Source organism: Gorilla gorilla, chromosome 5 (assembly GCF_029281585.2).
Source record: "Gorilla gorilla gorilla isolate KB3781 chromosome 5, NHGRI_mGorGor1-v2.1_pri, whole genome shotgun sequence".
Lineage (NCBI taxonomy): Eukaryota > Metazoa > Chordata > Mammalia > Primates > Hominidae > Gorilla > Gorilla gorilla.
The window spans coordinates 29922612-30066790 of NC_073229.2; the positions used below are offsets into that span (position 1 = coordinate 29922612).

The 144179-nt window shown below is 40.8% G+C and overlaps 1 protein-coding gene across 2 annotated transcripts; it reads left to right on the top strand.

Moving 5' to 3' along the window:
• Window positions 1-20895: 20895 nt before the first annotated feature.
• EDN1 (endothelin 1) lies at window positions 20896-62232 on the top strand. Of its 2 annotated transcripts, XM_031012597.3 has the most exons (7): window positions 20896-20993; window positions 25639-25782; window positions 55666-55730; window positions 57377-57545; window positions 58977-59132; window positions 59297-59440; window positions 60999-62232. In XM_031012597.3, the coding sequence occupies exons 3-7, from the start codon at window positions 55667-55669 to the stop codon at window positions 61102-61104; spliced, it is 639 nt and encodes a 212-aa protein (XP_030868457.1). In that variant the 5' UTR covers window positions 20896-20993; window positions 25639-25782; window position 55666; the 3' UTR covers window positions 61105-62232. The 2 variants fall into 2 exon arrangements, with proteins under 2 accessions (XP_030868457.1, XP_004043330.1); XM_004043282.5 differs by lacking the exons at window positions 20896-20993; window positions 25639-25782 and having other exon boundaries at window positions 55049-55730.
• Window positions 62233-144179: the final 81947 nt, after the last annotated feature.

Below are 144179 nucleotides of genomic sequence, written 5' to 3' on the forward strand. Positions count from 1 at the left end.
GTTCCTTCCTGTGCTCTCACTCCGAATTTCTTACTTGAGATCTCTATTGGTTGAGCCATTCTTTTAACAGATAATCTGTACTACAGTAGACTCTAAAACAGAGCTGTCCAACAGAACTTTCCACAATGTAGAAAATGTTACTTGTGCTCTGCAATGGCCATAGGTGACTATTGAGCATTTGAAATGTGGCCAGTAAGACTGGACCAAGTGTTTAATTTTATTTAATTTTCATTAATTTAAATTTAAATAGCCACAAGTGACTGGTGTCTACCATATTGGACAGTGCAGCTCTGCAATATTGCCATCAGATAGGCTTTTGTTGCAGACATTCTGATTTCTCTGAGACACAAAGCGTACATCATAACAGGGCTATCCTTAATACTGGCTTTACAAGCAGACTTTCAAAAGATTGTTTCTCCATGTTTTTCTTGTATACAAGATTTCATAACAATAATCATATGTCAGTCTTTTTAAAATGTATTCTGTTTGAGATAACTGAATTGTTTCTTGACTTATTTCAACTGAATAGTTGAAAAGGAATCCCTATTTGATTCCATGGGAATAAAACTTATTCCTTGGTTGCAAATAAAAACAAAAGTATTATCTCACTTTGTAGGTTTTTCCATTCAATAATAGAATAAATTTGAATGTACATTTTCTAATGGCCTCCAGTGAATGAGTAATTTTGATGCCAAACAATTTTTTTTTTTTAAGACGGCATCTCGTTCTGTCACCCAGGCTGGAGTGCAACCTCCACCTCTCAGGTTCCAGTGATTCTCCTGCCTCAGCCTTCCCAGTAGCTGGGACTACAGGCGTGTGCCACCACACTAGGCTAATTTTTTTGTATTTTTAGTAGAGATGGGGTTTTGCCACGTTGGCTGGGCTGGTCTCAAACTCCTGACCTCAGGTGATCCACCTACCTTGGCTTCCCAAAGTGCAGGGATTACAGGCGTGAGCCACCGTGCCTGGCCCTGATGCCAAACAATTAATAATAAAAGTAGATTTTCACTTTAAAAAGGGAGCTTTATATATAAATTCATTTTTCCTAAAATATTTGATATGGAAGATGAAATTAGGAAAAAAACTGGTAAAATTCTAAGTGCTTTATTATAAATCTCTTATCCTGAGTAAGCTCAAGTGACAGTCCAAGTATGTTTCTAATTAATTAGGCCAATATTTCTTTTTTGTTGTTGTTAGGAAACTTTTACTTCTTAACTTCTATCAAGTATATTTCTTTTTTTTAATTATTATTATTCTTTAGGTTCTAGGGTACATGTGCACAACGTGCAGGTTTGTTACATATGTATACATGTGCCATGTTGGTGTGCTGCACCCATTAACTCATCATTTACATTAGGTATTTCTCCTAATGCTATCCCTTCCCCCTCCCCCCACCCCACATCAGGCACCGGTGTGTGATGTTCCCCACCCTGTGTCCAAGTGTTCTCATTGTTCAATTCCCTCCTATAAGTGAGAACATGTGGTGGTGTTTGGTTTTCTGTCCTTGCTATAGTTTGCTCAGAATGATGGTTTCCAGCTTCATCCATGTCCCTACAAAGGACATGAACTCATCCTTTTTATGGCTGCATAGTATTCCATGGTGTATATGTGCCATATTTTCTTAATCCAGACTATCATTGATGGACATTGGGGTTGGTTCCAAGTCTTTGCTATTGTGAATAATGTAATTGGGCCAATATTTCTTAACTGGAACAAAGATTGAGTAACATTATCCACGCTTATCTCAAAATAAAACCTTTTAACCTCAAAGAATATAAAGAGGTTTTCAGGTCGGAGATAGTCCTGAGAAAGTGATACCTAGGCTGGAAGAGAAGACCAAAAAGTCTTACAAAATTGTAAACTTACAATTTTTTTATAAATGTGGTAAATTTTGATAAATGCTTGCATGAGAAAACATATTGCTGTGTTTTAGAATTTGTGAGGGACATCAGTAAGCAAGAGATTCTGACTTTGCTCTGGAATGAGAGAGTGGAACTCCTAGTGTCTTTCCTCATAATCTGCTGAACGACTGAGGTTTTCATCCTAGGACCATATGATGACCTGCTGCTCCGGGGCTGCCTGTGCTTTATAATGATGCTATACAGACACTGTTGTCCTATGGGATCCGAGCTCCAGTTGAAGAATGTTTCATATACTTCTATTCTTGGTGCAGAGAATTGTCTCTACTATAGAAAGTGACTTAACACTCCCAAACTGCATCGTCTGAGAATGGGCATTTCTCATGTACTCAAAGGCTAATACATGGAAATCAATCTCAGGCCTTAAAAAAGGAAAACCCAGCGGGCGCGGTGGCTCACGCCTGTAATCCCACCACTTTGGGAGGCCGAGGTGGGAGGATCACTTGAGGTCAGCAGTTCAAGACCAACCTGGCCAATATGGTGAAACCCTGTCTCTACTGAAAACACAAAAAATATTAGTCAGGCCTGGTGGCGGGCGTCTGTCATCCCAGCTACTCGGGAGGCTGAGGCAAGAGAATCGCTTGAACCCGGGAGGCAGAAGTTGCAGTGAGTTGAGATGGCGCCACTGCACTCCAGCCTGGGTGACAGAGCAAGACTCTGTCTCAAAAAAAAAAAAAAAAAAAAAAAGGGAAACCCAAAATGCAGCAGAAAACCAATTTAAGTCCATGCTTCTATTTCTTTGTGATTTGGTTTTCGTGGGAGTTTGGGCTTGAGGGGATGTAGGCATTCCTCTGGGGTGTGATAGCACATTTGTGCCATGATAAGGCCAGTCCCTGTCCCAGTGGAGTCATTTCTCAAGTCCTGCGTCATGGGGAAAGTGAAGGTCTCCCCTGCCCACTCTACTCCCACTCAAGTGGCTGCAGAAGAGGGGGATATTAGGCACCATAGGACAGGAAGAGCCACAGACTCAGTGACCTCTGTGCAATGAGGAGGTTGGTCAGAGCGCATTTGTCAGAGAACCAGCTGTGAAATGTATGGAGGCGGAGGGGAAGCACTTTCCAAGGTTAACCAATTCAACCCTTAGACTGCCAGCTGTCCTCGCTTAGAACCACGGCTGATGCAGCTGTGGTTAAAGCATGGACATCTAGTTATCGTAGGAAGAGAGATGGAGAATTCTTCCCTTGCAGTCAATTTGTAAGCTGGTGCAAGAAAACCACCATTGTAGCCACAAAATCAAAATCAAAGAGGAAAGTGAAAGAATAGGACCCAAGCAGGCTGTGCAACCAAGCATTTCCTTTAGCTCCTCTTGACCAAAGGCATCCCAATTTCCCAGTGAAGATGAATTAGAAATTACATGAGAACCATACGGTAGATTATTTCTGGATTGGTGTATAAATATATACAGCACTGACGCCAATTGTTTGAAAAACTGCATGTATTATATCAGTTGGGTGAGTTTAGCTCTTCTCAATGGATCTTTTAGTTATTGGAATAAAATTCCAACTTATAGCAACTTCTTCAGTATAAATTAGGCAGACTTTCAGCAAGTCCTGTGAATACCCAGTTCCTGGCACACAGTGGGCCTCATTACAAGTTGACCGAAGAACCTCAGTTCTGGGTTCTGTGACAATTCTGGGCCCAGAGTTGTCACAGGGCAAATGAGATAAGCAGCATTGCTTGGAGAATGTTGCCTCAATCATTCGTGTTCCTTTCTGGCTGTGATGTATATTACACTCTCCATAGTAATTGTCTGTCTCCATAAACCCATTTAAAAATACACATGTTAACATAATAGGATTGCTAATTATACTTGGATGTTCTTGTTCCTTTTTCTGACTCTATAATAAAGCCTCAAAATGCTAGCTAGGTCATGGCCACCTAAAAGAAATTACATTTTCTTGACCCCCTTCCAGCAGATACGGTCAAGTGACTACACTTTGGTCAATGGATATAAACAAAAGAAATGTGTAAGGCTCCCAGGATCTATCTTTTAGGGGTGGGGGTAGGCCCTTCTCCTGCCTCTTTTCTCATCTCTACCTGCAATAACTTAAATATGATGGCTTAAGCTAGAAGAACCATTTTGGACCATAAAGTAAAAATCCTCTGTTGAAAATAGAGGGAACAGGCCTGGTGCAGTGACTCGCACCTCTAATCCCAGCACTTTGGGAGGCTGAGGCAGGAGAATTGCTTGAGCCCAGGAGTTTGAGACCAGCTTGGGCAACATAGGGAGACCTGGTCTCTACAAAAAATACAAAAATTAGCTGGCCATGGTGGTGTGTGCCTGTGGTCCCAGCTATTCAGGAGGCTAAGGCAGGAGAATCACTTGAGCCCGGAAGGCAGAGGTTGTAGTGATCTGAGATTGCAACATGGCACTCCAGCCTGGGTGTCTCAAAAACAGAAAACAAAAAACAAAAACAGAAAAGAAAAAAGAAAGAAAATAGAATAGCATGATAAAAGGAGTGTAGGTTGAGTGAGAGAGAGGATTTGGTGGAACAGAGGTTATAAAGTAAAATAAAAGCAAAGGTATTATGGATAAAATCCATGTTCAGACATCATCGTTCTGATTGCTTATAGGCAGAATTGGTAGAATTCAGGTAGGCCAGATGCCATGAAATTTTGTATTGACAAAGAGACCAGCAGTCTAGCCTGCAAAAGCCTTTGACCATTCAATACCTAAGGTGACCACCTTTCCCAGACAGCCAGCAGGAAGGCTGTGAAAGCTGTGAAGGCTTTAAGAAAGGTGCGCACTTGGGAGTATTATGAGCCGGGAAACATTTCCTAAAGGGAGAGAAAACCCACAGGCGGCAGTGAATGAAGAAGTTTTGCCCAGTGAGTAGGTGAGAGTCCAGCTGACTCTCATGATTTTGTTTTCTCTTTCTGCCCAGTGGGATCTGATAATTTTTAGAGATAAGGAACTATTATGTGATTCTCAGTTTTTAATTTTTCTGAGTGGGAGAAATGTTTGTTTATATAAAGTTTGTCCTGTTCTTATTGGACTTGTAGGTGTGTTGTATTAGGTAACTTACATTTCTATTTTGTAGGGCCCCTGAAAATGAGTAGTTACACTCAGACCTGATAAAGAGCATGGAATAGTACCTGAAAATCCTGAACTTAGAACCAGATGCATGAATTTGGTGGAACTCTGGGATTCTTTATCTGGGAGTACAGGGGTTGAGTACATTTTAAACATGGAAATAAGGGTACACTGAGATACATGGGTGGCCAAAGGGGAGACATAGCTGTCTTTCAATATCTATTCTCCCTTAGGTTCTGTGAACCTGAAAGAACCAAGGACTATAAAGAGCAGTGGTGTACAACTCCCAGGAAGTGTCTTTAATGGGAGATCATGTGGCTTTATCTTGTCTCTTTTTTGCATCCTGCTGCCTGGAACACAGATGTGATGGCTGGTGTTGATCCTGCTGTGTGCTGAGGGAGATGGAACATCAAGGTAGAAAGCACTGGACCTTCTAAGCATGGTGGAGCCATTATGCCAGCCCCGGATCATTTACATTCAGATGAGTGTGCAAATTTGTATTCCCTTAAAGCCACTTAGATTTTGAATTTTCAGTCACTCTCAGCTGAACCCAATCCTTACTGCTCTTGGAAGACATTTACACTGTGGGAACCTTAGGATGCACTTTTTTTCTTTTCTTTCTTTCTTTTTTTTTTTTTTTTATTGAGATGGAGTCTCACTCTGTCACTCAGGCTGGAGTACAGTGGTGTGATCTTGGCTCACCGCAACCTCTGCCTCCTGGGTTCAAGCGATTCTCCTGCCTCAGCCTCCTGAGTAGCTGTTATTACAGGTGTGCACCCCACACCCAGCTAATTTTTGTATTTTTAGTAGAGACCGGGTTTTGGTTTCTCCATGTTGGCCAGGCTGGTCTTGAACTCCTGACCTCAGGTGATCTGCCCGCCTCAGCCTCCCAAAGTGCTGGGAAGGACACACTTTTATAAGCAGGCATCTTTGGAGATCTTGGTGGGAGAGATGGCTCAAGGAGAGGAAAAGAGGGAGGTATTGGTACAACTGGGTTTTTATAGGCCCAGCACTAGCTTCATAAAAGTTATTTGCAAAAAAAGTATGGGTCTATGTTTTTGTCTGATGATGTGGCCCATTGCTCTATGGTAAGTGGAATACATAATTGCTCACCTTTGCTTTTGGAAATTAAATGTATTTAGAATTGAAACCAGCTTATGGTTTTCTTCTCTTACTCATTTTCATAGAAGATGATCCTATGAGTAACACTTTTTTTGGAGACTCAATCATTGTTTCCAGATTCTTGCATTCTCTAGTAGGTGGTTTATCTTCAGTAACTTTTGCAAATTGCATCAACATACTTGCCTCCTACAAATTTAAACTCAATAAACCAAGGAGAACAAGGGTGTGATGGTGGGAATTTCTTTTGAAAGAGTCAAGCCCATGCTGTGCAGGCTGCACCCATCTTTACTGCTTTCCCATAAAAGGCTTGGGGGAAGGAAGTTAAACCATAACCCCATTAGGTAATAGGCTATGCATTAATGCAATTTATCTGGAATGAGGAAGGAAGAGATTCAGCTTTGAAAGAATTTCCTCAACAGCATATTCCTCTTTGCTGCAAAGCTGTTTCACTTCAGGTGAGACCCAGGAAGCAGCCTGGGAATTCCTTGACCATCGATACCAAAGGCTTTCTGGAGGTGTGCAGTCTCTAGGGATTTGAGGGTTTCGCCCAACAGTCAGTGTGATTTTACAACCAGTTCTCTCTAGGCTAATTTCTAACTCAGGGAATGAGAATGGTCATGCTGAAAAGTGGTGGAGAGATTTGACTCACCTGATTGCAAGGACCAGGTCTACCACCCAGTAATTGTGTGGACTAGAAGGTGGTGGAGTGAGTGGTGACCTCTGAAGAGTATGACCTCTCAAGCCAACTGCTTGAGCTCCAATTCTGCCTCTGCTACTTTGTGACTGTGTAGCCCTGGGAAAGTTATTTTACTTCTCTGTGCCTCAGTCATTTCTTCTATAAAATAGGTCTCTATATGGACCTACCTTATAAGGTTGCTGTGAGTGGCACATACAAATGTGGTTATAAAGTATATCCCATGGTATGTGGTGTAATTTATTTTTTGAGGGGAGATAGTGAGGTGCTAGTTACACACTGGGATGAGGTAGATCCTTGTTTGGATCTCAGCCTTGCTTCTCCCTGGGTAGGTGGCTTTGGATCGCTGCTCACCTTGCCAGGTCCCTCTGGCTCCTCCTTGGCTGAACATGCTTTGACTACACTGACCTTTCTGTTTCTCCAGCCCTCCTCATGGCCTGTATATAATATTTCTTCCAGTTGGAATGCTCTCTATTAACCATTATGATTCTCATGAAGGCTGTTTCTGTTCTCCAGGCTGGGTTCAGGTCTCTGTGATATCACTCAAGGAGTTCTGTACCTACCCTCCTGGGCACTTAGAATTGTGCTAGAGTATTCATTTGTATAATTACAGTTGACTCTTAGGCAGCTCCAGAGATGGGGGCACCAACTCTCCTTGCAGTCAAAAATCCACAGATAACTTTTGATTCCCCAAAAACTTAACTAGTAATAACCCGCTGTTGACCAGAAACCTTAGTGATAACATAAACAGCCAATTAACACCCATTTTGTATGTTACATGTATTATATACTGTGTTCTTATGATAAAGTAAGTTAAGAAAAGAAAATGTTATTTAAAAAATCATAAAGAAGAGAAAATATATTTGCTATTCAGTAAGTGGCAGTGGATCATCTTAAAGGGCTTCATCCGTGATGTCTTCACATTGAGTAAAGAGGAGGAGGAGGAGGAGAGGAGGAGGAGGAGGAGAGGAGGAGGAGGAGGACAGGAGGATGAGGAGGAGAGGAGGAGGAGGAGGGGCTGGTCTTGATGTCTCAGGGGCGGCAGAGGCGGAAGAGGTGGAGGAGGTGGAAGGGAGGCAGGAGAGGCAGGCACACTGGGGGTAACTATTATTAATGAAAATCCTTGTGCAAGTGGATCTGCACAGTTCAACCCATATTATTCAAGGGTCAACTGTATTCCTATCTGTACTCAGGACTGTGAGTTCCAAGAATGGTTAACAAGTCCTGTGTCTTTCAACCCAATGTCTATACTGGTGCCTGGCTCAGAGGGGACACAACAAATACATGAATGCTGAATTAATACATACATACATAAAATGAATGTGAGAAGAATTTCCTTTTCTGATGGTTTTATAAACTATGAGCTACTTGAAGGCAGATTACATTTCATCTATAGTTATATCCCCAAAAGCCTATAGTTAGCAAGAAATTAATGTATTTGTCATGTGGATGAGTAAACTGTACCATAGTGATTCGAATTTAATTCACTAAAATATAACATTCTGATTTGAAAATAAATAAAATTTCTTTAGAAAAGCTTTTGTTGGATATAACCTAATTTATACAAATATTCTTTTTTTATTTGTCAATTGAGAAAGTATTTAGTTACTCGTGATGGAAACTTTCTCTTTTTTTATATTAGAGATGTTATCTCACTGCAGAATATAAGTTAAGACTTGTAGCACAGCCATTCTGATAGATTTTGCTCTCAGAATTCATTTATCCTCTAAAAAGTATTGAGGATCCCAGGAAGCTTTCATTTGTGTGGGTTACATTTACTATATCAAAGAATATATTTACTATATCAAAGAAATATTTTAAAAACATTTAAAATATTTATTTGCTTAAAGCAATAATAAACTCAATACAAATTAAATACATTAACTAATTTTAATAAAATTAATTATATTTTTCTATGGATCTTTTGCCCATGCATGATTTTGCCAGGTAATGCATCAATCATTTGGAAAATATTAATTCATTGAGTGAATATTTGACCTTTCAAATGTTGGCTATACAATATTTTGAAAAATCACATTTGTTATTATCACTGATCTCATTAGAAAAGTCTTTGAGGCATTGGGAAGCTGTCTGGTTTACACAAGCAGGTACAAGTTTACCAAAATTCAAAGTTTTGCTTGAAGGTTCAAATGTTATTTTCAGCAACGAATAATGTTTGTTATTTTCCTTGAAGTGACAGGCTCTCTATTTAGTCTCAAGAAAAAGTTTGTCAAATAGCCAAGGCTGAATAACAATAGTTTGCAGTCAGTTGTCTTTTAGGGAAAAAATGGTTCCATGCAAAAATAGGCTATTTCAGCCTACAACTCATAGCAAGTGTGTAAGTATTAGAGTATACTGTAAGTGCTTCATGCTCACAATTACTACAAATGTCAATATGGTAAAGAAGGCAAATAACATCTTAATATTATTTAAAAAATAGTTTTGATCTTATGCTCCTGCAAAAGGATCTTAGAGAAGCCCAGGGGTCCACAGACCACACTTTGAGAGCCACTGCTCTAGGGTATTCTAACATTAAATTACAAGACTCATTGACCCCACATAGATGAAATTTACAACAATATGGCTTTTAATTAATCAACTTTTCCTGCAACTTCTACCCTATCAGGAACAAATAAGCCAAGAGCAAAATGTTACAAAAGATTGTGATAACTGAGTTTAAGATCAATGTACGAGAACTATCTTGTCAATATCACCCATAATTATTAGTGTAAAGAAGTCACAAAATGTCTTTTAAAAAATTCTACCCCGAAAACATTTCAGAATGTAAGAAGTGGCAATAATTATAATAAGTGGCTACAAACTCCACTTTGAAAGCATTTTCAGCAGCTTTTTTCCTAAACATTTATCACGTATTATTTTATTTTAACATGTCTCTGTGATATGGGTACATAGGACTTGATATCATCTCTGTTTTAGAGATGAGGAAACTGAGAAAAAAATGACTAGATTCACCCACCATTGCCTAGGAAACTGGCGGTGGAACTGGGTAGCTCTCCTAATATTTCAATGCCTTTTCTTTTTCACCCTGTGGAATCACTTGGCCAGCCAGACTCAGCAAACATGTTTCATGTCAATAAAAAGAGAATATTCCAATGAGCCCAGTGACTTTGGAAATCCCTAAAGTGGAGTGTTCCAAGTAACTGAAAACCTGGGGGAAAGAGTGACCTCTGTGAGCTTTTCCAGCTTCCACTTCTGCTGATGGGTGGAAGCTCATAGGAAGGGAGACATTCTCTTAGCCTGGGCTATGTCCCTTGCTAAATTTAGGATTCCAGATTATAGAAACACCCTCAGATGACCAAGCCCTCCACCCCTGATGTTCTGGGAGCTCTCATTCTGAAAGAACAAATGCATTTTTCCTTCCCCTTTGGAACCAGATAGTAAACTTGGCCAAGGAGCCTGCCAGCCACTGGCCTGGTGTGAGTGAGTGGGGTGATTATTTGGAGATTTAGGCAGAAAGTGTTGAAGGGAGAGAGGCTGTGGGTGGGGAGGGACAATCAGCTAAAGAGAAGGGAAATATCATCCTCTTGTCTTGTTAAAGCAGAAAACTGTTTAAAATGTCATGCCCATATTTACTAGCTGTTTATAGGTAACAGAATCTCCTCTGTGTGTCGCCAGTGAGTAATTGCCATAACAATGTTGTATTTACATGACCCATATTTTACCCCACAAAGGCAGAGAAGAAGATCCTTAAAGAAATTGCATATACCTCTATGGTGTGTAGAGAAGAACAGCTGCTTTCCTCCCTCTTCCTACTCATATGGCTCTTGAAAATGCTCTCAGCCTCTTCCTTTAATAATTTCCATCATGTCCTCCTCTGCCCTTTAGATTGTAGCACACGATTTAAATGGAAGGTGCAGGGGAAGTGTTTCTGAGTGGTTTGCCTGACTCAAGCCACCTGGTGGGCAAGGGGCAGCATCTCAGAGGCTTCCTTCCACAGCCCGCCTCTTAGGGCCCAAGAGATAAGAAGACCACATGCAGCTCAGATGCAATCACTTCTTAACATAGCTCAGAGGCAATCACTTCTTAACATTTGAGAAAACTTGCCTGGGTGAAAAACCATTTTCCCAGACAGCAATTTGCCTAGGAGTTGCAATGACATTGTCCTTCTGTGCCAAGAATATCAATCAGTTCAAAAGTCCCTCTCCTGAGAGCCACTGGCAAGATCCTGGGCGTGCACACACAAGCAGTATCTGTAACCCTGCTGCTTGGGGTTAGTGTAAATGTCAAGGCTGTATATTAGAATTAATTGTTCTGCCACTATCTGCTCTTCCTTTCTCTTTTCCTCCTTTTGTACAATCGTTTGCCTTTTTTTTTTTTCTCCCTCGATCTTGTTGTTTCTAGTTTTATTGTTCTCAGTTTAGACTTGTGAGCCTTTGGGATGAAAAGTGATGTAAACTCTTGGAGAGGAAAGAACCCTGGATCATAGGCCAGAAGGCCTAAGTCCCAGTAACACTGTCATCTGTTAGCCTAGTCACACCATTAACCTATCTCCACCTCAGTTTTCCATCTCAAACTGGAGATAATAATCTGTATATTGGTTGCTTTTTGAGACCCTTGTAAGAATCAGTTGTTATTATGTAGCACTATTGAACATATGTATTTACTTTCATTACAGTACCTAGAACACCAGCTGGTGCATAGAAGGTGCCCAATAAACATTTGTTGAATTGATGACTATATTTGGAAATATTTTGTAAACTATGAAATCACTACACACATGTTTTTATGACAGTTTTCATAGATGATGCTACTAGCCTGCAGTGCTCTAGGCCTTGGGTTGTGTCTTGTCATGTCGGCTGTGTAAACAGGCTGGCTCCTGCCATGCCACAGGTGGCTGGGGATCTCTTTCCAGGCCACAACATCTACTTGGTTTCTGTGATTCCAATTCCTGTGTGGATCTGACCCACTAACTAGAAGTTTGCGCTAAGTGAACCTTGGTGTGTAAATGTTGGTGCTGGAGGGTGAATGTGGGTACCTTGAAGCCCTGGTCTTATAAATGAGTAACATGTTTCTGTATAACATGGAATGATACAGATGATGGCATTGAGAATCCTGTTGGTCTCGGAAATTTCAAGGGAGTTCTAGACCAGATCAAACAAGAGACAATGGAAGATACCAGCATTTGGCAAAGGAAAGACATTTAGAATTTAGAAGTATTCTAAAGGATGATTTCTTTTTTTTTTCTTTCTTTCTTTCTTTTTTTTTTTTTTTTCTTTGGAGACAGTCTCACTCCTTCGCCCAGGCTGGAGTGCAGTGGCGTGATCTCAGCTCACTGCAAACTCTGTCTCCTTGGTTCAAGCGATTCTCGTGCCTCAATCTCCTAAGTAGCTGGGATTACAGACATGCGCCACCACGCCAGGCTAATTTTTGTATTTTTAGTAGAGATGGGATTTCACCATGTTGGCCAGGCTGGTCTCAATCTCCTGACCTCAGGTGATCCACCTGCTTTTGCCTCCCAAAGTTCTGGGATTACAGGTGTCAGCAACCACACGCAGCCCTAATGGATGATTTCTGTTTACATCCTTCTTATAGACTGAGACAGATCCCCCTAAAATTCATGTGTTGGGACCCTAGCCTCTGTATTTGGAGACAGAGTCTGTGAGGAGATGTTAAAGGATAAATGAAGTCATAAGGTTAGGGTCTTAACCCAATGAGGCTGGTGTCCTTATAAGAAGAAAAGGAGATACCAGATCTCTCTTTCTCCCTCCACTCTTGTCTTCTGCTCCACAAAGGAAATATCAATGGATATTCCTCACAAGTCTAAACTGAGAACAGTAAAGCTAGAAACAACAAGATCGAGGGAAAGAAAAGGCAAAAGATTATACAAAAGGAGGAAAAGAGATAGGAAAATCATAGTGGCAGAACAATTAATTCTAATACACAGCCTTGACGTGGAGCAAGAAGGAGGCTGTCTGCAAGCCATGAAGAGAGAGCCCTTACCAGGAACTGAATCGGCCACCTGGGTCTGAAACTTCTAGCTTCTAGCTTCCAGAACTGTGTGAAAATAAATGTCTGTGACTTAAGCTACCCAGCCTATGGTATTTATTATGGCAGGCCAAGCTGACTAATACAACCCTCACCTCCTCTGTCTCATTTCTGGGTAGCTATCCTGAAATTCATGATTCTGACATTCTCCTATATGCAAAGAACATTGAAGTCTATGAGCAGACTGAATGTATATGTCTAAATATCCTTGTGAACTAAGCATGATGGAAGAGAGGAGACAAGAACAGCCACACTCCACTGAATGACAAGTCAAAGATTGCAATGAGCAACTCTTTTACCTGGCTTGCCTGAGATAATTTTGATATATTACACTAAGCTTCAGGAGAGTGAAAGGGTGTAGGTTATGTCAGTTAGCTTGTGGACTTTTTGCAAACCATGTGATTAAGGCTGGTGACATTCTGCATCAGGTTTTAACAAAACAAGATTTCTAAAGTTAGTTTGGATACATTGATTTTTCTTACACCACCACTGTTGCTAGTTGGGTGTATTAAGTGATATTATAGCATATGTGCAAAGGGAAATGATTATTTGGGACAGTGAAAAAAACTGTATATTCAATGTGATGATAGAACAAGTGTGAAGGCTGAGTTTGGCAATTTTGAGTTTGATCCTCAACCTCTAATTTTTGCAAGTTTGGAGCCATGATCTTCTAATTATTTAGCACAAATGTTGAAGAAGTTAGACACAAATGAGTCAAAGTTAATCTATCACATTCATTTTGAAACTTTAGTGTTTCTACGAATCATCTGAAGAGCTTGTTAAGAGCCAGTGAGTTTTCAGGTGAGCCCCAGATTTTGTATTTCTAACAAGTTTCAGCTCATATCAATGCTGCTGGTCCATGAACTGTACTTGGAGTAGCAAGGGTCTAGAATACTGTGTGTTAGATGGAAAGATGAGACATTTAGTTTTTCCCCATGAATAAAATATGTGAGATTCAACTGTTGCTTTGTTTTGCAATACTATGGGATTCCTCTCTAAAAATTGTTCAAAATCTCATGCTTTGAAGAACTACATTACATGGATTGTAAAATGACTTAAGCAGGAAGTACTTGACATGAATATGTGCTTAATAAATATTGATTGGTTGATTTCTGAAAAGTAGATCTTCAGAGATGTAAGGCAAATGTCTTCCAGTAATATAAAATGATACATCCCTACTTAGGGGATCTAGGATGCTATGCATTTAGAGACAAGACAAAGTTTATGGTGTCAGAGCCAGAGAGAAAGCAAAGGTGATCTGAGCCCAGCAACACAGCTCCATTGTAAATAGCTGCTCACCTGGGGCAAAGAAGTGCTATAGGATATGATAAGGAAGGTTCATTTCATCATTTTATGGCTGTGTACATCCTGGAGTGAAGGAAAGGCATTAACGAGTTTGGTAAGAGCTGGCAAAGCCAGAGTCCTTATTTGCAAGGCATGGTAAGCCTATGGGTGTGTTATCATTTACTTCATTGTGATTTACGACAGTCCTACTGCTGATTATACCTCTCTGACCCCCTCAGGGTTGGTTTGAAGTTGTTTAGATCCTACCTTTTTCTCTCCAGACACCAGAGACTGCTAGAACCACGCTCACCTGTGAGTGAAACAAGCAAATTCCCTGGCATCAAGGGGAAGTTAAAACTTCTATTTGAAACAACTTTTTGAACACTTTTGGCATATGTGGAAATGTACATATACACACACGCGTATGTATGTGGATTATGTAAGGGGTTATAATAAAGTAAAATTAAGATTCAAGAGCATTTTTGACTTTAAGAAAAATATTCCTGACCCATGCACTCTTATGTAACCTGATCCCTCAGAAGTATGCAAGATAAATCAAATTTACAGAGTTACAAAAAAGTGTTCACTGACTGCTGGAAAATATATGATGTCATATTTGTGGTTAATGGCCTAAGTTAGATTAAAAAGGTGCACTTTTTTGTATTTTGATGATTTGTCCTTTGTTTTTTCTTTTTTAGTTAGACTTGACCATGGAATTGATACTCTGTCAATAAATTCTTTATCTTTCACTGTTGCCACTGGTAAGAATAGCTAAAGGTTTTTCAGGATAATTGCCTTGAAGAAGGTATCTTCAGAGTCCATTTATTTCAATTATTTGCCAATATTCAAAATTTCTTGTCTTCTTATCACTATCAATGAGTAGAAATTTTCAGGATTGCTAAGAGTTTGTTATGCTTTGTGGGAGAAACTCTGTGTAAGATTGAGTTTTGAAAAAATTCCATGTTGCATAATCTGGGGAAATGCCTGTTCATGCCTATATCTGAGCAAACTTTGTAACTTGTTTATAAAGGAAAAAAGATTTGAAATTTAAAATTTGGCAATTAGGAGCACATTAACTCTCCTTGTCTACAATTTTTATCGCACCATAAAAATACACTTTTAAGAAAACAAAATAGCATTCCTTTTAAAGGTTTCTTTCAAAAGATATCCCTTTAGGAGATGGGAGTTAAATAACAAAATCAATTACTCTCTTTGTTGGGTAAGTCAAGGACTCCCTAAGCCCAAATTTCGAGTGCCTCTTGGCATCTTTGTATATAACAACTGGAGGTTATCCACACATTAATTGCCTCTAATACTATTCAAATGCATAATCAAATCCAACAAGTCATTTCTGCTTAACTGATGCAACACAGATGATGCCATGCTTCCTGAGACTGAAAGGTTTGCTAAGGAAATTGCCTCTAAAATTATGGCAAGTATAAAAGGAGATACCACCTTAGCTGCTGTACCTAGGGATACTGATAAAGGATATATCACAACACTCATTCATAACTGAAAGGATATTAAAATCCAAATAAAGCAAAAGACCAAAGATAACTTAAGCCATACCCCAAAAAGCTAATTAACTAATAAGTTATTTTACTGTTTAATAGAATGAAGAGATTAATGGTAGACATCTCTTTAGCTGGAATATTGGAAAGACTTACACAATGAAAGCAATAAGTGACATAGATCTTGCTAACAATCAATAAAGCAAGTAAAGCCAGTTGGCACACTATTTAACGTGAATCAATGTGAATGATATCTCATCAAACTTGAGGTGTCATTCAAGAAGGAATACTTGCTATTTCTGTCTCCTAAATTTCCAAGAAGACATTAGAAGTGTCTAAAATGAGCACACTCTTAGGTGACCCTGATAGAAGTGCATTTTATATTTACTTGTGAAACGTGCCCCCAAATTAAAGAAACCAGTAACTCATATAAATTCTTGGGTTTGCAGGATGTCAGATTAAAAACAAGAAAGAGCTTCCTGAAACACTAAAACTCCCTCCACTTGTAAGATAACAAAACTGGCTGAAATCTTTTCGAACCGATACGGCCAACTGGAGTTTGCACAGAACAAGCTCGCTGATGTCACGGCCTGGATTTCCACTGCACGTTTTATATTAACTCCTCCCCAAATTTGCACATGGAACCTATAAGGAAGCACAAAGGGATAACTGTGTGTGCCTGAGGGTCTTTCAGACCTCTCCTTTCCTCCCACCAATTACCTGCTAATCTCAGAATCCACCCTCTTAAACCTTTTCTAGTAAAAGTACTGCCTTAAAACCAGCACAGAGAGATGGATCTGAGCTTGACTCATATCTCCTTGTAAGTCAACTTGCAATAAATAGCTTTTCTTTCTCAAAAACTTGGTGTTATATTATTGGATTCTCGAACATTGGGCAGCAAGTTCCTTTTGCCTGATAGCACTTTTGTATAAATGTGTATGTGTAAGGATGCAATTAACAGCATCCTTTTAGGTTTCTGCATTTATATTAGGCCAAATCGATATACCTTTTAGGTATTGCTGGACTTGGATTCAATTTGCTTTGTTCTCCATTTCATTTACTAAAATCTGGGTCTAATGTAAGAGTTCTTGGTATATTACATAAACATAAATCATTGCTGCTGAAGTTCTGATAGGACTCTGTTGCTACTTGCAGAAACCAGCTTTGAGGTAGTCAAGGAAAGAGGATAAAGAAAAGAACAAAACTGAGGTTTTAATTTCATACATGATTTGTGTCTTTGACAGTGCTTTTGTTTCATACAAAACACAAACGAAATAAAAATTTAGGTTCCATTTCTGTCGCTTGCCATGTTAACTGTCCAATATAAAAAGAATTGAGCATTATGAAGTAGGGTTCTGCAGCTTGCTAGATAAAGATATTGAAAGAAGGGTTCAATTTGGGTTGGATGCCAATAGTGGTGAAGCATCCTGCATGTTCACGTTGGCTCTCCAGAACTTTCAGGACTTGATAATTCTGCAGGAACGCAAGGTGGGGGGCTGACTTCTCTTAAGCCACACCAATGCCAGTTAAATTGGGGATTGACAGAAAAGTAGAGAAAGAATAGTTAAGTTTGCATGAACTTCATTTATGTCTTTTTTTTCATGTGTGTATTCATGCAGTGTTCACTCCCTACTCACTATAAGCCACGTGCTCTGCAAGATACTAGGTATACAAAGATGAATAAATGTGTCCTTGAGGGACAAGTAATTATAAAGTTGGAAGATTAAGAAAAAAATATCCAACCTGTATTGAAAAAGAAGAAAAAGATGAAGAGGAAGAGGAGAGGTAGAGGAAATCACCTATGAAGAAACTGAAATCCAACTAACCTCAGAGGAGTTCTTTAAAACTCTACATGCCAAAGACAATGAAGCAACTAACAGAATTATAGGGGAAAAGTTTGTGACCAAACTATAATCTGTGTTTATTCTTTGTGGCGAGGACCATAAAATATAACCCCACACACTCAAAGGAAAAAATGCTTGAACACATTCTATAGCCTGCCAAGATTTTCATAAAATGAAGAGCTTAAATTGAGTTAGAAACAGACTCCCAATGAGCAATGAAACTAGCAATTTGAAAGATGCATGCAACTGTCAAAAAAGGGAGAGAGAAGATACATAATGAAAAAATAATCACTTTTTCAGTAATATTTGTCAGACCTCCTCCTATATGCTAGACAGCATTCTAGTCAATGAGATTACAACAGTAAATTAAACAGACAAAAATTAAGCAGAATGCAAAGTCTGCCTTTATAAAGCCTATATTCTACAGGAGAATCAGAAAATAAACAAGATACAAAAAATGCGTAGTATGAAATCACATAATACCTCAAGTCTTAATAGCAAAAACTAGCATATGGATATAAAAGGATAGAAAAAGTGAGTGAAAAAGGCATAAATTTTTTAGCTTATGTAGAAGAGGAAGAAAAGACTTTAATTTCCAGGAATTTACACACACATGTGCACACACAAAATGTAGGGTAGAAAAATTATTGCTTAGACAAAATAGAAGTCAAAGGGAACAGCATTAAATAGGACAAAAAGAATAACTCATACTACTACTACTAATAATAATAAAAGTCAACACATTCAAAGTCCATCTTCTTATTCTTCATCTGACTCAGTTTCTGCTCTTGCCTCTCTAAGTGAGGGTATTGTCCTACTGCCCCCAAAGCCAGGCCAAAAACCTGGGCATCATTCTTTACTCCTCTGTCCCTGCGCACACCCAATCTACCGCCCGTGACGTTTGTTTTTCTACCTCCTAAATACATCTCAATCCATCTCCTTCCCTTTGTGCTTTCTGACACTTTGCTCATTTAGAACACCATCATCTCTTACCTGGCCTTCTACCTCAACCCTCTAACTGGTTACCTTGCCTCCTGCTTGTTTTCATCAAATCTACTATCCATGGGGAGCTCAAAACTATCTTTCAGTCTACCAATCTGATTATAACATTATTCTGTGTAAAACACCTTTGGCATCCCATTGTCCAGAACTCCTTAATGTCACCCTCTGTAGTTTAACTGTGGATTATCTCTCCAGGCTGGTATCTCATTTGTTGCTTTTTATATCCAGCCACGTGAGCATTTGCAATTCCCAAATACTGGGTCAGCCGCTTTCTCACCTTGAGGCTGTTTGCCTCTGCCTGGTACCCGCTCTTCTTCCATCTCGGTTTGCCTGGCCAATTCCTATTGAGTTTAGACACCACTTCTCCTTGTAAACCTTTCCTCACTCTCCACTCTGACAAATCTGGTCGAGTTCCTATTCTAAGTGTTCCAATAGAAACTTGAACTTCCCCTATCATAGTACCTTTCCACTTGATTATAACAGCCTGTTGATATGTCTGGAGTCCACACCAGATTGTAAACCCCATAAAGCTGTGGACCATATCCCCAGGACAAAGATCTATCCAGAAGGGGTTTTAATATTAAATGAGAAATATTATTTAAAAAGAAGTAAGAATGTAACCTAAGAATTTGGAAAAGAGAAAAATAAGCCAAAAGAAATCATCAGAAGGATTTGACCAAGATTAAAAGAAAATAAATCAGAAAGTAGAAAAATTGTATTTCTTTGAAAGAAAACATGCACATAATAAAGTGCATAAATCTGTAGCATTTTATATATAATCAAGAGAAGTTGTATGCACTCAATTGAAAAATTTATGAGAAAGGACAACAGATATCGAGGATACTACAAATTATGCTTATGATTTAGAATAATTTTTAAAATGGCAAATTTCCTATCTAAACATAAATGATCAAAATTGTCTTAATAATTAAGAAATCTGAAATCTCCAGTAACTCAGAAAGAATTTGAAAAAGTACTCAAATAATTACTTCAAAAAATGGATACTAACCTGGGCAACTTTACAGCTTTCACATTTTCAAGAAGCAGGTAATTTCTTTCAGATAAATTGTTCCGTGGGATAAAACAAGATGAAAGAAATTATCAAATTCATTTTATGAAGATGAAATGATTCTGTTTCAAAAAGCCAAATAAATAACAAACACAAAACTCTTGAATTGAATAGTAATCTTATTTTTGAATACAACTGCAGAAATCCTTAAAAGAATTACAATTTCAAAACAATAGCACCTTCAAAATTATCCACCACATCCAAGTAGGGTTATTCCTGGAATTCAAGAATAGCTCAATCAGAGAGAAATAGGTTAGCATACTACAACAATGGATCTAAAAAGAAAAAAATTATAAAGCTCATAAAGTCATTTCAATGCCATTTGGAATAACAATTCTTAGAAAACTTAAACACAAATGGCATTTATTCAAATTATCAGTGATATCTCATGGCTAAAGAGTAGAGGTACTCTCTCTCATTAAAAGCAGGAACAAGACCAGGAAGTCTAATATCACCATGACTATTTATAAGAATGCTCTGAACATCAGTTTGGGCTTGTATTTGACCAAAGTCTGCCAATGTGTTTTTGCTTTGATTTTGGCTATGGAAGTCTGAAGAGACAAATGTCTGCTTCAACTGGCTTTCTAGCATCCCTGAGATAGTTCCTAGTCAAGGATCATGTGACTATTTAGGTTACCATCACATGTAATCATTAATGATTGGGAGTTCCAATATTAACTGACAGACCAATAGTCTAAGCCCTATAACATCTTCATTTTTATAGGTCAAAACAATTGAATATTAGCTATTTTTTATGACTTAGTCTAAAACAAATATTGAGAGAGAGTGTGTTTGCTAAATAACTTTAAAGAGGACAGTAAATCTCTCTAAAGATACGTTGGAATGTCTCACAAATAAGCCAGGTTGTTACAAGGTACACAATAAAGAGGGATCTGCTTCTAGTTTCAACTTTTCTTATTCAACCTGGATAAGGTGCTTAGGAACCACTGTAACCCACTGTAACTCCTCTAAAAAGCTGGCACAGGAAACAAGACTGCTTGGCCAGTGCAGTAGCTCACGCTTGTAATCCCAGCATTTTGAGAGCCCAAGGCAGGAGGATCATTTTAGCTCAGGAGTTTGAGACCAGCTTAGGCAACAAAGCGAGAGTCCCATCTCTACAGAAAAATAAAATAAAATAAATAGCCAGACATGGTGGTGCACATCTACAGTCCCAGCTACTTGGGAGGCTGAGGCGGGAGGATTGCTTGAGCCCAGGAGGCCGAGGCTACAGTGAGCTATGATTGCACCACTGCACTCCAGCGTGGGCAACAGAGTGAGATCCTGTCAAACAAAACAAAACCGCAAAACAAACAGAAGACCCCCCCCCCGCCCCCTAAAACCCAAAAAAGACCGTTAGGCACCTGAACTCAAAATGTTTAAAGTGTTTTTCCTCACCCGCCCACCTCTACCCTCCACAGTGAGCCATCAGCCTAATAACAAGAGAGAGCAACAAGGCCTGGGGTCCCTTTGCTGGAGCACAGTCCCAAGGTGCATCCTTCTGTGACCAGGTAAGCATGTGTCTTCCCAAGAGGCCAAAAGCATGGAAACCAAACTGCGGACTTTCTCCCTATGAGCTCCCGCGTGCACCAAGTGATGCTGGCTGAGGTTTTCTTGGGTCTGTGACACAACAATATCCATTTTGAACCATCCAAGGTTTATAAAAAACATTAATAACAATATAATAGAAGGATAGAATTAGATTGTATAGTAGTAGTAATCTTTGTAGAATTGTTTGCATACTAGTACTCACTGTCAAATAAAATAATCATTAAGAACCATATTTAATTTTCAGTTAATGAACTTTACTTAAGCTGTGACTATTTCAGGAGTAATGGTCCTGCTTGGAAATTCTTCACATTCTGTACAGACGTATTAAAGGCAGAATAGCACATTATCACCTCAAATTTTCATGAGGAGGTAAAACGAAAATCATGTACAACAATCTCAATGACTTATATCGATATAATGAAGAGTATGAAAAAGAGAGTAAGAGAAAAATGAGGAACCAAAAACACATTTGATGTTGCCAATCTAATTTCAAAATAGCAGACTTAACAAGCATGCTCTAAGAAAATAATCCTATATATCTGAGTCTCCAAGGCCAGATATATTTAAAAGCCTGTTGAAATGATTTATGCAAACTGACAATTGAAGCAGTTGAAGATGAAGGATTATTCAGATTTTCACAGTCTATGAGGCCTAGGTACAAATCTCTTCTTTGTATGCATTTTACTAGAAAAATTTCCTAAATTCCATTCTGCTGGGCACAAAAAGTTACTGACAAATTAAATGTGCCCTTTCTGCAACTTGTGTATCAGTTGTTGGGACAAGCAGGACCCACCAGAAGTCCTTTAAATTTAATAGGATTCATGGTGAGTTTATGCTGAATTCGCTAGATTTCTCTTTTACATGCTTAATGAGGGATTTAGGGACACAAGCTAACAAAATAATGAGTCTGGCTGTGGAAATATCTGTAGAATGGAAAATCAGTAAAGACAATTACAATCAACGATGAGTACACATGATGAAGGCCTCAAGTGATTTAGGAATTGTAAATATACACTATTTTAATCATAGTTTCCAGTTGTGTTTGGAAAATAATTATGACACAGTGTATTTTAACAGAATTACCTATGTTAAGAAAGATTACGGGACTCTTCATTTCTTACTCTTTGATTGAAGACAAACTACACGGAGTATAAGAGGTTTTGGAACTGGTTTGTCACGCTTATACAAGATAAGGAAGCCCCTCTCACATGTAAAAAGGCTGCTTGAACAAAATAAAGCCTCAATATTGTATGCTGCAGATAATAGTCCCAGTCGTCCCAGTCTAGCAGGGCGCATTACCCACCAACTATTTTTTCAGAGAAAGTAGTTTGTTCTTTGCAAACTGCTCAAGTAATAATCAAACTGAGGAGTGCAAAATAATTCTGACATATTTGCACATGAGGAGTGCAAATAATTCTGACATGATTACTACTATTAAAATACTCCTATCACCCTGCTTTGGAAGAAATGCTGCAGTTAGTATACAGACAGTGTATACTAATTAGTATAATTGCAAGCGGAGGTGCAGAGGGAAAATCAGCCCTTATTCTTTTATTTGAAAACTTGGCTGGGTGTGGAGGCTCATGCCTGTAATCCCAGCACCGAGAGGCCAAAGCCGGCAGATCATCTGAGGCCAGGAGTTTGAGACCAGACTGGGCAACATAGTGAGACCTCCATCTTTAAAAAAAAAAAATTAGCTGGTGTGGCGGTACATGCCTATAATACCAGCTACTCAGGAGACTGAGCAGGGAGGATGGCTTGAGCCTGGGAGGTCAAGGCTGCCAGTGAGCTGTGATTGCACCACCGCATTCCAGCCTGGGTTTCGGAGTGAGATCATGTCTCAAAAAAAAAAAAAAAAAAAAAAAGCCAATTACATTCACTTGCAACATTTCTAGATCAAAGGTTTGAGGACATATTTTCATCAAAGGATTTATTTAAATGTGAAACATACTAGACATCAAAGTATAAGTGAAGGTAAAAATCCGAAGCGTGATTCTGAAAGTATTCGGAAAGCGTCTCCTTTCAACTGTGTGTGAACCTTACATTGGTGAGGCTGTATCAGTGGAACTGCATCATCACCATTGACCAAATCTTCAAGGCTAGCAGTTTAAAACAAAGTGTCTTTCCCTTCTTTGGTACTGCTAGAGAGAAAGGAAAGCCCACTGACAACATCTGTATCTCTATCAGCAGTGCCTATCTTGATAGAGCTAGACAAGACAGCTCCCTAACACCATGATGAAACCGAGCATTCATTCAAGATCATCTGTGTGCAGCATGGTACCCACAGGAGCAATCTAGTGACTAACAGGGCCACGGAATTTCCTGTCCTCAGCCATAACATCAAATTTAAAAAATTAAACTACTAAAAATGTTAATAACATTTATAATGATCATTATAATTCATAATATAATTATGGTAAATTTTGGGTTAATTATATATTCCTGTCATTTATTTTATGTTGATAATACGTGGTGTTGGCTAAATATTAATTCTTAACATTTGGCCTTTCTGTATTTTAAAATGTATGGTCACTATCCTTTTACTTAATAGTATCCTGAAAATACTGGCTAATGCATTAAATCATGAAATAGAAATGAAGTATAATTCCTGAAGGAGAGGAGATAAAATTAATACTATTTACAGATGACACAAATATAATGCTAGGAAACCTATGAGCATCAACTGGAATAGTTTTAGAATTAATGAGCATTCATTAGCAACCTAAAATGTTAGCAGCATAGAGATTTAAAGTAAGATTTAAATAATTAATAATATTAAATAATAAAAAATAAGATTTAAATAATTAGAAAGACTATTATAAAAAGAAAGAACTTTTACTAGTGAAAAAAATTGGCACTGTAAAGATGTAAATACTTCTTAATTTGTTGGTTTAACAAACTCCTGGTCAGATTTCCAGCAGAATTTATTTTAGAGCTTAAATATCAAAATATCATCTAGAGAAATAAGTGGGTAAAAGTGGCTAATTTTTAAAAATCAAAGTGATGGAAAGAAAATTAATATTTCAGATAGATACTATATTACAAAGTAACATTAAGTAAAATGGTATGATTTTACTGAAAGAAAAGGAAAGATAGCTCTCAAACAAAATAGGTAGAAATATATTACAAACCTATGGAGAAGGGAAGGAATTTGTTGTAAATACCTTAAGGATAATTAGTTCTTTAGGGAGAAACAATCAAGAACCTCCTCTCTTTCATCTACCATTAGTTGAGTTAATATTTAATAAGAGCTTGTAGTAGTGCCTGACACAAATATGCTTTATATAGGTATTTATTAAATAAAGAAAACAAATAAGATACCAAGATAAATCTAAAAACTTTAAAGTAAAATAATTAACCCTTTAGAAATAAATACTGGTGACTTGAGAATTTCTCTACAAAAAAAGGTAAAAATTGATTTATTTAGTACATTTGTTCCATGCCGGAAACAAAATACAAAGCAAACAAACATCTGGGTAAAATATTTCTTAGCAAACATGGTAGACAAATATATAAAAAACTCTTACAAATCAATAAGAAAATTAGTAAGAGTTCTTGTTAAGTAAAGAACACAAACAGACAAGTGACAAAAATATGACATTCTGATAGATTTATGATAATAATACTTATTCAAGGTCATACCATTTTTAAAAATTGGTAAAGACTTCAAATAACCTCCATATTTTAGAATATTGTTAAAATTTTAAAATCAAAAGTAAGGAGCTCATGGTTAAAAGGATCTCATAATGAAAATCAAGCTTCTTGCCTTCTCCTCCCTACTCTGAGTTCAATTCTCTGAAAGCAAGCACTTAACTTTGTTGCTTCTTATATTTACCTTCATGTCTGTGAGTGGTAAACATAAACTGCTTTTCCTATTTTATCAGTTTTATACCTTAGATATTGATTTCTGCAGTAACAAATGAAATTTCAGCTCTCAGTGCATACCTTCCTCTTTTTCCCATTCTACCCATGTAATTATATCACTTTCAAATCACTGATGTCATATGACCACATAAATATTGTTCCCTGCGAAACTCACTAACGTTTTACGATTATATGCCTTTTACTGTCTTTTGCCCCCCTGTCCCTCTGGAGTTTCTGATTGCCTTTATTTTTTTATAGCACTAATTGCCTTTATCATATTGTTTTTTTCAAACTCTTGATTATATCAGGTGTGTTAGCAAATTATCTCCTGGACTTAGACCACTGTTCCATAAACATAGATCTTTTTGCACCAATCTTGGCTACTTGCTCTGCAAAGATTTGTTGAAATGCTGTATGAAAAGAGGGAGTGGTGAGACACTCAAACAGTGCTGGTAGAGTATAAATTGTTACAACCACCCTAGAAAGCAAGTTGTCACTATACGACAAAAGCTATAAACATTCAAAGACTTTGACCCTACTTTTCACTTCTAGAAATTGCTTCTAAGAAAATAAGCAGAAATGTCATTCAGATTTGTGTGCAAAGATGATAACTGTAATGATGTTTATGTGAAAAAGTGGAAGTAACTTGAGTGCCCAGTTATTTGTGAGTTGTTAATAGATTGTGGAGTACTCTGGATTCATTAAAATTCATTGGTAGAGCACTTTTGAAATCTGCTTCAGGGAAACACCTCGAAGAGAAAAGTAACTATCTTCAAGCAACTAAAACTGAAGTATAATAAGAGAACCATGTGATTCAAGCAAGTCCACAACAGAGCCAACAGAGTCTGCTTTCAAAGGAATCTGCAAATTGAAGGATACAAACAGGTACGCTCCGAAATCTCAAGGGTGGAATTAATTGCTGTAGTGTGGCTGTGCACATGGGCAACCCTATGTAGCATGCGTGTTCCAGATGGGTAACAGGTGCTTGATTTTTTAATGTAATGATGGTTGTGCTGCTCCCAAGCAATGAGAAAGAGGGCAGCTGTGGATGAATGGGCGTAGGGAATAGGTAAGGATGTGAAACTGACAAGGAAGGGAAGAGGTGTTATTAAATAAAGGCTGAATATTCACACAGGGGATACAGAACACTTCCCCTAATGCTAAGGTGCTGAGGAAAGGCTGTGTGGGAGATGAGAAGATGCACCTTGAGAATTACAAGGGGAATTACGTCATCAGGGGAAATCCAGGTTTCACCTGGGATGAGGCGGAGGCGCATGTATTTAAAGAACAGATTGCAAATTTCTGAGCTCCTTGGCAGCAGAACAGGGTTTCCAGAAGACATATGGTTAGAGTTAAGGAAGGGTCAAAAGGGGAAGGATGTGTCACAGAAAGGTCAGGCTGCTCTCAATGGAATGGAGACTTATAATATAGACATGGAGAGAGGGGTCACCAGAATTAGTCCCTTAGATAACTAGGGAGGAGAAATTCTGGGAGTTGAGGGGTACAGAGCAAAGGCATCAGCAGAACAAATGGGACAGAACTGGCAGCCCCAGCATTTCAAATGAAACTTCGGAATGAACTAGGGAAGATACCTCCACAAACTATTGTTTCAACTGTCTCAAGTACACCTAATTGCCATAGGCCTATCAGCATTTTTGAGGTTGACTTCATGCACAAATATTTTTGGGAAAACCTGATGGCTAAGTAATTTGAATAAACGCCTTGAAGGGAATGAAGTGGTAGGGAAGATGGATTTGGAATTTTCTGTTCCTTTTTTGTTAAAGCATAGATGAGAGAGGCTTTGGGGTACACCAACAAAAGACAGAAAATGCAGTATTAGCTCAAGAAACCTGGGCCAGGTTGTTTGCCTTGAGGGAGCAAGAGGCTTGTGTGGGAGCCTTCTGGGACTGTGTGAAATCTGGGCTGAGTTTTGAGTCAAGGTCGACCAGATGCAGGTCTGGCTTCCCAGAGAGTAGATCTCACTCCCTTGCTGAAGCACAAATCTGCTGGGAGTGGCGCTGACTTTGGACTCGAGGAAGAGTGAGAGTAAATTAGTAAACAAACTAAAATAGGAAATAAAAATGATTTATGGTTTGTAAGTAGACACATAAAAATTTTCAAGGCCGGGTACGGCGGCTCATGCCTGTAATCCCAGCACTTTGGGAGGCCAAGGCGGGTGGACCACCGGAGATTAGGAGGTCGAAACCAGCCTGACCAACATGGTGAAACCCTGTCTCTACTAAAAATATAAAAATTAGCCGGGCGTGGTTGTGGGCACCTGTAATCCCAGTTACTCGGGAGGCTGAGGCAAGAGAATCGCTTAAACCTGGGAGGGGGAGGTTGCAGTGAGCCGAGATTGCGCCATTGCACTCCAGTCTGGGTGATAAAAGCAAAACCCTGTCTAAAAAAAAAAAAAAAAAAAAAAAAAATTCAATTAACCACTTGACAGTGTTTTACTCTCCCAGTTCTCCAAATGTTTATGTTTAACCTAGGGCACAATTCAAAGTGGGTGGGGTTGTGGGAGCTGAGTGTTTACATGTACTTTCTTATTTCTGGGTAATTATAAGGAGTCAATGTGCACATTTTCTTTAGAGCAGGACGCATAACTGTGAAGACAGCTCTATCATCTTAAAAATATTTGCATTTTAAATATTTTATTGGCCCAAATTTTGAGAAATGGAACACACAGATAAAAGAAAATGTACTGAATATTCTGACAGACAAAGAAGATTCAGGGAATCTCAAATACTTTTAAGCCAGCTTGTGATCTCATTCCAGATTTCTAGGTAGCTGCACTTGAGTTTCCAAATTTCACCTACCAAATGTACAATTTTGGGTAAATATAGGGAACACTGTCCAGTCTTCAAAAGCAGTAGAAGCAACTTCTTTGAGGAGTTAGCATAAAAAGAATCTGTTACAAAAAGTGGGTGTACAAATGCAAATTTTTGATGGAGAACAAAAATTCACCCAAGATCTGGTTTTTAGCTTGGCTTTCACACAGGGTACTAGGCATTCACAGACCAGCCTCATTTTTCATTCCTTTGACATAAACTAGCCCCACAAGTCTGGGTTTGTAGAGAGACTTCTATCTTCCTAATACTCATTTATTGACTTCCATCATCAGAGTTCTCACGGAAAAACCTTTCACCACCATAAATCAACTTGGATGTTATTGATACTTGGCCTGGAGTTACACAAACACAATGAGATCGTGGAAGAGAGGGTTAAATGGATTATTCTGGACATCTTTCATGAAAATTGAGGCTCCTCACATTTCTCTCCTGTGTTTTCTTTTTCTGAGTGGCTTCTTAATTTCAGTATCATTTTCTTTATCCTTTCTGGTTCCTTGTTAAAAAAAAAAGCAAGGAATGTGTTTCCTGGAAACTGTCTTTGTCAACTAACCTTTGCATTTTAAGTGATACTTCTGTTGTCTTGATTTCTAAAGATCACGAAGGTCTAGCTTTCCTAAAACTTGTTTGAGTTCATGAATTGTTATTTTGAACCTCACTGAAATGTTTAAAATTATTTCCATTGAGAAAAAAATTTCATTCTACCAATACAACTATTTTTATCTGTAACACTCAAGGAGTTTTGCTGAGTGAAGAATGAAGAGTAATTCCTAATATAAAATTAATAGGCATGTAAGCTTTCATAATAGTACGAATATTCTCATTTTTCCTATGGGTAGGTCTTTGCTCATCAAGATCCCAATGGCTCTAGTAAGAGAAGAAATCCAGGCACCTGAAGCAGTACAGATGGTAGCAAGGGTTGTGATTAGGAGCTTGGAGTCTAAGAGAGAGCAACTCTGGCTTGAATCTTTAGCTCCAATAACTGTATAGACATGAAATAAAGTTCTTAACCTCTCTGATTTTCAGTGTTTATAGGTGACTAAAGTAGGTATGGAAAAGTGGGTTTCAGATAATGGTTCTGAAGGACAGAATAATCATTTTTCCAAAAATAATAGGAGCAGATATATAAGAGAATATTATTTGAATTTTTTGTTTAAATCTAGTAAGTGGGTTGGAAGGGGAAGAATTGAAGAGAGAGTGCTCTAGACCAGGGGTGTCCAATCTTTTGGCTTCCTTAAGCCACATAGGAAGAGGAAGAATTGTTTTGGGCCACACATAAAACACACTAACACTAACGATAGCTGAGGAGCTAAAAAAATTTGCAAAAAAACTCAATGTTTTAAGAAGTCTATGAATTTGTGTTGGGCCACATTCAAAGCCATCCTGGACCACATGCTGCCCATGGGCCACGGGTTGAACAAGTTTGCTCCAGACAGAAGGCGTGGCATGAAGATATTCTCAGAGCCAGAAGATGGGGAGAACTAGAGAAGATGAACTGGGCAGTAGGAGGAGATGAAGAAAGCAAAAGATGACTAAGACAGTCCTCTCTGCCCACAAATTCATAATATTAATAATGGATCTTTTTTACTAGAATTTGATATCACAGGTCACTTGATTTCTTAATTGGGGATTTCTTTTATGAGCCATATCCTCAACTTTGCTGTTCCCTCTCTATTTATTTGAAGAGAGAAGTCCAACACATAAAAGAGAATAAGGGGCTATACCATTTAGCCTGATGTTAAGTGCAAAAGGATTGCAGAGTCAGAGATGAATATGGGATGGAGTATGGCTGCAGTCTCCAAGGATGAAATCAGGCTTCGAAGAAGTTTCCAAAATGCCAGCAGCAAGTGGAGGTCTTGTTAGCTTTGACCAGGTTGTAGACAGCTTTGTACTATACCTGTCCAATGCCAAGCGATATGTGCCTGATATGTAATAATTTCTGAATTTGTTAAGGGAATGAAAATAAGAACCTACCTGCTATGGGCTGAACTGTGTCCTTTTCCTCCTCAAATTCATTTGTTGAAGCGTTAACTCCCAGCACCTCAGAATGCCACTACATTTGAGATAGGGTGTTTAAAGAAGTAATTAAGGTAAAATGGGGTTATCAGGGTGTGGTCTAACCCAGTGACTAGTGTCCTCATAATAAGAGGAGTTTATGGCACAGACAGAAAGACACCAGACATGTGCATGCACAGAGGGTTGCCCCGATAAGATAGAGGGAGTTGGTGGCCTTCTACAAGCTAAGGAAGGAGACTTCAGAAAAATAACCCTGCTGGCATCTTGATCCTGGGCTTCTATGCTCTAGAATTGTAAGAAAGTACATTCTGTTGTTGAAGCCACCCAGTCTGTAATTATTTGTTACGGCAGCCCTAATAAACTCACACACTATCCATTTTGTTTTACTTTCCCTTCAAATAACAATGATGTCTTAGTTATATGTGTTGTTTAGTCCCATGATAGTAACTCATTTTTTACCAGTCCTAAATGACTTATTTAGGGAGAGAGGAGAAAATAAATTTGGAGAAATGCAGAACATACATGAATGGGGAACAGAAACAAAAGTATACATGAAAAAGTCTACAGTTGCGATGGTGCAAGGCTACCCTGGTTAAGTTGAGGGAACCCTTCCCTTCTTTCCCAATGACTCAGAGACTGGTCACTGCTTGACAAAGTTTCTTCCTAGAGAATTCACTAGTATTAGAAGAGGACACAGAAACCAGGGCCACCCTCTTAAGTCATTGTTTCAGAGATAAGCCAGTGCGGGGGAAGATGTCATGAGGCATAGAAGCTGGAATTTGAGCCTTGGTTAGGGAACTGAGGAGACCATAGGAATTGCTTGGGTGGGGAAAAATTAATTACGTGATTTTGTCTCACACTTTGATACCTGCAAAATAAGTTTAGAACAAACATCAAGGAAGAAAGAGGAGCTAATAATGATTGAGTCATACCTTTTAAGGAATATGTGTCAAAGATAGCCTTGAAAGAGAAAAGAAGTGGAGAAGATACTCCAGAAACTCAAAATGGAATGTCAGGTGTGGGCAAAAAGAGTTTGAGATAACAGGGAAAGGGTTTAGAGCAGAGCAGGAGGGAAGAACACAACGGGACCGGTGCTATTCCAGGTGCTAATCAATGCCCTGGAACTGCTCTTACTGATCTAATGGGGATCCAGGCAGGAAAGACACAGTCCTTCTTCTCCAAAATCTCCCAGCCCAGTGATGAGCACTAAGTAAATGTGACGACTCTACAGACTTGCAAGTGCTAAGGTGGGAACCCATGGTGTGCACTGGGAGCACAGAGGAGGGACCTCTTGCCTGGTGCTAAGGGAAGGGGGTCAGAGGAGGCCTCCCCAGGAAAGGTGACATCTAAGCAGAGTCCTGATTGAGAGTGGGGGCTAGGCCAGCAAAGAGATGTGTGGAAATGCATTTCAGGCCTGCAGAAAGTTTGTGAGATGGGAGAGCATGACTCATTCATGAAACCACAGGAAGGTATTATGGCTGGAGTAGAATTTTTCTGAAATGTGGTCTTTTCTCAGTGGTAGGGAAGAAGGGCAAAGGGAGAGATGTATAGTGTCTCTCTCAGAACTTAAAAATTCTTCTTTTTTGTTAATGCAATTAATATGTGTGTACCATGAATCACCTGGATGATTTGCATGTATTCATGAGTGATTATAGTAAAGAAGAATTTAGGACAACACCAAATCCAGCAATATATTTTTAAAATGTTGTTTTGAATTAATGCATAATTGTACATGCAGGTATACCTCATTTTATTGTGCTCTCCTTTATTGCCCTTTGCAGATATTGTATTTTTTATAGTTGAAGGTTTGTAGCAACCTTGCATTGAGCAAGTCTATTGGCACCATTTTTCCAACAGAAGTGCTCACTTCTTATCTCTGTGTCACATTTTGGTAATTCTTCCAGAATTTCAAACTTTATAATTATTATTATTCTGTTATGGTGACCTGTGATCAGTGATCTTTGATGTTACTATTATAATTGCTATGGTTTAAAGGTCCCTTCCGAAACTCATGCTGAAACTTAATCCTCAACGTGGCAATACTGGGAGTTGGGGGCCTTTAAAAGGTGATTGAATCATGAGGGCTCTGCCTTTCTGAATTGATTAACCCATTCATAAATTAATGGATTAAGGGGCTCTCACAGGAGGGGAAATGGTGGCTTTCTAAGAAGAGGAAGTGAGACCCGAGATAGCACATTAACATGCTCAGCACCCTCAGGATTCTGCAGAGTCCCCACCAGCACGAAGGCCCTCACCAGATGCAGCACTTTGACCTTGAACTTCTCGGCCTCCATAAGTGTAAGAAATAAATTCCTTTTCTTTATAAATCACCCAGTTTCAGGTATCCCGTTATAAGAAACAGAAAACGGACTAAGTTAATTGGGACACCACAAACTGTGCCCATATAAGACAACAGACCTAACCCATAATGTGTCTGCTCTGACTGCCCTACCAACTGGCTGTTCCCTCTCTCTTTTCCTCTCTTCAGGCCTCTCTATTCCATGAGACTAAACAATATTGAAATTAGGCCAATTAATAACCCTACAATGGTTTGTATGTAAGTGTTTAAGTGAAAGGGAGGGTCACACATCTCTCACTTTAAATCAAAAGCTGGAAATGATTAAGCTTAGTGAGGAAGGTATATCAAAAGCCAAATAAGTCAAAAGCCATGTCTCTTGAATCAAACAGTTAACCAAGTTGTGAATGCAAAGGAAAGTTCTTAAAAGAAATTAAAAGTGCTACTCAAGTTAGCACATGAATTATAAGAAAGCAAAATGCCAGATTGTTGATACGGAGAAAGTTTTAGTAGTCTGGGTAGAAGAACAAACCAGGCACAGCATTTCCTTAAGCCAAAATCTGATCCAGAGCAAGGCCCTAACTATTCGATTCTATGAAGGCTGAGAGAGGTGAGGAAGCTGCAGAAGACAAGTTTGACACTAGCAGAGGTTGGTTCATGAGGTTTAAGGAAAGAAGCTATCTCCATAACATAAAAGTGCAAGGTGAAGCAGCAAGCGTTAATGTAGAAGCTACAGCAAATTATCCAGAGATCTACTTAAGATCATTGAGGAAGGTGGTTGCACTAAACAACAGATCTTCACTACAGATAAAACAGCCTTCTATTGGAAGAAGATGCTATCTAGGACTTTCATACTAGAGAGAAGTCAATGCCTGGCTTCAAAGCTTCAAAGGACAGGTTCACACTCTTGTCAGAGACAAATGCAGCTGGTAACTTTATGTTGAAGCCAATGCCTATTTACCGTTCCAAAAATCCTAGGGCCTTTAAGAATTATGCTAAAAGCTGCTCTTCTTGTGCCACATAAATGGAACAACAAAGCCTGGATGACAGTACATCCATTTACAGCATTATTTACTGAATATTTTAAGCTCACCGTTTAGACCTATTTTATTTTAAATAGCTTTCAAAATACTACTACTCATTGACAATGTACCTGGTTACCCAAGAGTTCTGATGAGGATGTACAAAGAGATTAGTGTTTTCCTACCTGCTAACACAACATCCATTCTGTAGCCCATGGATCAAGGAGTAATTTTGACTTTCAAGCCTTATAATATAAGAAACTCATTTTATAATGCCATAGCTTCCATAGACAGCGATTCCTCTGATGGATCTGGGCAAAGTGAATGGAAAGCCTTCTGGAAAGGATTAACCATTCTAGGTGCAGAATAATCCCATTTAACTACTTTTTCTTTTGTTGCCTATGCTTTTGAGGTCTGAAAAATCCTTCCCCAGACAAATATCACAAAATGTTTTCCCTATGTTTTCTTCTAGTAGATTTATCTTTTTAAGTCTTACATTTAAGTATTTAATCCATTTTGAGTTAATATTTGTAATGATGAGAGATAGAGGTCTAGTTTTACTTTTCTGTATGTGGATATCCAATTTTCCTGGCAGCATTTGTTGAAGAGATTGTCCTTTCCTCAATATGTGTTCTTGGCACCTTTGTCAAAAATTAGTTGGCTGTAAATGTGTGGATTTATTTCTGTATCCTCTATCCTGTTCCATTGGTCTATGTGTCTATTTTTATGCCAGTACCATGCTGTTTTGGTTACTATAGACTTGTAGTACATTTTGAAGTCAGGTAGTGTGATGCCTCCAGCTTTATTCTTTTTGCTCAAAATTGCTTTGGCTATTTGGAGCCTTTTCTGGTTTCATATGAATTTTAGGATCAACTTTTTCTATTCCTGTGAAATACAATTTTGTGAAAAATATCATTGGTATTTTGATAGGGATTGTATTGAATCTATAGATCACTTTGAGTAGTATGGACATTTTAACAATATTAATTCTTCCAATCCACGAACATGAGACCGCTTTCCATTTATTTGTGTCCTCTTCAATTCCTATCATCAATATTTTACAGGTTTTATTGTAAAGAGTTTTCACTTCCCTGGTTAAATTTATTGCTGGGTATCTTAATTTTTGTAGCTAGCATAAATGAGATTGCTTTCTTTCTTTCTTTGTCAGGGAGTTCTTTATTGTTTTATAGAAATGCTACTGATTTTTTTCATGTTGAATTTTGCATCCTGAAACTTAAATGAATTAGTTTATCAGTTCTAAAAGTTTTCTGGATAGAGTCTTTAGGTTTTTCTATATGTAAGTTCATATCATTTGCAGACAGACACAGTTTGACTTCCTCTTTTTCAATTTGAATGACCTTTCTTTCTCTTGCCTAATTGTACTTGCCAGGACTTCCATTACTGTTTTTAATGAAAGTGCCAAAAGTGGGCATCTTTGTCGTTTTCCAGATCTTAGAGAAAGAACTTTAAACTTTTCCTCCGTTAGCATGATTTAACTGTGGGTTTGTCATATATGGCCTTTATTGTGTTGAGGTCTGTTATTTCTATTTGTTGAGAGTTTTTATTATGATGAGATGTTGAATTTCATCAAATGCTTTTTCTGCATCAATTGAAATGATTATATGGTTTTTGTCCTTGATTCTATAATGTTTATTGATTTAGGTATGCTGAACCATCCTTGAGTCCATGGAATAAATCTCACATAATCATGATAACTGATCTTTTTAATGTGCTGTTGAATTCAGCTTGCTAGTATTTTGTTAACTTTTTTTTGCATCTATGTTCATCAGGGAGATTGGCCTGTAGTTTCTTTTTTTGGTTATGTTCTTCTCTGGTGTTAGTATCTGGGTAATGCTGGCTTTATAAAATTTATTTGGAAGAATTACCTCCTTTTCAATTTTTTGGAGTAATTTGAAAAGAATTGATGTTCATTTAAAAAAAATGATATAATTCAGCAGTGAAGCCACTTGGTCCAGGGCTTTTCTTTGATGGGAGATGTTTTATTATTGATTTAATCTTGTTATTTATTATTGTTCTGCTCTGTTTTCTGTTTCTTCATAATTCAATATTGGTAGCATATGTACCTAGAAACTTATCCATTTCTTCTAGATTTAGCTTTTCATAAAAGTCACTTATGATCCTTTGTATTTCTAGGATCAGTTCTAATGTCTCTTTTTTCACCGCTGACTTTATGTATTTGGCTTTTATCTTTATTTCATAGTTAGTCTGGCTAAAGATTGGTTGATTTTGTTTATCTTTTCAGAAGAACAATTATTGGTTATGTTGATCTTTTTAATTTTTTTCTCTATTTTGTTTATTGTTGCTCTGATCCTTATTATTTATTCCCTTCTACCAATTTTGGCTTTGGTTTGTTCTTGTTTTTCTAGTTTCTTGAGGTACAATGTTAGGTTTTTATTTGAGATTTTTCTATTTTGTTCATATAGATGTTAATTGCTATATATTTCCCTCTTAGAATTGTTTTTGCTGTATCCCATAGGTTTTGGTATATTGTATTTCCATTTTCATTTGTATTAAATTACTTTTAAATTTCCTTTTTAATTTCTTTATTGACCCATTGGTCTTTCTGGAGCATGTTTAATTTCTATATATTTGTATGTTTTCCAAAATTTCTCCTGTTACTGATTTCTAATTTTATTCCATTGTGGTCTGAAAAGTTACTTGACATAATTTTGATTTAAAAATTTTTTTTGACAGTTGGCTTGTGGCCTAACATATGATCTATCCTGAGAAGGTTTCATGTGCTGTTGTGAAGAATGTGTATTCTGTAGCGGTTGGGTGGAATGTTCCGTAATGACTGTTAGGTACATTTGGTTTAGAGTGCAGTTTAAATATGATGTTTCTTTGTTGATTTTCTGTCTGGATGATCTGTCCATTGCTGAAAGCGGGGTGTTGAAGTCCTCTACTATCATTGTATTGAGGTCTCTCCCTCCCTTTAGATCTAATAATATTTGCTTTATGCATTTGGGTGCTCAACTGCTAGTTTCACATATATTTACAATTGTCATATGTACTACTCCTGCTCTCTTTTGGTTTCTCTTTGCATGGAATATGAGCTTCCTTCCTTTCACTTTCAGTTTATGTATGTTCTTACAGGTTAAGTAAGTCTCTCACAGGCAACACATACTTGTTTTTTTTTAAACTCTATGTAGCCACTTTATATACTTTAATTATGAAATTTAATCCATTTACAGTCAAGATTATTATTGATATGTAAAGACTTACTCCTGCTATTTTATTAATTGTTTTCTAGTTGTTTTGTTTATCTTCTGTCTCTTTCTTCCTCTCTTATGGCTACATTTATGTTTGGGTGATTTTCTGTAGTAATAAACTTTGATTTCTTTCTCTTTCTCATTTGTGTATCTGCAGTAATATTTTTCTTTGCAGTTATTCTGGGGCTTACATAAAATATTGTATAGTTATAATAGACTATTTTTAGCTGATAATAATAAACTTTGGTTGCATACAAATATTCTAGACTTTTACTATCCCTTCTACAATTTCTAATTTTGCTGCTTAATTTACATCTTTTTATATTGTGTGTTCCCTAACAACTTATTGTAGCTAGACTTATCATTGACCATGTTGACTTTTTAACTTCACAGTAGAGATATGAAAGATTATGTACCAACATTATGGTAATGAAGTATTTTGAATGTGATAATAAATTTACCTCTACCAGTGAGATTAGACTTTCATATGTTTTATGATAGTAATTATTGTCTTTTTGCTTCCAATTGGAATACTTCCTTGAACATTTTTTGTAAGGCTGGTCTAGTGGTGATGAATTCCCTCAGCTTTTGCTTGTCTGAGAAAAAATGTATTTCTCCTTCATTTCTGAAGATAGCTTTGCTGAGTATAATATTATACATGACATTTTAATGACACTTTGAATGTATTATCTCATTTTCTTCTGGCTTGTAAGGTTTCTTTTGAGAAATCTGCTAATAGTCTAATAGAAATTATGGTGTATGTGACTTGATATTTTTCTCAAAAAGCCCCCAAACCCAAAAACTCTTTTTAAGAATGTCATAAATGACTAACCTAGAAAGAGAGAAGAAAGTAAAGTTGGAAAAATGCAGGACAATACATAGTTGGAGAACAGAAACAAAAGTCTACATAAAAAATACAGTTGAGATGGTGTAAGGCTACCATAATGTAAGGTTAAGGGAATCCTCTCTTTCTTTTTCAGTGACTCGGAGACTGGTCACTGCTTGATAAAATTTTTTCTAGATAATTCACTAGTATTAGACAAGAACACAGAAACCAGGGCTACCTTTTTAACTCATTGTTTCAGCTATAGGGTGAGGAGTGGTGTGATGAGGCAGAGAAGCTGGAATTTGAGCTTTGGTTAGGAAAATAAAGAGACCATAGGAAGAGCTGGAGTGAGGAAAAATTAATTATGTGACTTCTTCTCACACTTACATACATGCAAAATAAGTTTACATAATAATTATTGAGTCATACTCTTTTTTTTTTTTTTTTTTTTTTTTGAGACAGAGTTTCTCTCTTGTTGCCCAGGCTGGAGTGCAAAGGTGTGATCTTGGTTCACTGCAACCTCCACCTCCTTCATTTAAGCAATTCTCCTACCTCAGCCTCCGGAGAAGCTTGGATTGCAGGCATGCGCCACTATGCCCAGCTAATTTTTTTTTGTATTTTTAGTTGAGATGGGGTTTCACCATGTTGGCCAAGCTGGCCTTGAACTCCTGACCTCCAGTGATCCACCCGCCTCGGCCTCCCAAAATGCTAGGATTATAGGCGTGGGCCACTGCGCCCAGCTGAGTCATACTCTTTAAGGAATATGTGTGTCAAAGGTAGCCTTGAAAGAGAAACGAAGTGGAGAAGATACTCCAGAAACTCAAAATGGAATGTCAGGTGTGGACAAAAAGAGTTTGGGATAACAGGGAAAGTGTTTAGAGCAGAGCAGGAGGGAAGAACACATGGGACTGGTGCTATTCCAGGTGTTAATCAATGTCCTGGAACTGCTGTCACCGATCTAATGGGGATCCAGGCAGGAAAGACACAGTCCCTCTTCTCCAAAATCTCCCAGCCCAGTGATGAGCACTAAGTAGATTGTGACGACTCTACAGACTTGCAGGTGCTAAGGTGGGAACCCATGGTGTGCACTGGGAGAACAGAGGAGGGACCTCTTGCCTGGTGCTAAGGGAAAGGGGGTCAGAGGAGGCCTCCCCAGGAAAGGTGACATCCAATTCAAGTCCTGATTGAGAGTGGGGTCTAGGCCAGCAAAGAGATGTGTGGAAATGCATTTCAGGCCTGTGGAAAGTTTGTGAGATGGGAGAGCATGACTCATTCATGGAACCGCAGGTAGGTATTATGGCTAGGATAGGATAAGTTTTCTGAAATGTGGTCTTTTCTCAGTGATAGGGAGGAAGGGCAAAGGGAGAGATGCACAGGGTCTCTCTCAGAACTTAAAAATTTTAATAAGGCAATGAATGTATTTGTATATATACTCTAAATCATTTGGATGATTTACATATATTCAAGAGCTATAACAGTAAAGAAAATTTAAGACAATACCAAATTCAGCAATTTTTTTTTTCCTTTTAAAAGGATATATTTAAACACTGATGAGAGATGCACTAGACTTGTAGGCAGGACTTTTTTTTTTTTTTTTTTTTTTTTCAGTTATGGCTTACCTGCGAAGTTCCTAGTCCTAACAGTAGTTCAGGAATCCACAAATGTCTGAAGTGTGAGCTAGCACCCCAATTCATCAGACCATAGGAAAGGCTTTAGTGGACTCATACAATTCAAGTGAGACTCTTGCACTGTCTTTGAGTTTCAGTAAGTGCCTTTCCTTTCAGAGATACTGGAGAATTAGAACTGTGTAGAAAGTCTTCCAGTGTACAATATAGAAGCACAAATAGAGCCATTGACCTTAATGGGACATTTGAGGAGGTCATACAATAAAACAGCAGTCTCTGTTAAGAAATAACACTAATGGGCCTGGGGGTGCTAAATAGAGGGTGGATTATTTTCTTACCCATATATTGTACTTGGCTTCCACGTCATCTGGAAGAAATTTCATCTGTTATCTTCACTTGGTCTTCATTCTTATTTTAAAAAACCTTCTCTTCAGAGCAGAGCAGCTATCTGGTGAATTATCACTGTGACTAAACAAATTGTCTTTTGCCCAGTGATTTTAAAATATGTACACTACCCACCATGGAATTTACTAGGCCAGCTAAAACTTGAGTAGGAGATGTAACTAATTCTAATGGATTTTATTTTGATGTAGATAAGCACTACAATTTAGAAAAGCATGAGGCAATTAGCAACTTAAGACCTTGCTAATAAAATGCTATTTCACTTTCTGGCAGAGAGTGCAATAGACAGAGATCAATTCTAAGAGTAAATTGGTTGAATATTAGTGCAGAGCCCTGTGATGCCATCAAAACATATTAGGCATATTTACTATATCATGGAAAGTCCTCCGTAATAGCACATACCTCCCTGATGGAAAAAGTGGCCATTTATTTTTAAAACTTTTATTTATCTCAGCTCAAATTTTTAGGTATGTTTCTCCCCCAATTAGAATATGAGAATAGGGACTGTATTGTTTACAACTAACTGTATTGCCAGCATCTAGAACACTACCTGGTCTCTAACAGGCTCCCCATAAATATTTTCAGAATAAATTAGAATCATCTACACACCTACTTTGACATACACTATCTGGTGCTTTCAGATCTGTCTCACTCGATTTTTGTCAGAGCTAGTCAGATGTCCCATTGGTCCATGCGGAAGCTGAGCTCAGAGAGGCTAACTGTCTGAGGACAAATAGCTAGCAAGTGTCAGATGTGGGATTCAGCCCAAGCCTTCTAACTTCACTCTCAAGAATGTTTTCTTGTCTACCTTGGATTTAAGGAACAATTCTGGTTCTTTGCTGAGAGGACTGGGAACTGGCTGCTAGAAAGCTTTTTGAATTATTTCTTCCTTCTCCTTCCTTCCTTCCTTCCTTCCTTCCTTCCTTCCTTGCTCCTTCCCTCCCTCCCTCCCTCCCTCCCTCCCTCCCTCCCTTCCTTCCTTCCTTCCTTCCTTCCTTCCTTTCTTCCTTCCTTCCTTCCTTCCTTCCTTCTTTTCCCCCAAAGACCCCTGATATGAACTAGATAAGTTAGTAGCGGATTTCCTTCCAGGTTTCAATGTTTACTGATATACCAAGACATTATGCAACCTCAAAACACTTCTAACCCAAGAGCACTTCTAGTGGTACCCGTGGGGGTCCCTCAGGACTCTGGCTCATAAATGGGCTGTCAGGCCTCAGAGCCCTCATTTGGCCTCTTGGGGCTCTTCCCTCATAGACATGCTTCCTTGTGTCACATGGACAGACAGAAAGTACTGTCTTGATGAGTCATTTTTGGCTCTGAAGCTACTTGTCACTCAGGAGGCAGGAGAGGGATGTGATAGAATCTTTGCCTGAATTCTTGAAGGGAGAGGCTTGGCCTGGTTACACATATTTCTTTTGTTACAAAATCCTCATTAAAATAGACACCTTTTACTTGACCCAGCAGATCTGTAGTTGTTTATTTTCTCTCTATTGTAACCAAAATTTAATTTTTCCCCAACCTTTGGACTTGACCATGAAGATGATAACCATTTTTAGATATTTATATAATATTTGTAATAGATTTCATGTAATGTTTATATTATATATCTTTTATAAATGTAAAGTTTCTCACTTTCTTCATAACAAGATCTGGGGCAAACAATTTCAGGTTAAATAAATGGTATTTTTAAAAGTTGTAGGGGACATTTTATGGGTAGAGGCCTTGCACCTGTGTCTCCCTTCTTAATTAGCTGGCTAGATTGCAGACTCACTCTTTGAGCGAGAGGACTTGGTTTGTGTGTTTGTGGGCGCCGTGTGTGTGTGTGTGTGTGTGTGTATGCATGCATGCCCATTTGTATTTGTACACAAGTTAAAAAATAAGAATCGTGCCAGGCATGGTGGCTCACGCCTGTAATCCCAGCACTTAGGGAGGCCAAGGCGGGTGGATCACAAGGTCAGGAGATCGAGACCATCCTGGCTAACATGGTGAAACCCTGTCTCTACTAAAAATACAAAAAATCAGCTGGGCGTGGTGGTGGGTGCCTGTAGTCCCAGCTACTCGGGAGGCTGAGGCAGGAGAATGGTATGAGCCCGGGAGGCAGAGGTTGCAGTGAGCCGAGGTCGCGCCACTGCACTCCAGCCTGGGTGACAGAGCAAGACTCCATCTCAAAAAAAAAAAAAAAAAAAGAATCCTAACACACAAGGAGTTTTATTATTTACCCAAAGATGTTGGTAGTTTCAGGGAAATTTCTAGGAAGGGGACTTCCATCCAGATGGCATTTTCCAGTAGCACAAAGAGAAAGGAACGATGTGACTGTTAGTGCAAGCACTGTGCTGGGAACTCCATGTATGCTATGAATTCAATCTGTACTTAAAAATAAGTTTTACTGAGTACCTTCTAAAAGTAAGTTACTGTGCAAAAGCTGGGAAAACAAAGATGAATAAAGTACATTCCTTTACGCCAAGGAATTTACAATCTGAAAGGTGAGGCAGGTGAACAACTGGTGATTATAATTGGGTGTAATAAGTGTTATGCAAGACGTTTGTACCGAGTTATGGTGCAGGAGGACTTAGGAGAGGCACCCTTATTTTGTCTTAGCCAGACAAGGCTTGATAAATATGTATGTTGGAGGGGTTTTAGGGAAGACTTCCCCAGGGAGGAGACATTCACCTGGAGTCTTCAAACGCCAGTCCAGAAGCATAGGGACAGCTTCACTACAGGCAGAGGGAAAAACATGCAAAGCTCCCAGAGGCAGAGCTGGACAAGTTCAAGGCCCCTGCTCAAACACCAATGCCTGGGAGGCAGGGCCATTTTGAAGAGTTCAGATTCATTTTGATGGCTGTGGTTAATGGGTCAAGGATTTAAAGTGGGGGAGAAATAGAATTAGTTTTGCATTGATAAATATAAATCTGTTAACATTTTGAATATAGACATATGATTATTTTTGTTTGCTTTTTTTGGACATTTGCTTCTTCAGAATGATAAGAAAGGAGGAACAGGGACTTTGCTGTAAACAGACATTCACAGGATCACCTGATTATTATGCTGGTTGTTGGTCTAATTCTCTTCCCATGAAACATTTTTTTGGAAAATCTAGTGTGTTATGAAATTAACTGACTTAAGTTAACTGTCTTGCAATATGATGAATGGATTAAGGAGAAAATGACACTAGAGGCTGGAAACCAAGCATGAGGTTGTTTGAGCAATCCAACGAGTGGAAATGCTGCTAGGAGACAGAATTGATAAGATTGGGAAGGAGGGCTTGAAGAGACACAAGCGTCAAGGATGTCTTGCGAATTTCTGGCTTGGGCAACCAGGAGGACAATGATAAAACAACAGTGAACATTTATTGAGCACCAACTACGCATCAGGTACTGTTCTATATCGCTTCACATATCTGAGCTCATTTCATACTTAACAATAATGCGTGATGTAAGTACTACTCTTTTCACATTTCGCACATGAGGAAATGGAAACAGAAAGGATAAGTAGCTTGCCCAAGGTTACACAATTAGTAAGAAATAGATTTGGGAGTCGTCAGTTCATAAAGGTCTTGCAGACGAAAACAATGGATAGAATTACTCAGGAGGTATCTGTTGGATGAGGAAAGGGCCGAGGGCGAAACTCTGGGAAATTCCAGTGTTTCAGGAATCGGCAGAGGAAGAGTCGTATATTACAATATGTCAGGAGTCAGCCTGTGAAAGAGGACTGAGTTGGACCAGTACAAGAGGTTGGAGACCCTGGAAGACAATGGCGTGATAGACATCAAGGGCTTCCAGGGCGGGACTGCCGCCTGCTTCTTCTGGATAAGGAAATGGAACCTGGGGAATGGTAGACCTGAGATTTGCTGGAAGCCTTGAGTTCTTCCCAGGGCTCCACAACCCCTTTGGGATTAAGGCATCATTTGTAGGACAAGCCTGTGGTTTTTATTTTTGGACTCGATAATCTGGATTGATGAAGAATGCAGGAGTGGGACTTGGTTATGAATTAAAAATCATATTATCTCCTTCTTAAAATGCTGGTTGTAAATTTAATTTCTTCTCTAAGAAATCGTTTACTGGAACATTTAATGAGCAAGAAAATTACTTGCTTTAAATTATAGCTCTTCTTTTCTCTTTAGTAAGAACTAGCTAAAAATTATCTAGAAAGAGAAGCAGAAAACCCCAATTATCCCCCAAAAATTCATTCTCATAGTGAACCTTCAGAAAGTTTATTGGAAACCCTTATTATTTACAATAACTGTTAAGATAAGCTTATTGAATATTCTTCCCAGATTAAAATTCACCAGACCTCATCAGTTCTCAGAGATCTCTGCCTTCCTCAAGCCACTAGATAGCCAGTAATTTCCTTTCCTTTTATTGAATTGTATCAGCTTCAGAAGATGCGATATAATCCTATTGGTTTCTGCCCTCACAATAACACTGCTGGGACCCATCCTGAGGGTCCTTGAGGGTCTTTAACCCCTAATGTCTGGCCACTCTTTCTTCTTAGTCTGAGCCATATATATCATTTTCATATATGCCACACATACCATACATGTCCCATTTGTTCAAATCCTACATTTAAAAATCTCTTGCAAAAGCCAGCTTGGGCCAGGCATGGTGGCTCATACCTGTAATCCCAGCACTTTCGGAGACCGAGGCGGGCAGATCACTTGAGGTCAGGAGTTTGAGACCTGACCAGCCTGGTCAACATGGTGAAACCCCGTCTCGACTAAAAATACAAAAATTAGCTGGGCGTGGTGGTGTGCACCTGTAATTCCAGCTACTTGGGAGGCTGAGTCATGAGAATTGCTTGAACCCTGGAGGTGGAGGCTGCAGTGAGCCGAGATCATGCCACTGCACTCCAGCCTGCGTGACAGAGCGAGATTCCATAAAAAAAAAAAAAAAAAAAAAAAAAAAAAAAAAATCAAACCTATCTCAAATACTTGAGTCCTTTATGAAGTTTAGTACTTGGCTTATTTTTTGAAAGAATACTACCTTCTTTCCTGAATTTATATTTTCATCCCCACTCCTCCAACTTTCTCTGGCAGTGCTTTTTGCAGCTGGACTCCCAATTTAGTCATCATAAAATCACTGTAGTCATAAAACCTGCTTGGATAGCCCTGGGCATAACTTGTCAATTTTTATTTATTTCTTTGTTTACTTGTTTGGCAGTCTCTTCCACTACCTTAAAGATCTAAGGAGTTAGGAATTGTGTATTTTTTTATTTACCATTGTAAATCCTATTTGATTTTAAGTCCAGTGTTCTTTTTCCCACAATATACACGTAGCAGAGGCAGAGAGGGGAGGTATGTCCCTGACACAAGGACCCTGGAAAAGAGATGGGAAAATTAGGAAATTTACCCACTCCTAAGGCTAACCAGAAAACTCCACGCTAGATAGCTGGTGTAAGGGCTGGGTCTGTAGGGAAGATGAGCTGGGAGCCAGAAGATGAAGTGTTGAGATGGACGATAAAGGAAAGTCTAAGCCAAGACAGGAGCTGGAGCTAGCTCTGACACACATGGGAAGCTGGCAGGATGCGGTCAGAGGTCAGAGAGCGATCAGGGTAGAGTTGGTTTAGGATAAATTTTGCTAAGTCAGGGTGTCTGAGGACAGATCTTTTTTTATTAACCATTTTGCATGCTGTTGTCCCGCAAGGACCTGTGCCTCCTTGCACATTCATTTTGCAGAAAGATGCCACTAGGAAAATTTGAACTGAATAGGAAAAAAACTATCTGGTGAAATGAAAATGATCAGAACCTTAAATGAAACTGTGGCTTATCATTCCTTTCAACAGTCGGAAAAGGAAAATCCAGCATGAAGGCAAACAGATACTAGAGATTACCAAAAGTAGTTTACAAAATGTGCAGTAAAAATTAAGTGGAAACCTTCAGAGATTGTTGAAAGGGAAAGTGTTCAAGAAGAATGGGAAGTTAAAAATTGAAACCAAAAGTATAACTATAAGCAATCCAATCAAAAGCAATTTTGATGAAGAAGAAAAAAGATAGCTAGAGATCTGTATAACTACAGGGAGAAGTTGTATTAGAGTTGCTTTTTTTAAAAAAATACATAAATAATGTAAGGAGGGGAATATAATCAAGTTCAGATGTAAACATGGCTTTAATTTATCTGTGAAAAACTAGCTCTGTGACAAAATAAGAGAAAGGAAAAGCTAGTTTCTAGAGTGAGTGGAAGATTGCAAAAATTCTTAAGCTGTGGGAAATGGGTAAACGATGAAAGGATCTGTCAAAGCTATATTCTCAATGAAGACGAGCAGCAGGAGCCTGCTTTTTTCCAGTATTGATGTAACTTTTTAATCATATAAAAACATAAGGCCTGGAAAGAAAATTTCTTCCTGTATATTCTATAATAACTCAGACTTATTAGCAGCATATTCTTTTGTTAATAACTTTATACCCCATAAAAAGCTTTTATATGCACTATTTTATTTAATAATATTTAACTACTTTCTCCTAACACATTTTCATAAATTAGAAAATCAACATTCTTCCCTCTCTACCTTCTTAAGACACTTTAGTGTGTTGCTTTATCTCTACACAATCTTTAGTGCTTTGCCTTATATCTACAACTCAAAAGAAAATTTATGTAATAAATGTAGTCCCTGGCTGGGTGCAGTGATTCATGCCTGTAATCCCAGCATTTTTGGAGGCTGAGACGGGCGGATCACCTGAGGTCAGGAGTTGGAGACCAGCCTGGCCAACATGACAAAACCCTGTCTCCATTAAAAATATGAATTAGCCAGACATGATGTCCTGCACCTGTAATCCCAGCTACTCGGGAGGCTAAGGCAGGAGAATCACTTGAATCTGGGAGGCAGAGGTTGCAGTGAGCCAAGAACATGCCACTGCACTCCAGCCTGGGCAACACAGCAAGACTCCATCTCAAAAAAAAACAAACAAACAAAACCAAATGTAGTCCCTAATAAAGAAACAACGATAGGAAATTAAAGTAAAAATGACTTTTTTCTCAGATCAATTTTTTCTTTTTAAGATACTTGCAAATTACATTTTCTCCACTGCCTACTTCATAGATCAAGTCTGGCAATTTCAGCTGGAATTAGGAAGAGCTCATGTGCTCAGCCTCAAAACCATGTCTACATTCCGACTGCCTGATTCTTCCTCTTTCAGACCTCTCTGTACAACGTCTGTTGTGTTTCAGCTTTTTGACTCTTCAAATTAGCATCTCTTCCATAAATTGGATTTTGATATTGTTTCACCCCAGTCAACATTCAGTAATAGAACTTACGTGAAACAGTTCTTCCTGTGTCCTTTGCACATTTTCTTTCATGTTCTGCATTTGATGATACTTTGCTCTTTCCTTTTCTTCTGAATCCTTGATTTGAAAAAAAACTTTGTGTAGCTCTCTGTATATCTTACTAACTAAACTTTTCCAATTGATATGACTGTCTCCATCATTTCACCTACAGCCTCAACGAAACACTTTCCTCTAGGCATCTTGAGATAAGTGGCACATGATATTTTCTCATTTTGTAATGGGGAAAGGCAGAGAGAGGCTAAGTGCCTTGACTATCTGAGTGAGGAGTTGATCTCCAAGGAGCTGTTTAATGAGTAGACATTAGTTTCTGTTGAGTTGGATGATCTATATTTGGACCATGTCATTATTAATAGTTTCACTTTCCTGAAAATTAGGTGTTCTCATAATTTGGAGTTCTGGCTAAATTAAAGATTGTCATTTTCCTTAGTTATGTTCTATTTTTCTGATATGTTATATTTGCTCCCACCTCTACGTTAGTGGATGGTGGCTTTTCCAAAGGTTGTTGCTGTTTTCAGATTCTGTGTTCCCTAGAAGGGATCGAAGCCCTTGAAACATCACTGAGAATTTATTACTTATTGATTATTTCTTTCATTTTGTATCCAGGGTTTTGAACTGATATATCACTTTCAATGTAAAGAAATAAAGTGAGTATAGATTAGATTAAAAAATGAGAAGCATAATTAGAATTAGGATATCCTAGATGTTTTCTGGTCATCTTTTGAGAGCAGAAAAAAATCAATATGTAGATCTACACATATAGGAAAAAATGCTAACCAGTCAAAGTGGAGAGGTGGGCATTTGCTTGAGTTTCTATGCATGTTGGAAACAGTTGCTCTTTGCTCAATTTTGTTGGATCCAAGTCATAACAAAGTGGTAGAATGTTCCTTGAAATGGGAGGAGTATGGGAGAGAATTGGGAAAAATGAAGCCACTGGTACAGAGACCTGGTCATTAGTCCAAAAAGATAGTTTCTTCCAGATAATGTACAAAAATAGAATGGATGTGGGGGGAGAAAGAACAGCCAGAAAGAAACAAGGCTGTGCAAATGCTTTATCTAGAAAATGTTAGCCCTCCCTGGCTAATCTTGAAACTGTTTGGAAAAAATCGTTTAAACAAGCTACTTTCCAGTTCATGAGATCCTTTCCACTTTGTAGCAAGATTATGTGCTTTACATACACATTAGCAGCTTTGAGATTGTCTAAATCATGCTTCATTGCTTCTCTCACACTCCAGGAAGAAGGGAGGTTGAGAATGGGGCCGGGGCTCCAGGCCTGATCCTTTCTCCTCTTCCTCCTCCTCCTTCTTCCTCTCCTCCTCTTCCTTCTTCTTCTTTAAAAGTAAGTCTTCAGTACTGCTTCCCTTAAAGTCTTGCAATAACTTTATCTTGAGCTATAAGCACACACACTGTATATTCGTTCATTTGATCCCATTTTTCTTTTCCCCACATTTCTCTAAAATAAACCAACATAATAAAGTCATAATTTGGAGTTCTGGCTAAATTAAAGATTGACACACAATGTCATTACTCTTCATTCTTTGCTTTTGCAAGTCACGTGTGAGAAAGAAACATATTTCAATGGCCTTTTGACTGCCCTTGATAAAATCTGTACTTAGGGAAATAGCAATAATCAATAAATGCTAAATAATATTAACACAATGTATGCAGGGGTTTTTAAGCTTCACAGAAAAAAAAAATTTAAGACATGAATTTCCAGGAAAATTATTCTTGTAACTATCCCAAATGGTTTTTCTTTCCATCAAAAGAACAAATGGAAAAAAGTGCAAAAGCCAAATCAAACAAAATCCTTAGTGTGAAATATATTTTGGAGCATGTGGAATTAAATTTGCATTTTCAAATAAAAACAAATGCCCGTTTAAAAAGTCATCTGACTTTTGTCCTACGAAGACAACCAGTAAAATATACTCTTTCCCTTTTCCCAGCATACTCATGTTTGGGAAAACATGATTATCTGAAGAGAAATTTACTTTTAGTAAATTAGAGTTTGAGGAGGGAGTGTGAAAGGGATAATTACAGATTATCCTTTTATTCAATCTCTTCTCTTGGAAAGAAGAGAAGAAATGTGGAAAGCCAGAGAACTTTTCTAAAACGCTGTAGGGAATTTTTTTTTTCTGTAAATATCCAAGTCCAAAAGGAGATTTGCAAAATGTGGAGTTGGAGATTTGAACTCATACAATATTTCCTAATACAAATAAAAATCTGAACCTTTTAATGGCGACACAGTCCACACCATGAATGGTCAAAATCACTGGAGCTAATGTACAGGAAGGGGTTCCTCAGGGAACTGTGGCAAATTTTAGCATCTTCCTTTCCTTTTAGGGACTGGACACTCATCCTTAGGACTTGAGAATCATATGTGAAAATTATATAGACTTCCCACAGTCTACTGACACATTACAGAGATACTGGAAATATTAACCACACACGTTGTCTACATACTCTTTTTCTCATCATCATAAGCCACCTGTGTTCTCACTGACACTGCAAATCCAGTAACCAAAACATCCTGTTAAAATTCTCTGGCCCTTCTTATCCATGTGCTGTCCTTTGCCACAGCTCCTAAATCCTCTTACCTTTGAAAACCTTTCCTGCTACCCTTTAAAACCTCTATTCAGCCTCTTTCTCAAGTTGCTTTGTACATAGTGTCTTCACAGCAGCCTTGTAGGAACCTCAGCTTCCTCACCCCAATCTTTGTTTTCTTTTCTCCATTTGTATCACTTTTCCTCCAGGGGTATCTATTAATCCTCCATCAGTCTATTGACTTGTGAATATAAAATCCATGCTACCTTTACATTGGAACACATAATGTACCTAGAATTCCTTTTGACACCTAGTGGTGGCTCGATAAACATGGATGCACATCACATTAGAGAAATGGAGTTTTCTGAGTCCAGATTTCTTACATGAAAACGAATTTCAAATGAATCAATTTCTCACTGTTATTTTAGGATAGCTCTCTGCCAAAGACCTTTTATTACACAAAAGTTGAGAATGATTGAAGTCATTTTGCTTAATTTTTTGCCACTAAATTTGATGTGCCAAAGAAACTTCTAAAAAACAAAAAAGAAATGCATAATATTCCCAGCTACTCAAGAGGCTGAGGTGGGAGGATTGCTTAAGCCCAGGAGGTCCAGGTTTCAGTGAGCTGTGATTGCACGCCAGCCTGGGTGACAGAGTGAGAATTTGTCTAAAAAGGAAGGAAGGAAGGAAGGAAAGAAGGAAGGAAGGAAGGAAAAGCAAGCAAGCAGGAAAGAAAGAGAGAAAGAAAAAGAGAGAGAGAAAGGAAAGAAAGAAAGAGAGAAAAAAAGGAAAGAAAGAAAGAAAGAAAGAAAGAAAGAAAGAAAGAAAGAAAGAAAGAAAGAAAGAAGGAAAGAAAGAAACCATGAAGGTAGCTGCCGTATTTCTATGAAACCTTCCCTCCAGAATTAGTTCCTTTTACCATCTCATTCAGACACATGGAAAGCTTGTTTAAAATGACTTCACAAATTAGGCTTAATGAAGTGACTTGACTCAACTCCCCTCATCCTCAAGTGGTCTTTCCCTGCATCAGAGTCCCTTTAGTTTCGGATGTCACTCATGACATAGAATGAACATTTAAAAGATAAGGAGGCAGCCACTGGCTATCACATTTTTCTGAGATGTGTGAAATATGATTCTAATATTAATAATTATTATTCACAAACAATATCCTAATATAATTATTAATCATGAATTATTAATATATAATCATATCATTATTTTGTCTTAGTCTAATTTATAGGTTCAGATGTGTGCATGCATGTGTGTCAGTGGCACTCAGAGAGGAGATTTAAATAGAGAGTGGGAAGGGAGATAAAAGATAACTGCTGCAACACTGGAGCAAGAAGCCAAGGGGAGGTATCCATTAAAAACTTTTTGGGATGTGAACCTTTTGTTTTTCTAGATTCTGGATGCCGGAACATCTGTTTTTTGAGATGCATCTGTAGGAGCATTTCTGTGTGGAATATTTGAAAGTTATCTTGAAAGTAAAGGTCAGAGACAGGAATTGAAACAGGGCTTAATTCTTAAAGAAGAAGGTATAAGATATTGCAGTTGATGGAACTGTGGTGAGCATGTTCCCCAAGGGTGGTGAGCATGTCTGTGTGGGCATAGAAGATACATGTACGAACATTTTTATTTTATTTTATTTAGATGCAGTTTTACTCTTGTTGCCCAGGCTGGAGTGCAGTGGCGCAATCTCGGCTCACCACAACCTCCGCCTCCCGGGTTCAATGATTCTCCTGCCTCAGCCTCTTGAGTAGCTGGGATTACAGACATGCGCCACCATGCCTGGCTAATTTTGAATTTTTAGTAGAGATGGGATTTCTCCATGTTGGTCAGGGTGGTCTCGAACTCCTGACCTCAGGTGATCCACTTGCCTCGGCCTCGGGATTACAAGTGTGAGCCACCATGCCCAGCCAAACATTTTTATTTTTAATAGCTTAATGAATGTATAATGATTAAATGTTTAGCATGTATTAAACTATGATTTCATGTAGATTTTTTTAACCGTACCAACCATGATTTCATATGGATTATTTAAGCATACCAACCATAATTTCATGTACATTATTGCTTAAGATAGTAATGATATAAAATTTTCTTAAAATTATTCATGTAAAAGAAACAAGTCAGTTAAAAGGAAAATATTAAGTAAAAAGGTACAGGTGGCACCCAAATATGGTAAAAATTGTGAAGCAGTTTAATGAATAACTGAACTTTGGGAAATGCTAGATTAGAGAATTGGAAATACTCTTTTAAATAAACACTTGCTATCTATGATTATCCTATGGATGAGTGTCCAAGAAATAGAGATGCATATGTTGTATGTTTTTAAAATGTACAGGATGAATTTACATTGACCATCATATTCCCTGTGCTAAATCAACCATTATTTTTTGGACTATAGGGAGAAGCTATGTTTCTTCATAGCTCCTGGAGATGTGTGATGTGTCACAGGCCTAATAATTATATTACACATTTTTTCACAAAAGTGCTACATACAGTAGAAATGTATAATAGTTACCAACCCAAGACTAAACCAGGCCTAGTGGTGTGGATAGCTTCTCTTTGCCTACGATAAAATACTTCCTCATTCTTTGTGTGATTTTCAAGCAACTTAACGACTGTTAGCTTTGCTGAGCTAAATGCAACATCTCATACCAAATTTATTGGCTTGGCAAAGTTACAAATTTTATTACGCAAAAGTTGAGAAAGGAAAGCTGGAGAATGCTAAAAACAGTACACTTTGCTACTGTGTAGTATCTGTATTGGGGGCTCAGCATGTTTTATTTATAGATATCTATTAATACAGAGATACAGAAAGAAATACATAAAAAATAGTTTTATCAAATACTTTCCAGCATTCAAGTGTAGCCTCAAAAGCAAGAATAGGCCAGGAGTGGTGGCTCACGCCTGTAATCACAGCACTGTGGGAGGCCAAGGTAAGAGGATTGCTTGAGGCCAGGATTTCAAGACCAGCCTAGGCAGCATAGTGAGATCCCTATCTCTATGAAAAAATTTTAAAACTTAGCTGGGCATGGTGGCTTGAGCCTGTTGTCCCAGCTACTCAGGAGGCTGAAGTAGGAGTGTCACTTGAGCCCAGGAGGTTGAGGCTGCAGTGAGCTATAACTGCACCACTGCACTCCAGCCTCGGAGACAGAGTGAGACCCTGTCCCTAAAAAAATTAAAATTGAGAAAAAAAAAAAAAAAAGGCAAGAACAGCCACAGCAAACTTTCTATTGGGGAAAAAAAAAAATCCTCCTCTTTACATCTCTGCCTTCCTTCCCTTCCCTTTCTGAGAGTGACTGTGGCCGAAAGGAGCATTTTCCCCCTGCAGTCCTCTGAGAGGTGGGGTGGGGCTATGAAGCTGTCCTTCATATTCACTCCTTTGTCCAGCTCTTTTCACCTCTAGTTCTTCTCCCCGCATCTCTATCTAGCAGTGCCTTAAGTGGAGGAGGGGTGGGGGCATCAAGCTCGTAAAACTGGTTTGTTGGGGTTCTCCTTCTCCCCTCATTTCTTGATTCTTGGGAAAATGTCTTGCTGAGAAGCTGCCTGGCAGTGCCCTAGCTGCCTTCTGTGGGCTTGAATGGGGCTTCCCTCTGCCCCTACAGGAGGAAAAGGGAGCTGCTGCCAGAGGAAGAAATGGAGAGATGGACAGAGAAGGCAGGTGCCACCCCTCGCCCCTGCCACACAAAGAAAAAGACATAGAAATTCTCTCTCTCTCTTCTCTTCTCCTCTCTCTCTCTCTCCCCCCCTCCCTCTCTCTCTCTCTCTCTCTCTCACACACACACACACACACACACACACACACGCGCGCGCGCGTGCGCGCGCGCAGGCACATATCTTGCAAATTCAGGATTCAAAGAGACAGGGGCAACATTATATTTGGCACGGTGGGGCCCTTCCAGGTCTGAAATCCTGCATTCTTCCTTACTATTTACTTTCCCCGAGCTCGAGAAGGGCCAGGTGTGGGCGGATGGCTGGCCACGTTTTGTGTTTCCAGTTCATATTCACGGGATGACACAGACGGGGCGTGGTGAGTGCTGTTGGAGGCGCTTGGGCAGTTTCATTTTGCCCCACTTCTCCACCTGAAGGCTGGGTGTTGCTGGAACCTGCAGGGGCAGCCTCAGCAAGGTGGGGTGGCGTGGAGTGGGGTGGGAGACGGGACTCCAGCTGAAGTAGAACCCAGGCTGGACCTGAGAATATTGGGGAGGGCGTGGGCGGTGGCTTCCGGGTAGCGACCCTGAGGACAGGTTGGTCCTGACTGTTGTCAGTGTTTGGTCAAAGTTGCCAAAAGGTTAAAAAAAAAAAACGTAGGGGGAATCCCTGCCAAGACATATTTCCCAGGCCACCTTTTTTCCGCGGGAGTGTTGGCTGGGAGGCGCTGCTTGGATCCTGTGAATGTGACATCAGCTCTCCTCTCCTCTCCCAAGGTCGGCTTTGGAGAGGGAGGTCAGGGCACCCCTGCCTGGCACAGGCGGCAGCGCTGGCTTCCTGCTCAGTGCCGCCTGTCCTCGGGGAGCTGTGGCCTCCTTGGGCCCAGGGGCTAGGCTGAGGTAAGCGCACAGCGGAGGCCAGGGGCCCAGGCACAGGCCCTGGGGATAGGGTGGAGGCATCTCTGGGTGTGGGTGTGGGTGTGGGAGGGAGAGTTCTTGCCTCTCTCTCTCCCATCTCCAACTCTTGCTTCAGTGGCTCTTTTAGAGGATGCATGTCATTATGGACCTGTCGCTGCCACTGTCCCTGTTCCCCCAGCTGTGACTTCGAGGGAGGTCTGGGGGTCTGAGTCTGTCCAAACCCACGGCTTTGCTGTTGGGATAAAAACTGTCCTTTTGATTTTGAAGGAGGAGGGAGAAAAGGTTTCCCAGCATGTGTGTTGTGCCAGTCTTGGAAATTCATCCGTGCTTGAATTCCACCCTCCATCCCCAGAAAAACTGGAGTAAAACAAAAAGAGGAGATGGACAAAGTGTGTATTTGATGGCATCCCCTGGGAAGAGACTCTAAATTTATCCCATAGGTCTTACTGGGCCACTGTGAGCGCTTTGGTGGAGAACAAACAAAAATTCTGGGTGCTCAGTTGTCTAACCTGAAAAATGGGACTAGTGGAAAAAGCCAATGTGTTCCATGCACCTTTTGCTTTCTTTATTAAGGCATGATGTCACCTGTACAGTAACTGCCCTGTGTGTACTTCAGGGGGGGATTTCAAGGTTAGATAGACAGGAAATTGTTTTGAAAATGTAAACACATTATTAAATGTGAAGTATTATCTGATTCTTTGTTTGAATGGCATTTGCTTCTCAGCACCACCTTCCTTGCATATTCACTTAACCTTGTACAAGAACACCTTTTTGCCCTAAATGAAGACCCCCCCCCCCCAAAAAAAAAAGAGTCCCAGAAAATATGTCCCTGCTTGTGCGGGGAATAAATGGAATATTCTGAGGTGCATTCCTCCTTCCTATGTTAGGCACCATTCCTTGACCCTCCTCGGCCCCCAAGCCAGGTTGCGTTTTTTTCTGCCATTTAGAAGGGTTTTCCTTTTTGTCCTAGTAAAACATCAGCCCCTGTAGCTCTTCATCTCCCCCTGGTGTTCTTCTCCCGCCATGTCTTAAGATTGGTGGCACCGACCAATCTTAAGATTTAAGTTCTGTATGAAAAACACCTTTGCTTTTCAATCAGTTTATCAGCCTCCTCCGCAGGGGAAGTGTGGACACACAAAAGAACTTATCGGGGCTTCTGATCAGTGATAGGAAAAAGGTTGGGCATCTGCCTAAACGAGCTCTGATGTTATTTTTAAGCTCCCTTTCTTGCCAATCCCTCACGGATCTTTCCGATAGATGCAAAGAACTTTAGCAAAAAAGACCCGCAGGAAGGGGCTTGAAGAGAAAAGTACGTTGATCTGCCAAAATAGTCTGACCCCCAGTAGTGGGGGAGTGACGAGGGAGAGCATTCCCTTGTTTGACTGAGACTAGAATCGGAGAGACATAAAAGGAAAATGAAGCGAGCAACAATTAAAAAAAATTCCCCGCACACAACAATACAGTCTATTTAAACTGTGGCTCATACTTTTCATACCAATGGTATGACTTTTTTTCTGGAGTCCCCTCTTCTGATTCTTGAACTCCGGGGCTGGCAGCTTGCAAAGGGGAAGCGGACTCCAGCACTGCACGGGCAGGTTTAGCAAAGGTCTCTAATGGGTATTTTCTTTTTCTTAGCCCTGCCCCCGAATTGTCAGACGGCGGGCGTCTGCCTCTGAAGTTAGCAGTGATTTCCTTTCGGGCCTGGCCTTATCTCCGGCTGCACGTTGCCTGTTGGTGACTAATAACACAATAACATTGTCTGGGGCTGGAATAAAGTCGGAGCTGTTTACCCCCACTGTAATAGGGGTTCAATATAAAAAGCCGGCAGAGAGCTGTCCAAGTCAGACGCGCCTCTGCATCTGCGCCAGGCGAACGGGTCCTGCGCCTCCTGCAGTCCCAGCTCGCCACCGCCGCCGCGTGCGCCTGCAGACGCTCCGCTCGCTGCCTTCTCTCCTGGCAGGCACTGCCTTTTCTCCCCGTTAAAGGGCACTTGGGCTGAAGGATCGCTTTGAGATCTGAGGAACCCCCAGCGCTTTGAGGGACCTGAAGCTGATTTTCTTCGTTTTCCTTTGGGTTCAGTTTGAACGGGAGGTTTTTGATCCCTATTTTTCAGAATGGATTATTTGCCCATGATTTTCTCTCTGCTGTTTGTGGCTTGCCAAGGAGCTCCAGAAACAGGTAGGCACGCTCGTTGACTTGTAAGTCTCGGAATTACAAGTTAGTGTGTTCTTATCCACCTTCATGCTTTTCTTGCTTCTATTTTTCCCCGTTCTTTTTATGACTGCAGCTTAGAGAGCAAGTGTCTGAGAATTATTGCTGAAAGCTACTTAAGTCTTCTAGTGTAAAATGTAAAATTCCTCTATTGAATACAATTAGGTGCAATTGACTATAACATGGCATTAAAATAACTTATCGTTTTATTATCATTATTCCATTATGTGTTTCCTTGGCTTTTAAAAAATGAGAAGAGTATGGACATATACAATTTAGTCAAATGTATGTTTGTAATATATGTGTTTATACAGGTACACAGGCCATATAGGAACTTAAATCTTATTTAAACACTATTTTAATAGTGTGTTAACTGTAAAATATTTAAGCATTCCAGCTTGAAGCCAAGGAATTTTATCCAGTCGTTCAAGCAATGTATGTTCAGTAAAATCACCTGCAGAACAAAAGTCTGTTGACTAACTACCGCCTCCCCCCCACCACCACCCCCCGCAGGCGGTTTCTGGGTGAAGCAGATGTTTTCTTTAAAATTTGTCATCATTGACCTTAGGTTTCTTTTGGCAGGTTTTTGGCACCCAAAACAGTGTGAGCTCTCTTTTCAGCTTTATTCACCTGTGCTGGGAGGGGAGCTAGGATAATTCTTGGCTGCTGAAGGATTTAGGCAGTGCGTGTGCATCTGCCCGGGTCCCCCCCCCCCCCGTTTTTAGGGTCAGTGCACTTTTTTTGTCTTTTCGTGACCCTGACTAAAGAGAAAGGATGTCAAGGGAATGAAAATCCTGGAATGTGTCTGATCATTTGAAATGTACAAAATTGGGCAGATAAGCTGCATGGCTAAATTGTCAGGAGGAAGAGGCAAGGCAGTAGTGGAGAAGGGGGAGGCAGCGGATCCCACACAAGCCTGATGCCCAGGGATTCGGAATTCAAAATCCACCCAGCCTACCTTCGGTCCCCTGACCTGCTTCTCAGCCCCACCTTAGGTCACTGGTTTCTATGGAGTTACCCTCCTGAATTGAATATTGTATAGTTAATTTCTCTCTCCAATCATTTTCCCCACCTAATTTTGAAAGATATGTATCATCTGGGGTACCCTGTGCCCTACACAGCATGTGAAGTGGATGGGTACCCCCTAAAGAGAGGGTCATCCTGAATGGGGAAGTGGCCCCAAAGCTAGGAATAACAGTGTGATTTCTTGTCTTTAGTCATGTGCCAGTGTTAAGTAAGCTTCAGTGGATAGTGCTGTCCTACCAAGTTCCTTGTAGAAGCCAACCGGATTTTCAACAGGCAGCATTCCACAGCATTTCCCTGAGCCTGCTTCAAGAGGGGTGGGGGAAGTCCCTTTTCAGGTGTTTGTCTCCTCTGCATTTGTGTAATCTCCCTGAAGGTGGATAAGCCAAGGGCATGAGGGGGAGGCAAAAGGTGAACTCATGTTAAGGAGGGAAAAAAATAGAGCCCTTTTTTCTGTGTTTCTTGCTGATGGCAGGCTGTGTGCTTCATCTGCTTTTATCTGCTCTGCTAGCTCTGACTCTACTGTGATCCAGCATGTCTCTCGGCGTTTGAGGAGACATCCCCCACTGACCTGCTCTTTCTCTCCCCAGCAGTCTTAGGCGCTGAGCTCAGCGCGGTGGGTGAGAACGGCGGGGAGAAACCCACTCCCAGTCCACCCTGGCGGCTCCGCCGGTCCAAGCGCTGCTCCTGCTCGTCCCTGATGGATAAAGAGTGTGTCTACTTCTGCCACCTGGACATCATTTGGGTCAACACTCCCGAGTAAGTCTCTAGAGGGCATTGTAACCCTAGTCATTCATTAGCGCTGGCTCCACTGGAGCCCAGTTTTAGAGTTTCTTTTCTAGGGACTCTGAAGGTAGTCCTTCTAACAACATCCAAGTGCCTCAGTGGGGACAGTTTCCCTCTATTCCTGAAAATAACGACAGCTTGGTTCTTAGCAACCAAGGGGAGGGTCTTCTGAGGCCCCGTAGCTCAGGCTACTCGTGATGGGACAAGCAGGAGGCCACTGCACATTTCAAATGAGGAACTTTCAGTGAGAGGGCCTCAGGGGGACACTCTCACAGTGGCATCTGATGGGGTTTCGGGAATAATTGCTGAGGTCAGATGTGGGTTAGTGCAACCTGTGCTTCTCATGGGAGGGTGGAGACTGAGAGGCAGAAGTGATGATATAGAGGGTTAGAATCTCTTCATTTTACTTACAGAGAAACCTAGGCTCAAAGCGTTGAAGTCATTTGTGCAGGAGTGAGTTTGTAGCAGAGCTAGAACTGGAGCCCGGATTTCCTTTGCTGCTATATTTTCCCTTTAGAAATGCCCATTTCAGAACTGAAATAGAAATACTGTCCATAGGCTTCTCTTTCACCTACAGAGAAGAAAAGCAGATTTTCCCCTTCTGCCCTGGACACTAGTTCATCATCTGTTGGAAGCAGTCATAAACAAGCACACATTTACTATGCATACAATGTACCGTTATGACAAAGGAGGACCAAAATCCAAACAATATCAAACCACACCGAAAACCACAAGGAGCCTAATTACTAAGGTGATACTTCCAAAGGGAGGACTTTATTTCTTAGATGAGAATGAAAATGGACACACTGGAAGTTATTGGAGAGCCCTCTGGCTATGAGTCCTTCCACACCCATATGATACCACCGACTGGCAGGAGAAATGTGTGAACATGTGCCTCCTCCTCCCCCAACCACTGGCGTCGGTGGGGTGATGGTGGCACTTTTAGCAGTATCCTCCGTGGTTTGAATTGAAAATAAGTTTTAAAAATCCTGTGAGTCATGGTTTTGCATTGAAACCTCTTCCCACTGTGTACCCACAAATAGTTGTTAACTAAATAGACCATTAGAAAAGGAAGGAAATATAAAGCAGATGCCAAGCAGAGATGTCCTAATTTTTGACAAAAAAGCAATGTTGCTTGTGTCAAGAAGAAACTGAACTTTGTGAAGAGTTGAAATGGAATTCCACTGAATTAGAAAAACTTGTTTTCTCCTGCCTGGATACATATAGTCAGGGCCATTGATGCACAGGTGTTCCTGGCTGTTGTTACACTTTACCCTCTGAAATGATGCTCCCAAGTGCTATGTGATGAGCTCCTTGTGTGCCCAGTGGACTGGGTGTGCCCATGTGTCATTTTAAAGACTATTAATTATGCTAATATAGTTTCTTTCTCTCTTTGGATAATAGGCACGTTGTTCCGTATGGACTTGGAAGCCCTAGGTCCAAGAGAGCCTTGGAGAATTTACTTCCCACAAAGGCAACAGACCGTGAGAATAGATGCCAATGTGCTAGCCAAAAAGACAAGAAGTGCTGGAATTTTTGCCAAGCAGGAAAAGAACTCAGGTGAGCAGAAACACCTTTGCTTTTCAGTCAGTTTAACAGCCTCCTGAACTCCTTCCTATCATGGTACTGCCTTCCTGTTTTAGAGAGACTAACGGAGACATTGAAAGTCAGGGTAAAGCTGAATATAACATTGCTGAAATGTTTTTCCTTGTGTATTTTAACAGGGCTGAAGACATTATGGAGAAAGACTGGAATAATCATAAGAAAGGAAAAAACTGTTCCAAGCTTGGGAAAAAGTGTATTTATCAGCAGTTAGTGAGAGGAAGAAAAATCAGAAGAAGTTCAGAGGAACACCTAAGACAAACCAGGTAAGAGGGGAGGAAGAAAAATTAGGTAAGAGGTTCACAAGAGCAACTAGCCCCGGTCAGTGATGCCAGCAGCCTGTTCCTCCAGCCCTTCTTACCCGGGCAGGTGAAAGACTTAGAAAACAGTAGCAGAGGAGATCTATGCATCCTATAAATTAAAAGGAGCAAAAGAATCCCTCTTAAATATTTCCATGAAGCTCTGGAATGCAAACTGATGTCCTCTGTACTTTTAGCACATACCATTTCATCTACAGGTAGATTTCCCAACCAAAATATATCCAGAGATGCCTTTGTCATTGGGTTATATACAGCCTTTGCCTCTCTGAGTCAATGTATTTACCACTTTCCCTGAGAAATCAAAAATCATTTTGGGGAGAGGACATTTAGAAAAAGAATCAAAATGTCATGGATAATCAAATTCTTCAATAAGTTGCAGTTATTCAGATGGCCAAAGGAAAAATAAAGTCATTAGATAGGGTTGGTAGAATTTAGAACATGCTGTTTTTCAGGTTTATGGTCTTTTTTTTTTTTTTTTTTTTTTAAATAGGGAAATGTGTTTGGTGCAGAGCCAATGTCATTCCAAAAAGCTCTCTCTTTTCCTGGTCAGTCATGTGCTGGGACAGAGAAGGGATCTGGATTAGGCAACATCATAGAGTTGCTCTGAGCTGCTCTTTGGTGATAACCCTTCCAAATCCTAAACTTTTTGGAATTCACAAGCTCAAAGGAGGAAACCTACTCTCTGATCTATCACATGTTCTGCATTTTTCTATCATGGTCTATGGAAACTTTTCCTAGAAATCCAGTGGCAAGGAGTTCTATGATTAAAGTGTTCTGAGCTCAGGCCAGGCAGTCATGAACTACTTCTGAGTTGTTTACTACTGATTTGTGGGGCAGCCTCAGCTGTCGGTTTCTTCACACCTGCTTATGAGAGTATCCATATTTATGGTCGCAGGCCAGTAATGCTCCCCACGAGATCAGTTTCTGAACTAACCTGGAATTTTTTATGGGTTTTTATTATGCCAACTATTGCATCAACATTACAGTTCTTCCCTCTGTATTTCTCCTGTAAAACATTAGGCCTGCAAAAAAAAAAAATCTTTTTAAAAATAATTGCCATAAAGTATTTGCTCTGGGCCTACTGTATGCTTCTTTTCTTTTTCTCTCTTTTCAACTAAGTCGCCGTCAATTTATTAAGATGGCCATAACTATTCAAAACCTATGCTGAGTTCCTCAAGGCAGGGTCGCATAGTGATGAAGGTTGGGATGGGGCTACGGAAGAAACCAGGACACCTCTAGTTTATTTAAAACCTGTATTTACTGCCCACTTCCCCTTAGACTTGACCATATGACCCCTCTCTCCCATTCTAAGCATAGGGGCAGGCTTTATTTTTACAATGGTAATAGATATCACTTGAGGTTTTATCAAAGAGTTGCGGCGAATGGTGAAAGTTCACAACCAGATTCAGGTTTTGTTTGTGCCAGATTCTAATTTTACATGTTTCTTTTGCCAAAGGGTGATTTTTTAAAATAACATTTGTTTTCTCTTATCTTGCTTTATTAGGTCGGAGACCATGAGAAACAGCGTCAAATCATCTTTTCATGATCCCAGGCTGAAAGGCGAGCCCTCCAGAGAGCGTAATGCGACCCACAACCGAGCACATTGGTGACAGACCTTCGGGGCCTGTCTGAAGCCATAGCCTCCACGGAGAGCCCTGTGGCCGACTCTGCACTCTCCACCCTGGCTGGGATCAGAGCAGGAGCATCCTCTGCTTGTTCCTGACTGGCAAAGGACCAGCGTCCTCGTTCAAAACATTCCAAGAAAGGTTAAGGAGTTCCCCCAACCATCTTCACTGGCTTCCATCAGTGGTAACTGCTTTGGTCTCTTCTTTCATCTGGGGATGACAATGGACCTCTCAGCAGAAACACACAGTCACATTCGAATTCGGGTGGCATCCTCCAGAGAGAGAGAGGAAGGAGATTCCACACAAGGGTGGAGTTTCTGACAAAGGTCCTAAGGGAGTGTTTGTGTCTGACTCAGGCGCCTGGCACATTTCAGGGAGAAACTCCAAAGTCCACGCAAAGATTTTCTAAGGAATGCACAAATTGAAAACACACTCAAAAGACAAACATGCAAGTAAAAAAAAAAAAAAGAAAGACTTTTGTTTAAATTTGTAAAATGCAAAACTGAATGAAACTGTTACTACCATAAATCAGGATATGTTTCATGAATATGAGTCTACCTCACCTATATTGCACTCTGGCAGAAGTATTTCCCACATTTAATTATTGCCTCCCCAAACTCTTCCCACCCCTGCTGCCCCTTCCTCCATCCCCCATGCTAAATCCTAGCCTCGTAGAAGTCTGGTCTAATGTGTCAGCAGTAGATATAATATTTTCATGGTAATCTACTAGCTCTGATCCATAAGAAAAAAAAGATCATTAAATCAGGAGATTCCCTGTCCTTGATTTTTGGAGACACAATGGTATAGGGTTGTTTATGAAATATATTGAAAAGTAAGAAGTGTTTGTTATGCTTTAAAGCAGTAAAATTATTTTCCTTTATATAACCGGCTAATGAAAGAGGTTGGATTGAATTTTGATGTACTTATTTTTTTATAGATATTTATATTCAAACAATTTATTCCTTATATTTACCATGTTAAATATCTGTTTGGGCAGGCCATATTGGTCTATGTATTTTTAAAATATGTATTTCTAAATGAAATTGAGAACATGCTTTGTTTTGCCTGTCAAGGTAATGACTTTAGAAAATAAATATTTTTTTCCTTACTGTACTGATTTGGAATCATTACTGAAATTTGTAAGGAGTGGGCCAAAGTGATTAAGTATTATAAAGGCAAATGGTTAAAGATGGTTTCATAGAAAAGTGACAATTAGAAGGATATTACAGTCTAAGCTAATTATATAAAGAATTTTATCTGTATCTTAAATGTTGATTTTATATTGCATTGAGGTAAAAACACAAAACAAAAAAGCAGCTTTAACACCTCTGTCTTCTCTTGGGTAGCAGCCTCCTGCTCCTTCACCTGAAAAAATTCTCCAGGGACTTCATCCATTAACTTGGCTCAGGCTATTAGGCAGGATTCAACAGTTTAAGCTGATGGTGTGGTGAGAGATGCTTTATCCATATTAATGGACTGAAGGAAGTAATGGCAAGACAACCCCCCAAAACATACCTAATTATACAAAGTTACATACCAAAGTTGCTTTTAGAAAATGGCCTGCTCAGAGCAAGTAGAGGTTTCCAATGGCTTTTTATTTTCTCACATTAAGGATGTTGTTTCTTAAGGAACATTGAGTACCATTGCTTCTTCGTGATAGCCTAGGACTGGCCGTGTGCCCATGGAAGTAGAGACATCAGGTACCGATTCTAGGTCATCTGCCACAAAGCACCACTTCCTCTCCACTTTGCCTTGGCTGGCCTTGTCAGCTCACTGGAGAGCACAGTATTGCAATTGCAGTATTGCAAATGGTCACTACTAACTGAATTCTCTAAGAGCTTGATTAGCCCTCGAGAATCTTCCTTGCCCTTCTCTAATAGTGTCTGAAGGAATTCCTGGCATTTAACAAATATTAGCATGTAGTGATCACTGTCGTCCTAACAGTGACACATCGGAAGGATTTCAAATAACAGTCTTCAGGCGTGCGTAATCAATGTCCTGGGCAGAGTCTCCGTCCTCATTGATCCTCATTTTTCTCTTTAAGGCACAGTCCAATGTCTTTGGGGAATTGTTTATAAAGCTTACTTTATCCATAAACTGTTTCTCAGTGTGTGACTCTCAAGAAAATTCTGAAGTTTTGCCCACGTTGACAAGGTGCTTGGTCTGAACTTGGCCAATATTTAATCTTGAGCAAATGATTCAATTTCCTGCTATCGTGAGTTTTCTCATCTGTGAAACAAGGGAGTTGAGGGGAGTTTCTTTCATACCTCTGAGAAAGAGTTTGAGATTACATAAAGAAGTTGAAGTGGCATGAAAAAAAATGAAGATCTGAGCTTAGAAGACATGGATCTAATACATTTAAGAGGAAGTCAGAATGAGAGAAGCCACTGAACAAAACTGTCCAAAGGACAGCATAGTAAGTCAGATTGATGAGTTTTGGTTGGGTTTTTCATCAGTCAAACCCTTGAGCCCCCCTTTCCCATGCTTCCTGCTTCAGTATCCAGTAGGAAAAATGAAAGGGATGATGTAGACACTCTAGGGCATGAGGATTTGCAGTAAATAAGTTGGGAGACTCACAGAAAATTAATATTTTTCAAACATGAAGAGGAAACATTCAATTATATTACAGGCCACATCAGCTTGAAGGGTAAACTGATGGGATGGTCTGTCACATTTCTTGCTCTGTTTCCAGTAAAAGCATGGTTTCTGGAAAGCCACTTAGGACAGCTTTCTCTCTTTACACTGATAGCCCAGGCAAGCTTTGATCTCAGAACTCCAGAAACCAGAGAACTCTAGGTGGAATGTGGTAACTTTTGCCAGGGCAGACGGAACACCTACTAATAGGTACTTCATTTGCACCACCAGAGATTGGCATCTTTTTTGATGGATCCACTGGCGTTGATACTGCCTGTACTCCCCCAAAACACAGCTTGGGTATTGGACTAGTCTAGAGCTCCCTCAGGAGAACTCTTGCTGACATTAAGAAAGAGCAACATTTTGTCTTTCCAGGTGAAAATCCAAGGCCCAAAAAGGGAGGTGACTCACCTAAGATCGCAGAAGGAGCTGTAGCATCTCTGGAGCCTGAACAGTTAAGTTAAGCATGACTATCTCAGCCAGAGGGCCCCTGGAGGTCTGCAGAAACAGATGCCCAGGCAAACCTTGCTAGAAGGCTCTGGGTACTAAAGCAAAAATCAGTCTTTATGAAAGCTTTGCCTCCCAGCCTTGTAGACAGTGCTTAGCAGGCCCATCCCCTCAAGAGGAAAGAAAAGAAATGTAGGGGAAGAAAAAAGGACTATAAGGAGGCTATCTCATGGCATCATTAAGTAAATGTCTATAGGATAAAATAGAATATAACCCAGAATTTTTAATTATTATTTTTAGACTTTACTCACCAAAGAATCTATCTGAGTGAAGGGGGAAATCTCTCGGTCAGTTCTCTCTCTCTTTTTTTTTTTTTTTTTTGAGATGGAGTTTTGTTCTTGTTGCCTAGGCTGGAGTGCAATGGCACGATCTCAGCTCACCACAACCTCTGCCTCCTGGGTTCAAGCGATTCTCCTGCCTTAGCCTCCTGAATAGCTGAGATTACAGGCATGTGCCACCATGCCTAGCTAATTTTGTATTTTTAGTAGAGACGGGGCTTCTCCGTGTTGGTCAGGCTGGTCTCGAACTCCTGACCTCAGGTGATCCGCCCACCTTGGCCTCCCAAAGTCCTGGGATTACAGGCGTGAGCCACTGCGCCTGGCCCGGTCAGTTCTCTTTTACTCTACAATGCAAGGCAGTGGTCTGCTTTTTTTTTTTTTTCCCCCTCTGTTTCTAAGGTCTTGAAAATGCCTGTTTTCACATTTAAGTTCTCAATGTGTAAAACACTGCTTTCAAGCTTATGTTCTTAATAGAGTCCCTTCTGCCTTGGCTTTATCTCACCTTTATACTCACAGTTCCTGGGGACTTTGGGTCTGGAGCTCAGAATTTATCTACTGCAAGTGAATGTTACACATTTCACAGTAACCTCTCATCTTTGTAGAGAATTTGGTTTCCTGTAGCTTTTCACATCCTTTCTCTCATTCGACCCCTACCCTCACACAACAATCCTTTCGGGAAGCTGGAACCATATCATGTATCCATCTGCCAACCAAGGAAAGAGACATATCGAGAGGGTGAGTGACTCATCCAGAGTCCAACATCAGGCAAATAGCAAGACCAGAACCCGGGACCCCTGACCCTTTCTTCTTAAACTCCTCCAGAGCCAAGGGGATACACTGGACCTGCAACTTGGACTAACGTAGATTATTTCCAGCTTGTGAGTGAACTGTGAGTGGAATGAACTTGTTCTTATTCTCTTAGGAAGATCAAAGCTCCGTATGTACCCTGAGCCCTAGTTTTGAATGTCTCTGTCATATGATTATTTGTTTACTGCATCATTCTTGTTATGACAATGCATGGTTGGCAGAAAACTTGCTGGCATTTACAAGGCTTGCCTCAAATCTGGTGCCATGAAGCCATGACAACTTCATTGACAACTACTGGCCACAGAGCCAATACATCGGAGGAAATAGAGTGATGAATGTGATGGCAGTGGCCATCAAATTTCCTCAAATCTTGGGCAGTAATCAGAGAGAGAGCTAGGGCTGGTGCCACTAGATAGTAAAAAGAGAAGGGCTTCGGCCTTGGAGCCAATGAATGATGGAAATGTCGGGTCCCAGGGATGACAGGCTGCCCGTAGCTCAGAAAGGCAGCACATCGGGAGTCCGGCATGCAGTTTTGCCCGTTTAGAGTTTTCTGGGTTTCTGCATCCTATTCTTATTTTTCACATTCCGAGTCATTCCAGTCCCCTTCTGTGTAAGTTGCTGTGGAAGTATCCAGGGCTAATAATCACAACATTAAGCGGCCATTGACATGGCATGGGCACTGACCAATTAGAAAAAGCTGGGACAGAGCTGTGGGGCAGGCTCCTGATGGACTCTGGCTGGGCTAGGTGTTCAACCTCCTGATGTTGGCCTGTAGGGGACCTTGTGATCTGGGGCAGGGGTGGGCAGCCAGGGTGGAATTTCCAAGCTTCTTGTTGCTAGGGCTATTTACTAACCAGGATGAAATCATTTCACTGTTTTACAGACTAGAATAGTCTCACTGGTATGTGCTCCTGTGTATGTCAGATTTAAAAGTATCGAAACCATTCTCTGCTTGATAAATTATTCTCTTTACAGCTTCACTGAGTGAGATGACATTATCTTCATGCCTGCGGAGGTTTGGCACCAAATCTTTCTGCCCATGCACCTTTGGTGTCCCGCTGCACAGTCATCTCTGGGCAATGCCCCTCTCTCTGCATGTTCCCCTCCCTCGTGCTCTGGTGCCCTTTGGGAGAAGTAAAAAGACCTTAAGGGTCTCCTTGTCTCCTTGGAGATTTTACTTTAATTTTTTTTTATGTTATGTGTTTTCTATTTCAATAGCTTTAAGTGGTACAAGTGGTTTTTAGTTACATGGATGAATTGTATAGTGGTGAAGTCTAGGATTTTAGTGCATCCCTTACTCAAGTAGCGTACATTGTACCCAGTAGGTAGTTTTTCAGCCCTTAACCCCTCCTATCCTCCCCAACTTCTGGGTCTCCAATGTCCATTATACCATTCTGTATGCCTTTGTGTACCCATAGCTTAGCTCCTACTTATAAGCGAGAACATGTTGCATTCGATTTTCAATTGCTGAGTTAATTCACTAAGAATAATGACCTCCAGTTCCAACCAAGTTGCTGCAAAAGACATCATTTAGCTCTTTTTTATGGCTGAAGAGTATTCCATGGTATATATATACTACATTTTCTTGGCCTACTCATCAGTTGATGAGCACTTAGGTTGATTCCATATCTTTGCAATTGTGAATTGTGCTGTAATAAACATACTCATGCAGGTGTGTTTTTGATGCATTGACTTCTTTTCCTTTATGTAAATTCCAAGTAGTGGGATTGGTGGATAGAATGGTAGATCTACTTTTTAGTTCTTTGAGAACTCTCCATACTGTTTTCCACAGAGGGTGTATGAATTTACATCCTTCTTGGAGATTTTTAGCAGAGCAATTTTGTGGTTGCCAAAGTCAAGATCTGCCTTAGACCAGGTCTTCCTAGGGCCCTAGCTCTGCAATAGGAATGAGCAAGAGGGACGAGCTGCCTGTAAGATTAAATCTTGCCCTCTTAGATTAATTTGGGACTAGGAAAGGGTGGCCCTATAATTTATTATTTAAACTGGGACATATTTGACAGTACTTACTGACATTCTTAACAATTCTCACGGAGCTACACATTGGACTGGTGTGGACAAACTTGGACATATGGTCATCTTAGATCAAAATAAGCCTTGAATCAGTTCAGAATTTCAGAACCGCCTTTGCTTCTTGGATGTGCTGGAGCTTGGCACTGTGTAAGCACACGCAATGTCTGTATGCCTTTACCTGCAGACCTGGCTGCAGCAGAGCACCTCCCCCTTTTCTGGTGCCTACAGCCTCAAGTTCAGAGCTTAGGGCACAATATATCATTCAATAAATGCTTATTCAATGGATGAATAAATACAGAGGTGAGTTCCACTGTTCAGTAAGAGCGGGGTGAAGGTGATACTCTTCTAGCCAGAATGCGACTAGACAACAGAAGATTTATAAGACCAATTTCCAGGGCTCTCTTTGCAGAGCTGACATAGCTGAAATCTTCTTTTATTGAGGCTCCACACTAATGGTAAATTATTTGACACAATGGGGTATTCTTTCTACTTCTTTCTACTCCAACCCATCCTGCATTTCACCATAATCATAATAACAATAATCTTCTCCAAATGCTTTAATTATAATTTCAATAAATATAGAGCTAGAAGGAAATTAAAAATAATTTTGGCTATCACCGTCATCTCAAAAACCTTCCACTGCCACTCTGCCTATACAATAAAAATATGCTATCTACTGAGACAGACACCAGACTAGGAAGAAAGGTTGGGAAATGTTACAATTTCAGTATTGAACATATTAAGTTTTAAATTTTTCATCATAGTGTGAAAGTTGTCAGAATCAAATGAAGTCACTTGTGTTAAGAACCCTGACAAATGGAGTCAGGAAAGGCCATAAAGGGAGAATTCTCACACACAAATGCCTGATGACCAAAGCTATCACAGAATACTTTGCAAAAACCACAGTCTTGCACAAAGGCCATCACAACCTTACACAAAAAATACTTCAGTGAAGACATCTGCCCAGCAACTGCCTGTCTAGCCTCGGACTGGTGCCACCCTTGTTATTGATAATTGTAGCCAAGAATAATGATCTCAAAACAATTACGTTATCCTCCTAATTTTTCCTTTAACAATCTTTGTTTTGCTTTACCTCCTCGAATACGCACATAGTTTACTATGGCATGTGTATTTTCATTGCAATGTCCATCCCTGAATAAAAATAATTTTCTTTTCATTTATTAATGTATTTGTTTTTTGAAACTGGGTCTCCCTCTGTTACCCAGGCTGGAGTGCAATGGCACAATCACAGCTCAATGTAGCCTTGACCTCCCAGGCTCAAGTGACCCTCCCACCTCAGCCTCCTAAGTAGCTGGGACCACAGGTGTACACCACCATGCTCAGCCAATTAAAAAACATTTTTGTAGAGATAGGGTCTCCCTATGTTGCCCAGGCTGGTTTTGAACTCCTGGGCTCAAGCAATCTTCTCGCCTTGGCCTCCCAAAGTGCTGGGATTACTGGAGCTGTTGTGCCCAGCTCAATTTCTTTTAGGGAGTCTCTCTGTCTGTTATCTAGGTTGACAGTGGTTATCTTCAAATATATCCAACAGTTGAGAGAATAGTATAACTCTAAAGCCAATATACCTAGCATATAGTTTATATAGTTGTTGAGATATGCTGGGTGTTGCTTTATCTCTACCTGCATCCTGCCCTCCTTCCTTGAATTACTTTGAAGCCAATCCCAGCTATCATTATCATCTTACCTATAAATATTTCAGTGTAGTTGTAATAAACTTGATATGCTTTGCTCGATCAGGTAAAATGTGAAATAGTCAACTAGATATGTGGACCTAGAGCTTAGAGTGGATGAAGAACTCACAATAACAAACGCCTCACGGAACTCACAATAGCGAAAGAGACAATGCATGTTGATAGCTTGTGGTGCTTACTAATATCCCAGACAGTCTTTTGAGAACTTTGCATGCATCAGCTCACTTCATTCTTACTAAAACACTATGAGGTATTTATCCTATGTTGCAGATGAGGAAACTTGAAGACAGAAATTCAGTAGTAACTTATGCAAGGTCAGGCAGCTAGTGAAGAGGTAAGAACCAGGTAACCTCATTCACTATGCTTTTTTGGTTCAGAAGAATCCAAAGTGATAAAGGTTACATTATGGGATAATCAAGTCCTATGATGGTATCAAAGTGACAGTGATCAACTCTGCCTGGGGACAGGGAAGGGAAGTGGTGGTTTCAGGGAAGGTTTCATGTAAAGAAACAGTGAAAAATCAGCCTTGAATTCCTAAGCAGGATACCATTTGAGAAATTTAAAGCTGAATCAAAGGCATGAAGAAGTCTCAATAAAATGCTTTGTCAATAGATGACTTGATAAAAAGAACATAACCTAACATGCTCATGTGACTGACTCATAAGAAAAGTAAGCAGGTATCTAGATCATTAAAAGATGATTTATCTTGCAATAATCCAATGATATTGGAAATCTTAAAGCAACACAACAACATTAGGACAGAAATCTCTAATTTTCAAGTGGCATTGATTAAACTGAAATTTTGAGGTATGACTTTAAAAATACAAGAAAGCAATTCTAACAGATTTTGACTAAATTTTCAGAAGTTAACTACATTTGTTAACATTATAATACAATGAAATAATTCCACTGAAAATCACTGTACTTACTGAATGTAAGCTTATTTTATAGTTCAAATGCCCTATCAACCTCCTACCCTTTAATGCATGGTCACAAATGACCTCTCACCATGTCAAGAATTCCCTCTTGATATATGGATAGGAATAACCCACCTGTCAACTTAGGTGTCTTCCTTGTGTTTGAACAATTTGCTAAGGTACCATTACCAGTCGACCCTGCTCTGACATTGGTCACCGGTGTGGTTCTTTCCATATAACCTCATCATTTTGCCCTGATCAGCGGCCACAGGCAGGCAGTAACCCTTGGTTTGGTGAAAGACAAAATGCCCTAGACAATTAAGGAGATGATCTCATTCAGGCTACTACAATAAGGAAAATGTTCATTAATGAAGACTGTCTCAAGGAAAGGAAGGAAACCTGGGGTTTCATAGAGACAGTAAACAAGGGAGCAACTGAATCTCTTGGTAGTCATGAGGATGGAGATGGTCTTTTCTTAACCATGAAGAAAGGGTGGAAAGGAAGAGGCTCGAGCAGGGTGTTTCCTTGCAGTTAGCCATTTCTCAGGACACAAAGAATGAGGAGATATTTTGAGGGACACAGGACTCAGATAAATTTCTTCATTGTCAGTCCCTGGTTTTTTTCAAGATGAATATCATTCATCAAGGAAACACTCAATGACAATCATAAATCTCCTGAGTGGGGTGAAGTAAGGTCTCAGAAATCATTCCTCAAAGAGTCTTAGTGTTATTCCGACAAAGACAGTCGAAGCATCTGTAGAAAGATAATGTCAAGGTCAGTTGTGTTGGGATTCTGGGGATTAGGCACCGTAAAAGAGGATTGCTTAAAAAGAAAAAGAGAAATATAAGTATAAAAGGTTTACTAAAGAGCCAGAAATTGAATAATGAGGGTAACCAGTTTAGTGGATTCCAAGAGGTCAGTGGAGGAAAATCTTTCAGTTCTGTAACACTGCTCTTTGAGTCTCTTAGAGCTACTGAATAGGACATCAGTGCTTTCAGTGGTGCCGTCCACAGGGCATGTCTGACTCTAGCATTCCGCAGGCTTCTTAGTGGCCCAGGCAGTGCCTTTCCAGGGAGAAACTGGGCCCATGAATGGTCTGCTACAGTGGTGAGTCCTTTGAAGTATATATAGCAAATTTTAGCTTATAATGCTTCTTCAGATCCTAGGGAAAAGGACCCAGATACAAGACAACCTAGAGTCCTTATAGGGATCCGGGTAGTCAGATTTTAGTTCTCGGTGACACTGAGTCAGGCAGCAGTGAGAAAAATTGAAAAAACTGTTGGAAACCAGAAAGATTGAAGATCTGATAAGGACTGATAATTTGGGAAGTTTGCAGGATCCAGTCCAACTTACAGATAGGTACAAAAACTAACAGCTAGGGAGAAAGTCAATTAAAATTCCACCAGACAAGACAGTTTGCCTATTAATCATTACTCACATTAAAAAAAAAACCCAAACAGCTCAAAAACAATGAACAAGGTTAGAATGAGATAACCTGGAAGACTGTGCTATCTGATGTATAGTTTTCATTAAAATGCAAAATTTATTTGTGTAGTCACTGACTTTTGATCAAGAATAATCTCAAAGAAAGATTATTCTTGCCATTACAAGCCATCTCATTAGATCTAGAATGGTTATTCAGATTGGTACAGCAAGAATGGTAATTTACCATATTGGCCTTTTAAGTTTGCTTTTTGGAAATTTTCATAAGGAGGCTCAGATTGGACTGTTAAAAAAAAATCTCTCTAGACAGGAAGCCAAGCCAAGAACTTGCTACCAGATTTCACCTGTCAAGTACCTATAAATCTGGGCAAATTTATTTTTTCTTCAAGTACCCCAAATATCCTAGGATTCCTAGGCCTGCCAGGAAAGGACCTTCTTTACCTCTTTACTCACCTAAAAGGAAGAGGATCTGTAAATCAGGTATCAGCCCTGTTTTCCCGGGAAGGCTTTGTAAGCATCATTTCCGTAAAGCCAACCTTAGCTTCTTAAAAGCATCTGGTCATATCTGATTAAATAAGCATCATTCTCAACTATGACATTCCAAGCACTGCCTTAGTTGCATAACCTGTATTTTCAACTTTGTCATGGTAACAAGAAGGACAGATTCTTATTGAACCTATGCAAATGATTATGTTGCCATGAAAATAAAAATACTCAATAAGAGTTTCCAAATTCTGGAGGAGTCAGGCAGAGAGAATCCACTATCAAATATTTCATTTCATAAGTGATATCTTATTCTCTGAGTTTATAAACTGAGTTTCAGTTTATAAAAGCAAAATCTAAATTGCTATGTATTATGTATTATAGACCGCTTAAGAGGAAAAAGAAAGGGCTTCCCTATATATCCAGAAAACAGAATATCAGAATGATCATATTCCAAACAAAAAACACAAACAGTCCTCGTCAGCTCATTCAGTGCTATGTAGTTAATTCGTATTCCACTCAGTCTTGAGTGAAGAGTCTCATGAACCCCTTTGTTTCTTGGCTAGAGTTCTAGGAGTCCTAACTCAGTCCACTGGTATGTTCTCAATATTGTTTAAGTGACACCATCAGAAGCCAGTACCCAAAAGTATCTGGCAAAAGTGAAGGACAATCTGGCATCATCCTTTTCTACAGGGCTTTGAGAAGATACCATGCCGAGGACAAGCACTATGGCCTGTAGCTGATTTGCAAAGACTGAGATGCATCAGAGTAAAACAAAGACTATCTGTAGATGACAAAAGACATAAAGTGGCACTGTGGTTAACTTCTTACTGATAATTTTCAAAAGTGAAAGATCTGGTGACAGGTCATTAGAACAATAATGCAACTGACAAGGAAATCTGGCTGTTCGTGTGGAGTACAAAACAAGATCAGGAAGTCGACCCAAAAGGTTTTAGACAAGAAGATAATTTCCCCTATTTTCAAAGAGTGGCTATTACATCTGATTTATAAAATTGGGTTGTATTAGTCCGTTCTCAGGTAGTGCTATAAAGAACTACCTGAGACTGGGTAATTTATAAAGAAGTTTAATTGACTCTCCACAGGCTTAACAGAAAGCTTGGCAAGGAGGACTCAGGAAACTTACAATCATGGTGGAAAACGAATGGGAAGCAGGTACTTTCTTCACAATGGTGGCAGGAGAGAGAGAGAGCCAAGGGGCAGGTGCTTTTAAAACATCAGATCTTGTGAGCACTCACTCACTATCATGAGAATAGCAAGGGGGAAGTCTGCCTCCACTGAGCCAAACTGTATCACGGGTAAACATTATTTTTACAGAGAAAAAAATCTTGATAAATAACTGTAATAATCCTGACATAATATACCATGAATATATCAAGCATATAGTTAGAATATACCAAGAATATATCAACAATATATTCTGAATGAGCCTGGAGTACATCCTAAATATCTATACGTTAATAAAACTCCATAGGGAGGTGATATGTATCCCCATTTGAAAATCACTGGCCTAGAAAATTCTAGGTTCAAATCAAAGAAGCAAAGTTGTGACCAATTTAATATTTTTAAAAATAACTGAAATTATGACTGATAGCACTGTACTATTGTATAACATTAGGCACAGCAGAACTAGGACCGTGACAAATAGAAACATATGAAGAGTGATGGTATGGACAATTCTTTAGGGATTTCTACAGCACACACTTTCTGAAATATTAAGAACACACATTTTACCTAGAGAAAGCTAAGCAAATCTGATTTGCTAACTCATCAGTTGTAACATATCAAATACACCTAATTATTTCCAGCATCTCTCTTTTTCATCTTTGTAGATAAAAGTACAAATCTTGTTACTTTTCCAGGCCCCCTGCCCTTGAAAAATTACAGAAATAGTTTTAGGTGCAAAAGAAATCATCACGATTGTGTTTGGGGAATACAAACATAATAAATGTTGATACTTTTCCAGCCCTTCTACCCTTGAAAAATTTCAGAAATAGTTTTAGGTGCAAAAGAAATCATTAAGATTGTGTTTGGGGAAGACAAACATCAAAAGTTGTTAGGCGATTTGAACACTTGGTCAGGTAAGACTATGGGTTACTGAGAAACAATACTTGGCTACATATTTGACTAAAACAACAGTAAAAAATTTAAAAAGTAAATATAAGAGGTAACATGATTTTAAAGAAGCTTAGCTCTTTCCTAAGAAACTCTGTTTTCTTAAATAATCAAGGACATTGTTGTGGTTTGAATGTTTGTGTCCCCCCCAAAATTCATATGTTGAAAGCTAATTGCCAATGTGATGGTATTTGCAAATGGAGCTTTTGGGAGGTGATTAGGTCATGAAGGCAGAGCCCTCATGAATGGGATTAGTGCCCTTAGAAAAGAGGCCCAAGACAGCTTCCCTGAGCCTTCTACCATGCGAGGACACAGCGAAAAGGCACCACCTATGAGCCAGGAAGTGGCCCTCACCACCAGACATTGAATCTCCTAGTGCCTTGATCTTGGACTTCCCAGCCTCTAGAACTGTGGGAAATAAATTTCTGTTGTTTATAAGCCACCTAGTTTATAGTATTTTGTTATAGTATCCCAAACAATCTAAGACATAATAAAGTCAGCATAAACCAGGTTATTCTAGTAAGACACAGACACTTTGTTTTCTAGGCAGATTGCACAGAAGATAAAGAATAACCATTTACAATCTTTTATCAAAAGCAAACCAATAATCCAAGAAAAAAATTCATCTAACAGAAAGAAAACAAAATTCTAGTTTTCTAAAGCTCTTTTTTTTTTTTTTTTTAAAGATAGAGCCTCACTCTGTTGCCCAGGCTGGAGTGCAGTGCTGTGATCTCAGCTCACTGCAACCTCCACCTTCCAGTTTCAAGTGGTTCTCATGCCTCAGCCTCCCGAGTAGCTGGGATTATAGGCGCACACCACTGCACCTGGCTAATTTTTGTAGTTTTAGTAGAGACAGGGTTTCACCATGTTGGCCAGGCTGGTCTCAAACGCCTGACGTCAGGTGATCCACCCGCCTTAGCCTCTCAGAGTGCTGGGATTACAGGCATGAGCCCCTGTGCCCAGGCTCTAAAGCTGTTTTTGAAAATTTTATATGTATACCCATTAAACTTTACCTAACTTTGGCCATGACAAAGAAAATTCCTTTTCTGAGAAGCTTCTACACTTTTCTGTGTTCATATGTATCCCTACTAGTGTAACTTCTCAAAATGCCAGAAATTCATTAATAGATATATACAGATTTTTACCACATAAAATAAGAGGCAAATTATATAAACTTAAAATGATGTTTAGCAATTAACGTTCAGTATTCTGCTTTTCTCAGAAATGATCTAGGCAGCTACTGGATATCCATTCATTAACTCAATTTATTATTGGCCCAAGGTTTTATGTTTCCTAAAGACTTTGCAAATTATCTTCAAGCTGACACATTGTATAACATAATTACTGCTGAAATAAAATTTGTCAAAATAAGTCTTCAAATTACTTAAACACAAATTCGCATTTTTTCATCATTTTAAACATTTAGTAGAAGTGATGCTAGCTTCCTCAATTAGTAAATCTGTATAAGTTTAAAAAATATTTACAAATATAACAAAATCTGTGCTTATGCAATATTTAACACTGATAAATCAGAAAAAACTTAGCTGTATTTATTAAATCAAAATTATTAAGCTAGACTCATTTGCCAAAAAAGTACCTAAATTACATAAAATTAGATTTCTAAATTGTTTCTGAGTTAATATCTATAACAATACCTTTTTTAATCCCCACACTGAAAGTATTAGAGGTTCAATTTTCTTAATTTCTTTCTTTTCATAAAGGGATATTCTTAATAAAGGAATATTTAGTCAATATAAATGCTTATTTATCTCTAAGCAAATCAGACTAGAGATTCTTTAAGACATTTCCTAATCTAGCTTATTATCAGGAGATTATACACTCACACAATGAGAAGTAAAGGACTTTCTAAATACAGACATACTCACAGAGAAAGCTTATAATTTCATTTCTAAAATTTCAGTCAGATGTCAAATATAAACCAACAAATACAAAACCTGCCAGTCCAGATATTAGCTGGTTGGCATAATATTCTTAATAGATTTGAACTAAAAATAGACAGACAGAGAGGAGATTCTAGCTAAATTCTGTCACCTTTCACTCAACAGAGACAATTACCTCTATAAACCATCAGTTGCTTAAAGAGATCATCAGATGTTCAGACCATGAAAATAAAAGTTGTCACTAGAAATTGAGTAAGTGCTCAGAAAAAGTAACAATCAAATCTACTGTGCTACTGATGAACGCAAGTCACATAAGTTGGACTCACCTTTGGGTCCCCGAATCTGTAGTCCGGAACACAGAGGGCTCCAGCTGCCTAGATACCCCTGTGGAATAACAGAGGTCTGAAGTGAGGCCCAAGCTATTCAAGTTATTGCACCCAACAGAGGGAGTCCTTGTAAGGAGAATGGGGTAAGAAAGGGAGCCTGGTCAGCACAAATGTATCAGGAAAGTGGCCCAAGTGCAGTAAAATGACTAAGAGTATGGTCACTGTATTCAGATATGCCTGGATTCAAATCATGGGTCCACTGCTTATAAGCCCCTTGGGAAGCTATTTTACCTTCCCAAGTCTTCATCTATTCATCTATAATATGGAGATAATAATACCTACCACACAGTGTGATTGTAGATTACCATTCCATATGAAACTCTGGAGACCAGCCCTTTATTCATCACACAAACCCTTCACCATATGACCCTAACTTACTTTTCCTGCTTTTGTTTGTTTGTTTGAGACAGGGTCTCTCTCTGTTGCCCAGGCTGGACTGCAGTGGCATGAACACAGCTCACTACAGCCTCGACCTCTTGGGCTCAAGCGATCCTCCCACCTCAGCCTCCTGAGTAGCTGGGACTACAGGTGCACACCACCATGCCCAGCTAATTTTTTTATTTTTTGTAGAGATGCGTCTCACTTTGTTACCCAGGCTGGTCTCAAACTCCTGGCCTCAAATAATCCTTCTGCCTCGACCTCCCAAAGTGCTGGGATTACAGGTGTGAGCCACCATGCCCAGCCCTCCTGTTTTATCTTCACCCTACATTGGTACTATCGTAGGGGAACATTTCTCAAATTTTGTGTGCAACAGAATTAACCCAGAAAAATTGATAAAATGAAGATTCCCAGGTCACAAACCCCAGAAATTAAGACCCAGTAAATGATAGAACCTAGAAATCTTTGTTTTAGCAAGAACCCAGGTGGTTCAGACATAGGTGTTTTTTAGATTATGTTTAATTTTAAAAATATACCATGTGAGCAGCCGGGCGCAGTGGCGCATGCCTGTAATCCCAGCACTTTGGGAGGCCGAGGCGGGCAGATCACGAGGTCAGGAGATAGAGATCATTCTGGCCAACATGGTGAAACCCTGTCTCTACTAAAAATACAAAAATTAGCTGGGCGTGGTAGCGCACACCTGTAGTCTCAGCTACTCAGGAGGCTGAGGCAGGAGAATTGCTTGAACCCGGGAGGTGGAGGTTGCAGAGCTGAGATCGCCCTACTGTTCTCCAGCCTGGCACCAGAGTGAGACTCCATCTCAAATGTATCTATACACACGTATATATACATATACATGTATATATATGTATATATGTGTATATATACATATATTACATATATAACATATATAACACATATATATTACCTCTATAACATACATATTATATATATACTACATAGATGTTACATATATATTATATATACACGTATACATATATCTATATATACACGTATATATAGATATATATAAAATGTTAGCTATTCCTCACCCGGGCTGTGAACTTTCTCTCCACCCAGGCTTTTGAAATGCCACTTTCTCATAGAATAATGGCTTTTCTTCAAGGTTCTGCTGGTGAGCTGTTTTTTAAATGTGTTCTCTTCTGTGAGGCTTTCCTGGACTTCTGAAGGCAAAAAGGCTTTGTGGTCTCTCCTCTGGTATTTGTTAACAAGTCTGATTCCCCACTTGACAGAGAGCTCTTGTAGGGGAGGCACGGCATCTTTTTTTTATCTCTGTGTTCTCAGCATCCAGAGAAGGCACGCTTTGAATGTCTGTTAATTGAGATGACAATCCCAACCCCATATTGCAAGGAGAATGATTGGAATCTCTCCCACACTTGGCTTTAAAGTCATCTACAAGCCTGAACTGAGAGTCTTAGAGACTTTCAGGCCAGAAGGTACTAAGAGGTTTGTCAAGTCACAGACTGAAGAAAATATTTGCAATACATATATCTGATAAAAGACTGGGCATCTCTTTGGAATATCAGTTTCTAAGAAATGGTGCTAACACATCCTTATAATAAATCAGAAAAACGGTGCCTGGTAACTCAGGTTTCCATATGCAACTCCTTTCATTACTGGAAATAAAAATTGTTTTACTTTGACCAAAGTAGATGATGTCTTCCAGTGTAAAAAAAAAAAAACACTTCTCCCCAGCATCAACCTATCTCTGTTATTTTTGTACATGAATATGTTATTAGCAGCAATGACAGGCGGCTACCATCTGAGTCCAGCCACTTGACAATCATTCGAAGTCAGCAGGAACAGACATGCTGAAATAAAAAAAGACGAGATGAAGTGCTCTACCTAGGGAACACCACTTTGCAATATATACGTGTCACTGACCTCTACTTAGGAATGTGAGTGCAAATTGTCCTCTGGCTATGGGCAACAACATAAGCCACGAAATGAAAGAGCTCCAAATAAATTAAAATGATAAATTTAGCGATTTAGTGTGAACATAAAAAGCTTTACAACTTCACGAATTAAAAAACAGTTTCAATGTTAGAAGTCAAGAGAGCAGCTCCCTTTAGGGGGTGGGGTGGAAGTGGGTAGAGGAGAGCCTGGGGGACTTCTGTCTTCTGTTTCTTAGTTTGGGTGCTGAAAACATAGGCGTGTTCACTTTGGAGGAATGCTCCAAGCTGCACATCAAGATATATGCTCTTTCCCGTATGTGTTATGTTTCAAAAAAGCTTACCCCTTCCTCCTCTCAAAAAGCATTTTTTCCCTTTCGTTTTTTTATTTCTTCTTCTTCTTCTCTCTCTCTCTCTCTTTTTAACTAAATACACGCTGAACAAACAAAATATGCAAAGAATAATAGTTTGAAGGGGTGCCAGCATGCTAGCGTGCCTCCAGAAGCGTACATGCCTTGGTCTGGACTGGGCATCAGATGTGCATTTTCACTTGATGTAATTCATTTCCTTGTTCCATGACCCAGCTTTCCTCTTTGGGGTAAAGGCCTGTCCAGCATTTTTCTTGGACAAGGTCCCCACCTTTGCTGCATCCAGGGAGACTCCTTCAGTGCCATGGTCCTGCCTCAGGTTAGTTTCCCTGTACGTGTTGCCTGGCTTTGTCAGGTCTTAATGCCATCCTGAAGCTGGTAAAATGAGCCAAGTGACTTCATCTCTCATGGCACACCTTGAGGACATTACTTGGGCACAAGCCAATTCACTGCTCACAGCCCGAGAGACATTTTTTTCCCATGAGCTAGCTCCTCTCCTCCTCTCTCACAAATAACTTCCTCTATGGGAAAGGACACATCAGAGAACAAGGAGCATTGTAACGAGTGAGAAATATGCTTGACATGGGGAAGGAGATGCCGTCCTCACTCCCTCCTTCCCCACCCTCCCACACTCATGTGTCAACTCTAATTTCTCACTAATGCTTGCGTTTCACTCTAAGCTCCCTTTGCTTGCTCGTGCCCACCAACAGAAATATCCAGGAAAAGAAAGAGCATCAGGAATGGCTGGCCTGTGTGCAAGCAATTCCTTGCTGTTGCTGACTGCCTTCTGCAGCTTGGCGAATTTGACTCTTGGAATGCACGGACAGAAGTAGCATTTTTCTCTCCACCAGAAGTCTGACACTGACCATGTCAATGAGCGTCAATTGGCAGTACGTATGTGTTGGTTGACCCTTTACATCAAGACCAAGCTAAGCATTTGCTTTCCTTTGGTCAATTCCACTGGTCCTTCCTTTTGGTCAATCCCATCGCTCTCTGACCCAGGGCCAGAGGAACATAGCATTTCTCCTAACTTGGACAATGTTGCAACACCAAAAAGGCTTGTACTGAAGTACGGAGGAGGTAGATGTGAAGAGCCATCCTTTTATCAGATTGCAAAGGTGTTGCAGCCCATTAGTTTCAGGATGTTTTTATTTTGTTCCCTTCCAGTAAATGTTTTCAGAGATTTTGCCTCGGGTTTTTAAAGATGTTTTATAAGTTATGGGTCTCTTTAAAATTTTTAATGATCTTAATGAGGTATAATTTATATACAATAAAATGCCTAGACAGTGATCCCATTTGATGGATTTTACAATTATATATACTCATCCAAACCAAGATATAAAACACCTCCTTCACCCAGAAAACCCCTCATTTCCTTTTCCAGTCAATTCCCTCACACACACTCACTCCTGCCCTACCCCCAGCCCCACTAGAGCCTAGGAGAAGTCACTGTTCTGATTTCTTTCACCATAAGTTAGCTTTGCTTCTATAAAATGTAGCACCTCAGTATATATTCTTTTAGGACTTGCTAATTTTGCTCAACATAATGTTTTTGAGATTTGTTCATGTTATTGCCTTTGTCAGCAGTTTGTTCTACTTTATTGCTGAGTAATATTCCATTGTACAAATATATGACAATACATTTATCAATTCTCCTGTATGAGTACAATGGAATTGTTTCTATTTGGAGCTGTTACTAAGAGTGCTGTGAGCACTCTTGTAAAAGTCTTTTTTATGTTCTTTTTTTCCATTTCTCTTGCATAAATACCTGAGAGTAGGATTGCGGGGCCATAAGTAGGTTTATGGTTAACTTTATAGGAAAGTTCCAAAATTTTTCCAAAGTGGTTATACCATTCTTATATTCTTACCAGCAGTGCCTGGGATATCGAATTGCTTCATGCTTGGTATTGTCAATATTTTTATTTTACTTAGTCCAACATTTGGTATTATCACAGTTTATTTACTTCAGCTATGATGATTTGTGTGAAATGCCATTTCACTGTGACATTAGTTGGCATTTCCCTGATGATCTACGGTGTTGAGCTTACTGGCCATTCGTTCTTCCTATGTGAGAGGCACGTTCATGTATTTTGCCTGTTTTTACAAATTGACTTTTTTGTGTTTTTATTGTTGGTTTTTAAGACTTCTGTATACATTTTGGATATGAGTCCTTTATTAGACATATGTATTGCATAGGTATTTTCCAGTTTGTAGCTTGAGAATTTATTTTTTAATGATGGCTTCTGATGAACAGAAATTATTAATATTTATGAAGTCTGACATCATTTTTTTTAAATTACTCCTTTTTATGTCCTGCTTAAGACATCTTTGTCTTCCCAAATGTTGTGCTATATTCTCAAGGTTCCTCTTAGAGACTTTAGGTTTTTAGTCTTTATGTTTTTGTCTATGATCCATATCAAATTAATTTTTGTGCACGGTATAAGGCGGGGGGTGGTCAAGACTCATTTTTTCCCCCAAATATCCAGGTGTTCTAGCACTATTTGTCTAAAAGTCTTTCATTTCCCCATTGGAATGACTTGGTGCTTTTGTTAAGAAGCCATTAGTATATATGTGTGTGTGTGGCTATTTCTGGGTTCTCTATTTTGTTCCATTGATCTATTTCTGGACTCCTTTCATTTCCATAGATCACTATCACAGTATCTATAGCTGTAGAGTATGTTTTCAAACTGATTAGTGTAAGATCTCTAACTTTGTTCTTTTTTATCAAGATCGTTTGGCTGTTTTGTGCCCTCTGGGTTTCTATATTTATTTTAGAAACAACTTGGCACTTCCTTTAAAAAATGATGCTTGAATTTTGATCGAATTGGGTTGAATTTATCCTCGATTTAGGAAGGATGGATATCTTAACAACATTCAGTCTTATAAAAACAGTATGCCTTTTTGCCGGGCACAGTGGCTCACGCCTGTAATCCCAACACTTTGGGAGATTGAGGTGGACAGAACACAACAGGCCAGGAGTTCGAGACCAGCCTGGTCAACATGGTGAAACCCCATCTCTACTAAAAATACAAAAATTAGCCAGATGTGATGGTGCATGCCTGTAATCCCAGCTACTTGGGAGGCTGAGGCACAAGAATCACTTGAACCAGGGGGGTGGAGGTTGCAGTGAGCCGAGATTGTGCCACTGGACTCCAGCCTGGGCGACAGAGCAAGACCCTGTCTCAAAATAAATAAATAAGTAAACACATAAAACTAGACTAAATAAAAGAAACCAGTGTGGCTTTTTATTAAGTTAGGTTTTCAGTTTCTTTTAACAATGTTTTGTAGTTTTCAATGTAGAGATCTTGCATATTTCATTATATTTATTCCTAGCCATTTAATTGTGTGGTCATATTTTAAAATTTTAATTTGCCAGTTTTTATCGTTAGTGCAGAATATATACTGACTTTTACCCTAAAGCTTTGCTGCACTCTTTTATTACTTTTAAAAATATTTGTGTAGATTCCATGGAGTTTTCTATGTCACATGTTCTTTGAATAACAATGATTTTTTTCCTTTAGAATCTTTGTGCTTTTTATTGCATTGACTTACTCTGTAAAATTACTATATCTTCTAGAATATTGCTGAATGAAAGTGTTGAGTGGATGTCCTTGCCTTGCTCCTAATCCTAGTGGAAAAGGATTTAATGTTACTAGTTTAAAGAATAATCTGTTATTTGATTGAGAACATTTCTTCTATTTCTAGTTTGCTGATAGTTTTTATCATGAATCAGTGTTGAATTTCATCAAGTTCATTTTCTGCATCTATTGAGGTGATTTTTTTCTCCTTTATTCTCTTAATGTGGCAATTTACACTGATTTATTTTCACACATTGAACCAATCTTACATTTCTGAATATATCCCACTTGGTCATGACTTATTTTTTCATTATAGCTTTTTGTGTGTTGCCAGATTTGATTTGCCAATATTTCCTTAAGGCATATATACATGTGTGTGTGTGTGTGTGTGTGTATATATATATACACATATATATATACATATGTACATATATATACACATATATACATATATACATATATGCACACATATATACATATATACATATATACACACATATATACATACATACATATATACATATGTGTGTATATATATACATATGTGTGTGTGTGTATATATATATATTTATAAGTTTAAAAGTTATTTCAAAAATATAGGCTGAGTATCCCTTACCCAAAATGTTTGGGACCCAAGATGGTTTGGAATTTGGACTTTTTTTGGATTTTGAATAGTTAGATAAATATAATAAGATATCTTGGGGATGGGACCCATGTCTAAACACAAAATGCATTTATATTTTATATATACCTTACATACATAGCCTGAAGGTAATTTTACATAATATTTTAAATAATTTTGTGCATGAAACAAATTTTGATTGTGTTTTGACTATGACCTGTCTGTCACATGAGGTCAGGTGTGGAATTTTCTACTTGTGGTGTCCTGTTGGCACTCAAAATGTTTCAGGTTTTGGATCATTCTGGATCCAGAATGGATCCAGGTATAGGTTGGATTCAACCTATACCAACGTTTTTGCCATCTTAGGGTCTGGTTTTATTGACTTTTTTTTCTTTTTTGCTTGTCTGTCTTCTTGCTTTTTTGTGTTTGTTTTTAAATTTCAGATTGAATGCCAGACATTAGGTATTTTTTTAAAAAAACAGTAGAGACTGAGACACCACTTATTTACCCTCAAAAAAGGGCATGCCTCATCTTCTGTCCAGTTATTCATATAGGAGTTTGGCAGATGAAGTCTGTCGTTGAGGTGGGCCTGAACTTTGTTGTGGCTTTAGTTATGGTAATACAACCCAAATTTGAAATGAAACTACACTCTGATGCCTTTTATTTAGTATAAGCACTGGGTGCCAGAGAGCATCCCTCAGGTCTCCCACTATGACTACAGACTTCAGGAGACTCTGTGCCCCTGCACCTCAGGAGAGATCTCTCCCAGCATTTCTGCCCCTTGGCCAGTGGCCAACTGCTATTTCCTGGCACTTGGTGTAAAGCAGGTGCATGGGAGGGTTTCTCTGAGTTCTCCTGATCCATGATTAGACTAAGGCAGCCCTTCTGCACCTGCAGCTCCTCAGCTCCTCTGCCCCTCCCCCAGATGTAGACAAGGGTGCCTCATGCTTAGCACACAGTTCTGAATGCTGGACCCATTTCCTTGGCTTTCCTGCTCCACCCTCAGTGTTAGACAGGCCCAGTGCCACTATGCTCAGGGAGGTCTCTCTCAGACCTCCTGACCCTTCCTGGTGTCAGGCTGCTCTGCCTAATAGGCAGTAAGTTCTAGAGCATAGCAAGATTACTTTTGGTTTTCCTGCTTTGCCTTCACTCTTAGGTTGATCATGTTAGCCTGCATTTCCCTGGATTTCTAACCCTTTTCCATATGTGGACTGTCACTCTCTGCCACTTAATGTAAGGCCTGGAGGGTGAGAAAGTTTTCTCTCTTCTTCTGCCACTCCTGGTGCTGCCCATATTCTCATTCAGTGTGGACCTGGCACTTCTTTTGTGAAGCAGTAGCTAAGGAGACTTTAGAACTCACCATGGCCAAGGAAAGGCCCAAGGGTTTGTCAGTGAGACAGATCAGATTCCAACTGATGGGCAACCAATCAATGAAACAGACACACCCGCACAGTTGGAAATGGAGGATGAAGATACAATTGATGTGCTCCAGCAGCACGCAGGAGGTGTCTACTGAAAGGGGCACCTGTTGCTTTCCTCCAGAATGCTGTTCTTACAGACCAGTATTAAATTCTCAGTCAGAAAACTGCAATTTGGTTTCACCACATCTTGACTAATAGACTAATACAGTACAGTTTTCTCTATCCTTTCATTTTCCTTTTCCTCATTCCTTTATAAAATTACATAAAGTAACTAGTGTATTTGCACAAGAATATCACATTTGTAAACTTTCTTATTATATTCAGTGGCCAATGGTATGTTTTAATTGACATCAAGTGGAGACAGGATGGGGAAAAACACTGATTCTGTGAAAATACCCCGTTTCTCCACTACGGGCATGCTCATTCAGCTCTTATCTTTATATTCCAGTAAGTTATTTTGCTCTCACTGTTTTAACAACAACCACCACAACAGAAAAAACGTAAAAATCTTTGCATACCTTGTTCAATTGAATAATTTTAATGATTTCGTATCTATTATTGTAAAACCAAGGACAATTTTATAACTTTTTTTGTACGTAGCTGTTACATGTAAGGCAATCTGTCTTTAAGTAGGGTTAAATTACTCTTAAAAAAAAAAAAGAATCCTAGACAGTTTTCTCTTCAAGTCAAGCATGTTGTTGTTTAAGCTTCTTGTTTAAAAATAAAGTAAAGTTTTCTCGATTCCTCTGCTCTCTTTCTAGTGTAGGCAGCTGGCATACTGTGTTACAGTCTGTTCACCACTGGTTTCAAATCTTTTTTTTTTTTGAGATGGAGTTTCACTCTTGTCACCCAGGCTGGAGTGCAATGGTGTGATCTTGGCTCACTGAAACCTCTGCCTCCTGGGTTCAAATGATTCTCCTGCCTCAGTCTCCCGAGTAGTTGGTATTACAGGCACCCGCCACCATGCCGGGCTAATATTTGTATTTTTAGTAGAGACGTGGTTTCACCATGTTGGCCAGGCTGGTCTTGAACTCCTGACCTCAGGTGATCTGCCCACAGACAGGATCAGGACTTTTCATTCAGCTGGGCTTGAGATCTAAATATCAATGAGACCCCAGAGATCTCTTTATGGTTTAAAACTTGGCTTTCTGAACCTTGGAGTATCTCTCTCTCTGTGTTTGACCATCTGGCAGCTGGATTTTTATATTAGAATTTTCTCTTCAGTCACTCCTCTAGTTTTCTGGCTCTTGTGAGGTCTTTCTCCTTCCTTTTGTCCTGTCCCTAGACATTAGCACTTACTGCTTGCCCTTGGTGAAAGCCTAGTGTTCCTTGAAAAGACTTCTCTCTTGGTTCTTCTGCCCTTGTTCCAGCCTTCAGCAGGCCACTGCTGGTGAGGACTTGGGAGTATCTCAGGGTACATTTCCTAGTTCTCCTGCCCTGCTTTCAGTGAAGGTCCTGAGTGCTTTATTGGGGTTTGATGAGCTCTCCTGCCCTGTCTCCAGACTTTGGCTGCCTCTGCCTTGCACTTGTTGAAGGCGCCATGTACCTCATGGCAGATATCTTTCAGGTCTTCTGCTCTGCTCTCAGCCTTCTGTGTACTATCTCTGTGTACTCAGTAAAGGCCCATAAAAAAACAAGGAGAGGGGGTGCAAACTCAATTTGTGACTAGAGCCCCTTGAGACTCCAGTCCATCATCTCAACCAACCAACGGGCATCAAAAGTTCATCAAGGACAGGCATGGTGGCTGGTGCTTGTAATCCTGGCTCTTTGGGAGGCTGAGGTGGGTGTATCAGTTGAGCTCAGGGGTTTGAGACTAGCTTGGGCAACACGGCAAAACCCTGCCTCTACAAAACAAACAAACAAACATTGGTCTAATGTGGTGGCACAGGCCAGTAGTCCTAGCTACTCAGGAGGTTGAGGTGGGAGGATCACTTGAGCCAGGAGGTTGAGCCCTGATCATGCCACTGTATTCCAGCCTGGGTGACAGAGTGAGACCCTGTCTCAAAAAAAAAAAAATGTTCATTAACAGTTCAGCTGAATTCTCACTCCATCCACAGCAGATTCCTCCTTTCTCCACCTTCATTCGAGGTTCACAGTAGCTACGGTTTTCTCTCTGCTGAAATTCATTTCATTTAGATTGTCTTGCATCCTCAGTTCTTTGGTAGGTTTATTTATTTATTTATTTTTGAGGCAGGGTCTTGCTCTCTCATCCAGGCTGGAGTACAGTGGCACAATCACAGCTGCCTGCAGCCTCTGCCTCCTGGGCTCAAGCAATCATCCCACCTTAGCCCCTGGAATAGCTTCATAGCTGGGACCGCAGACATGTGACACCATGCCCAGCTATTTTTTTTTTTTTTTTTGAGAGATGGTGGTCTTGCTATGTTGCTCTGGCTAGTCTTGAACTCATGGGCTCAAGCAATCCTCCTACCTTGGTCTCCCAAAGTGCTGGGATTATAGACATGAGCCACCATGCCTTGGCCTCTGGTGAGTTTCTTTAAACTGTCATTATATAGCTTGTCTAGATGTATCTTGCTGTAAAGGTGGAAGTAATGGTCTCTTGCTACTTTTTATATCCTAATAAGAAGCAAGTGTCTAAAAGTTGTCTTAAAAATTATTAGGTAGCTGAAATTACACACTATTAAGTACACACACACACACACACGCACACTCCATTTCCTAATTTCTCTTTATTTTTTTTTTCCTACTCAGTCATCCACAGCACTTTCTGTTGTCCACCTGTAGTTCTCAATTGCTAATGATTTTTCTTTCCAGGGGACAGTTGGCAACATCTGGAGACATTTTTTATTGTTACAACTGGGGAGATGGTGCTATTGGAGTCCAGTGGTGTAGAGATCAGGGATGCTACTAAACATCCTATGGTAAGTAGGACCGCTCTCAACAACAAAAAATTATCTGGTCCAAAATATCAGTGGTTCTGAGGTTAAGAAACTCTGTTCTAAGGGAATATGAACAATTGCCTGTAGTGGATACAGTCATTGTTTTTCCACCAATAAATTCTGGTGGCTACCAAGCAAATCAAAAAGCAATAGAAGAGAAAGGAATAATGTGTGTATTATCTTTCTGATTTCAGGAAGGCAGTGAGTGGATCTTACACATTGTCACATCTCCTGTCACAGTGACTTGTCATGGTAAGGTCATTAATAAATGTTTACTGATTGAATACATGAATGAAAGAGTGAGTGAATGATTCAGTGAATCAGTTGAAGATGCCACCTGCTCTCTGGCAGGCCTCATCTATGAAGCCTTTTCCTGAGCACTCCACTACTTGTCAAAAAACTAGAGCATTTGAAATATGTGCCACATGGTCTCATGAGTTAATATACTCATATTTTGCTCTTTGAAATTAACTAGTTGAAGTATCTCCTCACTTAGTTTGGGTGTGCTTTCAAAACTATCCATTTGTTTCTACATTTGTTACTGGCCAGCTACCATGAGGCATATTGTTGAGCCCTGAGATAACACATTGACTACAGCATGGACTTTGCCTTTGAAAAACTTCTTTCCTGGGGCATGCTAAAAAAAATGTGTATACCTTGAATTATTAAATACGGATCAATGTTTGTGATTATGGTTATTCTGAAAGCATAGCCTCAAACACTGTTTGAAATTTGGAAAAGGAAAAAGACAAGCAAGTCTGCTATAATCTTGATTAATAAATTTCGATCATGTACTGAAACTCAGTATTTTAATTTTACCAGTTATCAACAGAAATGTGTAGTTTCCAGAATCATTTTGGGGACAAGATGCAAATCTTAGCAAACAATTTACTCCGAAAGAAATGGACTATGAGTTAGGCTGATGTGAGTTGTTGGCTTTTATTTCTGCCCTAGTTATCTGATGCAGATATCCTAGTGGATGATTTATTATGATGCTTGAGTCCTGAGGCTCTTACACTGAGGGTTGAATAATTAGTGAGGAAATGTTTTTCAAATATATTCTGATTCAGACAATTTAAATTAACTATGTGGGTCTTTGTGGGCATATATATTTGTGCTCTGAGTTGTATGAGAAAGTTCCAGCACTTTTCCCTTTTCTCTAAAAAGCTTTTTAGACAAATTAATATTGAAAACCACAAAAATGGATGAAATGTATTTTCTTCATCTTTTCACTAATCTTTCTAACATAGGATTACGTTAGAATAATCACCCCCCTTTTTTCTCCATCAGGTTTTTCCCCTGGCTTCATGAGATTTAGAACTCTTTCTTAAGATTACTGTAGTGTTAAGAGTTCTGGTTGAGCCGGGCGAGGTGGCTCACGCCTGTAATCCCAGCACTTTGGGAGGCCGAGGCGGGCGGATCACGAGGTCAGGAGATCGAGACCATCCTGGCTAACAGGGTGAAACCCCGTCTCTACTAATAATACAAAAAAATTAGCGGGGCGTGGTGGCGGGCACCTGCAGTCCCAGCTACTCGGGAGGCTGAGGCAGGAGAATGGCGTGAACGCGGGAGGCGGAGCTTGCAGTGAGCCGAGATCGCGCCACTGCACACTCCAGCCTAGGCGACAGAGCGAGACTCCAACTCAAAAAAAAAAAAAAAAAAAAGAAAGAGTTCTGGTTGAGGGGAAAGGTGAATATTCAGAGCACAGGCCTGTTCCCATCAAGCACACCCTGCAGTAACAGCCCAGCTAGCTTCATCTGCTACAGTGATGCTCCTCCTATTTGCCTCCGATTTAGGTTTCTGTGAGTGAGGTCCTCTTAGTGACCGTGTAAGTCAAAGAGGAAAAACTCGATATCCGTTGAAGTCAGTTTGTGCAAGTACAACAAAGTGAAGACACACAGTGCCTAGTGTGTGGTTTCTCTGGAGCTCAGGGACTAGGTGTGTCTCAGCTGTGACTCATGAACACGGCATTTGTTACGTTAACCTAAGGAGACTACAGACTTTATTTGCTGTCCTTGTAGCACCTTTATTCAGCAGAAAACCCAGCTTGGCAAACAGAACTGTATGATTCTGAGTTTGAAGAAGGCAATCTCTAAATCAAAAGGCCAGAACCTATGTTCATCTTGGTGTACCTGCTCTGTTGTAAAACAAGGAGGAATACTTTTCTGTTTATTACTCGTAAGACCTGGACTTAGGGATGCTGAGCTCATCAATAGAGAATGAAGCCCAAATCAATAATTATCTTCTATTGCAAAGTATTATTTCCTCCATACTGGTCTGTTTTTCTCTGGTGAAGGATTCAGTGAGTATTTGCGCTTTGAGCTGTTACTATATAATTATCACACAGATAAGGTCAGTAGATAAAAGCTGAGCACTTCAAATAACTAACTGAGGCCTCATCTCTCTCCTTTGTGCCTCCAACCAAGGATGTGATTAGGAAATACAGGGAAGGAACCCCTCCCCACAGGCTGGTAGGTTATCTCATTGCTCTGAGGGGGCCCTGCCTTCTGCTGCCTTCTTAGTTTGTATTACCCCTAGGGGCAAGGCCTCTAAAGTGAGTAGGTCTATCACTTTCTGGGTGGTAGGAGTCCTGCCAGCTCATGGTGGGAGACTCACAGATGAGGAGGGACCTTGTCAACACCCTGGGGGTGGAACAAGACCTCACTCATTAAGCCTTTGTTTCAGAAGCTAAGCATCTAATTAGGATTTTTCTGGTGGAATTACAAGCATTTCTTTTTTAAGTGGTTTAAGACAAAGGACTGGGAATGGGGTAACAATATGACAATTTTTAAACATATAGTAGCTGCTGAGACTCAGAAGAGAGGAATAGACTCCCAGCAGGAAGAATTACTAAGCCCTGGATGTTAAGACTAAAGAAAATTGTGAGATTTTATTCCCTGGCTGTCTTAAAAAATATGATGCATCATTATTTCTCTGCCATTTGCAAAATAAAGCCAGCCTGAAGGAAACGCACAAGGGATGGTTTCTTCATTCACTCAGAAGACACCTGCCATGAGACAGGCAGTGTGCAAGATTGGTCTGGGGAATGCAAAGATAAATTGGACCCAGCCCTTACCCCTCACATGGCTTCTATTCTACCTACCAGGGAATCCAGTGACCATTTATTGAGGTTCCTTGGTATTATTTAAAAAAATACATGGCAATATCAACAAACCCAAATTTAATGCTTGGCATTATATATGTCAAGATGAAGCTAGACACAAGAGATCTGCTATGCTTTGCAATGTGCCTTTTTAAAGACCCATCTTACCGACAACATGAGATAAGTGCTGTCTGTGCTGCTGCCTCGTGGCTGCCCTCCACCCCCAATTCTCTATCAAAGAGATGTTGACAGGGAGATGGTGACAGTAGAATATATAACAGCCAATCAACACCTTTCATACAAAGCTCTGTAGCCAGATACCGCAGTCAGAGGAACCTACCAAATTATGTATTTCATTCACTTTATGCTCAGCGCAATTAGACAAATTGCTATGGAAAGCATATATCCTGGAGTGACACCAAGAGCAACGTGTCCCAGGTGCCGAACAGAACATGGAGAGACAAGATCCCCAACCCCAAGAAGTTTCCACTGTCCGTGGAACACTGATAACTCCCCCTGGAGAATACTGCAGGTGATTTAATTAACAAAACAAGAGGAGGCTCAATGAGTGGGGCAAACTATCCAAGGATGAAGGGAAGAAGAAGGAGAAAGGTGAGGGTTTATTACCATCTCAGTAAAGACCTATTGATAGTTAAAATTTCTATGCTGTACTTACAAATGCTGAGTTCCTAGTGATACAGGAGCTAGAAAGAAACAATTTAGGCAGTTAGTGATGGAAAGAGAGTCCTCAGCAAAGTTGCCCTTTTAAAAAAAGCAGCCCCCAAATAATTTCTTTTCTAACAAAGAGCAGCCTGAAAAATCAAGCTGCAGACACAGATAAGCAAGCTAGAAGCTTGCACAGGTGAATGCCTGCAGCTGTGCCAATAGAAAAGGGCTACCTAGGAGCCAGGCATATCCAACATGGAGTCTTCATCTTCCCTTTCCTTTGTCACCACATGTGCAATAAGGGAATAGGCAACGTGGCACCAGCCACGTAGAGAACACACTTGAATAATAAAAGATTAGCGTAGGATGGCCAGTTTCTTCACGTGTTATGTAAATGGAACACCTGGTCCAACCAATCTCTTGTGTGCTATGTAAGTCAGACACCACCTCCTCAAGCTCATCTATAAAACCAACTGCATCTTGCTGTGAACCTGGAAACCCGTCTGGGACCCCTTCCTCTGCACAAGGGAGCTTTCCTCTTTCTTTCACCTATAAACTTCCGCTCTTAAGCTCACTTCTTGTGTGTCCACATCCTCGATTTCCTTGGTGTAAGATGATGAAGCTTGGGTATTTAGCTCAGACAATGCCGCCGCTTCACTAGTTTGTGTGCAATTTTACAAAGCTCAGCTTAAAAAAAAAAAAAATTCAACTGATTAGACCCAACTCTAGGAATTGTAGTTCATCAGACAATAGTAAGATAAAGATTTCTGTCTGTTTGGTTCTATTCTACCAAGGTTGGTTAAGTGACAGATTCTGTGCCAATGCTGAAGGTATGGAAATAAATGCGATTGCCTATTTTAAGGAAGTTTAAGTCTATTGGAAAACATCATCATGAACAAACAGAATTACTAACAGACTAAAAGAGATATATGCTAAATATAGGTGTGATGAGATAAAAATTTCAACCAGCAGAATTCTTTTTGGAAAAATACTTTTGTAAAGCAAAATTTAAAAAATCTCAGGATCGGCTGGGGACGGTGGCTTACACCTATAATCCCAGCACTTTGGGAGGCTGAGGTGCGTGGATCACGAGGTCAGGAGTTCAAGACCATCCTGGCCAATACAGTGAAACCCCATCTCTATTAAAAATACAAAAATTAGCCTGGCGTGGTGGTGCGTGCCTATAGTCCCAGGTACTCAGGAGGCTGAGGCAGGAGAATCGTCTGAACCCGGGAGGCAGAGGTTGTGGTGAGCCGAGATCATGCCATTACACTCCAGCCTGGGCAACAAGAGTGGAAGAAAAGAAAAGAAAAGAAAAGAAAAGAAAAGAAAACAGAAGAAAAGATCTCAGGATCTCCAAACTCCTTAAGCAAAAGGGAAGGTTTAGCCTGGAGGTTGAGTCATGCAGCACCCTCTTTCAAATAAATAGCTGTTACTAGCATTCCTCATTAGCCAGGTCTCTGGCATCTGCAAAGGACTGCCCCACAGATCATTCATAGGGAATTTCTTTTCTGGCCTCCCATAAACAAGGTCATGCCAATTGTAACTTTAGGTCTGCAATCTAAGTCTAGCTCCTAAAACTAACATATGATAATATAGAATACAGGCCTGTCTTCCCAGGTGCAGAACAAAGACAAGACAAGAAACTTCCTGACTTTTCCTTTACTCCCTTTTTTCTCTGCAAACATTCACCTTATCTTACATAAAATGTAGATTTATTGGGTACTAACTAAAGTCTCCCTAGAATGTAACCATCCCCCTTACTGCCTGCTTGCCCCCTCTTCCTACATGTCTTCTCCCCTTTAAAAAAAACGTATAAATACTATACCTCCTGAAAATCCCTTTGGAAAAATAGCCACAGATGTGTCTGTGGCCCATGTTTTTTCCAGGTGTGCTGTAAAGCTGGCTTAATAAACCGTGTCTGATTGAGACTTTTGCCTCAGTCTCACTGAGGTTCTTACCTTGTTCAGATGAACGGTGTGAAGCAGGAAGGGTGTGAAGCAGGAAGGGAGAAGGCAAAAACACACTCAAGTAACAACAGATGTCTCCTATATTGCCTTAAGGGGATAATAGATCTTGTTAATGAAAGGGAACTTCATTTTCTGAATACTATGGGGGATTTGATGCCGTGCTTTTTGAAAGCAGAAGCTGGGGCAGAGATGAACATCTTTGCATAGCAGAGAGGAAAGCAATCTTTAAGTTGATAGGAAGCAGGGATGCAGGAAGAAGAGAGATGTCTACCAAAGAGAGGATAAGGAGAGCATGAAGGTCAAATGATGCCTCCGACATGGTGTGCCGCCCTGATTGTGATATAGTCTCTCCCTCCTGTCCTCATGAAGACATCTTCATAAAGTAGGCAATGATTGCTGCGGCTTTTGCGTATCTTTTTGAGGAATTTGGAGTTCTCTCTGGGTTGGTGGGAGGAGCGACTGAGCAAAACAGCCTGCATGGACTCCACACCACTAATTATTGCCAACATCATCAACTGTGTGCTGTGCAAATAAGCTCCTAACAGGGCTCTGCTCTTTCACCCTGCTTCTCCAGTGGTCTTTTCTCCACTGAATAGCCTAAACAAGTTAAACCCTAAGTTGAATTGCATACACCTGCTCAAAACTCTTCAGTAGCACTCCTTTCATTTAAACAAAATTCACTTTCCTAGCCATGGTCAACAAGTCCCTACTTGAGAGGTTCCTGGCTTCCTCTCTGAGCTCATCACCTGCCACTCCCCTATTTCTTACTCAGCTGCAATCTCATTTTTCTCCTCTTTGTTGTTGAGCACTTGAAGCCGTTTCTCACACCAGACATTTGCTTGCATTTACCATTTGCTCTGCTGGGATGCTCTTCCTCCGGACGCCCACCTGACTCACCTTTCTTTCTAGCAAGTCTCTTCTCAAGTGGCGTCTACTTGGTGATCACATACCTGCTTCCCCCTTTCTTAATGAGCACCCTCCACTCTCACTCCCTACCCCCTGACCTGTCCCTTTTCACAGCATTCATGTTTGTTCGTTATCTGATTTTCCCATGCTGGAATGTAAATCCCACTGGAGCATGGGCTTTGTCAGTTGTGTCATGCTATGTCTCCAGAGCCTACAATGGTCCCTGACACAAGGGAGGTAATTAATAAACACATATGGAATGAATGAGGTTGTCTAGGGAGTCTCACTGTTTTCGCCCAGGCTGGAGTGCAGTGGCGTGATCTTGGCTCACTGCAACCTCCGCCTCCCGGGTTCAAGCTTTTCTCCTGCCTCAGCCTCCTAAGTAGCTGGGATTACAGGCTCCCGCCACCACGCCCAGCTAATATTTTGTATTTTTAGTAGAGACAGGATTTCACCATGTTAGCCAGACTGGTCTCGAACTCCTGACCTCAGGTGATCCACCTACCTCGGCCTCCCAAAGTGCTGGGATTACAGGCGTGAGCCACCGTGCCCTGCCTGATGTGTTTTGTTTTATTCAAGAATTCTTCATAAGGGAGTCAGTGAGGAGAGGGTGGGTCTGGCCTCTTCCCTGGGTCTGTATAATTGGATTCTGGAAAATGGAATTCCAAGCCAAGGGCATCCTGGGAAGGTTTGTGTGTGCACACTCACCCATGAGGCCTGCCCGTCCTCCTGTGCTGTGGTGCTCAGACGGCTTCCTGTGCAGGTGACTGACTCAGGGCTCTTTTCGCTGGGGACCTAGATAACAAATTGTTCTTGTGACAACTTAGGGAGCAGAGCAGAGAACAGAGTGAGAAGACAGAGGGAGAAAAGTGGTGGAGCTAAGAAAGGAGTATGAAATACATATGATTTTTTTTTTTAAGGAAGCCAGGTAGAATAGAAATGGGGGAGGGTGGTGGGTGCAATATCTCATGCCTGTAATCCCAACACTCTGGGAGGCTGAGGGGGGGGGGGGGGGGGGGCGGATCACCAGGTCAGGAGTTCAAGACCAGCCTGGCCAACATGATGAAATCCGGTCTCTACTAAAAAATACAAAATATTAGTCGAGTGTGGTGGTGGACGCCGGTAATCCCAGCTACTCGGGAGGCTGAGTCAGGAGAATTGCTTGAACCCGGGAGGTGGAGGTTGCAGTGAGCCAAGATCATGCCACTGTACTCCAGCCTGGGCGACAGTGCAAGACTCCATCACAAAAATAAAAAAAGAAATGGGAGTTGGGGTAATTTTCACTCACTTCTCCACTAGAGGGTTCCCCCTAACCCCCTTCTCTCTGTTTCTTTTACTTGTGTCACCAGTTATAAGAAAACACAGGGCAGTTGCTTGGACCTTCTTCTTGCTGGATCAGAGATGCTTGGGCCACAACTTTAAAAGTAGAAATTGATGTGTGTGACAATGATAATGCAAATGGCTACTAACTGTTGAGTGCCTCCACTTCTAAAACTCAGTAGAATGCCCTTAGGTTATCTCCAATCTTTACAACAGTGTTAGAAGTGGGGGATTATCCCATTTTACATATAAATAAATTGAGTCTTGGGAAGCACTAAATGTATCTGGATCTCTCTGTTGCTTGGAAACATTCGTCTTTGGTATTTTCCCTTTCCCAGAAGCTCACGTTCAGCCTTGAGCAGAGTCAATAGTTACTGTAAGTGGTGATGAATTGAAGGGAAGGTAGAAAAGCTTCAAGGACGAGATTTGAATTATCTTTGACAATGTAATAGTGTGCAACCCTGTACTTTAATCTGCCTGGCAGATTGGAGTTGAGGAAGAGGCGTCAGATAGCAACAGGATGGAGTCATAGACAGGCATCATCCCCTACCTCACCTCAACCCCTATGTTAGAAGGACAATACTATGTGGTTAAAATGTGTGAACTATCAGACACAAGAGAACTTATTTCTTTGGGGAATGAGGTTGGGGTGTTAGAGCTACAAAGCAGGCCATGCAGCCAGCATTGAAGTCAGTTGATGGGAAAAAAGGGGTTCAAGAAAATATCTCAAAAAAAGGGGTTGGCGAGAAGCAAAGATCTGTTCTAAAACCAACTCTTCATTACTCATCATGCTGTGGCCCAGAACAAAAAAAGGCAGCGGCTATAAAATTGCAAAAGAAATCTTAAAATCTCATTTTAATTTTGAATTTCCTCCAGAAAATGTGCTTGGAAGGTTGCTAAAAAGCAGCTACGTTCATAACTTCTATTTTACCCTCCTGTATTTTTCCTTTCCCTTCCTTAAAATAAAAATGGACAATCCTTAACATAGTATTTTTTTCCCATCAACTGACTAGAGGGATCTGAGGTTATTCCAAGCTTTATCTGTAGAATAATCAAGGATTGGTTGCAGTTTGGGGTAAGGGGGACAGCCTACTCTCCAGTGTTTTGTGCATGGCTGAGGACAGTCTGCTAATATGTGAGCACATAAGGAGCTTGCTAATTTGTCCATTAAAAGATTTGTCAACCAAACAGCCTACCACACAAGAACTGCCCTAGGCTTCAGAGCCAAGAAGTCAAAACAAACATCAGTGGGGCCCATGGATTTGGGTCACTGAGATAAAAGGGAAAAAATTTATTTTGGTGCCTGGCTTGTGTTATCCCATCCCAGGCTGTGGCTGTTGGCTTTGACTGCTAGGAAACCAAGCAGGCAGTCACAGTTCCTGGGTAAGTGGACCCAATTATTTACTCGTCCCTTACTTCTTTTAAATCTCTGAACCATTCATTCATTTGCCCCAGCTGATTTCCTCTGTACCTCTAAAAATTGGGTCTGAAGGGAGTTTAGAGTGATGCTGAAGAATCTCAGGTGCACTAGATTACCACTGACTTTGCTATTACTTTGAATGTAAAAGAAATGCTGTTGTTAATGCAGCTGATAAGCCCCTGGCAGGCTGGACTGAATAACCCAGAAACTCCTAACATCTAAGGTCTAACACTTTCACCTACTTGGGCTTTTATCTCACTGTCACCGCCTATTTATCCTCCATTCAGCAACAAGCTCGTTGAGACCTGGTATTCCAGCACCCAGCACAGTTCTTGGCAAATAGTAGGAGCTCAACAAATATTTAGTGAGTAAATGGAATGAGATTGTGCAGATTCCCATGATGTCACCTCATGAGGTTGCTCAAGTAGGCAGATCCTCTGAAGCATTCTAGAAGGGCGAATGAGAACCTTGGGGCAGGGACTCTATCTCATTCATCCCTGTATCCTGGAGCACACCTTTTGCTTAAGAATGAATGAAGGCCTGTCATTGCTCAAGGGATGGGAGTGGGTGGGTGATATCCTTTGGGATAGTCCCACCCCATCCTCAGTTTGCAAGGTCCTCAGGAGATCCTGCATCCGAATGTGTCAGAGAGGCCCAGCTGTTGCTAAAAACCTCCAGAGGGATCCAAACGGGGGCACTTTCCACAGACCACGCTCTCGTTTCTAAACTGCTGGCAACACAAGCAGACTTGAGGAGGTAGCCAGTGGGGCAAAAGTCCTAGGCTCTGTTAGCCAATTGGGGGACAGAAATAACAGGAACAGGAGGAATGGCTTTAACAATCATACTTTATTATGATTGCAGGAAAACCACCCAGGAAACACAGGCCCGACTGTTCATAACTCAAAAACAGGAAATGGACAAAACTTACGATAAGGGGAAGGATAAATGATTAGCTTAAAGGGAAAAATAGGCCCAAGGCTCATAAATGTGCCATGAGTTTACCTTATGTAAGACCTTTTTTTTTTTTTTTGAGACAGAGTTTTGCTCTTGTTGCCCAGGCTGGAGTGCAATGGTGTGACCTTGGCTCACCGCAACCTCCACCTCCTGGGTTCAAGCGATTCTCCTGCCTCAGCCTCTTGACTAGCTGGGATTACAGGCTTGTGCCACTACGACCGGCTAATTTTGTATTTTTGGTAGAGATGGGGTTTCTCCATGTTGGTCAGGCTGGTCTCAAACTCCCGACCTCAGGTGATCCATTCATTAAAAACAAATTCAGTATGGACTTAAGAGTTAGATATGAAAACTAAAAACATATAAGAACTACAACAAAATATAAAAGAATCTTTTCTTTCTGATCTCTTCAATGAGAAACCATTTGGAAGCACAAAAGCAAAAGTAGAAAGCTAATTTAAAAAGAGCATCTCCTATGTTTTATGTATAAAATATACAGAGAAAGTTTCATTTCCTTCTTTAAGTCTCCATCTCCATATTTTGAACCACAACACGTATGCCTGTTGAAATCAAGAATACAACAAAAAACATCCTTTTAATAATTAAACCAAAGTGGAAAAAAAAGGTGTGTACTTATTCCATAACATCTCACATCATCACCCAGGCAAAACCACTGGAGTTACTAGGGTGCCCCTTTAGGTGCACATTTTTTTTTTAACATTTTTGTTTTTGCTTGCTATTAAATTTCTACCCTACCTTCTAAAGTTTGCACTGAGAGCCAGGCATGGTGGCTCATGCCTGTAATCCCAGCACTTTGGGAGACCAAGGCAGGTGGATCAAGAGGTCAGGAGATGAAGACCATCCTGGTCAACATGGTGAAACCCCATCTCTACCAGATACTCCATTTTAGCTGAAAGCATAAGGGATTAATCTCACGAGAGGAAGTAGATTCAATTTAATGGCAAGTTTTTTGCCTCTGTGATCGAATACAGTCATGTGCCACATAATGAAGTTTCAGTCAACGACAGATCACACATATTACAGTGGTCCCATAAGATTATAATACAGGGCCGGGCACGGTGGCTCATGCCTGTAATCCCAGCACTTTGGGAAGCCGAGGTGGGCAGATCATGAGGTCAGGAGATCAAGACCATCCTGGCCAACATGGTGAAACCCCGTCTCTACTAAAAATACAAAAATTAGCTGGGCATGGTGGTGGCATACGCCTATAATCCCAGCTACTCAGGAGGCTGAGGCAGGAGAATCGCTTGAATCCGGGAGGCAGACATTGCAGTGAGCCAAGATCGTGCCACTGCACTCCAGCCTGGGTAACAGAGCGAGACTCCATCTCAAAAAAGAAAAAAAAAAAAATTGCATACAGCTGTAGGTAGAGGACTAAAGAAGGCGAAGCAGGTACACAGCACAATTTATTACCAATTTACCACAATCTACCACAGTTTATCTGGTCCTGGGGTTCATCAAGGAATGATCTGCATTCTGAGATACTCCCTCTCCTCATGTTCCAGGTATTTGTGTCTTGAAAGAAATTCCTGCCTTTGTTGGACTCATCTTCCTCTTACATTTTACACTTGTGTCTTCCTCTTTTTTCGTTTGTTCTAAACTTCTCACAGTGGATTCTGGCTACCCATATTCTCAGCCCTGTATCCCACTTGGTGTGTGTGCATGCACACACACACACACACACACACACACACACTATGCTTCATCTACCATTGTTATACCTGGACTACCTATTGTACCTTTATACCTTCATTCTGTTCTCTCTGCTTGGATTTTTAATTTTTTTTCTCTTTTCTTTATAGCAAACTCTGTTCCTTCTTTAAGCACCAACTCAAAAGCTCTTTTGTGCATGATCAAGCCTTTCCTGATGCCCTTGGTGAGAGGGGAGCTCCCCTCCCCTCAGCTCTGGCCACCGTGTATCCGGATGGCCACTGTCCCACTGCAGCATGTGGGCTTGTTAGCTGTGATGGCTCCTGGAGGGCTGAGGCCACGTTCAATGCCGTGTCTAATTCAGCTTTGTATCCCCAACATCTCACACAGTACATAAAACAGAATAAACACTTTTGTTTATAAATGACTCAATGAATGACATTGTGAATGGTGAAATAAAAACTGGTTACTACATTTCTCCATGAAATAGTCTTTAACTCTTTGATGCAGAGTATCACACCATTATTCCTTAGCAATTTTGTCTTTGAGAGAAATAATCCCCACCCCAAATCATATTTGTTTTATGTCTCATTCTTCAACTTGTTGTATATTGGAATCTGATATGCTTAGCATCTGAAGTATGAGATTTACCATAACAAAGGTCAGGGGAAATTCTAGCCTTTGGATTCTACTTCTTGGTTTTGTATATTTAAAGTTTCAGGTACATCAAGTTATTTGGAAGTGAATAATAAAACTTGAGAGGTTTCACTTATTTGCCTGAATTAGTATGTTTATTCCTATGACAATTATTATATTACTCCTTCAATTCCAAACAGCAACCAGAAAGCTCCCAGGCAGGTATTATGCTTTTAGTAACTTATTTACTTAACCACAGAAATTGGCCCACTGTATGCTAATAGGCTGCTACGTTTGCTTCCTTTCTGGAAGGCCCCATGTGAAGTCCCAACCAAGAATTTTTTGCAAGTTGAGGGCCATCGTAGGTGAAGGGCCAGTCTGAAAGGGCCAGTTTACTGTATGCAGTTTACCAGCTGCTGATCAATGTGTAACTTTGATCAAGGGTTATCCTGGACCACTCTGCTGAGTACTTGTCATCTATTATCTCAGATTCATTTTTCACAGCAGCCTTGTAATACACTTATTATTATTTTTAATACATTAGTATTATTTCCAGTATTTCCAGGTAATGAATGAGAGCCTAAGAGAAGTTAAATCATGGGCCGTAGCTCACCTAAACTAGTACATGGAGAGACGGAACCAAAGCTCTGTGGAGTCCAAAGCCCTTGTTCTCTTCATTAGACCCTCTTATGTCATGAGAGTAGAAATTTGACAAGCCACAGGGAGTGATAGTGGGTTTTTATCAGACCTTCAAGGCTCTTTAAAACACTGTAGTTAACATTGAGAAAGCAAATCTTCTGGACTTCCAGGGTTTCCCTTTGGTAGACCTGCTTCTTAAGGGTTATTCATTCTGACACCTGTCGGTGGGGACACATCTCAAAGGCTGGCTGAGCACACAAAGGAAGAGGTTTGAGCTGGTACCAGTCTCATCCAAGGTCACCTGCACTGGGAAGGGGGTGCAGACCTGTCCTATTCTGCAATTAACTCAGGGCTTTTGTTTTCTTTTCAACAGCCCAGATTTTTCAACTGAGCCATTTTCAGAGCAGCAAAGATGGGAAGGCCAATTCTTCCTGTCTTTGCTGCTCTGAAAAGTTCCTTATTTGTAGGTTTCTTTTTTTGTTTGCTTATTTGAGATGGAATAAAGAAAGGCCTCAGTTCAGACTTACCACCCAGTGGGCCAAAAGAAGTAAAGTGACCCCTTTCCTTGCAGAGCCCTCCAGGGCAGAGCCTGGCTGAGGGCTGACTTCATCTCACATACCTACTGACAAACAAATAAACAAAGGAGGAGTTTTAAACTAGTAGCCATAACAAAAGTGCAAACAGAGAATTAGCTGGAAGCCAAGAAATCACTGGAAGCTGCTTCTGCTGTCACGCAACACTGCTGGCCTTAAACCTAGAAGACTCCAGAAACAGTCCTTGAAGCCACAGCAGGCAACTAAATCCCACCCACTCAGCACCAGGCCAGAAAGATGACCCTCAATACAGTGGGGAAGAAGTCAGGGTTTACCTCCACACCTTCATCCCACGCCACTCCCCTAAGCAGTGTTTTGGTGTCAGTTGCCAACTGATAAGGGCTTTCCCTTATTTCATTCCGCAGGGAAAATTGGTCTTTTGACAGGTGAAATAGGGAACTCCTCCAGTACTAATTTACTGTTGAATGTTTATTTCCTCTTGTGTAGTTCTATTTTATATATTTTCTCCTCTCAATTATAATTGATGAATTACGTAAGCAAGCACTGATGAGGCCCTTTTCATTCCATACACTCAAATGACAACTCTGGCTACCCATGCTGGTTTCACTTAACTTCTTCACCTAGGTAGCTCCTGGTTTGAGTCAAACAACACTCAGAGATTTGTGGGCTATTCAAGCTCAAAGAAACACTAGAGAATTACAATATTAATAATAACTAACATTTATCAGATGCTTGCTATGGGCCAAGACTTTTGTTATGATTTTGTATTTTTGTTTGTTTGGTTTTTTTTTTTTTTTTTTTTTTTTTTTGAGATGGAGTTTCACTCTTGTTGTCCAGGCTGGAGTGCAATGGCGCGATCTCAGCTCACTGCAACCTCTGCCTCCTGGGTTCTAGTGATTCTCCTGCCTCAGCCTCCCGAATAGATGGGATTACAGGCATGCACCACCAAGCCTGGCTAATTTTTGGTATTTTTAGTAGAGACAGGGTTTCTCCGTGTTGGTCAGGCTGGTCTCGAACTCCTAACCTCAGGCGATCTGCCCACCTCAGCCTCCCAAAGTGCTGGGATTACAGGCATGAGCCACCACACCCGGCTTGTATTTTATAATTTTATTTAAACCTCATAATATTCCTGATTCTCTCTATTTAATGGAGGAGTGGGCTGGAAGTAAAGGAGTTAAAAACTCTCCCAAGCCCGTTCTTCCAGCCCATTGTAGCAGAATCATTGCTTAAAACTTCTTCTTCTTCTTCTTTTTTTTTTTTTTGAGAAGGAGTCTCGCTCTGTCGCCCAGGCTGGAGACAATGAGATCTAGGCTCATTGCAAGCTCCGCCTCCTGGGTTCACGCCATTCTCCTGCCTCAGCCTCCCGAGTAGCTGGGACTACAGGCGCCCGCCAGCACACCTGGCTAATTTTCTGTATTTTTAGTAGAGACGGGGTTTCACCGTGTTAGCCAGGACGGTCTCGATCTCTTGACCTCGTGATCCGTCCGCCTCGGCCTCCCAAAGTGCTGGGATTCCGGGCATGAGCCACCGTGCCTGGCGCTTAACACTTCTTTACCCTCTCAATTTAACAGAAGCATGGGGAAGATGGATGACAGCCTAATGTCACACAGAGAGTTACCACCACTTGCTTCTGGTGCTAATTGACTAAGGTCCAAAACCTCTGAGTTTAAAGCAATGAAAGTACATACATTCACGTGTCGCTTAAGGATAGACACACGTTCTGGGAAATTTGTCCAGCGGTGATGTCATTGTCATGCAATCAACATAGAATGTACCTGCTATTTACACTTACATTACTACGGTATATAGGCAATACTGTAGGCAATTAGAACACCATGTTAAGGATTTGTGTATCTAGACAGAGAAAAGGTACGGTAAAAATACAGTATGAGGATCTCACAGGACTCTCGTGTATGCGGTCAGCATTGACTGAAATATCACATGGCATCTGACCGTATTTACAATAACGGGAGGCAGTGGACACTGTCTGATTCCTGAAATCAGATCACCTAGGTGACTCCTTCAAAACTGTGGATGTTTGGCCGGGCGTGGTGGCTCACGCCTGTAATCCCAGCACTCCGGGACGCCGAGTTGGGTGGATCACGAGATCAGGAGATCGAGACCATCCTGGCTAACACGGTGAAACCCTATCTCTACTAAAAATACAAAAAAGAAAAAAAATTAGCCGGGCGAGGTGGCGGGCACCTGTAGTCCCAGCAGTTCAGGAGGCTGAGGCAGGAGAATGGCGTGAACCCAGGAGGCGGAGCTTGCAATGAGCCTAGATCTCACCACTGCACTCCAGCCTGGGCGACAGAGCGAGACTCCGCCTCAAAAAAAAAAAAAAAGGCAAAAAACTGTGGATGTGTAGGAAACTGATCTGCAAAGCTGATGATGTAGACAGCATTCCAACATGCCTTCATGCACACAGCACTCACTCATGATAAAGTTAATAAACAGGGCTTCGTTCTCTCTCCTCTTGTGGTGTTCCTCCCTTTAGCCATGGTCTGCTGAGAATAATTTTGTCTTTGCTCCTACTTCCCATGCCTGGAAGGGAAATGTAGTCTTTTGTTGGTTCACACCTGGCTTTTGCGACATAAAATGGGGAAAAGTAAGTTGAGAATGAATGTTTGAAGTGTAAGAGGTTCCTGAACAGCAGCAGGTGGAAGATAGCTGGAGAAAAGAGGGCAGGGATTTTAAGAAGGGTTTCTGAGGCGTGTACATAGATCCTCCTTAGAAGTTTCTCAAGAGACACCATAATAATTGCAATGAGTTTTAGATATTTGTTCCTGGATACCCAGTGTTTCTCTGAATAAGAGAGCAAGTCAGGAATAGGCCAAATGGAGCCCTGGTTTTTATATGAGTTGCACATTCATGTTACAAGAATTTACTGAACACCTATTTTGTCCTAAGGATGCAAAGATAAATAAGGAAAGAGCTCTACCATTAAGAATCTTACACATAGGTGTCTGCCTTCCTACCTGGAATGATTGCTAGACCTTTGCCCATCTTGGCTGTGTGCCCAATAGATCTGCACCCAATAGGAAATAAAATATATCGAAACAAATTCAAGGTTCTTGGTTTGGGAGGGGTAGACTGAAACCCACAATGTTGGGAGTGAACTGAAAGACAACTTAATTTGACCCCTGCATTTTACAAATAAGGAAACCAAAGCCCAGAGATTAAAGTGGCTTAGCCAGGCTCTTGGGGCAGCAGAATCCCAACAGAATCAAGAGAGGGGCCCCAGTGCTCTTGAGACTTCATCTGCCTCCTCTCCCATGGGCTCCTTAGGCATTACTGGGGCAAATCTGGGGACCCTGCATGGAAGCCCATCTCACTAATTCATATTGGGAGTGGCAGACATTGTCAGGGGCTGTGAGAGCAGCCAGGTAGAGGCTAGAGGCTGATGGACCCCTGCCGTGGTAAATGCCTATGATTCAAGTCATAGCCCTCACCTGGGGCAGAGGGCAGGTTCTCTTGCCTGCTCCAAAGTCTTGTCTTCCCTTGGATTCTGATGTTGGTGTCCCTCTAAGCTGGCCAGTGGGCTCTGGTCATCCAGTGCTATCTTTTGTGGAGGGGACAGAGACAGAGGGCTAAAAAGACTCCATGCTTTTCTGAACACTACTGACTTTCTGCCTCACTCTGCAGCCTCCTCAATGGGAGCCTCACACACTGGCTGGACACTGACACTCGGGAAGATCAAAGGTTCATCAGGACTCCAGTTCATTCTGATTATTTCTCAACTGTTTGGGTTTGTCTGCCTGGGGAAAGAAAGGACAGTTCTGCTTGAGGTGCCACCAAAACACTGCCTCAGTGGCAGTGGAACCGGGGAGGCTGGGCGGCTGGATGTGGTCCCACCTGGACCGTTCGCCAGTGGTGTCGCTCTGATGCCTGATTTATTTGTGCATTTGGCAGATGGGAAGGAGGAGTTCCACTGGGTGATAAATTGCCTGCACTGACCTATCCCTGTCAGTGGTAAGCCTGCCTGCCACCCACCCCTGCACACCGCACCAAAGCAGTTCAGTCTCTTAGAGTACATTGTCAAGAGGAGAAGAGTTGGGATGGGGGCAGATTATAATGTCACCAGTGAATCCTCAGGGCTGTGGATCTGTGGAGGCCTGAATGCTGGAGGGCATAAGCAGTGCTTTCCTTTCTTGCTTTCCATCAGACGCAGAGTCCCTTCCCTATGTGGCCTCCAGAACTATTGAGCAGGACGGGGTGAGGGAGGCAGTAGAGGCCTGGGTCTGGCCCTGGATTCTGGTCACCTCTATGAACAACTCAGGGGCAAATAGTTTTCTGGGCCATTGTGGATGACTGTGATCCCAGCCTTTCCTATTGCCCTCCCAGAAATGCAAGCCACAACATGAATTTCCTGCGTGGCCTTGAACAAGCCACTATACTTCTCTGGCACTCTGTTTCCCCATCGATCAATGATTATCTCTGTCCAGTCATAACAGACCATTTTGGTCTCCACACCAGCAGCGTCGTTGGTTCACCTCCTGCCCCTACTCCACGGTGGAATTCCTGGGGACTTTCATTGAAAATATGTATTCCTGGATGCCATGCCAAGAAATTCTGACTTAATGGTACTGCGGTGGGCTCACTTATCCGAATTTCTAACAGCACCCCAGATGACATTTTAATGCATTTAATGCATTTCTTTTCTCTAAATCCATGTCAAGTTAAAACATTTAGTACTGGATCAAGTAATTTATTGTGTTGATTTCTAATGATTTCACTCACATAAAGCCAGTCTGCTTTGACCAGTGCACAAATGGCATAGCAGCCAACACTTCATTTTTTTACTTTTACAAAATTATCCTACAGTGGAGATAGGGAGGGGACACGAGGGAACTTTCTGGGCTGACAGATATATTAGGGGTGTAAGTTTACACTGGTGTATGCATTTGTCAAAATGCGTTGAATTATAACACTAAGATCCGTGCATTTCATAGTATCTAAATTATACCTTAATTAAATGAATTAAATTTAAGAAGAAAAATGGCAAAAACACCAACTCAAAATTCCCCTACAGATAACACAAACGCACACAGCATGAAGAAGAAGTGCTTCATTTGAGGGACGCTGTCAGCGGCATTAGAAAAGGCTCTGTCACTAACAACTTGTTTCTAAAGTCTTTCCCACCCTTCCCGCCAACGGGGAAGGCAAAGCCAATTGTAGCTTTAGCAAGTACAGCGAGACAAGCAGAGATGCTGGAAAGACTTGGGGAAGCTGGCCTGGAGAAGCTGTGTCTGCCCTGTTTTAGTGCAGCGGGCACTAAAAAAGCCTGAGGCTTAAACAAGTGGTCTGTAAACAAGCAGCCCATAGCACCTCTCTCCCCTCCGCCCCTCCCTCCACTGTCACCGGGATGAAGCTGTGAAGACCGCTTGTCTTCACAGACATTTCCCTAAGTCTGCTTTCATAAATTAAAATGTTCATTCATTCATTCATTCATTCATTTATTCCACATTAAGCGTCTCTGCAGCAGGCACTGGAATGGCTGAGATGAACGACCTGCCATTTCTGTCCCCAGACCCTCACAGTCAAATGAGGGGCCAGCTAAATCCATGTATAATCTCGGGACAGGATGCAAATCGTCTCTCCCAGGTCCAGTGAGCCTGTGACCTCGGAGGTGGGACACATCACGCACTGCGGAGTGTGGGAGGGGTACCTGAGATACTGAGGAGAGGCAGTTGATGGGGAAGGAGAGCATTCTAGGAAGAGGGAGTGGCATTATTTCATTTGGGGAAGTGGTGAAAAGAGAGGCTTAGAAATGGGCTAGACCAGGAATTATATTACATGTTGAGGAGTTTGGACTTTATCCTAAAATAAAAAGTCCTGGGTTTTTTTGTGTGTGTTTTTTTTTTCCTTTTTTTAAATATAGGAGTGACAAGCTTTGTATTTTGTTTTCCTCTCTTTTTTTTTTTTGACCTAAGAAAGTGCATGGCAATTTCTACCATCCCCATCCCCACCCCACAGTGCAGATGGCCCCAAGTCTGGGGCTGGACATCCCTGGGTGCCACCTCCTTCTCCACTCCTCTTCCAGCAATGGGGAAGCTGGAGGCTCTGCATGTGGACCTCAGGTTCTTCAAGTGTCAGCTGAATATCTGAGTCCTTATCTTCCTAATTATACCTGGGACTCTTAAACTTCTCACCACTCCTAATGACTTCCATGCAGCCTTGTAAAATAATAGGTTCCGCCTATTAACCAGCTGCAATGCACAGTAGCCTCACACCCGTCCTGAGGTAGTTTGTCTGGCAACCCCAACTGTACCAAAGAGAGCTGAGAATAAGAATATTCCCAAATATATAAAGTCAATATTACCAAATTAATGCACTCAACAGCATTGTGATGTACTCAGTTATTCAACCCTTTACTTGAAGGCTGAGTAAAACTTATGTGAAACATAATTTGAACAAGCCTGGTATTTTCCATTTTCCTCTCATTCAGGAGGATTAGAAGTGACAGTTGAAAGTGAGGGAAAGACCCACTCCCAGTGAGCAGGCCGGCTCATTCAGGAGGATTAGAAGTGACAGTTGAAAGTGAGGGAAAGACCCACTCCCAGTGAGCAGGCCAGTGAATTCAGAAGGCACAGCACCTGCAGCCGCTGAGGACAGAGACAAAGGTCTCAGTACCTCCCTTTGGCCCTGGGGACATTTCTCCCCAGTAGACCAAAAGTTTTCATTGTTCCAATGAAATAACCATTTCAATAGTCATCATGTAAAGGCTACACATATCTGGTTCTCTGTTTAGTTAATAAGGGAGGAACTTGTGCAATACTGCTCAGAAAAACAAATATCAAAATGATTACAATGAAAACATGTTCGTGCATCGTGGGGTACATGGCAGTTGTCTGGAAATTTTATTTTCAATGAACAAAACATATTTGTTTGTAAATGACACTATATGAGGCGATGTAGCCAAAATGGTCTTTCCAGCTAGCTACTTAGGATAACCAAAGGCAATTCTAAACCTTTCCATTTCTGCAATATCAACTTCCCTCCATGGATAACAAAGTGTTTAGAGACGGCTCCTTTTTAAACCCTTTGGACACTAAGGGTGAGTGACACTCAGTGAGGTTGGGACTCACAGTTCTCTCCCGAGACCTGAAAGAAGACATCCATTTCCTCCCTGCCCTTCGGGACTGCATTAGGAATGAACCAGTTAGCTGTCCAGTAACGATTCTTAAATCAAGGTATACATATTCTTAAATCAAGGGTATATGACGAATGAATCCTGTATGCATTAGCAAACAGGGAAGTGAGACAGCCAGCTATTTCTCATGGGAATTCCTGTGCAGATTGTTGCAATGAGTCCCGTTGTGTAAAAAATATATGGTTAGTCACAGTTCTTGCTGGTGTGCAAATTTGTAGGGCTAACACATTTCCAGGGGCAGAGAGCAAGACTGCAGGAATGTCTGTGATATGAATGCAACGCTCCTGGCATGCACAACCTCAGCAGTCTGCAAATTGGGGTGGATGCTTTACTTTGCCCTATTTGCCATTCACCTGCTTTGCTAACCTCCCAGCCAGCTGGCATTTCCACAGCCTCCCTGTTGTCAACTGGAACTGGGGATGTGTTTGGCTTATAACCGATTGTAACTAATTATTAACTCTGCAGGGTAGATTATGGTTTTATGTTAATAGCATTGCAGGAGGCTTTGAGATACCACAGCTTGATAGGACCTTCTGAGGCTGTTCTGTAGGCTCCCAGGAATGCAAGACCTGCACGGTGGCCCCAGACTGGGACTGACGCGATTTTCTGAGGAGGAAAGACCTTTGCAATGGAGGGCAGGGAGGGCACCCTGCCCTCAGTCTGGCTCCTGATCTTACACCAGGAACCTCAAGCAGCCAAAATCCTTTAGGCGACAAGGTTCAGGTTTCACATAGGCTGTCCTGTTTAGAGCAAATAAACAGCCCATTCGTGTATATTTTGGACCAGGTCTCTGGACTGCCCGGGGGCACCTTGCCACCTGTTGTGCAACCTGCTTGTTGTGGAGAATTAGGGAAGAACAATTCTAGAAAGGTGTCCCAAGTCAGTTAGCTGAGACGGGGTATTGAGAGTCCTTTTGGGATGCACTTCACATGGATTCTGGGAGGTAGGCAGGAGGTCGGGGATAGAAGGTAGGGAGAGATGTGGACAAGAGGACCTAAAGTAAGACAGCTGCCTGCTCTTTGCCCTTGAGCAGTGAGTATTCCAGCACAGGAGACAGTACCCAGGCCCATGGCACCTCTCTAGAGGTCTAAGGGACATGCTTCATCCTTAACTGTTGCCATCAGAAACAGCCTGAGTGAGGCAAGCAGGATTGAACTCTTTCCTAGGAAGCTTGATGCCCTTGAGTGCACATGCCACTTGGGGTATACAGCAAAGATCACTGTCTAGGAATTTTCAACTTGTTCAAAATTTCTATGCATCGCATGTTAATTAATATGAAAGGCACCAGGCTGGTGGTAAGCATTATTGTGAAACTGGTGCACCTTTCAATAGCCTCGGTGCCACGTCTTGTCCATCCGTCTACCCTCCCGGCCACCTCTCCATCCCCTCTCTCTGTTGCTCAGGGTTGCTTCTTCATCTCTTCCAGTAATCCCTCACCTCCAACTAGAGCAAAGCCTGCCCACAAGAAAAAAGCCTAAGCTAAATCCACTCGCACTAATAAGGCCAGTATGTTATCCCTTCCAATAACGTGGGCATGATGATTATATTCATCAAGGGAAAAATGTTTTTTGTTGTTGTTTGAGACAGGGTCTCACTCTATTACCCAGACTGGAGTGCAGTGGTGCCATCACGGCTCCTGCAGCTTTCACCTCCCAGGCCCAAATGTTCCTCCTGCCTCAGCCTCCAGAGTAGCTGGGACCATGCCCAGCTACTTTTTAAATTTATTATATAGAGACTGGATTCCACTATGTTGCCCAGGCCGATCTCCAACTCCTGGACTCAAGCAATCCTTCTGCCTCAGCTTCCCAAAGTGCTGGGATCGCATGAGTGAGTCAGCACTCCCAGCTGGAAAGCAGTTTTAAGTCAATGTTATGAGGGAAGTGAAACAAACAATGATTGAGCACCTGTTATGTCCCAGGTATTATGCCGAGCACGTGATCCAATTTAACCTTCAAAATCAACTCTACAAGGAGGCAGTTTTATATTCATCTTACCGAGGAGGAAAATGAGATACCTCTCATATACCTCTCAAGGTATATGATGGCTTCAGCCTGAAATGGCTTCTGGAGTGGATAGTAGGTCCTAGGGGTCACCAGAATCTAGGATTATATGGAGGTATCTCAAAGCTAGTACCAGGAAACAGAGCATGCTGAGCAAGTAAGACTTAATAAAGAACCCAGGCATTTCCCCTCAGCTTCGGCCAGAACAGGGCTGCTTGTATACATTTTCAACATTGGATTCCAGGAAAGCTTCTGTATTAAGAGTTCAATTTGGCCAGGCATGATGTCTCATGCCTGTAATCCCAGCACTTTGGGAGGCTGAGGTGGTGGGATCGCTTTAGCCCAGGAGTTTGAGACGAGCCTGGACAACATTGGGAAACCCCCCTCTCTATTATTATTATTGTTATCATTATTATTATTATTATTTTCAAGTTCAGCTTAAAAAAAACATTTTGTTTCAAAATAACTTCCTTGGCAAGTGGGATCTTTGGAAGGGATTTAAGCAGGGTGTAACACGTCATATTCACTTTTTGAAATATTGCCCAGAGACTGCATAGAAAATAGATTGAGCCTAGAAACAATTCTCCAGAGGAGAGTCATAGAGGACCTGAACTAGGCAGTAGCAGAGGGATGGAGACAAGAAGACCGCTGTGAGACATGCCAGGGAAGACGGCCTTCTAGACCCTAGTGACTCTAAGCATGGTCTCTGGGCCAACAGCCTCAGCATCTCTCGGGAGATTGTGAGAAATGCGAATTCTCAGGCCCCAACCCAGATCTACTGAATAAAAATCTGCTTGGACAAGATCGCCAAGGGATCCATATGCTCCTTAAACTTCAGAAGCACTGCTTTCAGACCACTTGCCTGGGAGAGGGATGGAGGAAGGAATGGACGATGACTCCGAGCCTGTGTTCAAGCATTATAAAATGGGTGAGACCTTCTAGAACAACATGGATGAGACCTTTCTTTGAGAAGAGTGCTTTCCCTTCAACAGCTCAGTGGGTATGGCGAGGGCATTCTGGTGCCATGACCTCTCCCTAAACAGCTGACAATCACGGCATAGTTTGTTGTTAAAGTGCCATTTGCTTTCTCTTATTATACAGCAGGTCTTCAAATAATGTTACAATGTTGATGAGGAAAAAAAAAAATTGATTCCTGGCCAAGGCCACTATCTGTGTGGAGTTTGCAAGCTCTCCCCGCATCTGTGTGGGTTTTCTCCAGGTGATCCGGTTTCCTCCCACTTCCCAAATCTGTGCCTGTTAGGTAAATTGGCATGTCCACACTGCCCCGGTGTGAGGGAGTGTGGGCGTGTGTGTGAGGTGTGAGTGTGCCCTGTGATGGGATGGCGCCTTATCCAGGTCTGGTTCCTGCCTTTTGCCACGAGCTGCTGGGACAGGGCCCAGCCACCTGCAACCCTGAACTGGAAGAAGCAAGTAAATAATTATCTCACTTAATTTTATCACTCTTTCTTAAATGTATGTGTAGCCCACACTTATTTCTATGTTTAATACAAAAAGTGTTTTGCTCTAAACATAACTCTGTTTTATATCAATTAGCCTAAGTTCAAATTGGTTTCATTGTACCTTCTATGTCATTTCATTTAGTCACAGTTTCCGAGAACCTATCATTAAGGAAGGACTTACTGTACTCTCCTTTTCTCTGTTGGTGTGGATTTCTTCAAGGATCCAGGATCACCTTCCCCACTTTTGGCTATCCTAATGAACTGGCCCACTGTAAACCTTTTATACCTGGGCTATTCTTTTTTTTTTTTTTTTTTTTTTTTGTTTGTTTTTTGAGACAGAGTCTTGCTCTGTCGCCCAGGCTGGAGTGCAGTGGTGCCGTCTCAGCTCACTGCAAGCTCCGCCTCCCGGGTTCCGGCCATTCTCTTGCCTCAGTCTCCCGAGTAGCTGGGACTACAGGCGCCCGCCAGCACGCCCAGCTAATTTTTTTTTGTATTTTTTAGTAGAGACGGGGTTTCACCGTGTTAGCCAGGATGGTCTCCATCTCCTGACCTCGTGATCTGCCCGCCTCGGCCTCCCGAAGTGCTGGGATTACAGGTGTGAGCCACTGCGCCCGGCCTGCCTGGGCTATTCTTAACTTTCTTTTTCTCTCCCCCAACACTTTCTTGTCTAATATTTTATTCTTTCTGGGTTTGCTAATTTAAGCTAAAATACTGGTGGCTAATAAGGCTCATATATTTTATCTCTTCAAATAAAGATTTTAGTATTAAAAGAGACTGTTCCTGGGCCAGGCGCAGTGGCCCATGCCTGTAATCCTAGCACTTTGGGAGGCCAAGGCAGGAGGATCATTTGAGGTCAGGAGATCAAGACCAGCCTGGCCAACATGGTAAAACCCTGTCTTTACTAAAAATACAACAATTAGCCAGGTGTGATGGTGCATGCCTGTAATCCCAGCTACTCTGGAGGCTGAGGCAGGAGAATTGCTTGAATCCGGGAGGCGGAGGTTGCAGTGAGCCAAGATCATTGCATTCCAGCCTGGGCAACAGAGTGAGACTCCAACTCAAAAAAAAAGAAAAAAAAAAGAGAGAGAGAGAGAGAGAGACTGTTCCTTAACTCAAGGACATCAGAGATGGGACTGTTTTAAGCATCCAGTCAATGAGGAAATATTCAGAGGCACAGGGTCTTTAAGACCCTCTCAGCTAGATGACATTTTCTCCTGTTGCTGTTCTGCATGTAACTGTGCTTGATCTCAAGAAACGATGTTCACTCCTATCTGCTTGTGTTTTCTTTCTCTCTTTCTTCTTTCTTTCTTTCTCTTTTCTTTCTTTCTTTCTTTCTCTTTCTTTCTTTCTTTCTTTCTTTTTCTTTCTTTCTTTCTTTCTTCCTTCCTTCCTTCCTTCCTTCCTTTCCTTTCCCCTTTCTTTCTTTCTATCTTTCTTTCTCTCTTTCTTTCTCTCTTTGTTTTGTTTTCTTTTTTTTTTTTTGATAGGGTTTCACTTTGTTACCCAGCCTGGAGTGCAGTGGTGCAATCTAAGCTCACTGCAAACTTTGCCTCCATGGGATCAAGTGATCCTCCTGCCTTAGCCTCCCGAGTAGTTCGGACTACAGACATGAGACACCAAGCTCAGCTAATTTTTTTTTTTTTTTTTGGTAGAGATGAGGTCTCACTATGTTGCCCAGGCTGGTCTAGAACTCCTGGGCTCTGGCAATCAGCCTGCCCCAGCTCCCCAACAAGCTGGGGATGAGATGGGCATGAGCCACCACACCCAGCCCTGCTTGTTTTTGCCTCTAGTGCTCTCTCTCTGCCTGGAATGCAATTCCCCAGCTCCCCTGCCACCTCAGGCTGAGTTGGGTACCCCCACCTGTGTGGTCTCCTTGGGCATCCCCCCTCATAGCCTGTTATCATGCTGCACTCTAATTGTTGGTTTACATGTCCCTCCCACACTTGATTCAGAGTCTTTTCATCTTTATACCCTCAAAGCATATCAGAGTGCCTTGCTCATACCAGAGGCATAATAAATATTTGTTAAATGAGTCAACGAAAGACTATGTGGCTGTGGACGAGGCTGGCTTTGAGTGTAGGCTGGGATGGGGGAGTTGGAACAGTAGTATCTGTAGCAGTAAGAGGTGGAATTAGAACTCATGAACATCTAGACATATAATGAGGTCAGGAGCTACTCTGCATTCTGCATGGGTCTTTGCATATCTCTGAATTACTTATAATACACTACTGGGCCCTTCTGATGAAGTGTAAGCTAGAAAATTCCTCCCCACCTTAACTTTATGGGCAAGCGTTGAAACCTGCCCAGTGTTATTCTCACTGAAAGGCTCATACAGCAGTGACTGTAAAGTGGGTTTGGTCACTTATTTTTACTTTTATGAGTGTTTTATTTTCAGTTGTAATAGTAATCTTAGTAAGCTTTTACTTAGTGTACACTAAGATCCCAACGAACAATAGATTTGCCCTTAGCCTACGTCCACTCCCCAACCTCTGTTTGCTGAGAGATTCTCAGCCTTAAGAAAGGATGCACTCCTACACAGTCTACCTACCCTCTAATAAATGCCAAGACAATGCAAGGGAAGTAAAAAATACCAAAGTGAGAAAATACTGCTATTGTAGCTTGAAGCTTAGAGGGTACATTCCTCCCTACCTTAACTTAAATACTCTTTCTGCAGAAGCAAGAAACAAAGACAGATCCCTGCAAACCAAGAGTAATAGAGAAAGTGTTTACATGAATGGACACAGGTGCATGTTTTGTTCTTTCTCAGCGATCCTTTGTTGTTGCAGAGACTATATATGATCCTGATGGGCAAGAGGGCCTAGTGATTTGTCTTTTCATTCTCCTCCACTAATGATCCTCTGAACAGTCTACTGATCACATTTCCTTGCCCTTCATTCTTTTTAAAAAGACCTTTGAAATTTAGTTCTCACTCTCCATACTCCCAATCCACCCATGGCCACTGCTCTTCCTTATGTCAGCTCTCTGCTTTCCCACATCACCTCCTAAAATGCCATTTCTATATTTTGTTTTGAGAAAGCTATACTTGTATCTGATAGTTATGAAGTCATGTGTAATTACACTTTTATCTTTTCTGGTCATTACCACATATATATACCATATAAGAACACTGAAAGTAGCCACTCTGAAAATGAACCTCAAATTTATTTTCATGCCATGGAAACCAATGTTTCCAGAAATCATAAGTAAGTCACCCATATGGATCAAGATCATGTTTCTTACTCCCCAGCAGAAGGACTATAGCTGGCCCCTCTTACAACATTGGGGAGGGGTGCCCCAATTTCATGCTATAATCACCAGAATTTGATAGGATGCACATGGCTAAGACAGAGACAATCTGAAGATGCATGGAGATCCTGGAAATGGTGCTTGCTGAAAGAAGGGAGGCATCTAGACATGCTTTGCCTCATTCACAACATTTCTATTTTAAAAATTAATATTTTAGCTTTTATTTTAGGTTCAGGGGTATATGTGCAGGTTTGTTATATGGGTAAACTTGTAACTTGGAGATCTGGTATACAGATTATTTGATCACCTGGGTACTAAGCATAGTACCTAGCAGTTTATTTTTTTCCCTGAACCTCTCCTTCTCCTCACCCTCCTCCCACAAGCAGGCCCCAGTGTCTGTTGTTCACCTCGTTCTGTCCATGTGTATTAGTTCATTCTTACACTGCTATAAAAAAAGTACCTGAGACTGGGTAATTTATAAAGAAAAGAGGTTTAATTGGCTCACGGTTCTGCAGGCTGAACAGGAAGCATGGCTGCGGAGTCTCAGGAAACTTACAATCATGGTGGAAGGTGAAGGGGAAGCAGGTGCATCTTACATGGTTGGAGCAGGAGGAAGAGAATGAAGAGGGAGGTCCTATACACTTTTAAACAACCAGATCTCGTGAGAACTCACTCACTATCATGAAAACTGCAAGGAGGAAATCCACCCCCATGATTCAGTTACCTCTCACCAGGCCCCTCCTCCAACAATGGGGAGTACACTTTGACATGAGATTTGGGCGGAGACAAAAATCCAAACCATATCATTCTGCCTCTGCCCCTCCCAAATCTCCTGTTCTCACATTGCAAAATACAATTATTCCTTCTCAACAGTCCCCCAAGTCTTAACTCATTCTAGCATTAACTCAAAAGTCCATAGTCCAAAGTCTCACCTGAAATGAGGCAAGTTCCTTCAGACTATGAGCCTGTAAAATCAAAAGAAGTTTAGTTCCTTCCAAGATACAATGATGGTACAGGCATTGGGTAAATATACCAATTCCAATAGGGAGAAATCAGGCAAAACAAAGGGGCTTCAGGCCCTATGCAGGTCTGAAATTCAGCAGGACAGTCATTAAATCTTAAAGCTCCAAAATAATCTCCTTTTACTCCATGTCTCACATCCAGGCAACTCTGATGCAAGGAGTAGGCTCCCAAGGCCTTAGGCATCTCTGCCCCTGTGGCTCTGCAGGGTACAGCCCCCTTGGCTGCTTTCATGGGCTGGTGTTGTGTGCCTGTGGCTTTTCCAGGTATATGGTGCAAGCTGTTGATGGATCTACCATTCCAGGGCCTGGAGGTTGGTGACTCTCTTCTCACAGCTCCACTAGGCAGGGCCCCAGTGAGCACTCTGTGTGGGACCTCCAACCCCACATTTCCCCTCCACACTGCCCTAGTAGAGGTTCTCCATGAGGGCTCTGCCCCTGCAGCAGAAGTCTGCCTGGACTGGACATCCAGGCATTTCCATACATCCTTTGAAATCTAGGCAGAGGCTACCAAGCCTCAACACTTGTCCTCTGCGCACATGCAGGCTTAATACCATGTGGAAGCTGCCGAGGCTTATGGCTTACATCTTCTGGAGCAGCAGCCTGAGATGTATCTGGGGCCCTTTTAGCCATGGCTGGAGCTGGAGTGTCTGGGACACAGGGAGCAGTGTTCTGAGGTAATGCAGGGCATTAGGGCCCTGGGCCCAGCCTGCAAAACCATTCTTCCCTGCTAGGCCTCCAGACCTGTGATGGGAGGGTCTGCTGTGAAGGTTTCTGAAATGCCTTCAAGGCATTTCCCCCATTGTCTTGGCTATTAACATTTGGCTTCTCTTTAGCTATGCAAATTTCTGCAGCTGGCTTGAATTCCTCCCCAGAAAATGGGTTTTTCTTTTCTACAACATGGCTGGGCTGCAAATTTACCAAACTTTTATGCTCTGCTTCCCTTTTAAATGTAAGTTCCAGTTTCAGATCATCTCTTTTTTGCTCACAAATATAAGCATATGCTGTTAGAAGCAGCCAGGCCACATCTTGAAGGCCACATCTTGAATGCTTTGCTACTTAGAAATTTCTTCTACCAGATACCCTAAATAATCATTCTCAAGTTCAAAGTTCCACAGATCTCTAGGGCAGGGGCACAATGCCTCTAGTCTCTGCTAAAGCATAGCAAGAGTGACCTTTACTCCAGTTCTCAATAAGATCCTCATCTCCATCTGAGACCACCTCAGCCTAGCCTTCACTGTTCATATCACTATCAGCATTTTGGTCACAATAATTTAACAAGTCTCTAGGACTTCCAAACTTTCCCTCATCTTCTTGTCTTTTTCTGAGCCCTTCAAACTGTTCCAACCTCTGCTCACTACCCAGTTTCAAAGCTGCTTCTACATTTTCAGATATCTTTATGGCAATATCACACTCCCAGTACCATTTTTCTGTATTAGTCCATTCTCTCATTACTATAAAGAACTACGTGAGACTGGGTAATTTATAAAGAAAAAAGGTTTAATTGGCTCATATTTCTGCAGACTGTACAGGAGGCATGGCTACAGAGGCCTCAGGAAACTTACAATCATGGTGGATGGTGAAGGGTGAAAGGGAAGCCACAATGTCCTACATGGCTGGAGCAGGAGGAAGAGAGTGAAGGAGGAAGGGCTACACACTTTTAAGTGACCAGATCTTGTGAGAACTCACTCACTATCATGAGAACAGCAAAGGGGAAATCACCCCCACAATTCAATCACCTCTCATCAGGCCCCTCCTCCAATACTGGGGATTAAAATTCAACATTAGATTTGGGTGGGGACACAAATCCAAACCATAGCACCATATGTTCTCATTATTTAGCTCCCACATGTAAGTGAGAATATTCGGTATTGGGTTTTCAGTTCCTGTGTTAGATTGCTAAGGATAATGGCCTCTAGCTTCATCCATGTTCCTGCAAAGGACATGATTTCACTCTTTTTGTGGCTGCATAGTATTCCATGGTGTATATGTACCACATTTTTGTTATCCAGCCTACCATTGATGGGCATTTAGGTTGATTCCATGTCTTTGCTATTGTAAATAGTACTGCGATGAACATATGCATGCATGTGTCTTTATGGTAGAATGACTTATATTCCTTTGGGTATATACCCAGTAATGGGATTGCTGGGTTGAATGGTAGTTTTGTTTTTTGTTTTTTGAGGAATTGCCACAATGTTTCCCACAACATTGAACTAATTTAAACTACCACCAGCAGTGTATAAGAGTTCCCTTTTCTCTGCAACCTTGCCGGCATCTGTTATTTTTTGACTTTTTAGTAATAGCCATTCTGATTGGTGTTAGATGGTATTTCATTGTGGTTTTTGATTTGGATTTTTCTAATTATTAGTGATATTGAACATTTTTCCATATGCTTATTGGCTGCATGTATGTCTTCTTTTGAAAAGTGTCTGTTCGCATTCTTTGTCCACTTTTATGTTTGTGGTTTTCTTTTTTTGTTTTTTTTTTTTTTTTTTTTTTTTGGTCTTGCTCTGACACCCAGGTTGGAGTGCAGTGATGCGATCTCGGCTCACTGTAACCTCTGCTTCCCGGGTTGAAGCGATTCTCCTGCCTCATCCTCCTGAGTAGCTGGGATTACAGGTGTGCCACATGCCTGGCTAATTTTTTTGTATTTTTAGCAGAGACAGGGTTTTACCATGTTGCCCAGTTTGGTCTCAAACCCCTGGCCTCATGTGATCTACCTGCCTCGGCCTCTCAAAGTGCTGGGATTACAGGTGTGAGCCATTGTGCCTGTCCCTTTGTCCACTTTTTAATGTGGTCGTGCAACATTTCTTGGGGCCAGTTCCAACTTCAGTTATGCAGCCTTTGGATCAAGAGCCTTCACAGGATTTCCTTTGGCATTTGCTGCATTTTTGCCAATTCCCACAATATTGTTTGAACTGTAACAGTTTTTCCTTCTTTCTTTCTTTTTTCACCAACTGGGATCTAAGATTGACTTACAGAAGCAAAGTATGTCTGAAACGATTAATATTTCTCTAAGTCTCCATGTGCATCAAGATTTATAACCTATTGTGAACTTGTGTAACAACCATTTAATCAGTGCAATTGATCAAAGTCGCTTTCTACACAAAAGCGGGTACCTGGCTATCATGTAATCATGAAAAAGCAACAACTCTGAATTTTATTATATTATATTTATGTGCTCCATTTATTATGGTGTTGCCCTCCAAAATGAAATTACATACCCAAATTAAAAATGCACTAAAATATTTTAGTGACAAGAAAATATTTTTCTTTTTTAATATCTACAGAATGGGCACAAATATATTATACTGGGAATATTTCATTTCATTTTTAAGAAATCATAGAGGCAACATTATGCATTTAGAGTCATATTTCAAAGAGCATTATTATTTGCTCTATTTTTACTCCTTTATATTTTCCTTTCTTTTTAAAAGAATATGCGTGTGTGTGTGTTTGTGTTGTTTTACTGTCTGGAAGATGACAAACCGTATACTTTAGTGACATAAATTACCTGAACAATTTACTGTAGATGCTCCTGGCAGAAAAGGCCACGTCACTCTTGTGTTTCCTTCTTTGCTGCTGTGAGAACGCTATGTTCCCTGGAGAGCCTGGTGAGGCCTGGCTGGGCTAAATTCTTTTCACATGCATGGTTCACTGCTTGAATACCCAAGAGGCAGAGCTTACTCTCTCACTCTCTGTCTGAGAATGGGTTTACCATTCTTGTGATTGCCCCTTGCATTCTGCTTTTCTGCCTCCAGTAATGTTTGGTATTTGATAATTTAGGGAAAAAGGACCACCAGCTATGCACTTGGACAATTATGAAATAAATGCTGTTTAGGGCATGCAAAGGTTTTATAAATTCTAGCCGGTGATCAGCTCCCAACCCAACGAATGCATTTCAATTGTGTTTGTCTTTGTTTGCATGTCTAGAAACAAGACATAAACACAGTTATCAACCATTTGGCACCTTTTAAATGGACACAATCATCCACTGTCTAACTTGTAGTGCTATTAAAGTTTGATGTGCAGTTGTAAGAAGCTCTGTTGTCTTCCTTTAATGGCACCAAATCAGGGACAGTCAAATGTTTGCAGACAAGATGTCAGCCAAACCTTAAAGCTGCAAAGGCTCAATCTACCTGGCCAGAAAGTGGTGGCCCCACCCGTTTCTCTATATGCATCCTAATTGTCTCTTTCGTAAGTCTCCTGGAGGGCATGTGTATGAATACATTAAACATGTCTAGAAGATAATAAGTGGGGTTTAAGTAGTCTCAACTTTAGCCTTTTTGACTCAAAATATCCCAGACCTGGCAATGGAATGAGCGGGATTATCTGCCTTTTTGTTTCACGGCAGTCCAGTCATTCTGAATGTTACCTTTGGTGTTGCTCAAACACCAGGCATTTCACATGCCCTCAGCTAACAGAATAGCTGAGTATGACTGTCAGTTTCTCCCTTAGGTGGTCACTCAGTCCCAAATTTCCCATTTCTATGACTAATACCAGCATATTTAATATGACGTTGAACACCTTGACCTCCTTTATCTTCTCTTTCTCATGTTCATTACTACCATTACTAATTGTACCTGCTTACTACCACCCACAATTTGGTACATGTCTGGATTGGGAAAGCAGCCTCCTAATCATTTCTGTACATCCAGCTTTCCTCTCTGCTTTCTGCACAGCTGCCAGAACAAGCTCCTGCATATGCTGTTTGTAGCACATCCAGCGATTCATTACCAAAAACTAGAGCCTATTACTTAAGGTCTCCAACAACTGGTTTTCTTTTTAACTTCTCTCTTTCCCCTGTTATTTTCTCCTTTCTGTATCCAACTCAGTGTGCTTGCACCTCACTTCATAAGTGTTGCAAGATGTTTGCCCTTACATTTTTGCATGAATCTTTGCACCAATCTGGAGTGTTCACTTCCTTTTTCTCTCTGCATCTCTCAAGACCTGAGCTTATCATCCACGAAACCACTCTCCTTTAATTAGGCTACCATTCTGATTACTTCTTCATTTTGCTTTCCCTGTCCCCTGTAAGTTTTTAGTCTATTGAAATTTGAGTCAAAATTAAGTAATTTGGAACCCAACGATGTTTTGTTTTATAATTATTCACAGCATGCTTCCAGTGCATTTGGAATGTACCTCAACCAAACTTTGGAATATACCTCCACCATATACATGATTAAAAACTTCTTAAAGTCAGAGAATATGTCATCTACTGTTTTTTATACTACCCATATACCACGCTTCTATTCAGCCTTCGTGCAACAAATGCTCATGAGCATATAGGGGCTGCAGATACAGCAGGAGTGAGAAAGATAGGACTAGTTCTTGCCCTCAAGAGCTAGTGGGGAGTTGGCTCATCCAATTAATATCTCTGAGACACAAAGGGAATATTAGGCATGTGATTTCCAAAGGAACAAAAAGAGCGTGTGTGATAACTTCACAAGCAGGAGCCAAAACAAATTCTGCATCATACCTAATGGCAAGAGAAATGAGAAAATTGCATCCAAGTATTTATTTTGAACAGCTGTGGGATGCAACAGTACAATTAGAAAATCACATGTCAGGCACTGGACACAGGCATCTGCCAGATTCTGTTGACCTCCTATAGCCTCTCAAAATAGTAGGACCAGCGTCTGAGGGGTGTGGGGGCTGAAAATACTCTACATTTTGATCTGGGTTATGGCTACATGGGTGTGTATATATGCAAAAAGTCAAGCCAGGTGCCATGGCATAAACCTGTAGTTCCAGCTAGGTTGCCCAGGCTGGTCTTGAACTCTTGGGCTCAAGGATCCCTTGAGGATCACTTCAGCCCAAGAGTTCAAGACCAACCTGGGCAACATAGTAAGATCTCATCTCAAAAACAAGCAATCAAACAAATTCATCAAACTGTACCAATGTTATACCTCAACAAAAACTTTTTTTAGTTGAAAAAAAATGGTAAGAAGGGAAAAAAGCACACACTTTGCTTTGGCCATGCCTTCTTATTTATTTTTATTTTTATTTTTATTTTGTGGGCATGAGGTGAGCATGAAGCCATCTGAATGAATTCTTGTCTCCTCCTGGGCATGTGAGCCTTGGGGTGAGTCAGCGAGTCTTAGAATGCTGAAGGGTTGGTATAAAGCAACCTTCAACCTGAAGAACAATAAACTCTGGCTATACCTTAGAACCACTTGGATGGAGCATCTCAAAAGAAATACCAATGCATGATCCCCCATCCTCAGAGATCAGATTCAGCTGGTCTGGGATGGGGTCCTGTATCAGTATTTAGAAAAGATGCCACAGGTGTTTTTAAAATGCAGTGAGAAATCCAAACTCCTAGTGATGGAGCATCTCAAAAGAAATACCAATGCATGATCTCCCATCCTCAGAGATCAGATTCAGCTGGTCTGGGATGGGGCCCTGTATCAGTATTTAGAAAAGATGCCACAGGTGTTTTTAATATGCAGTGAGAAATCCAAACCCCTAGTGAGTTCCATTCCCTCTATATAGAGTTAAGGAAATGGAACGTCACAATGGTTAAGTGATTTGCCTACGGCGATGCCGCTGGGTGCTCATCTCACCATCTAGGGAGGATGTTCAGTCTACCCATGCCTGGAAGAACCTCTGGCCTGACGTTACAAAAGAGGAAGTGATCCAAGCCTAGAATCAAATCCAGATGTTCTGATTCTTAACCTCTAGCTTGTTTCACTTCATCTCCCTCAAATGGAGGGAGATGCTAAGAGATTTTGAAATAAAAATTGCAGCTATTGCTTTAAGCTAACTTTGAACTTGTTAAAGCAAGCCCACTGACTGGAAACATTAGAAAGAAACCAGGAGGGTGAAATTTACTCTTTCTGTTTTGTTTTGTTTTGCTTGAGACAAAGTCTCCCTCTATTGCCCAGGCTGGGACCACAGGCATGTGATGCACCACCACATCTGGCTTTTTTTGTTTGTTTGTTTGTTTTTTAAGACAGAGTCTCACTTTGTCACCCAGGCTGAAGTGCAGTGGTACAATCTCAGCTCACTGCAACCTCCAACTCCCGGTTCAAGTGGTTCTCATGCCTCAGCCTCCTGAGTAGCTGGGATTACAGGCATGTACCACCACGACCAACTAATTTTTTCTATTTTTAGTAGAGATGGGGTTTCACTATGTTGGCCAGGCTGGTCTCAAACTCCTGTCTGCAAGTGATCTGCCTGCCTTGGCCCCCCAAATTGCTGGGATTACAAGTGTGAGCCACTGCACCTGGCTTAAAAAAAGAATTTGTAGAGACGGGATCTCGCTATATTGCCCAGGCTGGTCTCAAACTCCTGGGCTCAAGTGATCCTCCCACCTTGGCCTCCCAAATTGTTGGGATTATGGACATGAGCCACCGCACCTGGCCAGTTTTTTCCTGATATGAATAAACAATGTTGATGACCCTCCCGGGCCCTATTCCCCATTCCCTTCTTCCCCAGTCTGTCCCTATCTCCCCGTTGAGAAAATCTGTCACTTGGGTTAATACTTCTGACTCAACAGACTTCATGGCATCGCTCTGGCACACTTCCACATTAAAATTTATAATAATTCAAGACTCCAGAAAAATGAGCAAAAAATTAGTCAGAAAAAGACTAGTGAAGAAACTGATGTATCTTAAAACATCCATTTGAGAAAAGGCTTCATCAGATCTTTGCAAGCTGGCTTAAGACTTTAAGACTGCTAGGCAATATACGCACTGCCCAATTGACTTGCCCTTAGGCCTCTCTGTAATGATAACTTGAAACCTATGTGCAACTTGTAAGACATTGAATAAATGTCTGTTTTAATGGCCTCTTTTCTGTCCACAGGAAATTTATTAGTGAGATCACCATTTAGAAGCAAATGTAAACAACCTTCTCAGAAATCTCTCAACCAAATGCACTGAACATAGTTCATTTGCTTACTGCTTTTTATCATTTTCTTTTTTTTTTTTTTTGAGGTAATCAGGGACATTTCTGTATTCATGTGTGATGACTTTTTAAAAAATATCACTTTGGGTCTGGAGAGTCATATAAGTTTTAGCTGGATGATCATTCTGTGTTTTGAAAAAGGACACAGTATATTCACATAAAAAAACAAAAGTACATCTATAAGGTTCCGTGTCAATATGGTTGTATAATAGTACATAGATAAGAGATTCGTTTAGACTAGACCTAACCTTATTTCAGGGTTGGCCAACATGGGAATTAAGTTACAGTAGAGCCCTGGTGCTGAATAATACTCCAAATACAGCTCTGGTCTGTTGTAGAGAAGCGATACCATGGAGAATATTTCTCTATGTGCCCTCATCCTTCCTTTCTGACTTAGAGGAACAGTTGTTTCACTTTCCTTTCCAAAGCTAGACTTCACATTTTTATTCTCTATCCTCTGCCATCCTGCCTCCTCCAGGAACTTGTTATCTCATTCATCTCCTTTCTTTATCCTCTTCAATATTTTTTAACTCTGTTGAGGCTTTAATCTCTGCTGAAGACCTGAACAATCTACTTTTCTTTGAAGAAAAAGAAAACAAACAGAAACACATACCAAATCGATAAGCTGATGGGTGATCATGGTGACCCTTCAAGCTTTCATTTATTTAATCCCTTTCATTTGATCCCAAATATCTAAACCAACTTGTCCAAGCTCTCTGAGTTCTCCACATCATTTCCTATCAGTGACTGCTCTTTTCTTAAAATTCTCTTTTCTCTTAGTCTCTGGATCATGTCACAATTCTGGTTCTCATCCTTCCCTTGACTACTTTTACATTTTCTTTATTGGCATTTTCTTCTCTTCCCACCTCCTAAATGCAAAGATTACTCTTTTGTTTCTTTTAATAGAGATGAGATCTCTGTCATCCAGGCTGTAATGCAGTGGCACCATCAGAGCTCATTGCAGCCTTGGACTCCTGGGCTCAAGCGATCCTCTTGCCTCAGCCTCTGGAGCAACTGGGACTATAGGCACATGCCACATGCTAGCTAAGTTTTCTTTTAATTTGTAGAGATGAGATCTCACTCTGTTGCCCAGTCTAGTCTCAAAATCTTGGCCTTAAGTGATCGTCCTGCCTTGGCTTCCCAAAACGCTCGGATAACAGCTGTGAGCCACCACCTCTGGCCCAGGGATCACCCTAGATTTTACTTTTGTCTTTTTACATACTCTTCACCCAATAACTCATTCATTCTCATAATTTCTACTGTCCTCTCTTAGTGGCACGACTTTCAAGACTGTCTCTAGTCCTGACAGCCCTTCCCAAGAGCTAATCTCACTTCTTCAATCATCTTTTAAATACTTTATTCAAATGAACCTCTGCTTCCTGCCAGAATTCACAAACTCCTGCCCCATATAGTAGCTCCTTAAAATCTTCATTTTGGCAAATGGTGCTATCTTTCTTGCAGGCAGCTAGGCTCAGAACCCTTGAGGCATCTTGCTCTCTAGTCTTGCTTGACTTCTCTGACCAATTAATCGCCTGTCAATTATTCATTTTTCTAAAACCTTGCTCTCATTTTCCTTTTATTTCAACTTTCACTGTGTGATACCAAATTCTGACCCTTATCACATATGGTCAGTACTATTGTAGTGACCTCCTTGATGATCCTATTGTCTACAGCTCTTACCTATTCATACATTTTAGACAACAGAGCTGAGCTGCTCTTGAACATTGTCATTTGTATACTGTCCCTTCAGTTGAATTGTGAACACAGAAAAGCTTTAAACCAAATGCACACTTTTCAGATATTCAACAAATGTTTGTTCATCCACTTATTCATTCATCCAAGCAATATTTGTAAAGTTGCCAGCTGTTTGTCAAACTCTTTTAGGTGCTGGAGTATACATGAGAATAAAATGTGGTCCATGAGCATAAATGTTCTTGTGTTTTCCTTGCTGAATAAATGAACATAAGGAGGAAGGCAAAACAAGTGTCCAGGGATATGGTACTATTTGAGCAGTGTTGGGAAAGCATGAGTTTTGCATGCTTTCCCAACACCATGAGGTGTTAGTTTGAATCTAAGGATTGTATTGTACCAGTTTCATGACTGCAGTCTATCAAGCAAGAATGTTTATTAGTTGGGGTTCTTTAAGAAGCAGAAGCCAAGATAACAGATTTATTGGAGGAAGAACTCATGAAGGTTAAAGAAAGAAGGAGGAGTAGGTAGGGAGCCCCTTAGGCCATGATGTTGGTCTGACCCCTATGAAGGGAAGAAAGAAGGAAGAAGTGTTGGCTAAGGGCACTCTCAGATTCCAGAGCAGTTGCAGAAAAGTTTTGGCCAGGTTGATGGCAGTCCTCCAGCCAAAGTGCAAGAAGACCTGCATCTCACAGGAATGGCACCTGTGCTCAGCCACTGGGAAAGAGCAGTTTGGAGGAAGTGTGGTTCTGACAAGGAGGTTGGGGATCCAGAAGTTAGCGGCTGGGCCAGCATTCAGGTGAGCTCCCTGCAGCAGGACACCTGAGCAGCACACCATGCATTTGACTGATACCAACAGAAAATTCAGCTGACACTTGCCACAATAAAGAGTTAACAAACTTTCTCTGTAAAGGGGCAGATAGTAAATCTTTTAGGCTTTGTGGGCCATGTAACTCTTTTAGCCCAAGAGATACCATTGACGTGAATGAATAGGCCTGATTGTATTCCAATAAAACTTTATTTACAAAAACAGACAGCGGGCCAGAATTTGCCTGTGGGGCATAGTTTGCTGACACCTAGTTTAAGTGAATAAGGTGCTGTTTTCCTTACACAATGGGATGTCTGGAGGTAAGAGAGTGTAGGTGAAACTTCAGTGGCTCAATGTGACATAAGACTTCCTTCTATACTTTTGCTTATGTATTCTCAGCATTTTTAAAGACAGGAATGACTCCTCTGATGCCTGACCCTTACTTAAGAAGCCAAATTATTCCCCTCAAATCCCCTAGCATTAAAGAACTAATTAATTAATTAATTGGTGAAATATTTATTGAGAAGCTATTACAGGCCAGGTATTTTTCTAAGTGCTCCGGCAGCACTTAGAATTTTTAACAGAACAGAAAAAAATCTTCGTTGAAATGAAAGTGACACTCTAGTGGGAAGGGGGAGAAAGACAGTAAACAATATAAATAGTGAAAAATGTAGTAGTACATGATGATAGATGCTATAGACAAAATAAATCCAGGAAGAAGGGAGGCTGTTCCAGGTGGTGGTAGCGGGGAGAGGTTCCTTTTTTAATGGAATGAAAAGCTGTTACTGAGAAGGTGACATTGGAATAAAGACAACAAGGTGTTAAGAGTAAACCATGCAAATAAATTGGGCAAATATTTTCCTGGGAGAAGGACGGTGTATCAAATGCAAAGGTCTGATGCAAGGAGATTAGCGTAGCTGAAGCAGAGGGAGCTGGGGCACGGGAGAGGAGAAAGTGAGGGACCTGGTCCTGTAGAGCCTTCTGAGCTTCTGAATGATTTTGGCTTCTACTTTGAGTGAGATGAGAAGCCATGAGACTGTTGTGAGCAGAGAAGGGACACCATCTGATTTACATTTAACAGACTCACTCTGGGTACTGTGTTGAGACCATGTGGAAGGGAGTGGCAGGATGGAAACGTGGAGACCCATTAGGAGGCTTCTAAGCTAGAAATGCTGGTGACTTGGACCAGTATGGCAGCAGTAGAGCTAGCAGAGACCAAGGATTGATTGATGATATAGAACAAGGTGTTGCCCAGTCTGGTCTCAAATACTGGTCCACAGGCTGCATGTGGCCCAGGATGGCTTTGAATGCAGCCCAACACAAATTCATAAGCTTTCTTAAAATATTATGGGATGTTTTTGTGATTTTTAAAAACTCTTCAGCCATTGTTAGTGTGTTTATGAGTGACCGGAGACAATGCTTCTTCCAAAGTGGCCCAGGGAAGCCAAAAGATTGGATACTCTTGATACAGAGTGTGAGAGAAAGAGGGGCAAGGGTGGCTGAGTTTGCAGTCCTGTGCACCTGGAGCAATGAGTTGCTCTTTACTTGCATGACAAGAATGAACAGAGGCAGCTATAGCCAGGAAGTACAGGAGAACAGCAGTGGATATGTTAGGCTGAGATTCTTAGTAGCTACCCAAATATGGATGTTGAGTAGGCAGTTGGATACTTAAGTTCTGATATAGACTAGAAGTCCAGGCCGTAGATGTAAATTTGGGAGTATTCTGCATACATATATATGTCATTAGCTAGAACTTTGTCATGTAGTCAGGCCATCTACAGCTGCAAAGAAGGCAGAAAAGGAGAATATGTACCATCTCCAACTTCCATAGAGAAAGGCAGCAGACAGAAAAGGATGGGAAGGTCTGCTGGGTCATTCAACCAACAATGTCTGTATTACCTAACTTCTCAGCTCTTCCTGTACAAAATAAGAATAATAAAGTCTACTTTATATGATTATGGTCAAAATTACATGAGATAAGCTATAGAAACAGGCCAGGAGCCATGGCTCACGCCTATAATCCCAACACTTTGGGAGGCTAAGATAGGCAGATCACCTAAGGTTAAGAGTTCGAGACCAACCTGACCAACATGGTGAAACCCTGTCGCTACTAAAAATACAAAATTAGCGGGGCATGTTGGCACATGCCTGTAATCCCAGCTACTCTGGAGGCCGAGGCAGGAGAATTGCTTGAACCCAGGAGGTAGAGGTTGCAGTGAATGGAGATCACACCATTGCACTCCAGCCTGGGAAACAAGAGTGAAACTCCATCTCAAAAAAAAAAAAAAAAAAATAGGAAAGAAACATAGCTCCTGGTATAATAGGACCTTTAAATATAGAAGTTCCCCTTTCTTTCCTTTCTGTGACCTGAGATGTCATGGAAAGTCCTTCATTAGCTCACCCCATATATTTATTTTTGGACTTCCTCATTGAACAAGATGATGACACTGTTATTTTTATAATCACTACTGCCGCAAAAAACAGGAACTTTTTCTTGTCCCCCAAAACCACAGATTTTCCAGAGCCTCACTGGTCAGGCTGGGCTCTTGCTTCTCAGTCCCACTTTCTTCTTATCTCAGGGGTTCTGTTTTTAATTTGACATTTCAGTTTCTGTGCATAACCATGGTAGAAGGATTTCCAGATTCTTGGTAATCATTAACCAACTCAAGACAGGCATTGCCCTGCCCTGCCTCCCCCTCAGCTGAGGCCTTGCTGGAGAATGTCTGGGAAGGGCATTCACAGAGCACGGAGACATCCAAAGCCGCATGGAGGGTGCCTGGTGAAAGGCCAAGTGGGGGCCGAGTGTGGCCATGCCATGGGACAAGGTTGAAGAGAGCCTAATGCCATCTGAGGAGAAAGAACTCTAAGGAAGCTATTCTCGGGGAAACGGAACATTCACCCCCAAATCTGGCCAAGCACTGTGCAGTAGACTTCTTAGGCTCTTTCTCAGCCTTATCGTTGACTCGATATTTACTTTACCCTCCCTTCCCCCTGTGCAGGGAGAAGGCCGAGACATTTATGCTTATAGAGCAGGCCATAAAATCTTGACTCTTAGATAATATCGTTTTATCATTCTTTGTAGTGGGAAAACAATAAATATTTTAAAATGTGTTTGTCTGTGTTTTCAGACTTAGTGGCCAACCTGTGTGTGTGTGTGTGTGTGTGTGTGTGTGTGTGTCTGTGTGTGTCTGTGTGTGAGAGAGAGAGAGAAAGAGAGAGAGAGAGAGAGAGAGAGAGAGAGAGAGAGAGTCTGCTAGGCCTGCCATAACAAAATACCAGACTGGGTGTCCTATATAACAGAAATTTATCTTATAGTTCTGGAGGCTGGAAGTTCAAGATCAAGGTGTTGGCAGGTTTGGTTTTTCCTGGGGCCTCTCTCCTTGGCTTGCAGATGCCATCTTCTCCTGTGTCCTCACAGGGTCTTCCCTCTGTGTGTGTCTGTGTCTTACATCTCCTGTTCTTATAAGGAGATCAATTGTTGTGGATTTGGACCCACACATATAGCGTCATTTTACCTTAATTACCTCTTTACAGATTCTGTCTCCAAATACAGTCACATTCTGAGGTACTGAGCGTTAGAACTTCAATATATGAATTTTAGAGGGACACAGTTTAGCCCACAACAGTGTGTGTGTGTGTGTATGTAACAGTGTATATACACACACATATACATACACATAACATATATACAGACATATATACAGTCACACACATATGCAGGCACACACACACTGTTATGTGTGTGTATATATACAGTTATATACAGTATGTAAAAACACATACTATATATAAAATATATATTATGTAGATTTTTATGTATACTTCTTATTACACACACATCCACACAATTCTGAGATACTGTCCAATTGTGCTTGAAACTTCCTCCTGTCTGCCTTGGGTAGCTTTCCCCATAAAGTACACCTCACATTTCTCTGCTCTTCCAGACACTTGTTGTCTGCATTAGTTAATCTTTGCAAAATTCTCTGCAGGGCAGGCTCCCTTAACCTTCTAACCTCACCATGACGGTTAAGTAGGAACGGAATGGAGGCACTCTGCTCCGGGGAAACTTCACCAGTGGAGCCTGTAGGTGGAATCTCAAAGCAAAAATGCCTTCTGGGTGGGGGCTGGAAGGGGTGAGCGGCCTCCCTGCTTTTGTTTCTCTGGAATTCCTTTAGCTGCAAGCAGGAAAAGTGCCCGCAGCAGGGGACTCTCACAGGGTAGACTTCTGTTTAGGCTGAGGAAGCAGGGATCCAGCCAAAGACCAGGAAAACACCATGCTTCTGGGTTAAAGATAAACCAAGAAGGTATTTTAAAAGCGAGCTGCTGGTCCAGTGGGAACAATAGTTAAGTTAAAGGCCTGGGGATGAAGCCAATTTCATCTCTGACTACTGTTGTCAGAAAACTATAAATGACATAAAAATTGGCAACAGTGGTCCACTTGAAAAGTTTTTCCAGACAATCTTAACTTTTCCCTTGGTTTATGGTCAAAATGGACAGAGAGAGCTTATCTTTCCCAACAGTCCACACTTCACTCATTTGAGGTGACTTCTCTACTTGTCATTTACAAATTGGTCAACGTGTGTGTGTGTGTGTGTGTGTGTTTGTGTGTGTGTGTTTTTTGAGACATAGTCTCATTCTGTCACCCAGGCTAGAGTGCAGTGGCACGATCCTGACTCACTGCAACCTCTGTCTCCAAGGCTTGAGAGATCCTTCTGCCTCAGCCTCCTGAGTAGCTGGGACCACAGCCACGTGGCTCCACACCCTACTAATTTTTGTATTTTTGGTAAAGATAGGGTTTCACCATGTTGCCCAGGCTGGTCTCAAACTCCTGAGCTCAAGTGATCCACCCGCCTTGGTCTCCCCAAGTGCTGGGATTACAGGCATGAGCCACGGCACCATACTATTTTTTTAACCAGATGTGGGTACTAATTTGTCTGAGTTCTTGCTACTCAGGGTAGCAAGGATGGGCCTCTAGCAGAAGCACTGCCTGGGAGTTTGTGGCAAATGCAGCATCTCAGATCCCACCCAGACCTAATCTGTATTTTACCAAGATCCCCAGTTGACCCTTATTTTTATTAAACATTGAGAATCAGTGGTACAAGGCCCTAATACCCCAATAGCAACTCTTCTGAAAAGGGGAGACCACCTCCAAAAGTGCAATACTCTTACTATATGGGATTGTTTTCATATAGTACCCGATGTTGAGTACATGATAAGCAAATAAACGCGTTCTGATCATTGATAGGTCTGCTTTCTTCCTGCTTTTTAGTCTGCACATTTGTGGTTTTAGTATTTATCTAATTACATTATTTTTATGCTGTGCTATCATGGGTCACTAACTTGAGTTTCTGTGCTTCAATTTTGTCTTCTGTAAAGTGGAATTTAAAATAATATGTGCCTCATAACATTCTTCTAAGCTGTGAACGTGTTAATACCTGCGAAGCGCTTGGTGTCCTGCCTGGCATATTACAAGAGCTCAATAAATGTTAGCTAAAAGCACACAGCAGGACCTTCATAAATGCTTATGCTATAATACTCCTATCAGCTGAGAATTGCTATGTTTTCCTTGAATGTGTTATCTCGTTTCTCACCACCCATTTGCATGTTACCTTCCTTATTGCTGTTTAGTTTTCTTGAAGAAAGAGTAAAAGACAACCACTGTTTTCTCATTACATTGCATAACACAATGCTTAGCATATAGTGGATTCTTAGTCAGTATTGTGGAATTATCTTTGTTCATGCACACAACTGCTTTGATAGCAAAGACTGATTTTACTTGTTTGATATTTTTTCCACTGCTGCAACGACTAAATTGGCTATACTTCTTCATTCACTCATTTGACATGACAAATTTTGACATGACAAATTCTGTTCTAGGTGCTATAAATATGGCAAGAACAAATCAAAATCTCTGCTCTTAAAGAGATAATTTCTAATGAAGGGAGGCAAATAGTAAGGAAATACATATGATATATAACGTGATCACATGTGCTGCAGGTATAAAATCAATCATGATAAAGGGGAAAGAAGATGCTGGTTGGAAATTGGTATTTTGCAAAGGGTGATTGGGAAGGTTTTGCTGATCAGGGAGCACTTGAGAAGACACCACTAGGCAAAAGGTAGCAAACTATTTAGCTAACAGCAGGGTAAGGTGGAAAGTTTTTAGACCAGCAGGCAAACAAGCAAGTGCAAATGCCCTGAGGTAGAAGCTTGCTTGGCATGTTAGGAGTCATTAGGAGGCCACTGTGGCTGAAGCAGAGTGAGAAAATAGAAGCATGGCAGTCAGATGGGTGGGTGGAGCTACACAGGTGCAGGGTGGGGCATGGCTGCCAAGGTTGTGTGGGAACTTGTTGGTCATTAAAAGGCTTTGGCTACTAGAAGATTTTAAGCAGAAGAGGGACATATATTTTAAAATGATTACTCCAACTGTCCTATGGAGAAATAAGGGGGCAAATATTGAAGCAGGTAGATCACATTGGATGTGACTAAAATAATCAAGGGGAGAGATGCTGATGGCTTGACATAGGACAGCAGAGGTAAAAGTGCCAATAAATCCTCAGATACATTCAGGATATATTTTAAAGACATAGCCTATGAAGTTTACTGCATAATTAAATGTTGTGAAGTTGGGGAATAAGGGAAAGAGAGGAGCCAAAGATGATTCTAAGGTCTTTGGCCCAAGCCACTGCAAAAATTGAGTTGTTGTTTAATGGAATTGGGGAAAAGAGCAAGTTTGACAGGAAAATTGAGCATCTGGATTTGGACACAGTAAGTTCAATTTGCTCAGTTGACATCCAAGTGGAGATGTCAAGTAAGGAGGAGGATGTACAGGTTAAAGTTCAGAGGAGATGGTTAGAGCCATGAAATTGTATGAGATCACCTAGGGGGTGAGGGTAGGCAGACCGAGAAGAGCTTTGGGCTATTTCCAAATGGAAAGTTAGAGCTGATGAAGAGGAAGCAGCAAAAGAGATTGGGAAGTTCTCCAGAAGCTAGGAGAAGACCTAAGAGTCCAATCAGCCAAATAGTGTTTTGATGCTTTTGCTAGTTTACAGAAGACGAAAATTGAGAATTGATCATTAGATTTAATAATGAAGAAGTCTCTCGTAACCTTGATACACAGAGTTAACATGGAGTGGTGGGGACAAAAACCAGATTAGATTTGGGTCAAAAAGGAATAAGGAAGAAAAGTAGAGATAAGGAGAATAAACAAATCTTTTGCAAGTCCTTTGAAAAGTTTTGCTCTAAAGAGAAGCAGAGAAATTAGGTGGTCACGGAGAGAGATGGAGAGGGCAAAGGAGGATTAAAAAGATGGGAGGCCTTATAATGTGTTGACATATTTATGAGAATTCTCTAAGAGGGAAGAGAGACAATGATGCAGGAGAGAGGGCTCACTCCTCGAGATGATAGGAGGGGGTGGGATCTAACGCCTAACTGTCATCGTTGCTGTTGGTTAGCAGTAATGACAGCGTATCTGTGGCAAAACAGAGAAAAAGCAGAATGTATGGACTGGCACAGATATCAGTTGTTGAGTAAAGGTGATGGTGGCAGAATGGGGGGTTTCTCTTTAATTTCTACTTAAAAAATGGAAATAGGGAGATAAGGAAGCGAGATGAGGCGTTTTAGAAGAAAGAAGGTGGGAAATAAACATCAAAGATGGTGGGAGAGAGTGGGGTTTGGACACATGGAATCTCTGATGGGCAATATTCAGGTCCACGTGCGGCTTGTGGTCATGAGTTTAATGTGGAACCAGGCAGCGTCTTAGTATGCTTTTCTTTCGTCTCTTGCCGCAGTCCAGGTGCAGGTGTGAAACTCATCAAGAATTGTACCTTACACGGCTGTACTCATGGGTGGGCACCATGTGCACACAGCCATTGCAGGGACTGCACTTCCAGCTCTTTAGGAAGCCCACAGAAGAAGCACACTGAATACAAGTTATTGAGGAAAATCATTTACTCCCAAAGAATATGCTGTTTCCTTGATATTCAGTTATTCAGTTCACATTGAATTTTGACATTCTTATTTTCAAAGACATTTATATATGAGAAAGTGATATATTTATGCATTCTTCAGCCCATGTAATTCTTCAATTTTGCTTAGGCACATTTAGCCAAGCCATCTTCATGACCCTTAAAACATGGTAACTTTATTTAGTGCCTACACTTCAGAGTGGGCAGCTTTCAACTAGAAAGTCGTTCATTCTGCTGAGTCAGCAGTGTGCTGAAAAGCCAGAAAGGGTTAATGCAGCTATTTCTGGGGTTCATAGTATCTCCTCCATGCCGGGATATTGCTTATTTTATTATTAAAAATAAAAATCTTTTGTTTTTCCCACAAGGTTGAGGAAGCCCTTAAAGATTGATCTGTGTCATCCAAATTTCCCTTCTTGCCCCTTCCTCCAGTGTCAATTTACATTATTACTCAACTTGCATGACTATTTCTTACCTGGTATAGCAGTATTTGGAAGAGGCCTTAAAAGCTGAGGGCCCTGGCAAGGAGGAAATGAGTGAGCCTTATTCTCCTAAACATCTTTTGCAACCTCCTGTGGTGAGTGCGGGGGTTGCTCTGCGCTTCTCAGTTCTTGGGCCACTCTTGGGCAATGGGAAGCTGACTGTGCCCATGGTCACTAATGGTCCTTGACACGGTGTTTGTGTTGAACTCTCCAATGTACGCACGCGTTGTTGGCTGTTATTACTTGCGACGCACAGGTGCAGGAAATACCCAGGGGCTTCCCCACAGATCTGTGCTATGCACATCTTCCATTCGATGACACCCTGTACTCTTTCACACCCCGCCCCCCCTCAAGTCTTCCCTGATAATGCCAGGGCAGGGACATTCTGTTCTGAGCTCATTAGTCAAGGATGTCACAGACTGTCCTGAAGAGGGAAAGAAAATCTGAAAATCATGCTGTCTTTCCATGAGTCCAACTCAGGGTTGCATTCCCTCACCTGTGTCCAGCCACCAGAGAGATCCCCTTCCAACTCCAGGGAATTCACAAAAATGTCCAAATTAGTGGCTCCCTGACAGATAGAAGAGTTTAATTGGTCCCTGGAATAGTGATCTTTGAATTCATTTCTCCGAATGGTTCATGATTTTGCTTCATTTTTCTGGGAAACGCAGCCCTTCTAGTGCACTCATTTGGAGGAGGGTAACATTCGTGCCTGCCTGCAGCCTGTTTGCAAGAATCTCTGGGAAAGCTATAGGGTCAAGCATTTGATTCACAAATATTTATCAAGTGTCTACCCTTTGCGCTGTTCTTCAGATAAGTGATTCTCAAATTTTGCTGCATTTTAGAATCCCTTGGGAGCTTAACAAAAATCCTGATGTCCAAGTTAGAGTCCATACCAAGTAAGCCTCTGGGGATGGGACCCAGGCATCTGGATTTTTTGAAGCTCTCTGGGTGATTTCAATGTATACCCACACTTGGAACCTATGCTTTTTGACAGTGCTCCTCAACTTTAATATGAAAACAAGTTACCTGGGGATCTTGTTAAAATGGAAATTTTGATTCATTTGGTCTGGGGTGGGGCCTGGGATTCAGCATTTCTCTAAAGTTCCCAGGGAATCCTGATGCTGCTGCTCTACAGACCACATTTTGAGTAACAAGCAATAAAGTTCCTTTATTCCCAGATGTGTCCAACTTTCCCGGCTCAGAGCCTCCACACATGCTATTCTTTTTTCCCTGGAACTACCTCCCTGAAACTCCCAGCCAAGATGCCTCTCCATCCATTGGTCCTCCAGTTTTACCTCGCCACCCAATATAATCTCCACCTTCTTTCTCTAATTCTGTATCACTGTGTGCTTACTTGCTAGAATTATCACAACTCATAATTATTTATTCATTTTCTTGTTTCCTTGTTTTCTCAATGATCTCTCCCACTAGTGCAAGTGCCAAGAAGCCAGGAGCCATGTCTATTTTCTTCTCTACAAGTTCTACTCAGTACCTAATTCAGTGACTAATACAGAGCAGGAATTTGACAGTTGCCTGTTGAATGAATGACAATAGGGGATTTTGGACAGTTGGATTAATTTTTCCATTTAAGGTAAGACAAGTAAGGTAAGACAAGTAATCACCTGGAGAGCTTCAAAAAATCCTGATGCCTATGTCCCATACCCAGAGGCTTATTCGGTATGGACTGTGACTTGGTAATAAAAATAATAAAAGTAACTGAAGAGGGAATCTTTGAGCACGTCTTACCTGGCCATTTTCCTGACATGAATGTTGACAGAAGTATGGTATAGCTCAGGAAGCTCAGACCCTTTTCTAAAAACAGAGCTTCAAGGAGAACACTAGTAAAATCTACTGTATTGCCTAGGGAAGGTGCCCTGTTCTTACGAAAGGATGAATCATCGGTTTCCCAGTGTTATCTTTTCAGGTCATTGCAGCTCACTAAAATAGCACCCAAGGTAAATAATCAACAGAGAAGTACCATAAATGTCTCAGCAATTGAGTTAATCTGGGAGCTGCTTCTCTACTAACCTGATACCATATCTGAGGCCTTAGCTCCCAAGGGCAGGATCTTATCCTTTGCCAAATCTGGACTTAGATGTCAAGCACACCAAGAATCTTGTTTAACACTTCATTTTAAATTTAACTGGTGAAAATACACATACACAAAAAGTCATATTGATTTTCCATGGTCGGTGCAGAGGTCAGATGTGATAGTCTAAGGCTTTGTGCATTACTGGCAAGGGACCACGACGAAGCCAACTGAAGTAATCTAGTGGGGTTAAGAGAAGAGATACAACCTTTGTCAAGTCTCACAAAAGCCCAGAATGGGAGACAAGGTGCTATTCATGTGTGCCTTATTTTTGAGAAAACGAAGGCACAGAAGGACAGACCCATTGCCTAAAGTCACCCAGTGAGTTCAGGTCGGGAAGCTGGGAAAAAGAATAGCACCAGAGCATCTCTGTCCGCATCAGAGGCTTCAAGTCACTCAGCCATACAGTTTCCCTCTTCCTAAATTCAGCAAGCAATTTATGTATTATATTGTTTTTAATTTTTCTAAATGGGGTGTGATAGAATAACAGGTCTGCTTCAAGCATATACATCCTGAAGATAATGAATGTTTGTGTTTGCCTTGTGTATTTATTTAGTTTTCATTTAGAAAAATCTGCTGTTACCATTGACCTTCTCCTTGGTGCTGGGATGCCCACGGGCTGTGGATACTGGTGTGTGCATGTTAGTGATGCCTCCCTTTGCACCTTGTAGTACAGCAAACAGAAAAATGGCCAGAGGGCATTGGGGTGGTATTTAGGGACAAGACACATGACGTCTATGTGTTTGGTGATGCCATGTGTATCAGTGCCACAATATTATTTAATCTGATCCACACACGTCTAAGGAAACTTTTGGTGAGATCATCCATCTCTTGGTCACATTCCAGGGTCTGGAAGTCTCTATAATGTCTAGGGTGTAGATAAGCAAAAATATAAATCAGTAAGAGTAGATGAGTGCTGGAGAAAGTTTCACTTTGGCCAATCAGTTCTAACCCTAAGAAATGGGGATAAAATCCATTCTATTGTGGGCTTCAGAAGAATCTATGAGGAACAGGCGTTTGATCAGGGTATAAAATCTCACAGAGCTGGCAGAACTGAAGAAGCTGCCTTGAGAAATCACAGAAGTCATAGGATCTCAGCTTTGGATACCACACAGGGGTTCTTCTCACCTAACACAGGTGTCCTTGGTGAGCATTCCTATAGCACTGTGATTGAGAGAGAGCTCAGATCTCCGGGAAGAGTTGTCCTTTGTTGGTTCTAATTTTAAAGTAGGTCTTCCTTAATTTGAGCCTATGTCAGCATCACTGTAACCTCCACACATTTGTCTTAGTTCTCACCTCTAAGAACAACCCTCCTTCTGGCCATTGCATGTCCCTTACAGCAGTAGAGCTGAATTAATAAGTTTAAAAAGAAAAGGCTCTTTCTTCACAACAACAGTGCTCTGGAAGCTTAGACATAGATATTAAGAATGGATTTATTTAGTATTCTCTTCAATACTTGGAATATGAACACAACTGCTTGTTTCTTGTATGATATGGTTCTAGACCCCTCATGCTAGCTGTCCTTCATTCATTCACTTATTCATCACGAATTCATTGATTCACACAAAGCTTAGCGGATTTTCTGAAATATACAGAACATGGGAGCTGTTACCTCCCTTGTGCCATCAACAAAGCAGGCTTATTGCGAGTTAGCTTCTTTATTAACAGCTTCATCACACAGTCCTGATCTGCTTCTAGCTGAGCCCACCTTTTGCTGGCTGTCAGCAGGAAGACATCTGCCAAAATACAGTTTTATAGTTATCTCCAAATACAGTTTAAGACTGTCTGGAAAGAAAGTGGCAGTAGATCCAATAGTAGCTGCTGGAAAGAAGCAGATTAACTCTGAGGAAACAGGCAAGGAGGTAGAGTTTGAAACAGGCAGTGGATTGTGCTGTGGGGTAGTAGGTTTCCCTTCACTGGAATTTTTCAGATGTTCAGGGTCTTTCCCCACTGGCAGCATGACCTACATGATTTGATTCAATTTAAGAGTTCGTGACTTTAGTGGTCCTTCTGGCTTTAGACTTGTACATTTTTTTCCCCTGATAATTTGGTCTTGTTTTCACTAGGTGTAGGGAATAAGCCCTTCTATCTGCTACACCTCTGGGTAAAGTAAGCAGCCCATTCTTTGCCCCATGGAGCCATCCATGTATGACTGAGGCAGGGATTTTACTCAGTTCCAGGTTGTAAGAGCTTCACGTCTTTAGTCTTGCTGTTCTTCTAACAGTTTTAGAGCTTTATGTCTTACGTTTATTTATTTGTTTAGAGACAAGATCTTACTCTCTCACCCAGACTGGAGTGCAGTGGCATGATGATGGCTCACTGCAGCATCAACCTCCTGAGCCCAAGCAATCCTCCCACCTCAGCCTCTTGAGTAGCTGGGACTATAGGTGCACTACACCTGGCTAATTTTTGTATGTTTTGTGGAGACGGGGTCCCACTATGTTGCCTAGGCTGGTCTCCAACTCCTGGGCACAAGGGATCCTCTCACCTTGGCCTCCAAAGTGCTGGGATTATAGGTATGAACCACTGTATGCAGCCCATCTGTTGTATTTAGATCTTTGGTGCATTTGAGTTAATTTTTGCATGTGGTGTAAGGTAAGGGTCCTACTTCATTCTTTTGCATGTGGATATCGAGTTTTTCTGATATTAATTTCTAAAGAGACTGTCCTTTACTGAATGGCCTTGGCATCCTTGTCAAAAATCGTTCAACCCAATAGACAAAAGTTTATTTCTGGGCCCTCTATTCTGTTCCATTGGTCTACACATCTATTTTTATGCCAGTGCCACACTGTTTTTATTACTGTAGCTTTGTGGTAAAATTTGAAATCAGGAAGTATGAGATTGCCAATATTGTTCTTTTTCAACATTGTTTTGGCTACTCAAAGTCCCTTGAGATTCCATATGAATTTTAGAATGAATTTTTCTAATTTTGCAAAAAAATGCTATTGGGCTTTTGTTAAAGTTTGCACTGAATCTATAGATTGCTTTGGGTGGTAGTGAGACTTTAACAATGTTACACCTTCCAATCCATAAATATGGATATCTTTCCAATCCGTTTGTGTCTTTAATTTCTTTCAGCATTTAAAAAAAAATATTTTCATTTTTTAATAGAGATGGGATCTCACTATGTTGCCTAGGCTGGTCTTAAACTTCTGGCCTCAAACAATCTTCCCACTTTGGCCTCCCAAAGTGCTAGGATCACAGGCGTGAGCTATTGTGCCCGGCCCTCACCAATATTTTGTAGAATTTAGTGTACTAGTCTTTTATCTCCTTGGTTAAGTTTTTTCCTATTTTATTATTTTTGATGCTATTGTAATTCGAATTTTTTTCTAATATTGCTGTTAATCTTCTATTTTATAGATGAGCATACTGAAGCCCAGAGACATTAAGTAACTAGGCTCATTAGTAGTGACAGTGATGTTGCCACCAAACTGTAAAGCCAGGATTTGGACTCAGGCAAGTGACCCCACAGTTGTGTTCTTGAGTGCTCCACCGCAACATCACTACAGGAAGTGGACTAGATTCTCATGGGCCTTCAGGATGATGAAGAATTCTAGACGATTTATAGTGGAAAATCAGGATTACTGTGGTTTTTGCCTGCTCCTCCCTGTTCTTCCTTCTTTGTTGTTTAGACAACTTCTAAATGACAGACCTTCAGCTCTCAAATGCTAGAACCTTGATGAAGATTTATAGCCTATTCTCTTTAGAGTGCCTCTTTTCCTTCCTTTCTTAACTGGACTATGAATGGCTCTTATCTACTTTTGTTCTTTTATTTTTTTCACATTTTACTCCAATTTCCTAGAATAAATTCATAAATAATTGGAAGCTGGTTTGGAGACACAGCAATAAATTTTTTTAAAATGATGCTTTGTAGTAGCGACTTAGGCATTTTCCTTATTATGGATATGTCTGGACTGTACAAGGATCCCTTTGTATAACCAACCTCAATAAACTGATGGATGGAACAGAGGCTTCATTTGTCTTTGGCACAGTGGCACTAACCAGCTTCAGAATTTTGACATCAATTGTTAGACATTAAGTAACTTGCCTCTTTCTCATGAGCCCAGTCATCAAAAAGGGACATGGAAATATCCTAATGTTTCACCTGTTTTATTACAGGGTTTTAATAACTTAGAGAACCTCCAAATGAGAGTACTGAGAAAATATCTATAGTGTAACATGCTCTGTGCAACCAGATGAAGAAATAATGTAGGAAAAAAACCAGTGTTGCTTCATTTCTCTCTCTTTCTCTCTCTTTCTCCATCCATCCAAATAATGACTACACTCTACTCATACTTATCCCTACATGTCCCTACAATCCATTCATTTTTCATCTCCACTGCATTGCCTCCATTCAGATGTCATTATCATTTGTCCACTTTGCTACTGCAGCCTCCCAACTGGACCCTCTTCCTCCAGTCTTTCCCTTTCTATTCCATTCAACACACTGCTACTAGGGTCACCCTCCTGAAAAAGTTCTCATCAATGGATGTCCTGAAACACTTGATTTTGAATCATTTTGCTTCCCCTTTCTCTCACCTCCTTCCACCATATTTCCTCCAGGTAGACTTACTTTTAGGACATTCTATTTTCCCTTCTTGGAGCACTAATCCTTTTTATCTGGTATATAGTCTGCTCAAGTTTACTCCAAAAAATGGAAACGACTGTAGTTTCAGAGAGGAAGAAATTTAGTACAGGGAACTGGTCACATAGATAATAGAAAAGCTGAGAAAGCAAGCAAGGGAACTGACGTGACTCAGAGACTGCCAAGAAGAACAAATCATTGCTACCCTTAGTCCTGGAGGGATGGAGGGAGGAGATGATGTTATTTGATCCCAGGAACCAGATACTAAAATCAGAGCAGGAGCCATGGACCAGCGAGAAAGGGGCTATCCTGTGAGTTCTGGAGCCATGGAGGAGATTCAACCATTGCTTGGGATCCTCCTGAAACAAAAAGGAATGATGGAGTGAAATATCCAGCTTTTCCCCTCCCCTTATCAGCCATTCTCCCACTGTGCTTTCCTTTGGCTGGATTGCATTGAAACTGGAGGATAAGGGGCCCATGAAATGCAGTCCCCTCTGATACATGGCAGGACAGAGCAAGGCAGGAAAGTGATCTGCATAGCCAACTAATTCCCTCTTTTCAGGATTCAGCTTAAATGATACTTCTGGAAAGCTTTTCCTGATGTTGCCATAGTATCCAGTAACAGCCCTCACTTTAAATTTATCACCTTTTGTCACAGATGCTCATTGAATTGTTGTGTTCTCAGCTCACCTGTAAGGTTCTACAGAACATCATGGCCTCTATCACATAGTGACATGATAATAAATATTTGTTAAATGGGAAACTGATCTTGGTAATTGTCCCTTATAGAAAGTGTATCAGTTTACACTTGATGAAGCGAGAAAAGTGCTTATTTCTCAACATCTTCACCATTGTTTATAAGTAAACTGCCTAATTCTTGCGAATCTGATAGTTGCAATTGGTATCTCAGGGAAATTTTTATTTGCATTCCTCTTATTGTGAGTGAGGACTTTTTATATGTTTAAGAATCTGCAGTGACTAATTATATCATTTGTCCATTTTTTCCATTTGGTTGTTGATCTTGGTCATATTGATTTATAGGAACTTGTTGTATATCAAGAAAATTAACTCTTTGCTGAGTATGAGTTACAAATATTTTTTCTTAATTTGTTGTTCATTTGAGACTTAGATTATCATGCTTTACCAGGCAAAATTTTTCAGATTTGTCAATATTTTCTTTTATGATTTCTAATTCAATATGGGCTTTGATTTATTCTTAGGCATTTCTCACTCTAGTGATTGTATATATAAAAAATCTCCTGCTTTCTTTTGAGTATTTCATAGTTTTGTTTTCTTTTTTTAATGTTTAGATCTGTATCAATCAAGAACGTATTTTGATAACAAGGAAAAAGGCATGGATGATCTTTTTTTTTTGAGATGGAGTTTCACTCTTGTCACCCAGGCTGGAGTGCAATGGCACAATCTCGGCTCACTGCAACCTGTGCCTCCTGGATTCAAGAGATTCTCCTGCCTCAGCCTGCCAAGTAGCTGGGATTACAGGCGCCCACCACTACGCCCAGCTAATTTTTTTAGTAGAGACGGGGTTTCGCCATGTTGTTCAGGCTGGTCTCGAACTCCTGACCTCAGGTGATCCACATAGCTTGGTCTCCCAAAGTGCTGGGATGTAGAAGACTGATGAACTAAGATGAAAGATTCTAAAAGGCAGAGTAAAATCTCTCATAGGCTTGTGCTTGGGAAACAAAGTGAGCAACTGACCTCACTACAAAGCCACTCTTCTCAAGATCTCTGTCAGATTTTGAAGACACATGGGACGGAAAGCTAGAGATCTAGGATGGAACCCGATGGGGCAGAGCTAGGTCTCAAATCTTTTGGTACCAAGGACATGGAGATTCTTTAGGCTTTCAGTCAAAAAGCCAGAGGTCAATGCTCTAGGGGCACAGGCAAACCAGAGAGGAACTGGTTCTCACTACACTGCAACTCAGTAGCAATCCAGCTCAATTTCTGACTAAATCAAATTGATCAAAACCTTGGTTTGTCTTCCTAACAGGACAGGAGGAATACTTTCTGTTGGAAGGTAACATCTTCTAGAGTGAGTACAGTTCTTTAGTACACACTATCTGGAAAACATTTTTTAAATTATTGTTCATGTAAGGAAGCAATATGACTAATAAGCAACAGAAAAATCATAAAATAGAGGCAGACCCACAGGTGTTACCAAACCAGAGCTTTAGTAAAATTGTGATTATTCTACTCAAGTAAATAGAACAAGAAGGACAAGTAGATGAAAGCATGGATAATTTTAATAGATAATTCAAATTCATAAAAAGAAATTAGGTGGATATTTTGAAATGGAAAAATGTAGCAAATCCCAAACAGGATAAACACAAAGAGGTGAATTATAGTCAAATCGCTTAAAGTCAAAACTTAAAATCATTAAAGCAGCTGAGG

Excerpts from the sequence above, each read along its gene's own strand:
- EDN1 (XM_031012597.3), top strand. The coding sequence starts at position 55,667 with ATGGATTATTTGCCCATGATTTTCTCTCTGCTGTTTGTGGCTTGCCAA. Across the intron at positions 57,546-58,976 it reads ATTTGGGTCAACACTCCCGA|GCACGTTGTTCCGTATGGAC; the intron begins GTAAGTCTCTAG and ends TTTGGATAATAG. Across the intron at positions 59,441-60,998 it reads GAACACCTAAGACAAACCAG|GTCGGAGACCATGAGAAACA; the intron begins GTAAGAGGGGAG and ends TTGCTTTATTAG.